Below are 124,029 nucleotides of genomic sequence, written 5' to 3' on the forward strand. Positions count from 1 at the left end.
TTACTCATGATCCATTATTAAAGACATTGTCTTGTTAAGCATGAACCAACAGCCTTGTATTTACATCCCACAACACAAATCTTTTGTATTTACATCCCAAAACACAATTCTGTTGTATTTACATCCCAAAACACAAATCTGTAATAATATCATTAATTCATTAAAGAGAGCAAATATTCAATTAATGCACAAATCAATTCAGCATATGTTAACTCTTTCAACAATGTAATTCAGAACTGAGTACATCATTAATTTGAAAATTAAAATGAATTGTTATGCACACTGACTGAATTGACAAGATCTTCATATACAATGTAATCTATGATATCTTCACATAATTGCAAAGATACACATGTACCTTCAATTATTTGAATTTATGTTAATGTTATGCTCCATAGGTGACAGCTCTGTAATACTGTAGTATGACATGCTAACAGTTTAAGAATTATGGAGATAAAATAAAGGAACAGCATTTATTTATTGTCTCACTCCATGAATGTATTGCTCTGCTATTACAATTTCAAAATTTTATCAGGAGTCTATGTACAACAATTATACTGAAGGCATTGTTGCCCCCATTTCGTTTAACTGGATAAGATAATCTTTTCAGAAGGTAATATTCATAAGGACAAAAGTTCAAATGTCAAGGTCATCATCTGGATCCTCCTCATCAAAGTCATCAGCCTCATCTGGTTGATAAAAAATCTTCCCTTCTCCAACAGATTTAGCAAGTACAGATTCCTGTCTACAAGAAGAAGTAGTGAGTCACATACAGCACATGAATAATGATAGTACATTTACTGCAGTCAGTGTATATTAATTACATGTATAAGTCATGATTTTAGTGTCATGACATGATGTAGTTTGTAATCATTTCAAATCATTCAGTTTATTGTAATACTTCGTGTATCTTTGAAGAGCTATTAATCTTGTGTTGTATTATAGGTGATCAGTTATGGTTACTAAGCAATTTATTACTTGGACTCACTCATAACATATATACCTATTGCCCTAATACTAAAAACACATTGGCATATATAGTAAGTCAGTTTTCAGTATTACTTAATTATCTTCCCTTGGAAGAGGGTGTGGCCTTTTATTTGAACAAACTTGAATCCCTTTAACCCAAGAATACTTTGTGTCAAATTTGGTTGAAATTGGCCCAGTGCTTCTGGAGAAGATGAAATTATGAAAAGTTTACAAGGATGATGACAACGAGAATGATGACAGACAATGGACAAATTTCGATGATGAGCTTTGGGCTCATGTGAGCTTAAAAGCATGGCTCTCAGACCACTCTTCCATACAGGGGCTGTTAAAATTGGGAAAATTAGCTATGTGTTGGGAAAGTTAGGAAAATCAACATTCTTAAAAACTTTTGGTTTTCTGGTTTCTCTATCAACTTTATCATATTAAAGTAGGAATAATCTGAGAAATAATACCATTCAGATTAGAAAAAGATACCTTATTTGCCTTGAAAAACTACAAATGATTTAGAGCCCTTATAGATTCTTATGTATATCCATAAAACCACTTCGTGGGCTACATGACAATAATTTGGCATCATTTTTTGCTCTGATTCTCTCCATTAGCATGTTGATAAATAACTGTACACGTAATATAGATCTAAATATGCTGTGTGATCATGCAAAATACAGGGTCAGAGTACAGAGAAAAAAAAATCAAAGATCAGTTAAAAGGCCCTACCTTTCTTTGTTGTATGTGTAAGGGAGAACTACTTGGCTTCTAGCCTCCTTCTCCTTTTCAGACAATGATAAATTGAATGGGAGATTTGCAGCAGGGTCCAGCTGTTGGGTAAATAATAGCAAATTAAGTACAAACTTGTGCTTCAGAAATTTTCTTTTCCTGTTCTGATTTAAACTTTGTGGCAGTTAGTGAACAATTGGTTATAACCTGGTTTTGATCCTGAGGAACACTTTGAGTTAGCTGCTTTACTTCAGCAACACCTGTGACTCGAAAGTCCTCTGTTATGTTGAAACTCTCTTTCTGTAAATACCAATTAATTTTGTGAAATATTGATGTCACAGTCAGTAAAGTGTATGTATATATAGAAAGCATATTTACTGAGCAGTAACTTTTAATTCTGCACAGGCAAGACCGCAGTCAAGTTATGTAGAATCATTTTAAAAATAAAGTGTTAATTTTCATGGCATGCTTAAAATTTACAGTTAGTGTTGTTCAACATCCACCTTAACAGTTCTTCTTATATTTGTTTAATATTGGGATTCAATAACACAGATTACAATGATCGTTGATTTGTAATATAGTAGACATTTTCAAAATTCTAGAAGTGTAACGGGTGATGTATATTTTACCAAAAAAATTGAATGAATCCCCATATATGTGTACATTAAAGTGCCATATATACAATGTACTATAAGAAATTTCTTTCACACAAAGATAAAGTTGCTGGAGATGTAAAGTATTTAAATGCAAACCAACAAATTTAAAAATCCAAAGAAAACGTATCATTTTAAGAAAGACCCTGCTTTCCAATATCCAAAATATTTTTGCACCATGCAGGCATCTGAAATCAATTCCACAGATGAATATAGTTTATCTGTTCTATGCAGTTTACAGATACACTGTACTTTCTTATACTGAATGCCATGCATTTCATCAGAGTGGTAAAATAAGCTTAAGAATCATTCTTTACATACAATTCTGATTACTTTTCCTGAGGCTTTCTTGTGAAGTGTATTGCAGCTAAACATTGAGTATGATGTTAAGGTTGGAACCAGTCTATGAACAGTTGTAACAGTGTGATGAATCAAAGTGAAGCTGTTGTCGTCATGGAGATCCCCATGAATTAAACCAACAACCTGCTGAACTTGTGACCCTGTAAGACATCCATACTAGTTAAAATACAATCTGTGTCTTAAATAAGTAATTAAATACTGTAGATTCCTAATTATATGCTAGAAATTAATTATCATGTAATTTCGCGAGAAGCACCACTCACGAAATAAAATTACTTGCTTTATTTTTATGGCACTGCAATCCATGTAAAATCTTTTGATCAACCATCCATTCGCGAAATTATTATTCTTGCGATTTGATGTTTTATAAAGAGCCATTTTGCCATAATAAGTACTACAGAAAAATAAGGAATCTACGGTAATACATGCCTGATCCACAATAAATCTGAATTCAAAGCATTTATAAACAAATTGGTTATATGTTTGAAAATCAAGACCCATCAAAACATTTTTTTTGTTTAAAACGGCTGGGTGGTCATGGCCATTTTTAGATTATTTAAACCTCCTGGAAAAAGGAGAGCTCTGTATAAAAATAGAGGAAATTGAATAAACCATGTACATTTACCTTGAATGTGTTTTTTTTCTTTATTAATTGAAAGTTTTTTGGCTATAAAAAATCATATTTCATATTTTTAGGTGGATTTCTTGGATAATTTGTTGATACCCCGCCTCCTTAATTATTAAAAGGATATGACTAAAGTGTTTAACTCATTGATGATGATACCAAGTTTTGCAGAAAAAAATTTCAATACCTAGATCTGCAGAAAAAGCCAGTCCATGAAGAGTCTTGCATGTATAAGGAGGAGATTTGTGTGTCAACAAAGGACTCAGAGAATCAAAAACCACTGCCACAGATTTGCTTCCAAGTGATATTTTTTCTTTTATGTATGCCTTGATGTCTGTGTGAAGTCCTAGCCCAGGCGATTTCTCCCATCCAAGAAGATCTTTTGATGCATCATGTATTTTGACACTTTAAAAACAAATATGTTTTTTCAATAAAAACAATTTCAACACAAATTTAAAACTGAGAAAAGTCATCTAGGATTGGTAGCATGATCTTTCATTGAACCTTTCATCAATAAACAAACAAGAGGCCCACAGGCCTTATAGGTCACCTGAGTATCATGTATCAACTTTGCCCTGAGCCCTGCCCTAACACCAGAACCTTAACCCAGGGGGCATAAAATTCACAATTTTGGAAGAGGCACTCTTACTCATCTTAACTATATTCTTTGTTCATTGGCTTAATACCCAGGAGAAAAGGAGAAGATTTTCAAAGAATCATTGCATTTTTTAAAATGTTAACATTAGCCCCCCCCCCCCCCAAACCAGAACCCCTGACCCAGGGGCCATGAATTTCACAATTTTGGAAAAAGCAACCTTGTGCACCTTTACCATGTACTTAGTTTGTTTAAATAATACCCAGGAGCAAAGAAGAAGATTTTCAAAGAATTAATGCATTTTCACTATATAATCAATAGAGCCCCCCCCCCCCCCAACACCAGAACCCCTGACCCAGGGGCCATGAATTTCACAATTTTATAAAAAGGCATCATTACTTGTCCTACCATGCACTTAGTTGGTTTAAATAATATCCAGGAGCAAATAGAAGATTTTTAAAGAATTAATGCATTTTCACTATATAATCAATAGAGCCCCCCACCACCACCCCCCAAACACCAGAACCCCTGACCCAGGGGCCATGGATTTCACAATTTTGGAAAAGGCATCAATGCTTGTCATAACCATGCACTTAGTTTGTTTAAATAATACCCAGGAGTAGACAAGAAGATTTTCAAAGAATTAATGCATTTTCACTATATAATCAATAGAGCCCCCCCCCCCCCCCCAACACCAGAACCCCTGACCCAGGGGCCATGAATTTCACAATTTTGGAAAAAGGCATCAATGCTTGTCATAACCATGCACTTAGTTTGTTTAAATAATACCCAGGAGCAGAGAAGAAGATTTTTAAAGAATTATTGCATTTTCACTATATAATCAATAAAGCCTCGCCCTAGCACCAGAACCCCTGACCCTGGGGCCATGAATTTCACAATTTAGGTAGAGGGCCAAATGCTTATTACAATCATGTCAACAGTTTGACTGCTTGATGTCCAGGAGTAAAGAAGAAGATTTTTAAAGATTGCATCAATTTTGGTGGTTTTAGCCCCACCAATGGGGCCCCAGGAGGGCAGGGACCATGAAATTCACAATTTATGTTCCCCTTCACCCAAAGAAGCTATATGCCAAATTTGGTTGAAATTGGTTGAGCGGTTCTAGAGAAGAAGTTGAAAATGTTCAAAAGTTATCGCACGACGGATGACGCACGACGACTGACAAAAACGGATAGCAATAGGTCACCTGAGTGACTCAGGTGACCTAAAAATAGGTATCTTCCAAAAATGCAGTGAAAATGAACTCTCTGTATATTGAAAAGAACCAGGTAGCCCCCACCCCTTCCTCCCACCCACCCAGCATATACACACACAAATGCACATATACACATATTTGGTTGTGCCCCCAACCTGAAAATGCTTCCTATGGGTCTGTCCTGTGCATGCTTCAAGATGGACAAATAGCTGGACAGTATAAATATGCATAAATACAATAAATACAGCCTCTGCATTGTTTGGTACATTATAGATATTGTATTATTTTTGTCTAGATGACTATACAAATAAACTTACTTTTGAATTCCTAATGACTTGATTTCTTCACATGTGTCCTGGCCTCTGACATCATACAAAATGAGGTGAATTTCGTCTATTCTGAAAAGTCAGCATAACAAGGGTTTTTTCTGAATATTAAAGGACAAGGATGGCCTTATAGATATTGTTGACATTGCAAAAATATTTATAAACCATATATTCCAGACTTCAGGGTTATTATACAGTTAAAGTATATCATTGAGGAAGTTAGCAAAATTCCAGTTCCCCAAGGCCAGGACTATTTCCCGAGGCAAAGCCGAGGGAAATAGTCCTGGTCGAGGGTAACTGGAATCTTGCTAACTCCAGCAATGATACACTTTTAACTGTTTTATTATACTGATACATGAACAAACGTAAAATTTAGAGGATTCAGATAGCATGATTTCAAAGCAGGGATTAGCTCATTGAACTAACACATCGGGATTAGTCCATTCCCATATCATACCAATGTAAAAGTAAAATCTAGAGGATTACGGATAACTGGGTATTAGGTTCAAAGCAGGGATTAGCTCACATGACTAACACATGGAGATTAGTCTATTTATAATGATTTCTAGGGAATTAGTCACATCTAACGATCTAATGTTATATAGGGAAAAAATCAGTAGAGATATAATAAAAGATTTTAAATGTTTAAACTAACGTTGGATAACACATTTCTTTTCATTGCATCAAACAGTAACCATTTACCAATATTAAAGCTAGCATTTTTTCAACAAGAGCCCATGGGTCACAGTGCTCACTTGAGTACCTTCAGCTCTGCTGTTTTTCATGAGATTTTAGTTTTCTCTTTTGTATTCCCATGGAAAATTGTGACCATATACAAATATACAGTCCTAGCTTAGTTCTAGAGGAACTCTGAATCCACATAACATAGAGATGCTTCAATATCAAGAAAATAACTTTTTGCCTTGCAGTTATGAAAGAGAAATGTTTTTCCTGTAATACATGTACATGCACTATGTAAAATTTACTCCAGATTTTAGCCAGCTCTAACCCAAGGGTCAATAATTTGAGAAAAATGAATCCACACAGCTTGGAAATATTTGCAAATTAATCGTACTACTGCATTCTTGAGAATTAAAAAAAATTCTAAAGTAGTCTAATGTACAACTTTGATCCCCCATCCTGGCTCCACCCCAAGTCCCTATGGCCATGAATTGAACAATTTAGAATCTACCTTATGTCGGAAAGACTTTACATAAGTTTCAACTTTACTGGTCCAGTTGTTCTTAAGATTTTTATGCAGTAGTTTTTCAAAACTGACAGAAAAGAATTGCTGTCCATAAGCATGATAAGCATAATAGAATTTTTAACTGTTAACTAACTATATATGTGTTGAGTGTTTAGATTCAGACCCCATGAGGTCTGAATCTAAAAAAAAAATGCACTTTACGATTGCATATATATGCACCACTCAGTCCAATGTAGATAGAATGTTCAATCGTTAAAATGATAAATGTCCTATGGACGCGGTTTAACAACTGTGGTGAGGGTCTGTCCCAAGACTCAGTCCAATGACATTGCACTGCTTCTGATTAGAATTGTTTAATGGACCTCTGAACTTGATTACTGTTCCAAGTGTTTTCTCCATATTTCCACAGTACTTTTTTTAACATATCAATAAGGTACATACATATTTATAAACCAAGACCCAAGTACCTGTGCATATTTCAGTTATACCTATTTGACAGGGATATGATGTAAGACAACAGAAGATTTCTTCCACAGGAGTCGATAGAATCTGGAAATATAAAATACATAAAATTATCCCGAGACCTGTCGTAGAGTGATTAATGAGATGGATAAACATGCATTATATTACAACAGTGGTACTCATTCGAGTAAATTCTAACTAAGCATTTTTCTTTCATGGAAATGAGTAGAACTTCTTACCTTCTATAAGAACAAGCTTTGAAGATTCTGAACCTGATACTAAATCTCCAATCATATTGTGTGAAATGGTTTTGCCTCTAGATATCCTTAATCATTTACTGATCCCGTGGGGCTGTCATGGGAGCTGACATATTTAAGCTCCGCACAAAATATGGCAATCTTTTGTTAACTCTTTCATTGTTTTATTCGCTTTAAAAATAACACGATATACGTTCATTTTCCCTAAAACAAACATTAAACCAATTACATTCTCCATGATGTTCAAATCGCAATGCAATATATATTGGCAAACATTTTTTTTCAAATAAGATATACTGTTTTCCACATGTTCAATGTTTGTTTAAAAAATATGATTGTGAGTTATGAAATTATTAAGCATAATTTGTTTAGTGATAAGAGTGTATATAAAATACTATGAGTAACACAGAAATACAATGTAGGAACCCCTTTGTCCCTAGTCGGACGGGAATAAGCCACATACACTTTCCTCTGTAATATTTCTTTTACCTGTAGCAAAATTATTTTTTATCTTTATTGTCTGACGTCATGGCGTCAGACAGTATTAGATTTAGCCAAGGTTTGTTGGTCAAGTCGTTCAATAGAATTCTTGTGATAATTGATCTTGGAAACTTCATACTATCTTCACTATCAATGGTGAACCGGCGTCAGTTATCTTATCTTGCACCGTAAGGGGTCGCCACAGGCAAATGCGGTCCAACACAAAAACCGATAGGCATGGCAGCAATGGCTTATCGGCGATTATTCTACAGATCACTTTCGAAGAAAATAGACGTATCAAAAACATATTTTACCCACTATGGCATCAAATTTTGGTGCTATGACAATACCTGAGCTAAAAAGAGAGTTGGAAAAACTCGGTGCGAAAAAAGCGGCAGAAAATGGGAGCTCGTTGAGAGGTAAATATATGTCAATGTAAACAGCTGATCGATCTTTTTATACTCTTTTGTTACCTTATGGAAACATTTAAATGAAATAAAATATCAGTGATCTGTGTTTATATAGCCTTAAAAACGCCAGTTAATTGAAAATGTCTTTTGGAAAGATATAAAATGATCGTTTTTATTGCTTATATATTTTTCCCGAATTTCCTCAATCATTGTCATCTGAGTGGTCTTTGTTTTCCTGTGAGTGTACGCCTCATATAATTCACAAAATCATGAAAAGATTTAATATATTGTTATCTATTTTAAAAAAACTTAATCAATTTAACTATGATAATACTTTTTTTACAGACTTGAAGCTTACAAAAGAAATGCCCACTGTGCAAAGACTGACGTTTCTGGACCTGAGTTCCTCATGATGACCCCAGATCCACAGCTTTATAAAGACCTCCATAGTGGCCAGGCATTTCCAGGATGTACTGATTCAGATATCTCTGCCTTCTTGTTAAAGTTTAACAAGATAATGGACAAGAAAGCTAGAGACATGTATAATGAAATGAAATGAAATAAGAAATGACAAATTTATAAATGACATGAAAGAAAAATTGGATGAGTTATACAAAACTTACTTCAAATCTGCCTTGCTTGAGAAAATGTTTTACAAAACATACGAAGGTGTTTGTAATTGCAATAAGTAAATAAAAGTTTAAATTATGAAACACTCTTTTTATTCAGTGTTTATTAGATCTGATTAATTATGCATATGATGGCACAATGCAATTCTTCAAGTTACACAACATGTTTTGATTCTAAACTGTTCATTGGTTCACTTAAAATTTTGTAAGTCTTTGCAAGTCCAATAATTCTCTCTATATGTACACGTTTACTGGATATTTTTCTATCTTTTATAACAGTTTCACAGGACATCCTATTTTTCTTTTTAAAAAACGTTGGCGTGTTAATTTGAATGTTCTTGTGTACAAACATATCCTGCACATTAAGACCTTTGTCTGCCATAATTGAATCACCCGAATTGCACATATCTATTTGACAACTTCTTTCAACGATTTGACGATCACTTGTAGATCCGCCATAGGCTGTAGAGATGTAGGATGTCAAACCGCCTGGTGTTGCTCCAACAAGAACCTTCACAGTGTTACGGTTTTTGTATGTAGAAAAAGTGGCTTGCTGAGATTTAGGAAGTTTTGGTTTCTTAATGGGACATTCAGTACCATCAATAATTACCCTTGTATTTGGAAATTTTATTTTAAAATCTGACGGGCAAAAATATTTAACTAGATGTCTTGAAGGCCACAAATCAATTTCACGCCATTGCTTATTCATAAATAGAATCCAGATAGAAAATATATTTGATACGTTTTTTTCAGAAATGCCAAAAAGTCTTGACAGTTCAAAATTTGTAGTGTGGCGGCGTAATTTACAAAGCACAAGGAAAAACTGATCAGGAACACTGATGTTTGAAACTTGATGATACACATAGTTCAAATAATAGGCAGCTGGGCCTAGAGTTCTCAAAACAAAGTAAAATTTCCGTAGTGTTTCCAGGCCAGTATAGAAATGAACACCAGCATCATCATTTGTAAAATTGTCTATGCTCATTGGAGGATGTTTAGGTGTTTGGGTCTCCACATTTTGAAAATAAAGGTTGGTTTCAACTTTGGGTATCTCTGAAGCTTCAGTTACAATTGTTGAATCAAAAACTACTTCTTCGGTTGTTTGCAGTTCATCACTTGCATATATAATTTCTACATCCTCTGACTGGGAAGAAAATTCCTCTGCTAATTTTCGCTTGATACCCCTGGACTTTGCTCTATCAGATCTGGCTTGTGAATGGGGACTTGGCTCAACCCAGGAAAAAATACTAGGGACCGCACTCTTCTTAAGTCTTTTACTCAGGGGTGTAGTTCCTTGAAAATAATTTATTTATTTTGAAACAAATTTTTAACATGTTTAAAATTTTATTATCTAGTAAGATACAAAATATAAATCTTAATTTATTCTATATATATATATATATATATATATATATATATATATATATATATATATATATATATTTATTTCTCAAATTCACAGTAAATTAGCCAGTAATTAGTTACATTATTATCCATACTTATACAAAAGTCCGAACATCTGTCAGACTTCATCTGTTCATGCAGAGATTTAAACAGTGTGAGATGAAAATAAAAGGGTAAACAAAAGACGATTTCTTATCATGCTTATTACATATGCATAAATAGATTACCAGAAGTTTTATAGAGCTGCCAGACATGCTTCTTGTTTACTGTTTACAAGTGTAATCGGGAATGTCAGCGGGAGTCAAATATTGGCATGCATGTGTCAGCGTCTGGAACAGGTTCATCGTAAATTAATTTACATGCAATTAAAGTATTTACATGGAAAATGCAACTTTTTCTTAATATTTTTTTTGTTAATAAAGTTTTAAGCTGATTAAAAAATAAATAAATACCGTGTTGAGTTTCAGTTACGTAGTCATCAGCTTTAAAGTGTGCCCTGCATACAACAGCATGTGTCTTAGGTTCCCAACTTTGAAAACGGGTTTCGCCGCGTTTAATTGCATGGATCCAAATTTTTCTTCTTGATTGATCAGAGGGAAACGCATGTCCACCTCGATTACTGCATTCTGGTACACAACAGCAAGTTTCAGGCATGTTAAAAAAGAGATTGACAGCGGTTTGTTTACGTTTTCTTCGATAGTTAGATACTGATAATGCGCGAGGGTATTCCGATACGGGACCGAGTTTGCCTGTGGCGCCCTCTAAGGGAAAGATAACAGGAGACGGTACCCCAATATTTTGAGAGCATGACGAGTAAAGAAAACATGCTAAATACCCAAACAAGCATTATAGCTGGTGTCATTATTATCACATTATACATTAAAGGTTATATAACATTTGGCCATTCTCGAATGCATCATTCATGTCCAGCAAAACAAAGGAATGAAGCTGGTCAGGTCAACATTTGTCGGTTTATAAATATTCAATGCATACTAACTAAAGTCTCTCTACCTTCAGAGTTTTTATAAATCTACACATATTGATAACTTGTAGACGTTTGATTTCTTCATAGTAAAAAAAAAATATAAAAGTGAAAGACGTGTTGAATGTTCTTAAATGCAAAAATGTTAATTCATTTATAACACGTTTATTTTTTTTTTAATAAAACATTTCTTAATTATCAAAATTGTTCACAGATTGATGTTTAGATTTAAAAGCACTGGTTATATCTTTGTATCCATGAACAGGCCTGTTGGAAGAAACTTCAGAAATTTTCGGTTCAGGGTGGACACTTTCAAGGAAAAATTCTGAATCTGCTGAATCGAACTTTTTTTTTGTTTCTTAGCAAAAGAATTCATTTCATGACTCAGAGTCATGTTGATTACACTGGATTTAACTTTTCTTGATTCTTCACGTAAAAATAAATTTGCTCAAGTCAAATAAGCTTTTTAGGAAAGCTAATACTTGTTATCTTTTATGTTTACTTTTCTAATTCAGTAGATTAGTATGTTTTCATTATTTTACTATTATTCTTAGATTAGATTGTTTATCAATGTCTTGACCCAGACTGCGAACAGATCATGGGGAGCTGTTAATTAGGTTAGGAGGAGGTTTTATGCAATAGTTAGTGATTTATAGTGTTTAGATTTTATAGCTTGACCTTAGTTTACTTCAGGGGAGAATTAGGAGGAGTAAGAGGAGTCATAAACTATATAAGCAGGCTCATTTTATAATGAGGGGGAAATAATTCGGAATGCAATAGTTTAATAATAGGAATTTATCTTGAGTTACATTGGAGTAATTATTTAAAGTGCCTTTCATTCAATTCTTTTGGATTTATACTTTGTGACATTGATTTGGATTATAGTTTACTTTCATTTGCATTTAATAAACATTTTACCGTTATTTTGTGTTTTATTACAAAGAGGAATTATGATTGAGAGCTACCGAAATATGATTGTGAAAAGGATTTACTCGGAAACGCTACATACCCCATTGTATAATTATACACAAGGTGTTCATTATTAATAAATTAATTAAACTACATGTATGTAAAAAAAAAAGTAATAATAATAATACAGAAACAAGTGCCTGTGAATGTAAACACCTGTAGGGCCTATATGTTGCTGTACACATGCATGTAAGTCATCATGAGCTGGACAGAATCATAAAATCAAAATGATGCTCGACTCACCACCACTGATAGTAGCATATATATATTGATGCAGAAAGTCAGTTAATGTCTGTTTAATGGTCTCATTTATTTGTATTAGACGTAATTTTTTTTTTACTGTGAATAAAATTTCACTGAAAGGCTTGCCCCCTTAATTAAATAACATTTTAGAGTTTGGAAAATTTAAAATTTCCCTCCAAATATTTTTCAGGTTAATTGTCTTTTTTTTTCTGCCTGCTACCATAGTTTTCAAAAAAAGAAAAGAAAAAAAAGCTACTTGCTTGATTGTCTACGCAGGATTATATGGCGTGTAAAACGTTGCATTATTAAGGTCTTCCGTTTCAGACGGAAGACCTTATAGTGATTCTACTGTTTCTTTTTATTATTATTTTTTTTTTCCCCTTTTCTTGTCGGAGCGATTTCTCAGAGATGGCTGGACGGATTTTCTTGAAATTTTCAGGAATGATAGAGAATGAAAATACCCCCAGGCGTTTTTTTCATTTTTTCAAAATTCACTTCCGGTCGTCAGATATCTCCGATTTCCGTCTTTTTAAAAAATACTTTGTCCCAGTCATATCTCAAAAACGGTAAGAGATTAAGACACCAAACTCTAATGGTTAATAGATCTTGAGGAGTAGGCAAAACCATTTGGGATAAGAGCGTCAGCCGTCACTTCCGGTTGTCACAGGAAGTGATAATAGAAATCGAAAATTTCAACTTTTCTTTTTTGAATCTTTTTTTGCATCACGTTATTGCATTTCATTTGTAGTTTTGAAATATGTCAGTCCCACCGGAAACAAAAACGACAACTTCCGGTTATAAGAGAAAAACTACATAATTTGGGTATTTTTCTTTCCCATAAATATTTTTTATAGATGACGTATTTGAACTGATTTTTACTTATGTTATTAGGACTGCAAATGTCTAGAGTAACGTCAAAAATCTTTGTAAAATTCACTTCCGGTCGCGCGTTTAGGTGTCCGTAAAATGAGAAATTTTCGGAGTGAGACCTCAGAAACGGTAAGAGATTTTGACACCAAACTTTTATGAGTAATAGACCTTGAGGAGTAGACAAAATCATTTGGGTTAAGAGCGTCAATCGTCACTTCCGGTCGTCACAGGAAGTGATCAAAGAAATCGAAAATTTCAACTATTCTCTTTTGGAATAAGACTTGCATCATATAATTGTATCTTTTTCACAGTTTTGATATGTGTTGGTTCCACCCGAAACAAAAAACAACAACTTCCGGTTATAAGAGAAAAACTACATCATAGGGTTTTTGGATTTTCCCATACATATCGCTTATAGATAGAGTTCTTTAAATGATTTTTATATATGTTATTGAGACTGCAGATGTCTAAACTGACGTCAAACATCTTAGTATAATTCACTTCCGGTTGCGTATTTTCCTGCCCTCAAATTGAGATTTTATTCACCTAATTGCTCAGCACCAGTAAACGACTGAAGTCTAAAACTTTCAGGACTGATAGTCAGTCACCAGTTTTTCTACATCATGTGAAAATCGTACGTTGCCGTCAGTTTCCGTCGTGACCGGAAGCGATGCAAAAAAAGTGAATTTTCCAAGTTTTGTTTTCTTTTTACAGAAATGTTTGGCTAATGCAGATGTTAGATAGACTAAAACCATGCAAATCATTTTCACTGGGAGTGCCGGCCTAAAAACCGGACGTTGTTTCAAACATGAGTAGTTTTTCATGGAAACTTTTAGGGATGATCAGTTGTGAATAATTTAGGTGTAGAATGAACATTTTATTTGTTTGGAGTAATTTCAGTCTTGATGAAGTAAAAAAAAAACATAGAAAGTAAATTTATTTCCGGGATTTTCTCATGACCTTGACCTTTGATCTTAACCTTTGATCTTGACCTTGAACTTCGATGACCTTGACTTTTGACCAAAAGGTCAGAATCAATAATAAATTTACTCCTCTTTCTCCCCTCCCCTTCCCCAAAAAAATCAAAAAAAAAAAAAATCAGATTAATATCAGCCTAGAATATTTCTCTAGAACTCATACAACACCTCGGATCGACATAAAATTTCGGGGTTTTGCAGAAGATACCTGAAAGAAAGTTTCCTGAAAATTTGACAGTGAATCTCTGAAGTATATAGAAATTATGAATGTTAACGGCAAACACTACATCTTTTTTTCGTATCTGAAATTTAGGTGCTGATGAACATAAAAATTAATTAAAGCTTTTCTCGCTTATTTCTTCAGTTGTTATGAATAGCACTCGATTCTCTTGATATGATATGATATTTTAACACCAAGCATTCTTGCTTTCTCTAGTATGTGGAATTTATTTCAATTTTATTTAGAATTAATATTAATCGAATGAATGTCGAAAACAGCGATTTTTTCCCAGCAAATAAATTTTCACTCTCTCATTGGCACATTTTTCTTTCTAAAATGCATATCTGAAATTTTGATTCATGCTACTTACATTTAATTCAATCCACACAGAGATGCTTACCTATTATTTCAGGATATTCAGTCACATCCGAACCCGATCCGACATTTTCATATATTTGTAAACAAAGTCTCGACACTGCAGTTCTAATGCATCATAGGCTCTGAATGATTAATTCAATGCATTCCAAATATAGACCAACTCAAATAATTTTTTAAGCCGACAATCTGCATTTGCATTATACACCAATCGTGTTTCTCAATCTATTCAATACTGATCACTACATTCCATAACAAACAAAAGAACACGTGCTTTTATTCCTATTTATTCTTAAACAATTAATTTACTACCTCCATCTTCATCGGAATACGTGGTCTAGTGGTTAGCGCACAGGTCTTATAACCCGAAGGTTTTGAGTTCGATCCATGCTGGGAGAACTTTTTTTTTTTTTTTTTTTTTTTTTTTTTTTCATTTTCTGCTTTTTTTTCAGAACAGTTGACAAAAGAATCAAGAAAACGGAAGACCTGTTATTGCCTAGGCAATAAGTATCTAGTTATATATACTTTTTTGTTATTCTTATTCAAAGAATTTAATATTCTTATTCCAAAACATATCATTCCTATTCGATAAAATGCGATTCCTATTCGATAAGTTCTTATTCCTATTCTAAAAAAAAATGTGATTCCTATTCGAAAATTTGTCATTTCTATTCGATAAATTGTCATTCCTATTGGACGAAATATGATTCCTATTCCAAAATATATCATTCATATTCTAAAACATGCGTTTCCTATTCGATAACATGTCATTCATATTCGAGAACGTAATTCCTTTTCAATAATTTTGTCATTCTTATTCGATAATCATGTGATTTATATGCAATAAACTTGTTTTTCTTATTCGAAAACATACGATTCCTATTCGAATACGTACGATTCCTATTCGAATACGTACGATTCCTATTCGATAAGCTTGTTATTCTTATTCAAAGATTTTATCATTCCGATGTTATGTTTTCTTATTCTTATCTAAATAATTGCATAAGAATAACAAGATTATCGAATAGGAATAGTATGTTTTCGAATGATATGTTTTTCAATAGGAATAGGATGTTTATCGAATATAAATCATTTAATTATCAAATAAGAATCATTTTATGACTGACAAAATTAAATTTATTCATGACGTCATAATCAATTGTGACGCAACAATTGATCAACGAAAGCTTTGTTGCTAGATGCAGACTTTTTAAAAAGTTCTAAAAAGATCACCACGGGTCTTGTACAAAGCTGTTTTGCTAGAAAAAATAAAGTAGGTGTAATGAAGGAAGAGGCAGAGGCGTACGAAAAAGTGCGGGAAACAATGGTCACAGAAGAAGTGACAAAAAAGAAAGGTGGGGTGGCCTTTGATCTTACATTCCTCTCTAAGGATACTGCAAAGAATCCCCCATCCAGACTGACTGAGAGCAAAAAAAAAAAAGATAATTTTGAGGAATGGAGAAGTATGTTAATACTAAATATTACATACTAAAATCCATATCATATGTCATATCAGCCCGAGTGGCCGCATATCAGGGCCTTCGGCACTCGGGCTGATATGGGGCCACTCGGGCTGATATGACATATGATATGGATTTTAGTATGTTATATTCTATTTATCATATATTTAAAATACTTAATATGCGAGTTCACATAAAGTCATATTTATGATTTTTTTCTTTAAAATCTAATAGAGCCAGTTTTAGGTCTTTGAAAACAAATTAACTCCACAAATGTTAGTAAAGAATTATTTTACATGTATATTTACATAAAATCAAATTAATTAACTTTTAAACGTTATACAAACGTTACTTCCGGTTTGATATGGTTTTTTGGACGCCGGTCCGATACGTGATATGGATTTTCGGACCGGTCCTTGATATGGGGTACTGTGACGTCACCCGTATCGCACAGTACAGAATCGGTGTATTTACCACTAAGTATACGATAAATACTTATAATATATAAACATTTTTTTCTTAACAACACGAGTTAAAGACTTGGCTTAGTACATCTGTCTACAGTGTGTTTACATTAACTTCAAGCAGTATAAAAGTGTTTATGCGAAAATTATAGTCAAATTTAGGAAATCCAGTATTTATGCTTGGTTTCTAAGGCTCCTAATGCTTTCAAACCAAGATTTAAATTTAGAACTATGACCATTTTGTTTTTTCTTAGAGTGTCAAGAGAAGACACAGGCAGAAAAAGCAGGAACGGGCCCAACAAAACAGGGAGGAAGCCCGAATCCAGAAAGAAATAGACGTGGCCCACAAGGAGATGGAGAGGCTTGAGAAATACGTGAACATTACTGCCGAATAAAGTTGATGTGAACTCTTGATAATTAATGATTTCGTTCCTAACTATTTAGTGCAATTTCAAATTTATAAATTAAAAGCAAAATATTTGGAATCGAAAGGGGGGATACCGAGCTTTGAAGGCTTTTTGGCTTTTAATCGTTCGTTTTTCTTTTTTTTGCTTCTTTTTGTGTCTGTTAAGGGGGAAGGGGGTCCATTATGTAGTCCTCCGAGACAGATCCGAGGCTAAAATTGCTTTAAAAATTTTACTTTTCAAAAATTTTCATATCTTTTGGAACTTTTGGACCCAAGAATACCCATCCCTGCAGTGAACAGGGAAGGTTTCTTGCCAACAATTGTTTAAATTGTAAATAAGGTGTCCGTTTAGAGATTGCCCCCAAACTCTGTTGTCCTCTCTTTTCAGAAGTATGTATTTAAATTTTAAAATATTTAATAAAAAGTACATTTGTTCCGAACTACATTTTCTTTCTTATTTTCTCTCTTTGTATTTAGTTCTCTCGCCCTGAAAAAAAATATATATGAAAAGGTAAATGTTTGCTTTACTTCTAAGGAGCTTGGGGAGAGACAGAGATGAAAGAAAATATGCATGTAGCTTTGCGCTTTGATACTCACACCATTAATGGTTCATAATTGAATTCCTCCAACCTTGAAATTCCAGAATGCATTTCTAATGGGTCATCTTGTAAATGATGCACAATTTTCGTATAGATATATTATATAACAAGACCCCGTTTTACAAAAGAACTTACGACTAAGATCAAAATGTTATTATGCAAATAACTTTCCTTTTTGCATTACTTTGAAAATGGTTTTAATCTTTTTGAAAAGAATTTAGAAAGATATTTTTATGCAAACAATTTTTAACAGAAACATAAGTTTTGTAAAATTCTACAAACAACTTAAGTTTTTAGTCTTAGTCGTAAGTTGTCTTGCAAAAGGGCCCCTGGGTTCATTCAGCTTGCATCAGCTTGTTTTTCTAGCCAAATTTTAAATACCTTGTTCTCTTTTATCAAAAAAAAAAAAACACTCTTATGGGAGAGAGAGAAATTACGACTCAATGCAATACGGAAAAAGTATTTTCATATTTGTACATTGTACCATTATCGACTGCATATGTTTTCTAAGTCTCCCACTTCGATACACTACGCAAGAGTATGTTCTACATACGAACGATTTTTAAAATAAGGCAGGCTTTTGACGAATAAGTTGATTACAGAAAGATATCAACAGTCCCGTTTAAAGTCAACAAATTGCAAATTCTATGGTTCGAACAATGACCCTGTTCACAAAATTTAATACAATCTGTCTTTAGGTCGAATATTGACTGCACGACGTCTTTCATAGAAATAGTTATGCCATTATTTTCACACTGAATTGTTTACCGATTTTTTCCGTTTACCAGATCACAAGGAGCACATGGAATTTATTTTACTCGTGAGACAGGATTTTTTTTTATATTTTCACTCGTGAAAATATCAACGAATCCTGTCCCACTCTTGAAATGAATTCCATATTCATCTACAAAACATTGAATATCCTCTATTTCTCCTTCACGGTATGATCTCAGCTTTTTTGTACAATTATATAACACTCTGTATTTAAATTCTCCCTTTTTTATTACCACTTCAATTATAAATGTATACTTTTACAGCGGGTTCCCTTATCAGGAATTAGAATGTAAACTGCACTCAAGCATTTAAGTTTGAATTCTTCTTTTGAGTCACTGTTGTCGTTGTTGTTTTCGATCAATTTTGTTGCCTCTTAGTGTCCTCACTTCAATTCCTGGTCGGTAAGTTATATTTTAGTTATTTACAATCAAATATTATCAAAGACTTTAACAATCATATCAAAGAATTTTTTTTTTTAATTGAAGTGAAAAATCAGTTTTATCTCATCAACTTTAACACACCTAGTTGTGTACCGGTAGTTTAAATGCGTATACCTGTTCAAACTTGTTTCATTTTATTGTTTGTCAACGCGCGTGGTACCAAATGTGAAGCACAGGTACATGTATGCTTAAAAAACAACTTCTTTATAACAATCAATGTATTGTGTTTTGTTAATTACGCTTTTATTCAAATTAAAGTTTCTGTTATCCTTTTTTTGTATTAAAAAATCACTCCTCAGGTACATATTTTTCTTTCCGACAGGTACAATATTATTCTCAATTAAAAAAAATTAAAATGGTACATGTACTTAACAATTATTGTTTGTTTACAGTTAGAATGGCGTTTTCAAGACCTGTCTGGCCATATGGCAACTGGAAAGATAAGGATAAGCACAAAATCCAGGGCTGTCCCCATCTTCTTCTGCCTCGCGATGTAAGATCCATCCTTTCCAAATCATCAAGAAAACGAACATCTTTGTTTCAAAACCTGGAATCTTCTATGGAAATGGACGAGACAGAATTTAAAAACGTACGCGACACATTTTTCAAGATGATTGAGGACGCTTTAGTTGATCTTCAAAAATCATATAAGATTTTCGAGAACAGCTACTTAAATCTTGTTGGTAGTTCGGCAGAAAATACCAAAATTGGAAAACCGGATGAATTTGATTTTACTGTTATTCTTCCAAGGTTGGCCAACCCGGATTTTTTTTGTCGAGGTAGGAGAAAACAAAACCAAGCATTCTTAGAGTTGTGTGCTGACCTTCACCTTAATGGTCCAGACAGGTTTGCAGATGACATTCACCACCTATTAAAAGGTCTTATGTCCGCTAGTTTGATTGAAAACCTTGCGCCAGGATGGAAGTTTGTAATCACAGGGTGCAATATTTTCGAACGAAAGGTGGCAGACACTTACCACTTTACTCGGAGCAGCGATTCGTTTGACGTTGACGTAAATGTCTGTTTTCTTATTCCTTTCTCAAAAGAGACAATACTGCTGCACTTGAATGATTTTAAGCTTGAAAACGGTCAGCTCATTCAAAGCGAGGCAGATGAGAGAGGGCTTCTCTACGTACAGCTTCCGAGAGGGTTCGAAGTCAGATTTACCTCATCTCACTTGGAAAAGAATGCATTTGCTTCTTTCGGAAGAAATTCAGCTCAGACACGAACATATCGTTTGGTTAAATGTATCGCCAAAGTTTTACTCCCTAAAATTGAACAAAAGTATAGGTGTTGTCGTTGTAGAGAGCCAATCTTTGCTTCGTTTTATTTGAAGAATATTGTTCTTTTCCTTTGTGAATATTACAAAAAAGATGAACATTGGCAAGAAGAAAATATTGGAAGCAGAGTGATAGAAGTATTTCTTATTCTAAACCATTGTTTTTCAAAAGATTTCCCATGTATTTCTGGCTATTTCTTCCCTGTGACTTACAGCGTGAATGAGTTGTTTGTATACCGACCGCAAACCAGGTACCTTATATCTGAATCTGAAGACATCCATTTCGTGGATGAGAGTAAGTTAACAGAAATAGAAAAGACGTGCGAGGAGGCAGTATATTTTGATTTAAACGAATATTTGTTCCAAATGCAAAGTAGGCGAAAAGAATGTTCTATCAAAAATTTGTTTGAAAGCAATCGGTGTTTGGAAAGAGTTCAGTTTCGCCGCAGTCATGACCCGGAAGAAATTAGATTTGACCCAGGAAAAAGCGAGGCTGGGAGAGTAAGAGATTTCCCGAAAAACCTCTCAAGAGAAACTCGTCACGACGATAAAGCCCAGCATCGCTGTTTTCTCCCCGAGGTCGAAAAAATATGTCAACTTACTGAAGATGATTCTTTTCATAAAAAGGTTAGAGAGTATGTTGAACGCTTAGAGACAACAGAATGGAATTATAAAGATGTTTTACAAGGAGTTGTCGATCTATTGCTTGAATTGTGATGAAGTGAATTGAACTGAATGAAATTAAATACTAGTATTTCATGATTATGAAAGAGCTTAAGCTTAAGTCAAAAACTTTACCTTGTAATGAAATGTTGTAAAAGCCAATAGTCAAAATGAAAAAAAAACCGTCAAAAAGTGCTTCTATCTGCAAATGTAGAGATAACATTGATTATTAAAAAAAAACGTCTTACGAGTGATGAAAAATTTGACTCGAGTGGAAGTCTGCTGTATGTTCCTGGGGCCAGGTTTCTAAAAGTTACAACCAGATGATAAATACAAATGACATAAAAAAAAAACTTAACTAAAACAAAAAAAAAATTCGTTGTGTAAATGAACAAAACTGAACGAAGTGACATACAAGATGCTCAAAAATGTTTTAACAATTACATTCAATTTATTCCTTATAATAAATTTTCATCATATCACAGTGTTTAGCACAGTTTGTATTGATTTATCATTAAAATAATGTACTGTTAATTATTTCAAAATCGAGTATATTTCATTCATATTTACCCACAAGATCGCAAATAATATGAACATCATACATATTTCAAAATACATTTTAAAAAAAAGATATGGATTGCTTGACTTTTTTAACTCAATAACCTAGTAGGATGCAATGAAATGAACAAAAGAGAATAAAACTTCATTGATTAGACACATTTTCTGTGTACTGACTAAAATAAATATTTGTGCAGTTGCTATTATATAAATATTGCATGTAGTTGAGTGTAACATTGAAAATTTTCACCTCAAGAAAATCATTGTCAACCGAGGCGCAGCCGAGGTTGACAATGGTTTTCGAGGGGTGAAAATTTTCAATTTTACACTCAACTGCATGCAATATTTATTATATAATACTGAATGTTTTATACAAATACATATAACAGTGAACCTTGTGCGCATAAATTCTGCGCAGTCACTATTTTTTAGAATATCACCTGTCGTCAAGCAGTGTTAACTGTTGCTACGCTGGAGGGCGTGGCTTCATTATTCAGCGGGTAATAGTGTTTTTTAACAAATGTTTCTCGACGAATCAGATTCAACTAAGTTACATGAAAGTATAATATTATGCAATATGTATTTTACTTTTTAAAGTCTGGCGAGGACGTTGTTATTTTCCGGTGATTGATTGGGGAATGAGGTCGAGACCTCTTCAGCCCAGTATTTACTCACCATAACTAGTATTTGATCACTCTCATCAGCCCACTGGCCCAGCCCTCCCAGGCATATCCCGTCCTCTGCATCGATGCTGAGCACGATAGGGTGTCCTAGCATTCATTTCCCTTTTTTATGACCTACGGTATAATTCTATAGCAAGTTCTTATCAGGAACTTAAGTATAAACTGCACTAAATCTTTTTTTCTGAGTCACTGTTTTCGTCACTGTAAACATTATTAAAGTAGTTAATTTTGATGGCACTAAGTGTCCTCAGACTACTATAGTCGGTGAGTATATCTTAAATTTTTTTAAGGACCTCCATTTTGGATGGAAATAAGAGAGGTTTAGCAATGATATGTATGAAGAAATATTTTATTAGTAATTAATTGATGTGTCTGAAATACCTATGTGCAATTGAAAATACATTTTCATGTTGGATCACGTTTTGTTTTAGGTAACGGATACTTGCACATTCTAATCTATATATCTTTCATAATACCTCAGAACGTCTGATGATAAATGCAAAGCAAGAACATGCTGTATTCGCAATGTACTGTTTCATATCGTTGCATGATGCTTTTTACAAAGATCGTCATAATTTTAAATCATTTTAAAAAAGAATAAATATGGGGTTACCCCATTTCCAAAATGTTTCAACAAAAGCATATAATGTCTTTATCGTTTCTGATTTACAAAGGCATTAAATATTTTACATGAAGCAAAATAAGCATTTTAAAACAAAATACTGTTTAGTAACTTTTCCTAGTTAGTGTACATACCGAGATCAATATCCATGCAAGTTTGATTTAAGTAGGACTTATAGTTACTTGAAAATACATCTGCTCCAAAAGTTTACTCGTCCAGAAAATGTAGATCATTTCCATCCGAAGCAAATGTCCATCCCTTGTTGCATCGTCCATGCTAGTTTGGTCCTGGTAGAGTTCATATTCACTCATCTGGAAAATGTAGGTCAGATCCAGCACCCAAAGCAGATTGGGTAGTGTCCATCCCTAGATACATCATCCCTGCAAGTTTGGTCCAAATTTGAAGCCCTTCGGCGGTATATGGTGACGTCACCATATGAGTGAAAAAAAATTGAATGGGACATAAAACAAAAAAAAAAAAAACAATTATCTGAAGCACGTTAGTAAGTGCCCATCCATGATGCATCATCCATGGAAGTTTGGTCCAGGTAGAGAAACTTGGGATATGGATTTTCTCTTAAAACTTAATCGACTACGTCAAGGTGAGCTAAAAAGGGGAAGAGTGACCAGTAATGACTATGAACCCCACCCCCCCCCCCTCCTTCAGGTAACACCAACCCCTAGAAAGTTGGTAAAATAGTCCTCTCTATAAACAAGAGTCCCATGGCCCTTATAGGTCACTAGAAAGCTGGTAAAATAGTCTTCTCTATAAACAAAAGTCCCACGGGTCTTATAGGTCACTTGAGGATCATGTAACACTTTCCCACAGTTGAACTTGAAATTAAAGACCCCACAGAGTCTGCCACATCCGTTTCATATTTGGATGTTTTTCAGACTACAAACGATAAATGCCAATTAGCAACTAAACTGAATGAAAAACGAGATGATTTTAACTTTTCCATCGTCAACATTCCTAATGTATGTAGTAATATCCCGTTATCACCTGCATATGGTGTGTATATCTCCCAACTTATTCGATACTCAAGAGCATGCTTCGAGTATGATCAGTTTTTTAACCGAGGCGGGCTACTGACAGACAAGTTGATATTACAGAAATTTCAACAACCTCGTTTAATATTAGCATTTTGTAAATTCTATAATGACCTTGCTAGCAAATATAACCTATCACTGGGTCGTATTTTGGCTGACTTGTTTCATACCAATAGTTAGGCCTTTGTTTTTACACTGAATTTGGATATGGAATGTTCCATCTACCCGATCAATACATAGGACTCACGGCACCTGATCCCATCTCTGGAGTTTTCATGGGCCATGTTTATGCCTTTTTCATATATTTTTATTGTTTAAAGATTTTATGAGATCGATCACCGTTCGTTATCTTCGCCCTTTTCATTTAAAATTCGTTCGTGTTTAAAACCAAATCTAGAGGCCATGAATTTCACAGTTTTGAAAGATACATCTTTGCTCATCCAAACACACATTTAGTTTGTTTACTTAATACCCAGAAGCAGAGCTAAATATCATTAAAGAAATAATGAATTTTCACAATATGATCAGTAAAACTCCCACCCCACGGGAACCCCTGACCCTGGGACCACACATTCACAATTTTGGAAGAGGCACCCTTGCTCATCATGCATTGTAACTATGCATTTTCTTTGTTTCTTTAATACCAAGTAGCAGGTCAGATGATTTCCGAAGCATGAATGCATTTTTGCTATTTAGTCAAAAATAAATTTGATTCAAACCTGACTTTCGTAATAAATCTCAAATACATGTACAGTGTATATATTATCACTGATTGATGAAATTAAGATGATTAATCTCTTTTCCAATTTATGTAACTTGCCTTTTCTTTTATTTTTCATACAATGAGTAAGTATTCAATAAATTCGTAAATAATTATCTTATATACCTATACATGCTCTTTCTCTACTGTTCTGAAAATTTCCAGTTCTTTCACAGTTTTAATGGCACTTTCAAGACCTGTTTGGCCATATGACTATTGGGAGGATGAAGATAAGCTCAACTTCAAGGGCTGTCCCCATCTTCAACAACCAAAGGATGTTAGAACCATCTTTTCCGAATCCACAAAAACACGAAAATCATTCTTTCAAAATCTGGAATCTTCTTTGAAAATGGAAGACACAGAATTTAAAAACTTACGCGGCACATTTTTCAAGATGATTGAAGACTCTTTAGTTGGTCTTCAAAATTCCTATAAGATTTTTGAGGACAGCTACTTAAAACTTGCTGGCAGTTCAGCAGAATATACTAAAATTGGGAAACCGGATGAATTTGATTTTACAATAATTCTTCCAAGATTGGCCCACCCAGATTTCTTTTGGAAAGATACGAGAAAACAAAACCTTGTATTGTTAGAATTGTGCGCTGACCTTCAGCTTGGGCGTCCAGACATGTTAGCAGTCGACATTCAACACGCATTAAAAGGTCTTATGTCTGCTAGTTTGATTGAAAAGCTTGCACCAGGATGGAAATTCGCAATCACAGGGTGCAATATTTTCGAACGGAGGACTGCAGACACTTACCACTTTACTCGGAGTAGCGACTCTTTTGAAGTTGACGTGGATGTCTGTTTTCTTATCCCTTTCTCAAGGGAGACAATTCTGCAGCACCCAAATCTATTTAAGCTTGAAAACGATCATATTGTTCAAACTTTGGCAGATGAGGAAGGATTACTCTATGTAATGCTTCAAAGAAAAAATGAAATAAGATTTATTTCATCTCAATTGGAAAGGAATGCATTTGCTTCTTTCGGGAGAAATTCGGCTCAGACACGAACATATCATTTGGTTAAATGCATCGCCAAAGTTTTACTCCCCAAAATTGAACAAAGATACAGGTGTCATCGTTGTAGGGAGCCAATCTTTGCTTCGTTTTATTTGAAGAATATTGTTCTTTTCCTTTGTGAATATTACAAAAACGATAAACATTGGAAAGAAGAAAATATTGGAAGCAGAGTAATAGAAGCATTCCTTATTCTAAACTATTGTTTTTTACAAACTGTGCCTAGTATATCTGGATATTATTTTCCTATGACTTACAACATAAACAAATATTTAGTATACCGGCCAACATCCTACGGGTGCTCTTGCTGTGGATTCAAAACGGTGGCTTGCAAAGATGAATGGCCAAAAAAAGGATACCTAACATCTGAATCTAAAGATGTCCAAATCATGGCGGAGAGTAAGCTATCAGAAATAGAAAAGACGTGCGAAGAGGTCGTGTACTTCGATTTGAATGAATATTTGTTCCAAATGCAAAATAAGCGAAAAGAATATTCCCAAGACTTGTTTGAAAGCAATTGGTGTTTGGAAAGAGTTCAGTTTCGCCACAACCATGACCCGGAAAAAATTAGATTTGACCCAGGAAAAAGCGAGGCCGGGATGTTAAGAGTTTTCCCGAATAATGATTACCTCTCAAGAGAAACTTTTAACGACGAGTTAGCCCAGCATCGCTGTTTTCTCCCCAAGGTCGAAGTAATATGTCAGCTCACCAAAGACGTTTCCTTTCATAAAAAAGTTAGAGAGTATGTTGAACGTTTAGAGGCAACAGAATGGAATTATAGAGATGTTTTACAAGGAGTTGTCGATTTGTTGCTTGAATTGTGATGAATTGAGTGAACTGAAGTGAATTGAAATATTTCGGGTTTATAAAATTTACATCTTAGACCCAGGTATACTGTGTTTAAACGACATAAAATTATTAAACTAACACAAAAACTCCAGCTGCTGAAATGATCTAAATTGAATTGCTGACTCCACTATATGCACATACGTTATTTAACAATTACATGTACATCTACTTTGTTTCATAAATATCCATTATTTGTTTAGCACTGTGTGTAATGATTTATCCAATTTATTGTTATAAAGTTTAAAGTCATGTATTTTTCATTCTTATTCATAAAAAAGGCAAACGTCAGATACATTTACAAATATTATTTCCTGAAAATATGTATGAAAAATTTATGGTATGCTTGATTTTTAGTTTTAATAACATAAAAGGATGCAATAAATAGAACAAAACACATACATGTTATTCTTCATTAAAATAACACATTTTTGTGTACTAAAATAAAATCGTGCAGCTGCTTTTACGATATATAATTTTTAAAAGTCAGATGAAGACGTTGTCATTATCCGGTGATGGGTTGAGGAATGAGGCCGGCTCTTCAGCCCAGTATTTGATCACCCTCACCAGTCCACTCGCCCAACCCTCCGCCAGCCATATCTTGTCCTCTGCATCGATGCTGAGCCCGATAGGGTGTCCTAGCATCCCCGACAAGAAAATCCTTTGAAAAACTCCTTCACTATTGATCATGTGAAGTTTACCGTTAGAGAAATCTGTAATGATAATATTACTTTGACTGTCCATAGCTATCCCATGGGGATCAAACTTCCTTACACTGGAGGTTGTTCGATTGCCATGGTATGTGAATTTAAGCAGTCCGTGTGAAGTTGTGCATATGACTTTGTGTTTATCAGAAACACAGATATCACCATTTTTGTTCTCTGCAAGATATCCAGGAAATTCGAAGAGCAACTTTCCATTTCTTTCATTCTGAAACTCTTGAATAGGGTTTCCATTCATGGAGTCATATTTTACTACCTTGCTTTCGCTGGGCTTGTACAAACTTACAAGAACGTCATTTAACAACGTAAATGCCAGCCCTCGTGGTTGCCAAACACCTGCACAGAATAGTGGGTATGTCTTGTTGTTGACCGATGTCCCGGATAATTTCAAGACTGAATTCGTCTGAAAGTCTACATAGAACAATTCTCCTTTGTGGTCTATTGCAAGTCTCTGGGGATCGCCGTTAACAGTAACTGAACGAACCATTTCACCTTTCAAATTTAGACACTTTATATCTGAATTTCTTCCACACACCCAAAATTGGTCAGTTCCTTGGCAGCATATGTCGTGCAACCAATTGTAGTCACATTTTATGGTACATATTATTTCTGCTTCCGGTTTAAGAGTTTTCCCCGGAAGTGTTATACTGCGTGGTGTTCGAACATGCGAGCGATTCCTGTCAACGTACTTGATGATGCTGTGTCCGAAGACGGATTTCATCACTATGTGCTTAGCAATGCATTCTGTGCAGAGTATTTTTTCACACATTGAACAGTACATATGAGCTTCTAAGCGACAGAGAAAACATTTCACAGTGTCTTTTTCCATCTAAACAAAAATAATAATGGTTAAAAAAAATGTTTTTCTCATTCTTTGAACATGTAATTATGTATATTTGAATTGCATCAACATACAAACATTTTAGAAACACTTCTTTATCCCAACTAAATCACGATCTGTACGTACGTCAAACAGTTGAAGAGAATAATTACCTTTTCTGTTTCAAGTCAACAAAATGTTCAGAATCTTGCCACGTAAATCTCTGAAAGGAATTAACACGAAAAAATATATATTACAAAAAATATTAATTTAGCTGGGTGAAAAATAGAATGTTGTAGTTTCTTTATTTCATATATTCAAAAAATCTATACATGCACTTATAGATGAAAACGTCGGTAAAAGAAACACTGATCAACTTCTTGGACTCTTGCGGTTGCAACCTATGAACATGGAAATTCTTTATTAATAAATTTTAAAACAAATGCTTATAGTAGCTATTTATTACATACCTGTCTACAGAGTGTGTGTCCTTGCTCGATGTGCTTAGCGTCTGTGGGATCTATTCATAAAATTGTCATTTCTTTACTTTCGATTTGTTCGGTGTTTACTAGGGCTAAAGGAAAACATTAAACTTGGTCGTTCCTTACCAGTGAAAATTAGTGACGACACTCGGTGACATACGAAGCTTTAAAACAAAGTTTACTGACACACTTGGAATCAGATTACACACTTCAACATATAACTAGTTTTTTTTTTCTAAATCAATAAGCCTATCAGTCTGATAAAATCTTACTCGATTTGCCCCAGTGCACATTATTTTAAATTTCAAATTCCTACTCCTCCGGGACCAAGTAAGGTTAGGTCAATTTTGTGTGTTCTAGGTCAATAGAACCGTACAATGTATTTCTTTCGTGCAGCTGGGAGGATTAAAACATTCGATCGCTGTACATAGACTCATAGTATAACACTACCTGCATGATAACATTTAAATTAGAAACTCATAGGGCAGGAGAATGGAGATCAATTATTATATGTAGACTTAATAACTATTTGTCATGGTCAGACTTAACTGAATTTATTTTTATTGAAATCTTAGGTTTCATATTCGTGACTTTGATTTTTGTGACATTCATGATTTATAATAAAAGCTTCTCCAAAAGAAGTGGTGTATAGTATGCTTCTCTATTGTTCGTTTGTCTGTCTGATTTCATGACCTTGATGGAATTTAGTGGGGAATATGTGCCCTAGGGCAATGAGAAATCGATTAGGCTTTTACGTGTAAATATTAAAGCAGACGATTATATCACACTACAGCATAAGCAAAGACGGATAACAAATTTTATTCTGCGTATATAGGTTCTCTGGCGATAAATGAGGTAAATATTGAAAATTAAGGGTTTCAGCGCATTTAAAATGGAATCGTGTTTAAGTTACTATCATCTGTCAAGGCAGGCCAGTAGTAGGCGGGAAGGTTAAATTGGGGGTCGCGCAGGGGGGGGGGGGGCGGTCACCTCACTTTTTTGTGTGCGGTCAAGCATACGTAAATTCCAGCATTTGAAAGAAAAAATGTACAGAAAAGTTTGAGACAAACCCCCCCCCCCCCTTGCTTGACAACTTTTTCTCGGAGGTTCCCCTCCCCCTTTTTGCTTTTTAAAACCTTTGCAATGGACTTGCAAGAAAAGTAAAAAAGGATTCTCAATTGTGGATTTCAAAGTCCATGTACCAGGTTTTGTGATTATTTCATTGGTATTTGGTGTGGCCTGTTTGATTTATATTCCTACTCCACTAGTCCATTTTTATTTAGAAAAGCGCTAGCAATTTTATTAAAGTAATCAATAAAATTCCTGAATATATTCACTATTGTCCTAAACGACTGTCAATAGTTAACTACATACTGTTCGTGAGAAGAATTTTAAAGAAAATGTCACCTTTTCCATCATGTGCAAGCATATATATATATATAATTATATATATATATATATATATATATATATATATATATATATATATATATATATATATATATATATATATATATATATATATATATATATATATATATAGTACTGTATGCGTGTCTCCCTTAAAAATCACAAAATAGATGTTCATAATAACACAGTAATACAGAAGGGTAGTATGTGCATTGGCCAAAAGTGACGCAATAATTAGCTTTTATAATGGTTACACCCGAGTTCTCAGGTTTCACAAAAGAATGCTGATAGAGTACATTTATATGTATAATACGTATGAAAGAAATATCACTATACTGTTCTGAGATGCAGAAGGATCTGTGCCTCATATATATTTTGAAACTTTTCAGCAATATCATTCAAATCGATTATGTTTATCAAACTGTGATCTACGTTCTAATTCATAAAATATTAATCTAAATCTTTCCAGCGAACGATGTTATGGTGCTGTTTATGTGGATAGGAGACAATAAAAGCAGTCGTGCGATATATGATTTTCTACAAAAACTATTGAAGAAGAGAATGATATTGAACACTTGAAGTATAAATGACCAAAGTTCCCCGAATGAAGAATCGCACTCCACACGCGCTGATCTAGCGGCGGGAAAGGGAGGGGGTGTAAGGGGGTTCCGGACCCCCCTTCCTAAGACTTTCAGAGTTTTCATTTTTTATGATAAAGTAAGGAAAATATTACATTGGACCCCCCTAGAAAACACCCCCCCCCCCAGAAAACAATGACCCCTTGTAAAATGGTGATGATCGGGAGTCACTAATATATACGAAGGAAATCGACTTTTCCTCCAACAACAACAGCCCCCCCCCCCCCCCAAAAAAAAAAAAATATTTTTGAGATTTGGACAAGTTCATTTTTTCCCGTAATTAAAATTCTGAGGTAGATTTATTTTTTTTTTTTTATTTTTTTTTTTGGTGGGTATGGACCCCTTGAAAAAAAGTCCTGGGACCTCGCATGTTTAAAAAGCTTTGTTTAGTGTTTTCATTTTTTTTTTCACTGATAAAATATGAAAATGTGATATGCCCTAGACTTTTTACGGACAAAAATTATTCTATGGTAAAAAAAAAAAAATCATTAAATAAATAAAAATGTATTGGTAAAGTTATCAGGGATTGAACCCAAACAATAATGTACACGTCACAGACCGACCCTTTATTAATGTATAAAGTGGGCTTTGCTTTCTGCTTTTGTTGACCGAAAAATCTATCTTTATGCTTATTTTTAGAAGAAAAAATGGAGCGCACATCCGCTCAAAAGGCAAATAGTTACATATGTTATACCTGGCATTTTTCTTAACTTATCCCCGATGTTCTTTACTCTCAAATACATTGTACATGTAATAAGCTAATACTTTTGAAAGATTGAGGGAATACAGGTAGAAAATATTTGTACAGGAAGTCATTATAAGATTCAGTGCAGAAAATAAAATTCATCAGAAGGGTTATACGTATGCCAAAAGTTGTACATGCAATATTTTTTGTACCTATATACATAAGTTTGAAGAGTGAAAAACGAATGTAAGAATATTTAGATAAAGAAACGAAAATAAATAAATAAATAAATAATGAATGAATGACTGAATGAATGAATGAATGAATGCATGAATGAATGAATGATTATTGCTTGTACGTCTGTTCCAAATTATGTTTTCCGGAGTTTTAATGTCTTATCATACATGGTTTCATTTAGATTTTTCTTTTTTGTTTTTTATAGCATAAATAATCGCTTTTACATTTTGGTGCAGAAGATATAAATTTTCTTACAGCTTTTGATGTAATACATTAATATGCCTTCTTTATTTTTATTTTTTTTGACAAATTTTATCCAATCGGTTGTTGTTTCGTTCGGCACTCAAATGTAAACAATATGGCGGATAAGGAAAAGCAGTCGTCATGGTAGATACCACGCTTTGAGTCAAAAGTAGAAACGTTACAAGGTTGTTTTCTTTTGGAAATTATTGTAGGAGTTGACAGATTGTGTTCATTAACATGAATTACAGGTATATCTAAAAAATAAGCATTGCTATTTTACGCAATTAGCTCCGGTTTTGCATGACCTTTTTACACCGTATGCAAGCCGTTATATGATTGATCAGAGTACAGTAGAGTGATATATACACCCCTATATATATTGACAGAAATTCAGAGGTCTGTGATGCATCGCACTGTAAATTACTCTATAAGAATATAAGAATCAAAATTGGGTTTACTTTTTACAATGTCTAGCAAATAATAATTTTATTTTATAGATGGAAGCAGTAGAACGTCCCCATACTAGTCGAGGCATACGCTCTCGAGCACGACGCCCCCCTTCAAGGGGTGGAAGACAGATTGAACAGTTGCTAAACGATGAAGGTGAAGAAAATGGAAGGCCAGCATCTCGACGAGGATTTACACCAGAGACATATGACAGGTGAAAATACATAAAATAGGGTGAATTCACCATGCATCGGACACCCTTGCACTTCAACAAATTCTAGCAATATCACTTCCGACCGAATATTATCACAATGGAACTTAACATGTAGTATGTGGTTAAAATATAAATTTTTGACACAATCGTGTACTCTTTATTCATGTTATTGAGAAAATATCATTAAAACCCAATTTTTTCGAAATAAGTCAGAATTCACCATGGATTGGACAATATTCACCATGCATCAGACATACGGTATTTAAACCAGAAAAATATCACACCTTGATTTGCAAAATCTTAAAATTCTGGTTACTCCCCTTTGATGATGCAAAATATGACGTAATTTCAAGGCCATTCTTGTGGTATTTTTATCACAACGTGGAAATAAAAATCGGCATCATTAAAAAGTTTAAATCTTCACCTTTAAGACAGAAACAAGTAAAAACATGGGGAGACTCAGGTTCAATGAAAGTTTATTGCTTATAAAGTTGTCCAAAGCAAGGTATGTGTCCGATGCATGGTTAACTCACCCTATATGCATTGTATTGGATTAAAAATGTTTTCCAAAGTCTCCCCTAGATGTTACAGCTGTAATCAGAGACATATAAATGGTAACTTATGTCTCTGGTGTAATCTTAGAAATTTCTGATGTTACTACTATCAAGTATTTAATTACCAAAGATGCAAACTTACCTCCTTATATAAAAACTGAACTTGATATAATCACAAAGGCCAAAGAAGTTTTGACAAAGAATTCTAATGATGCAAATAATGTGATTATCCATAATTGATATTACATTGATTACTTTCAAACAAAGTTTTAGAAAAAAAATATAAATACTGATGGTTTCAAATCAGAATAAATCTATTTAAAATAAAAAAAAAATTAAATTTCTGGTTTGAGACAACCCTTCCTTTCTTTCCTCTCTTTTGGACTGTCTCAATACTAGTGTTGTTCCAATCATGGATTATAATCAAAAAAACATTTGATTGTTGGTGTATTCCAAGCACTTGATTATGAAAATTTAATTTCATTGAAATGATTGTGTTATTTTAATCAATGAGCCTTAATTTTGGAATGCAAAATTCCAGCATCAAAATACTTAACGCCATGAACAGGTACTTGGTTATAAATGGTGCATCATTCAAGCTTACCAATATCAGGTGCTCCACACTGTGCATATTCCTACAATATGTGGGAATATGCATGTGGAGCATGCATATCATACAATATACAATACATATAATATCATACAATTGTCTTTAACATTTTTTAGGTTACTCTTAATTACTTTTTTATTACTTCTCAAGGATAAAATGTATACATTTCAAAACTTTCTTCATACAAAAAGTTATGTTTCAATTTGATTTACTCTCTTTTAGTCCTGTATTAAATACATGTATTATATGGATTTTTTTTGTTTTCTGATTATAAATGATAAATAGTCAGTCCCTCAAAAGCAATCATTGATTCTGAAATTCTTACCTTTTCTCATCACTTACTTATTAATACAATGAAAAACTGATTTCTGAAAGGAATTTTACATTGTGAATAATTGATAATCCAGGTACACATTTATCATAAATGATAAATGTCATATGACATGTATGTGAATGTAGAAGAATATGTAATCATATTTATTCTCATACTGTCATTTTGTAATGTAAATTTCAATATTAGAAATGAATGTATATTACAATTTGGTTTTGGGACCAATTTATCTACATCTCTGCTGTATGTCCAGTCTTAGGAAAGAGTCATTAATTGCAGAAATTATAATTTCAACAGAAAATTGAAATCAATAACTCATAAAAAATTTTTGTTGCTCATCTAAGTGTTTTTTTTTTTTTTTTTTTTTTTTGTTTAAAATGCATTTTATTGATATTTTCAGAGAGGATTATGATGAATTTTCAAGACAGAGCCATGTGTTTGAAAGGCAGTTGACACCAGAATATGGAAGTCCTCCTGGAATTATGTCAGGACACATGTCTCCTTACCAACAGAGGAACTCCCCAGCCTTCAGGGACAGTCCTCACTCACACAGAGGCTACCGACCTCATAGGGACAGCCCCTTAATTCACAGCCCCACTCATCAGGAATCTCCTCACAATACCCCATTTGAAAGACCCTCCTCCAGGAGGAAAGGGGATGTCCCAGATACTGGAAGACAGTATAGTATTTCACCTACTCACCATGAGGACTTTCATTATGGTTCTTCACCGACAGAGAGGCACCATGTTTCCTCACCTACAGAAAGACATTACGGTTCCTCACCTAACCATGGACACCCTGACCATAGATATGGTGGCCAACATATCTATGATAACAACCAACAAGCTGGTAAGAGATGTCAATTTTTTTTTTTAGTCTGTGAATTTCATTTTCTTCTTATTTGGATCTCAGTGTTGTTTTATCTTGATTTTAAAAACTAAGATCGATTGAATGATATTGTTACTTTTATTTGTGAAATAATAATTGGCGGGAGACCTGTTTGAACCTTTGATGTCTGTTTATAACTCTTCATTTATCATTCAAGTAAAACGTAGAAAAATGGACGTTGAAAATGTTTTTATACCTTTTGTTCTAGATTTTGAGCACAGAGCAAACTCTCCCATGATGGAAACCAATGTGTTGTGTTTGGATGATTCTTGGCCACCATCTCCCAGAGAGAAACCTCCTACAGCTCGCCCAAAGTCTAGCCGAAAACGATTGAAAAGTGGGAGAAAGAAAAGGCACGAGCAGGAATCCCACCAGACCTACTCAGCTGTTGGTGCGTGTATTGTCCTATGTCTTAGTCTATAGATTCAAGGCACCAAAAACATTTTCAAAACTCTCATATACTATTTCAAACATAAGTTCGTTAGAAGCTAAAAATAATATTTAAATACTATGTGTCACTGAGTTCTTATTTTAGCTTTCTATTCTGGCATTCCTTTTATTCATCAATGCTGCAAAAACATTTTTTACAGATGAATAAAGCATTGAGATACATTTAGCACTTAATCATGACAACATGAATTAGTCTCTGACCTTTAAGGCTAAATTTTGAAATATGGTCAAACCTCATTATCTCAAACTTGATTGGGCAAAGAAAGAACTTTGAAAATATTGTTTGGGACTTGCAACTTATTTTGACATTCACTATTTGAGGTATCAATGTTCAAGATACCAAAGTTTTACTGTAAGCAAAAATAACTGCATGTACAGAATGTTGTTCAATTCATTTTCATTCATTAGTTACATGTATTGAGAGTGTATCATATGATTTAAATGTTTTTTATAGACACACCAATACTCAGACCTCCTTCATCTCTCTCAAAGTACAAACCCCTTCCTGCAATAGGTGCTACATCACCTACAACTGATGATGTAGAAAACATCTCCAAAAAGACACAGAGTGTGACGCTTGGACTTGGTGAAAGGACTCGAACAAGTTACTCCATAGACCTCTCCAAAAAAGAGGATCCAACTGAAAATGGCACTTCAGGAGAAAGTGCTAGAAGAGATAGTGTTGATCAGAGAAAGAGTGGTCGACGAGAAAGCTTTGAACAAATTACCGATAGCAGGCGTCAAAGTTTTGAACAACCTGATTCAAATAGAAAACTTTTAGATCTGTCTAACAAAGACGGATTTAAACCTCGCGACCTCCCAACAGAGCCTGGGGAGACAGAACAGCGGATTTTGTTGGCTATAAGATTACCAGATGGAAGAAGACATCAAAGGTATTTCAGGTTAGTAGAAAAAATGGACACGGTGCTAAAATTTGCCGAGAATGTAACAGGGATGGAATTGGGAGAGTACAGGCTTGCATGCAATGCCCCAAAGGCAGTGTTTACTGATCTGACACAACTTATAGGGGAGTCTGGGCTTCAGGATAGAACAGTTCTCTACCTTGAGGAGCTGGAGTGAAAAGCTCAACATCTCTTTTGAGGAAACTCCTTTGCCCAACTTTTCAATCAAATTGACTTGGCATATAGTCTTTAAGTTTCAGCATGTATAACTATGTTGTACATGTACAAGAGCATAGTTTCTGTTAAAAAATTAAATTTTTTAAAACATGACCACTTGAAATTTTTGTCAAAAGAAAGACAAAAAAACAATGCTTATACAGCTTAAATGTTAATTGATTTTAATTCAGTTTTTGTGGGAAAGAAAAATCCAAATTACTGTATTTCTTGTTAAGTACAACTTCACAAGTTTTGGATGTACATGTATGTGTACATACTAGCTATATTAGCTAGTGTTATAATTTCTTTTATATGAAAGGAGGGTAAAATGCACTGGAAAAAAACACTTTGAAATAATTTTTTTCATATATGTTAAAGATAAAAACTAATTTTTACTCATCTTGTAACAAACTCATATCCCAGTGCTTATATTTTGTGTCAGATTTTTATTTATTTTTCTCTTTGTACATATATGTATTAATTTAACTATGTACATATACATTTTTCAGCAAAACTGAATGGTTTTGAGTCTTCGAGGAGTAGTTTGATCTGTATAAGTACAAGTTACACTTGTGTAGCTATAATATTTGTGCTATATTTTTCAGGGCTATGTAGTCAACTTAGATCTCATTTCAGGATTTACAAATGTACCTCATTAAAGCACACTATGTGTGCATAGCACGGTACAAATGGTCTGGTGTTAGAATATTTGAGTATCTGTATGTAGATTGATGTATATGTATTTTCATTTCTTAAAATGTATATTTATGGATCAAGGGATTCATTCCAATTTTTTTTAAAAGGCCATTTAATTTATTAGGTGACTATAGACTTATTTATACAATAGAGTATTGTTTTAGTCTATAAAACTTTCATGAGTGTTACGCACCATAGAAGCAGTGATATTAAAATCTGTGATATATCTATACTTTTAACATATGTATGGTTTTAAGTCCATTGATTTAATTATAAAAAGTGAATTCATTTTCTGGGAATGCATTAACTATTAATTTACATTAATTAATTTTTACGGTATGTGTATTTTATATCTGTATACATCTAGGGTAGCACTAGCATATGTTTTTAAATTTTGTTTTCACAAAAGAAATATTGTATTCGTACCTTTTCTACTATAAATTTCTAAACAATAGCAAGATAAATTTCACTAAATATATATATTTATGTGCAAAATTATCTAGAACTTAATCAAAATTTAAAAATTATTTTTTGCATATGTTTTTTATTATACAAAATATAGGTTTTTGATCAATAGTGCTTACATGTAAATAGGAAGATATTGTATAAATTAAACTAGCAGTAATTTTCATAAATGCCAAGGACAGGTCTAACAACCAATATATTTAGATAATAGTCACTTTTCTATAGTACCCTACAAGGTAAAAAAATCAATTTATCTTCTGAAAAATGTACAACACAAGCCTGTGACTTGTCAGGCATTTTCAGTCATGATGCACCGACAAGACATGGAACTTATTCGACATTTCATAAAATCGGTTGTGTCTACAAGGTCAGCCATGGAATATCTTTTGCTTCAAGAAATAATTGTGCCATGATGTGGAAATTTTTTAAAGATTATTCATTTAAAAAATACTATATTTTCAATTATAAGGCAAAAATATAGTCTAGTTTTCTAGGTCTAGGGGGATGTTGAGCCATTTGAAGCAAATATAGTAATTCTTGTATGAAAGAAAAGCTCTTGGCAATTATGATTACAATATGCTTCAGTCAACTTATCCTCATAGACAATTAAATGAAACAGTTATTTGTCATTTCAATTTTATTCTAAATGATTCACCCTTTTCACCATGATTGTATACACAATGAAGATGTGCTCCTATTTTGATCCGATTTGATTGCAATTTAAATTGTGCATGCATGGTTACAGTAACTAACAATGTCTTGTCAAAAATATTTGGAATGAAAATTTTACCTAGTCAAGACTATATAGATTGTAATGATCAATGAGGTTAGGTACGGTACAGAAAATTTTAATACAATTTTTTCAAGGCTTACTAAATAATTGAATTTGTAACGGAATTTCGACTTCAAAACAGTAAGTAATAGTAACCATTTGGATTTAATACAAGACATACATTTTACATCATTAGATTAAAAATGTGCCAAAATATATTTGTCATTTTTTGCAGTGAACTAGCATAAGGGTATTTACACACCAGCTTGTATCAAATAGATTTTTTTTTTCTTTAGCAAACTATTTGATATACTTTAATGTATTTGTACTTCATATAAGAAAGTAATTTGCTGCATAGTGAAGAAGTTACATCAGGGTGGTAATAAAACTGCCATCATAATTCCAATACTTGTAACAATTTAACTTTTTTCCCATTCACAGTGTATGTCTAGTATTTGGATTTTCCATCACTTTAAATGGAAATTGGGGTTATGTTTGTTTATCATTGTTTTCACTTTGCAAAACTTTTCACTGCTACTTTGACTGTGCCATAGTCATAATAGGAAATAAAATATGTTTCATTGTCACCCTTCTTTATGTTTTAAAAATTATAAAGTGAAACAAACTTATTCAAATTTCAAGGGTCAACCAAATGGCTCTACCCAAAATTTGTTACATTTATATCAAGTTGGTAATAATTTGCACATTACTAGTGTAACCGGAGATGAGAAAAATGGACCAGACCAAGATTCAAACCAGGGGCCCCTGAAGTCAGGTGCCCTACCAACTGAGTTTTCTAGCCAGTGGCAATCAAACCTGACTAATTTAGAAACACGTGTAAATTTACTGGTGTGTTGATCATAAACATCTTTACTTTATTGCTATAGAGATCGATTCCTGAATAAAGACACATACAAGGAAAACTTCCAAAGAAAATGGTGGTGAAACAACACAAGAAACATGATAATATACAATATCTTGTCTGACTTTATTCATCAACATTGTACATCAAAATGTTCTGTTAAAAAAAGAATTTCAAAAATGTCTTGCAATAACAGCTATAAGTGAATTTCAAAGATGGAAGCCTTCTTATATTTAAAGATGATTCCAAATGGAAGCTCACTGAACATTAATATATGCACCATTCAAAGGGAAACCGCCCTATGTATTGCATGTACTGTGTTGTTAAGTACAAATTGGCAGTCCATATACAACAATTCTGAATACAAGTACTTGTATAAATTATGAATTATTCCATGATTACACTGGCAATATCAGTAATTTTGACAATATACCCTGATCATTTAACCTTCAAATAATCTCAATAAAAATATCTATAAAAATTCTAAAGCATTATCTAGGGTTTTTTAAAGCCAACTTGCATGTTGCATACATTAAAAATTTGTAAAACTTCCAAAAATTGACTCGCTTTTTTCTGTGAATGACTGCATCAAACAGAATTCTAAACTTTGGATATAGCATACAGTTTGCTTTGGTAATTTAAAAGAAAATCATAGAATCATTCAAAATCATCATATTTTTAAATTTAGTATCATAATTTCCTTTGTGATTCTAATTTTATAACTGCATGTTTGTGGGGGTTTTTTATAGACTAGTCTTATGCAAAAAAATTATATATATTATATATTCCAATCAAGAAACATAGAGAAAACCCAGACCCTCGACTAGAACACTCAATACAAGATGTATATATGTTTATATATATACAAGACATACATCAACAAATACAATATTTGGCACAATCATCTAATTCTAAAAAAAAATTGCCATAACAACACATTCTACTTAATATTTTCTATATATTATATATAAAAAAAACCTAAAATACATCCATAATTTTATCTTATCATGCAAACTTGGAGCAATTATTCACAGAGGAATATCTCAAGTTTTTTTTTTTATCTTTAAACGATATTCCAAAAAAAAAAAAATCTCCAAAAACAGGAAAAATGTGTAAATTGAATTCCTTAACCACTGGAATCAGATCATCAAAAGAGATTTTTGTTAATGAATAATGCTGATTAAGAATGGACTTTCTGTTAAATATGAGCAGTATGTGGTAGAACGTGTACAAACACAGAGAAGACATGGAAGCTCTGTCATCACACCTCATAACGCGGAATAACATCTCTATATAAACTGTATATATAATATATATGAACTATAGATAATATGCACCTTGAGTGAATATGAGTATTCCTGTTTCCCTACAGTAAAAGCTCCAATAACTTTCTGACTGGGCAGCATTTAATAACAAAATCAAAAACCTTAGAATATTATTATTGCCTTCAGTTGAGTCATTATAATGATGACAAACATTTCTTTTTTCCTTACAGCTTATCTAAATTGTACTGAGGAGGGAGTATTTACCACAATAAAAAAACATGATAAAATTTTGAGTAAATAAAATTCCTAATATAAATACCTATTCTAAATTCCTAAAAAATAATTACTACCTAATGCCATAGTTATGTCAGCAGATGGATACTCAATAACTACCTCTAAATATTACAACAAAGGTTTTCTTGATAAATTATCCAACAAGCAGCCTTATAATTACGAGACAAAATCCACTGACTAGAGATTATTCTGTGGCAGTATTATAATATTGCATTATAAACTCACTCAGGAACATATTGAAAGGTTCTAAGGATAATCATAACACATGCTGACATTCACCACACCTTGTACACCAAATAAAGACATTATTATGATTATGGCACGCTTCCACTTCTATACATCTTCCAACATTTATATAAAGGAGAATTTGTCATGAAATTATTCTAAACAAAATAAATGTAATAACAAATTAAAGCAAAATATACAGCACCCTTTTCAATCTAAGAGAACTAGTATCTATATATACTATTTCTTCCATGAAATTCTTAGCTATGTCAAACCTTGGCCACTGGTTATCATGAACACAAATGTATAAGTATGCATTGGTTAAAAGAGTAACATCTTTTCTTTTTAAATAAAAAAAAACATTCTATTCATAAAATAGTACAAGAGAATCAACAACTACATGTAAATGAAATCTTTACACAAAAAATCATTTGGCAACACAAAACTTCACGGAGTAAAATTTATCATGACACATAACCAACTTCAAGTGTATATCAAGTACGAAATGTTTACCAATCAACAAATGAGTTTAAATAACAATAAAAAATAACAAATCATGATTCACATTTTCCCTGTATCTTCACATATTCTCCTCAGCATTAAAAACATCAAATGTGCCCTCTTGTATTTAAATGAAAACAGATCTTGGAATAAACCTCTGGAAAAACAGGATTCCTTGGGGAAAGCCATTGTAAGAGAAAGCAGACTAGTCGATACTGTAAGTCCATCATGTGTCTTCTGTACTCTGAACTACAGAAATTTTTCTCCTTTTAGCATAATGCTCCATTCTGTCTTCTAAGCTGTCTGAAAGAGGAAGATAAAAAAAACTGCAACACTGTCAATTCTACCAGATATGTCTCTCGAGATGGAGTTGCTCCCCTTTAATTGAGCATAAAAAAAAAAAAAAAAAAAAAAAATCACCTTCAACAGCAAAGTTCAAAGAAACTAGTATCTACTTTTATAATTTCATTAACTTTGATTGTTGAGCAAACTTTGCTTAGAATTCTTACCACACAATTGTCTTTCTAGCAGAGGTTTGTGGACTTTGCCCTTCATTGGTACAATCCAATCAGCCTGGTTACAAACAGGTCCACTCAAGTCGGCCCAGGGAGCTATGTCACTGTCTGCAATTCGTAAGATGACATATCAGAAACATTCACCATGAACTTGGGCTTCTAATTCTTTAACAATAGGACATCAATGACGAAACATTTAATAGTAAGTACCTGTTTCAACCTTCGCTTTATCCATTTCCTCCAACATCCTCTTAATCATTGATGCCCTGCAAAATAATTATAAATTTATCAGACAGATGTCTCCTTTAATACTGAAGAAAAAGAAAATAACTAACATTTAAATTCAATATAAAAATTTTATCCTCCCCAAAAAAGTATAACATGAATAAAATGCAGGCATTTCTAAAACTTTTGGAAGTGTTGTCTTAAACAATTATCAAAAATTTTCAGTAAAGTCATCACTAGATAAATATTTTCTGTATTTATAAATCTGACTATAGCCACAACAGTCTATCCCACAAGAACTTGTGTTCTACCTGATTATATGTTGTGCCCAGATCTGCTGCAAATGCTTGATATTCTCTTCATGCCAATCTGTTGTAAAGAAAAAAAAAGAAACCTCTAAAAATAACCCTAGATATCGCATCATTTCATTTTTTTTAAATCAATGCTTACAATATAGATCACGTCATTGATAAAACTGATTTACATATAACTGCCATGAAAGAATCATGCAATTTTATCTTTACATTACTGCTACTTACCTGCTTCATAAATCCATTCCATGTCTGCCGCAAACTCAGCATCAAAGAGATTCAAGGGCAGCTCTGAAAATGTGAAAATAATTCCATCATTTGAATTTCAAATTGTAAATTAAGAAAATTGAATTTCAAATACATTTACACATGTATTGCTTTTCCCGTTACTGATTGAAAATTTTCTGTAACTGTTTATTTCAACAACAATGAAATCAGTGTATTTCATTGTTTATTTCATTCAAGTCCCCCAAAATGTGCAAATTTTCTGTATTCCATGAAAATTGGACCTCTGAATTAATATGACTACACAGTAGAAGCTTACCTGAGGCCATTGTGTACTGTGGTTTTCTGGGATTCTTTTCAACATCCAACAACTCATCAATGATCTGCATAAGAAAATCATCACAGTCATATATTAGAATTATCTCCCTTGGTCTTCTTTGACCAATCACAATTTCCTCACATTCACAAAAAATGACAATGAAGATACATGTACTTAAGAGTCAGTATAAAGTTTGTACCTCGGGTTTCTCCTTTCCTTGACCAATCATGAACAACAGAGCGACAATACAGCGGATCTGATGCCACAGGAATGCCAGGCCAACAATGGTCAGTTCACACATCTGGTAACCCTCCTCTCTAATCAAGGAAAATCAAAACACATTCAATCACAGCAAAAAAATTCTCAATACAATGTTCATATTTGATCATTACTAGTTTACAGATCAAGAAGCTTAATTACATGATATTCTTAAGTACATATTTTAATAGGCAAAAGCACAAGCAGTTGCCTTACCCTTCATCCACAGTCAATATTTCGGCTGATACTATCTTCCTTGTATAATTCACAACCCCATTTCCCACATCCATTTTACAGAAGTTCCTGTAATCATGTTCTCCAATCAGCTTGTCCACAGCCTCTTGCATGACCTGCAAAAAAGAAAGTAGAGTAAACAGCTGAATTCCTCATCACTTCATCTCCCATTTAGTTACAACATACATGTACAGAGTATCATGTCTATTTTACATTTAAGAAAATATATGGATATTACCAGTATTTGTACAAGCAAACACTTTGTTTATACCTGTAAATTAAGGCTACCCTTAGGAAAGAAATACTTGTAGGTTCGCTTCTTGCAGTCAAATCTGCAAAGAAAAAAAGAGTAAACTTTTATCACCTAAAAATTCAATTTTTTGATCAAAGGAAACCATTATCAACAAGGAAACAAATCTTCAATACTACTAACTAAAATCTAACTTCAGATTTAACTAAAGAACATGATTCTCTCAGAATGATATAAAGTCTCACCTAGCACTAAAGCTTGGGTCTACAGGGGCCCAGGCCAGACATCTGATCTCAGGAGGAAGCACCTTATTAAGGAGGTAACAAAACCGCAACTCTGTAGCTTTATCTCCTACAAAGAAAATTTATACATATATGGATTATCTACAATGTATTTATTTATTTAATTTTAATGTTAAAAGTTTTTTGTTTACAATGTAATGTTACAGTAATTTTGAACCTTATTCATACATGTAGGTACATGTGGTGAAGTAATTATGAATATTCAATATGTACGAGTAAAATACATTGTATTATATTGTATACAAGTAATATTGGATCCAAACCGTTTACGTACCAGGGCGTTCCTGTGCAGTGCCATCTTCTCTGATCTTAACTCCAGTCCCTTCCACAAGATTGGTACGAACATCAAGGGAGATTACCTAACAAACAGATTTCTGATCAGTACTAGATAACTACAGGTATATCAAATTTTCTACATAAATATCAAATACACAGTTAAGCTTTTCAAAATGTGTATATATAACTAACTTATATTATCCTGTCACCTGCAGTTTGACTGACATTTTCTACTCTTTTTTTATTAAAGTTTTAGATTCTTCAGGATACTATATAACACTATTATGGACTGTTTAGAAGAGAGACATCACAAATTATCAGGTCTGCAAGCACCCTCTGGTGACAACCCTTCTCAGACCTGATAATTTGTGATGTCTCCCTCATAAGCATCCCATAATTGTATATTATAGTTCTGATCTGGTTTACAATATTTTTTCCAATATAGTTCTACGTTCATCTACCTGTAGTTTTTTTTTCCTCCTATTTTAAAAGAAAATAAACCATATATCTTATCCTTTCAACTTTTATTTTGCTTGCTTCTGTTTAACTAAACATACCTGTCCAAAAGCACTGACTCCCTTGTCCGTTCGTCCACAGCGGTGGTAGTTGGAGGTTTCTCTAGACTCAATCAGCTTGGTCTTGAGCAGGGCCTCAAACAGGGCTGTCTCAATAGTTTTCTCTGTATCCTCTTGTACAGCGAAGCCATGGTAGTCCCAGCCTAGGTACAGGATCTTTAGGGCAATATGTCTCGTGTTGTACCTGTTTAAATCAGTCGTTTTTATTATTGCAATCACAATTATCAATACTACTGATACAGATCTTTACTGCTCTGTGAATAAATTGTAAATACATTTACATCATATATTTCACACTGCACATTTTTTTAAAATTGTAAATATCAAACATTACAAGAAAAATACAAGCACTTTGTTAAATTCAGACTTTAATGACACACAGAAAAATATCATCTTAACCAGAAACATAGGCATATGCCTGTGTGTTCAGGTGTTCTCATCATTCCAATAATTGAAAAGTTAATAAGACCTTCTGATCGGTCAATATGTAGTCTAAATGTTCAGTATATGGATGGTCAGACAGACATAGTCACTCTATTATACCTCCACCTTACTTTTTTGTGACAGTAGTGTGGTGTTTGTGGGGGAGGGGGGATAAAAATGCACATATAAGATGTCAAGAAATTCACTCTTAAAGTTTTATCACTTGAGGCATGGCAAAAAAAAAAATCCCAAACTCTGTCTTCTACAGGCCTCCACATCAAAGAAACCCTAAGCTGTTAAGCAATTCTTAATTCATACTCATATGTTGATAAAGAGTACTATTTCAAGTAAGCAAAACAACTAAAACTCATACTTCTTAAAATCAAATTCTCTGCCTTTGGCCTTTTTCTTGATGTGACCTTCACCTTGACCTTTCAGGACAACATTTCGTAGCTGTTTTACGTGGGACTCAAGCTGACGAACTCTTGTCATCAAATCCTGAAATGAATAAAGAAACATGAAATCTGGGAATGTAATACAATTGTATTTGTTTACAAATACAATTATTGCAACAGCCATAAATGCATTTTAATATTTTTTGGGGCCATACTGACCATTTTTCACTGTAGTGTGTGCACATTCAATTTTTTGGTTAAATATGTTTTCTCTGGAACTGTAATTATGATATTTTCAAATTCATTTACATCAAAAAAAGACTTATTTGTAGAAAACCAATGAAATACATACATTATCAATCTTTTTATCAATCTGAGACCGGCAAAAATAAAATTAATCAACTATTCATTAATGCAACCCACAAAAGGTTATAATAAACAATTCTAAACAAAATGCGCAATTCTCTTCACATTATGAGGGAGATAACCCTTGTCTTCCATGAGTGGCAGGCCAGATTTTTGACCTGTCACCTGCACATTTACATACATTTCATTACTTTCCGTGTATGTGTTACATCACCCAACACCTGATAGTGTGTATTGTCGACCACTGACAGCCACGTAAAACAAATCTCCACGAACACATCCTCTGAGCCCCAACACGATCTAACAGTCAAAAATTAACTGTGTTTATTTTGTTTGGAGGGGATGAAAAAAAAATCAAAATTCTGATATCAGCTGGTGTTCATGAAAGTTTAATTTTTTTTTTATTTTCTATTCTGAAATTTAATATACCTTACAGGCACGCATAACCAATGAGAAAGCGTGCTGACCATAAATCAAAGTATCTGTGGATACACAATATTAACATACACTGTCACCAACTATCTACTTCTATATCACCAATAATGGAGATTAATTCAGTATCTGCAATCTTCATCTTGATTATTTTACAGTAAGAACATAACCACTTTTCATGGCCCCAAGGAAAATACATAACGTTTCAGAGAAAATGTAAATGCATGTACCTTTGTGCACAGACTGCCGCATACCTGGCGACAGCTTTCTACGGTTAAAGGCACTTCATTCCTAAAGCACAAGTGGGTATTAAAAAACTACCAGCAATTAATCACTTAAATTAGACAAATTTTATTCCTCCTATCTTGGCAATAGGAGCTTATGCAAATAGGGCTCATTTGTATTCAGCAAAAATGTCTTTCTGGATTTTCATTCACTTATCCCATTCCTGCTAGATTGGATGATGATAAAAGTTTTCTCTAAATTGTTTCCTCTACCTTTTTTAAGCAATCAATAATCATTTTTTTTATATTAAATAAAAGTAGAAAGTTCATTCTAGAAACTTAAGCAGTTTTTTATCTTTATGTAAAATCATATACGCTACTAAACAGGGGATTTCCTCTCTGAATACAGCAATGCTAACGGATTTATTGAATGAGAACTTGTATTGATTAAGATGTCAAATAAGATATAGCCCTGACAAGGCGATTATGTCATCTCATCCATCACGATTTGTCAAGAGGGTGAATCTACCCACAGTTTTAAGTGTCATTCATTATCCAGTCACTCACAATGAATGTAATCATGTCTGAAATGCCACATATGTGGGTAATCCGACTTCAATAAATCAATGCTACCAAATCTCAGGAGTTTACAAATTATATTCATTTGAGAGGAGTTTTTTTTTTTTTGTTTTCCACTATTAATAAACATATAAGAGGGAATGGATTGGGTATCAGATTCATTGTGGCTCAAATTTTCTCTACTCTGTTATAATTGACATCTGAAAAAAGATTCTTCAAACTTCATACATGTATCATGATTTTTCAAGTGTCAATTTTTTTTTAAAACAAATAATTCTTTCTTTCAAAAATGAAATTTTTTTGCAAATTTAGGAAAACAGCTCTTCTACAGACATCTAGAATTTCTCTAATTTATCAAAAAAATTTCTCCAAGTGCCAAAAAAATAGCCAGTTTTAAAGATCTAGGAAATTGCTAATTAAAACATGACAATACAACATCTACACAACCTCAGATCACATAATAAAACATGAAAGAACAGCCTGGGGCTACGTTTTTTTGTGTCTTTCACTGTACAACTTTTTCTCTTGACAAAGAGATGACTTGTACCCACAAGTAACAGACCCTTAGTACCCATCCATCAACCTGACTTCTACAAACAATAAACCTCATTCATCTTTCATTGCCAATTAACTGTGCAGCCCAACAAAATGGCTAATGTTTAGATATGAAAGCTCTACATCCCCTAACCCATCACTTTAATGCATAAATCAAGAAAATTTTTCCCCATTTACAAAACAACTTGTATAATCTAATCTGATGAAGCAGGGCAATAGCATTTAATCTGCATCCCTTATTCATATACACTGGAGTATTATCAATAAATGCCTTCAAACCTGGCAATGCTATCTAAAATTTTAATCAGGGTACCAGAAAGCTCCGCAATACGAGGGCGATACAGGCTACAGGGTATAACTGTCCTATCTGTAACGGAAACAGATTGGTATCGAGAGATCAACTCCCATTAAAATGCAAAGATGATGTATTCACCGAAAAACAAAGAGAGGGCCCCTCAGATATTCAGGTTACCTTATTTGTTAATTTTTATATACCTGCACCATAATTCATACTTACATTATTCATGATCAATTGCACATTGTCTAATCATTAAAATTTCATTTAATTCAAACAGGTTATTGAGTTTTGTACTATAAATGAAACCCAAAGTTTATACTATCTCATATAATTCTCCTGCAATGGGCCTCTTATTTTGGGGTATCCATAGTAAAGTATGGAGTCCTCCGGGTATGTGAATATATGAGCCATCTACCTCAAAGTTCTTTGTCTGATATATTAAATTTCCCCCAGAGAAAACTTTTAACATTCCTATATATTCTTATCAAATGTTTCTGCTCATAAAAGATTTTTGCTTGGGTACCAGTAAAGTGCAGATGGGAAAAGCATTTAGAATTTTATACATGTAGTTACAAGTCTGAAAAGGCATCCATTTTTTTCTGCTGTAAAACATCATTAATATATGTTTATGTATTATGTGTGAATAAAATTAAAAAAAGATTATCAAATGGATTAAGAGCACACTATTTTCATGAAATTGATTTCCACTGGTAATGTGGACAAGAAATATTTCCTCATTTCTTCCCATCTTTTCAAAAACTGCTTTATTAATAACGTCCCTAATTTTCCCATCCTGTTTCCAAACACACTAGTGTACCATAATAAGCCATCTTACCCGCTAGCTGTCTAGTTCCCCCAAAAAACTATTATTGACCCCCAAGAAAATTCAATAAAGTAACCATGGCAATGAAAATTATGGGTGAAAAAATTTCATGGCTTACGGCCATTAGGGATGGATTATATTTGGACAAACTCGCGGTATATGACAAAGTGGAGGATGTGCCATCAATATTCTGTGGTGTGTTGACACTCAAGGGTGCATGCACCAGCAATTTTTAACATCTTCTATCAGTTCAATTAGTTAAGTGTCTCATCAAGAAACTTTCTAACACACAACCCAGGTGAATGATCCAGGAACATTGTAATAATTACAATACATCCTCAAATTCAGGACTTCATAAATTGATGTAATTGAGGGTATAGTTTAGTATTTTTCAGTCTTTCCATATAAGCTACAACTTTCTGATATTATTACAAGTATTTCAGTTTTCATTTGGAAAATTTTCATTTTTCTTACATCAATTGTTTTTAAATTTTAAATTACCATAAAATTCATATCTAAACTATCAAGCATGAAATAAAAACTGATTGCTAAGAGAATTTTTTTAAAATTTAATTCCTAGTGTATTTAATTGAATTCTACTACTCTCCTTTAAGGCATCAGCTTATTCAATAATTTAAAATTGCTTGTAGATAATTTAATGAAAGCCCACTTTAAGAAGATGAAACTCTCCAACATTAAAAATCAGTTTTCAATCTGATGCTTCATCAAGAAAGCTCTCTCTCTCTCCCCCAAAATCCCCTTGTCCTCCCAATCGATAACAGACCCAGTGAAAACCCAGATATTGATATTTTCTTAAATGCTCTTTTTTTCACCCTGCCAGAGTGGAGAAACATCTTGTCTGTAATATGGAATTAGACATTATACCCCAACTGTGCTATGTCTTATTAGAATATTTCTTTTGTGTATGGATCAATTTCTTAAGATGCAACCACATATGGGCCCCATGATACACAATAAGGTTTCAGGGTGTTTTCACCTTCACCATCCACAACAAGAAACTGCCATGTGATAGCTCTACAACGTTAATAAGAGAGTTCAAGTAACTTGTGACCACTTTCAAGCAACTTCCTTGACAGATTTCAATGAAAAGCCTCCTTACATCACTAGATAAAACAAAATTTGACAGGAAAACGAAAGTCCAATTGTGTCAGTTAAAAAAAAGTATGTTATTTTGAAAAGTGTTTCATATCATTAATATTCGATTCTTAGAAATCAAATTACTAAACATGCTAAATTTAATATGTAATTTTATATCAAGTGTTTTTCCAGTAGACTGGTTCCAAATGGATAAGTTTCCATAAAATAAAGCCTTTGTAACTACAAAACTGTTTGTCCAATTCTAACAATAGAATATATTGAAATAAATTCTTTTCTCAAATAATAATATTTAGTGAAAATAACCAAGCATTCCCCCTTTTTTTATTGAAAACATTCATAAAATAGGTTTTCTGTGTTCACATTATTGAACAAATATAATTAAAAAAGCTTTTCATGATTAGACCTACTATGGCCCTGTTTACAGTGTTCATTAATAAAAGTTTCAGTTTTTGCCTGAAATAACCCCAAACTTTAACAGGATAAGTAGCTGTGATGTTCTGATCTGTGTGCTACTGTAAGAAGTCACAACAGGATATACACATAAGTGTGTCTCAATGGCAGAAAAATTAGTAACTGCACTTAAAATCAGTACAGAAATGATCTTATGACTTTCTTCTTACAAGTCTGAAGATTAATTAATCTATAAGTTGAAAAAAAGAGATTAGGTAAAATCTCTGTAGCTATTGTGCAACTTTTGCACAAATGTACAAAGATCTTTTAGCCGAGTACAATGCATATACAGTGTATAAAATTCAAAATATGAGTAATTTTAGCACAGTTTGGCATTTCACCCATGATAATTAGGTTTGAACTAAATCTACTATCTTATTCCGAACCTCAATTAAGCCAGCGGGATTTCATGCTTTGGAAATAAGATACCCTTCACCATGAGGTTATCAACTAATTTCCATGAACTTTAATACATAATTGACCCTTTGGGGTCAAAATTACTATATCCAGTTTAATTACCTTACTCCATAACATGCAGGGTTTTGTTTTTCCAAGGATGCCTTGGATTAGGGAAACACTGTACACCTGATGATATTTAAGGCGCATGAACAAGACAAAATGCGTAGACATGCAATATACAGCTTGTCTTGTACCTGGGCCTCAGTGGTGCCCTCTACCTTGTCTGCTTTTCCATTTTCCGTTGACAGATCATCGTCCCAAATGTACGTGTAACCATTCTCCATCTCACCCTCAGATATAAGCTGTCGCAAATTGTCACTCATTTCTTCATCCTTCGGGTTTGACTGAACTCCCAAGCACCTGTCCAGTTCTCGCTTGGCCACAAGGTCTCGGAGTTCTCGTCTTACATTGGTTTCCGGCATTCCTCTTTGGTTTCCATTCCTATGAGCACTTTGGTTGTCACTGTTGCACAGTGTTGTAGAGTCAGCAACATCTTGTTTGGTTTGGTTCTCTTTAAGAGAGGTGTTTATCACCTGGTAAGGTGTGAATTTCTTTCTAGCTTTGGCTCTGCTTGGACTAGATGTCTTTGGTGTAACTGAATGAAAGCTGTCATTAGAATTTGACTCAAAAGAGTCTGTAGGACTATGTTTGTCTTGATAACCATTGTCTGTGGGTTCCTTTTTCATTTTCACCAATGGAAGTGGAACATCTTGTTGGTTAAATTCAGGTATCACCATCCCCATATAAGGGGAATCCCGGCTTTGAATATTTGTCCCAGCTGTCATGAACAATGGCAAGTTTGGGGTTGTAAAAACAGCTTGTTGGCTAATAACTGGCAAGTTGACTGGCAAATTCATAGATGGGGTTGTAAAAATGGCATTTGGCAAAGCATTGTGGAAAGAGTTCGGCAAGGTATTGGGCATAGCAATTGTAACTTGTGGCACCATAGTGACAAAGTCTGTTGGGCCATTCATGTGGTGTGGGGTGGTTGGTGAGGATGACTTAGTATGCATCATGTTGAGATCACTACTAGGGGAACTAGAAACATCCTCTGCTTTTTGGGTGCTGGGGGACAGGCTAGAAGGGGTGGGAACAGAGTCATTCAGGGACCCAAACTGATCATGGTCTCCCAGTACTTCCACAAACCAGTGGTTGACGTATCCTAAACGCATGGTGAGCTTTACTCGGTAGCTACACTTATGTCCCCTCATTTTGGTTTTTTCACAACCTGCAATGTAAAAGAACATAAACAATTTTTCTTCTTTTTTTACAGTTTAAATTATTTATCTACAACAGAATCAGCAAATTGTTACTATATAGCTAAAAGAATTTCAAAATCAATGCAGCTACCCTTTTGCAGCCTGCATATCATTCCTACAAAAAGGCTGCATGGTTTACAACTTTATGCATACTGATTAAGTACTGGATCATGAATTCATCTTTATCCACTTAGTATTCCATAGGCACTGCACCCATAACCCAAAAAAAAAATCAATATTCATCTAATGAAGTCATTACCACAGTGATATAAAATGCAAATGAGCAGTGTGGGATGTGTGACATAGTAGCTGCTTGGAGACTTTTCTACCCTCATCCTGCCTGAACTCGATCCGAAGGATAATTTGATGCATCGTGCATGAGACTAATTTAAAACAATTTTAGTGACCATATCAATACACACACTACCAGTAGAATGCCTGTATTGTAAATTGGTGTCATCATCATTATAAACTGTAATTTTGACATCAGACCATGTATTCAATAACAATGACACAAGAGGAATGGGTGTCCTGTGGTACAGTGTCATTTTTGAAATGCCGAAAAATATATATATATTTTCAGGATTAACTGGAATAATAATCTGCAGTGACTTTTCCTTTTCAATCAAATGTTATGACTCTCTTCAAATTTCTCTTACTTTTTTCCACCAGAAATTTAGCTTTTTTTGTTATAAGGATGTTTCAAATTATGTAATATTATGTCAAACTACATATATGTATCAGGAAAAGAATAGTTTTGTTTGAAATTCTTGAGAAAAACCAAGTTAATATCACTTTAGCAACTTGCAACTTCTTGGCCAATCATTAACAGTCACATGACAATTATGTATGCCTCGCTGTCTCATGCAAGTCACCCATATATATTTAACCTTTCTAATTTTAAACCACTTAGAAATACAATACATAAAAATAACAGTGATTATATATATATACCAGATGGGAGACAATTTTTTGTATGCAGAATGAAAGGAAATCAGTATTTTTTTTTTCTAATAGCATGAAACACAAGAAATGCAAAATACATGTAAACCAGTGTGGACATTCAACAATCTACGGCGTTGTTGACTTCAAATAAATAGTCAAATAGACATAAAATATTTTATACATCTATTTTTTTAACAAAGCATCATGTTTGTAACATCTACCTTGAAACAGAAAATCCAGTAATCAGATATTGTCAAATTTAGATTTTAAATAGAAGTCCCACTAACCTGCAACACATTCTCCATATCCCCCACAGGCCCGCTTACATGCTCCAGACCCACTGCAGTACAGAGTCTCCCTGGCAACAACAATCTGTTTGGCATTTTTAGCTCTCCCAGCTCTGATGGTCCCATTGGTCAGCACCATACGACCAAACTCTGTGTAGGAAAACTGATCATCCAAAAATGTTTTTCCTTTGATGACCTCCACATAGATCTTATGAACTTCCCTCCCTTTTCTCAACATGTTGGCCCTCTCGAAGGTTGAAATTCCCGAGAGGTAGGACCACAGTTTGGCACACTGCACCAGGGTCCCTTTCCATGGGGGACGAGGCTCTTCTGGAAGCACACACTGATCTGGAAGAAGTTTTTCTGAGACGTTGCCTTTGACATGGGAGGATCTTTCTCCTGGCATGATGCTGGGGTCAGGTAGGAGTTTGGAGGTGAGTAGTGTGGGGTTGGAGGAGGGGGAGTCAGCGTTCTCAGATCCCTGGAGGAGTTCTGTACATTTTTCTGCCAAGTTTTCACTCTCCAAGTTTGAAGATGTGGAAGATGGACTTGCCTACAGCCGTATAAGGTCAAAATAAATAAATCATGCATATAAAAAATTTCAATTCACCTTAGTTAGTATTTAATTATAAAAGAAAATATTCAAAAAAGCCTTATTATCTCCTTCCTTGTACATGCTTTGTCTTTCAAACCCAAATAAAACATCCTTAAACTTTTCTATAAAACCCTGAAACTTTTGTAATTTATCAGAGGACTCTTAAAGGTCATCACACATTTTTATTCTTGAAGAAGTATGTGCAAAATGTATTAATATTTCACCTCTGGTCCACAGCAATAGAATTCACCCACCCACCGCATTACTGTTTTCTCTACTACATTGTGTGAATGTCTATTTCACCAAAACAATGATCAGATAGTTCCCGAATTCATCAATTTTAAGTACCCAATTAATTTCTAGAAAAATTACATAATTCATGCCACAATAGGAAAAGATGAACTGAGTCTGATAATTACTTTTTTAAACTCTACTTCTAACAATCTATGCATTTTTCCAATGCAGAATAAAATGGAGAAAAAAAAAATTCTAAAACTTCTATTATAAAAAAATAAAACAAAAGCATGCCAAAGACTAGAGTACTGTATAAAAGGCATATTCAATAGAATTGTATGCCATGGAAAATTTTATGTGTGCAAGAAACGTCACTATAAGCAGGTATACAGATTACATGTATTTTACATCAATAAAATGCTTTGTATAGTTTGAGCCATTTGCATTATAGTAAGGATAAATCTGTTGCAGTAGATGTTGAAGAGATGAAAGTCATGCTTATTGTCAAATTTGTGTGTGATTGATCATTGTTCTTATTATGGCAATGTCATATGTAGGCTACAGAGTAAAATGTCTTAGTGATAATTCTATTCCATTTCCACTTCTTGTCAAAAGAGAAGGAGAATCTCATTTTGGTACTGATATTTCAGGTGTGTGTTGATGTTCAGATTAAATATGGACACCAAGTTCAAGTAAATGTATATATGTGAAAATTCACTTGCTTTATTAAGAGACAGCTTTACTGTAATCTTGACATACGAGTACAAAAAATGAGATACAATGAAATGTTAGCCACATGTACCACATATCCCATACCAAAATGAGTTTCTAAATTAACATCAGAGTAACATTCATACCATGCAGTTTATTCAATATTTTTCTTGTTTTAACTTTTTCTTCCTCACACCCGGTTGCCGAGACATCACCCATCACCAAACCTTAATTCCCTCCTCCTCAGCGCTCCGCAGGGCGGGATCAAACACCTTCAGACGCGGCATAGACAGGTAAAAAAGCTATATCTCAAACACGAAAGAGGCAAACAGCTGATATAAAAAAGGCATTCCTCATGCAAATAATAAATGTTGTTTGTTTTCCAGAGAACCCTGTGTTTTTTGACCACCTATAATAGAGTAGGAAACCAGGAAAATAAAACAATGTATTACCATAAAACAAAGAGCATTGTGGTACATTCTCTGCTCACCCATGCATGACAGGACATAACCCATGCAAAAGAGACCATGCAAGTCACTCTCAACCATTGTTCTGTCATATTTTGGCTCGTAAAATCCCCAAACCCCAGTAGTACAACCCTTTTAATGGTCTCCGTTACCCATAATGGGACGGTTAATAAGACAATATTTTTTTGGGCCATCTTCGCAAATGGCCTTTTCTAAATTCATGTACCAGAATTATATTGCAAAGGTCAGTGTATTGAACACTTGGCTGTGTAGCATGTTAAATACAGACTCAGACACTATTATTTATTGAAAATAAATTTTGTTTTTTTATTTTATATCTGTCATCTTTCAAGACATCAAACATCTTTCATTTGCAACAATGAAATCTAAATCTTACTGAAGGTGCAAACTTTCCTAATGAAAGCATTTTGTCCAAGGACATAATAAAATTCTAACATATCCATCAGTTTAGCTTTTTTAAGCACAAACATTAATACAAATTTTCGTAACAAATATCAAATGCAATACAGGGAGCTGTTTCAGGAAGAAGAAGTAAAGATGAAAAAAAATATCTAGGTTAATTAAACAATAATTCTTAGATAATCATATTAAGAAACTCTATCTCATGTTTAAAGTGAAGCACCTTAGAATATCAAGTTAAAAAGTTTACATCTATTAAACCTTCAGTATACTACGAATGTTTTTCAAAAAAAAAAAAAGACAGAAAGAAAACTGCAAAACATTTCTCCTATGAAAATCCACCAAGTCCCTGTAAAATTATAACTGTATAATACATAAATTTGCAGGAAAGCTGCAGGGATTTTTACATCAGACACAGATTGTAGTTTGACATATAAATCAAGCTTGTCCCCTACTGTGCTGCATGACCACAGGGTTGGGTATCAGCTGGGTTGATTATGTAATGTAATTGCCAAGTGATGACTTAATGATATATTGGATACAAATATGTATGACATTATTAAGATATTAAAATATCATGTTGCACACAGAGCCACAGGGGTACTCTGGGTACAAAATTCCTCTTCAATGATAGTGTAGAAGATCTAAACATATCTACTCAGCTAATCATTACAGATTGTGGAAAATGCTAGTATACAAAATAGTTACTGTAGACAAAATTGGCAGAGTTTTAAACCTATAATATATGCATTATATTTTTTTAAAGTTCATTCAAGTTATATAATAAAAAAAGTTGTTAAAATAGAGCTTAAATATCAATATAAATATATGTTCAATAAATATTTCATAATTTTTTAAGTGTTTTCTGTAGCTCTAAAAATAGGCATACAGAGTGTCACAGCCTTTCCTTATCTTGTCTAAAAACAAGAGAAACGTCTAGCTGACGGTTTTATACTTTTGATCCTAACAAGTTGACAAAATGATATATTGTGTCTGTTTTCGTCCTATGTATATTCGCAATTTGTATGTGGATAAAACTCCGCCCCCCTTGACGTCATGCTTCAATGATTCCGATAATGAAATGGCTGCGAAAAGGAAAGTCACGGACGAATGGTTTCGTTATAACGGAACACCCGAGCCATAACCCCGTAATCTGTGTCGACAATACAAGATAAAAATCTACATATGATGCGATAGATTAGTAAACAAAACGGACATTTAACAAGGCAATCTACAGCATGCGAAGCCAAAAATACCGACAACTTTACGCTACGTGTAATATTTACCAGGGTATGTAGATTGAGAGCCATGCATTAGATAAACAGCTGGTCAAATTCTCTACCCATTCTCTCATTCCCTACGCTTCAAATGACGTCTAAAAATGATTTCCACTATATTTTGTCAGCACAATTATATGAATCAATAACTGAATTAAAATCTAATGTGTCCTACCTCTCTGGACAATTCCTCCAGCTTAGCGGGTGTCGATTTTTCGCCGAGTAAGTTCGGCACGTCTGTCTCGGGTGCTGCCATGTTTTCGTTTAATCTTCGGTGTACTTCATTTCCGTCACGTGACCTAGCGCGGGTTGGGTGAGAGGCATACCCAATAAATCAGGGGTAATTTTTAAATTAAATACAATATGATTAATGGGTAAATAGTCGATAACACTTGAATTTTATTGGATTGCTAGAGGTGTAAATGTAGATAGATGTCTTGTCAGGATTTATGTCGTGTATTTCCTTATCGCATAGGTAGATCAAGGTGCGCGATAATGACACAACCCCATAACTACCTTCGATTCATGAATAGGGATTTTTTTAAGGTAAAACAGAAAGTAGAAACAGAAACGAGTGTATTTTTTATTAAACAGTTATTGAAATTCCTGTTTACCTTAATTATATGTATATTTTGCTGAAATATATAATCACTAATAGTATATGAAATTAAATTTCGATATTTAATGCATGGTTGTTCATTTACAAAATAATGTTTATAAAAAGTTATAAAAACTTTTTTAAAGGACAAATTAAACTATCATAGTTTTGTAATATACCTATTTTTTTTTTAAATTAAATAACATATGCCAATACAAATATATATTTGTGATTAAAATATTCTATAAAAATCTGGTAAAATTTTTATGGATGAATTTACATTATAATGTTTTTAAACCGACTGGTTCTGAAATACATATTAACGTTTGGATTGAAACTTTACATGCACAAAATAAGTATTCCCAAACACTAAAATGCTGTGAAGCGGTCGGTGTAAGGCAATATCGTGCACCCAGTCGATGGGAAGTGGATGTGTTAAAAATTGATGCTGGCTGCTGGTAATGATAACACAGCGCGCTGAGTACGTGCAAGGGTATGCGGCTGAGGCTCAATGTGGGATGCGGGTTCGGAGTTAAAAACTTGTTTTTCCCTAAATTAAATAATCTGATGCTGCCATTCAGACATAACAGTTGGGCAAATAATTTGAGAAACGTTTCTCTGAAATATACATCTGTTGATTAAGGATAATAATGATTATTAATTAATTAAAAGTATATTCATTTATTCTTTTTTTGAAATTTCTGAACTTTAGGATTTGATTTTTTAAATAGTAATATAAATAGTTGAATATGCGTGTGAATAATTAAAGGTGAAATTTAAATTGCTGCTGGTGTATTTACGTGCTTTACATTGTAACTGTATTGTTTGTTTTCTTGTCCTTTCAGTTAGATCTCCTAGCACATACCCCTTTATTACATTTTTACAAAAATCTGTTTCCATGACAACTAACTTCACACTAACCCCTATGTGATGCGATAGTTATTGACTTGTGTTGGAATCTTTAGAAGGCTCTCACGCGATGGGTAGTTCTCGCCGTTTTACAACCCGGCACATTTCTACAGATAAAAATCGATGGAACAAAATCTGCATTTTTTTCCCCGAAAAAGAGACAGAAATGTGGTTCTGTCCTAATTTTTCAAGTTGACTAATCACCGAGACACAGAAAATTTTCAATATGGACATTATCTCCGAACACAGTGTTTCAGGGAAATAAATGTATATTTTTTCAGTCTCTTCTGATAAACGTACACATGCTTGTATATGTATATCTATAGATGCTTTAGTATTTACCCAGGATGTTGCCTAATCGCATTATAAGAGCTCTTTCCTGCTAACACGCCAAGGAGCCAGTCTTCTTTATGGGTGACATTTGGGGTTTGTAGCAAGTTATTTTTAACCCCAAGAGAAAGAAAGGTTTCTGAAAAAAAAATGTACCAGAATCTTTTTCCTTTGATAAACACTTAAAATTACAATACATACGTTAATCATTCATTAATGTCTCAACAGTGTATTGAAGACTTTGAACACATCTCTGTTGTTTTTTGGGGGATAATGAACGGAAACAAGAGAAGAAGTGGGGTGAATACCTCATTAAAACTGTTCATGTCTAGTTCATTTTTCTCAAGAGGCAGATTCTGAACGTCAAGCCAAAACTTTAATTGCACAATTTTCAGATTGTCGACTTTAATTTGGTTACAGCTATTATTGAATAAGAAGGGTAGAACTCCTTTGTAAAAACACTCAGCAGATCGAGTGAAAATTTTATGAAACTGAGGATAAGGGAGTTGTGGTGATATTTAATTGTTATAAGTTGTACCCGCATGGGCTTTGCGTACTTGTATGTGGACCTCGATCTGTACGTCCTCGTGTAATTGTTACGACAGTCATAATGAAAGCATGTTGAACTTAAGTTTATCAATATATTTAATAATGCCCCCTCTCTCTCTCTCGTATGGTGTGTGTGTGTGTGTAGTTAAGGTAAAAAAAAATGATTTATTTTCAATCGGAATTGACTTGAATATCAAAATAACCTCTTTTTCAGTACCATTCAATGATATTTCCCAATTATATAAACGATGTCAACGTGAATATGTCATTAACACTTTTCCAAGGGAGGAGTCCAAAAGTCAATTCAGTCCAATTTACTGACTACAGCTGGCACTGAAAATCGGAGGAGTGTGTGTTTATTTAGAATATATCGTTTGTCATTTATATGTACTTTACTGCAACGTATTATTTTTTAAATTTAGAATTTGAGAAATTTTTGAAATCACAATTTTTTTTACCTCGATGTCATAAGGATTCCGGAAAACAGCCCTGGAACTGAAATTCTTTTATTTTTACACCCCTTCCCCCAAGTATTAGAGAATATTCTCTATTCACATGAAATTTTGAATTAATTTACACATTTCAGTCTTTATGATTTCTTCGATCGAGTCCCATTTCCCCTCATGCAGATCCCATTTAAACCATTGTACATAATAAATTATTTGAATCCTCATCGTAGAAGCAATTTCGGGGTGGGATGGGGGGCAAAACTAAATATTTACAGTTGGGGGGAGGGGTGGGCAGTATCAAGTAAAACTTTCTTGATCCATAAGCCAAAAAATAAATAATATAAAAGGGCATCAAACGTTATTATTTATGGGGCACAAACATAAAGTAGCTATGTTTCCTATAGTATACTATATATATCGGCATTGAAGGAGGGGGGGGGGTGCTCCCCCCGTGTCCCCGGTTCCTAGGTTGAGGCTCATGGCATTCACAAGAAAAGGGAAGTAACTTTTTATGGTTTTACTATCTGTATAACTGATAAGAGTTATCCTTCCTTCTTAGCACTTGCTTAGTAACGTAGTTCCAAAGTAGATGGTTCGGTTCAAGATACATTTTCTTATCTCCCACACAGATTACATTGCTTTCTTTCCAATAAATTTTTCAGTGGAAATCTGATTAGTAAAATTTTGTTTAAAAAGTAATACTCTTGAAAATGTTTCCAAAAAACCTGACGCTAATAAAACTTCTCAGTACATTTCAAAACTTTTCAAAATTTATTTTGAAGTGTAAAGTTACATTTTCTCACTTTCACCAAATAATGTGGCTTGGTCAAACATAAAGTTGTTTAACAGATCACTTCTTTAGTGAGAGAGCACGTATTTAAGCAAATAAACATTTGAATTTCGGAAGAAAAAAAATTATTTTTAATCTTTTATACTGTTTAAGGATTAAATAAGTTAACCAGAATAGTTACAATAAATGACCAAGTACTTAGCTTAGTGATTTTTTTCTACATGATCAAAATTCATTAAATAAACAACGCTGTGAGTGACCATGTAGATTTACACAATGACTTATTATTTCTATGATTGCAGCTGCATTTATATTTTGTTTAACCTACATTGAAAATGCAGAATAAAAGAATTGGATAAGGTACTTTATTATATATAAGTATTTAATGTTTGTGTAATGTTGGTATATAAGCAATCGGGAAATGTATAAAAAAAAAAAAAAAAAAAAAAAATCGGGAAATGTAAAAGATGGTGAAATTTCTTTACAATGAAAGTAAATAATCGACATTGTAATTCTTTTTAACAAGAACTTTCCTTGATTGAATAACAAGTGAAACATTATAAACATTGACACATTTCTGACAAGTTTCAACAAAACAAATATTCTTAACTTTATTAACAAATGTAAATCATGAGTTGAAGAAAAAAAATCATCTATAAGTAAACAAGGAGGAAAAAAGTAAGTGAAACAAAATAAACAACAGAATTGCTGTAGAAAATGGCAGCAGCATTACAGTGATTTCCCGAACAAACGCACACTGTGCTTGTGGGAATTCCCAAAACATAACTGCCAACCGAACACGCATTGGAGAAGCCCTTGCTGACGTCACACGTTCTGACGTAGAAATCTGAAAATATGGCGATAATATTTTAAAAGTGTATCATTTTTTCGTGTAGCTTTCAGTTTTTATACAATAAAATGTTTTCAATATCATACAGGAATGAAGTAGGCATTACAAGTAGAAAAAAAATATGAGTCATTCATGCATGTAATTCAATTTCTGTAATGATAAGGCACAGGTGCTTGGAGACTTCTCATCTCCCCAACGTACCATACCCCAGAGCTATATATATACATATTTACAAAGTACATACATGCATTCCATTTGAAAATCTTTATATGATTTGCTTTAACTTTTTTTTTTAAATTTTCAATTGGAATACTTTGTAAATTTGCCACACAAATATGATTTATCTAAAAAAATAAGTAAAAAGCCTTGGGAATATGAAGGGGGGGGGGGGTCTATCAGTCTCGTCCCTACACAGTGTCAAGCACCAATCTGACAAGGTAAATTTATGTACAGTAAAATCCTTTAAATTCTAGATTGATCATCTTAAGTACATTATTCTGTTTTATTATACTCACACTTATCGCTCGTGACGCGGACGATCATTTTCATGCAATCCCCAGTACAGTTGACAACATGATGAGAGAATGAAGACATGTCTTTGCCCACAAAGTGCTCGGTGCACCAACCATCGTCTAGGGACGTGCACTCGTAGCATAAATAAGCCTCCCCTACAAAATATGCAAAATATCAATGCTGTATCTGAGCAAATAATACAATTAGAAATATGCCCATAGGACATGAATACCTCGCCCAAGGCATAACTGTATTGCAACATGAAAAGAAATGTACTTTCCTTCTTTGTTCTGAGATTGTTTCATTCCATCTGTTGTCTAAAAGCTAAATAAAGTGTCAGGAGAAAGGTCTAGGTATGAAAATGATACAACTGAATTGCTCTCACCAGTATGAATCTTAGTATATGATGTTTGATTTGATAAACTTCAAAACTAAAAATTCATCATAGGTGTCGGAACCGGGGGGGGGGGGGGCTTAGCCCCCCACTTTTTTTTTTTCAAAGATAGACATAATATAGGCATTGAAAATTGAGGCTTAAGTTTTTCCGTTAAATTGGTTTAGCCCCCTCCCCCTTTCAATTAGCCACCCCACTTTCAATTTGCTTCCGACGCCTATGTTCAAGGTCATGGAAAGATCAAAGTCATAAGCAAGGTAAAGGTAAGAAAATCATAACAGAATTTTATTGCTTCCACGAAAATGTAACTTTGTATAAAGTTTGATAAAAATATCTTGAAAAGTGAAGATTTATATGGAAGGTAAAGGCCTGATTTTTGTTTAAGTGTATTCATCATTCTTTTTCAAAATTTCTTCGTACTCTCAAAATACATAATCGATTATTGGATTTAATCTCCAAAATGCGATACTGGTATAGTATCCTCACCCGTGAACAGCATCACCCGCGGTGTAAAATTTCATACGATTTCTTTCATGTTGAACAAACTCGTTTATCAGTAAATAAAGGGATGTGGACATTTGTTTGTCGATATTGAATAACGTTCGGGTTACATCACATATTGCTTGATTGGGTATGAAGTACCCGCTGTTAGTGCTCAGCTGTTGTTTTACGGGAGTGAACAAATATATATGCACATTGTGTCTGAGAAAGATGTCCTGTATTTCATATCACCTTAGCTGAAGAATGCAGGATAAAATGAGTTAAAAAAGACACATATCATCGTTTTTAAGGGGAAGGGGAACTTTTAAAAATGAAAAAATCTTCTCTTTCTGACAGCCCCCCCCCCCCCCCCCCGGGAAAATTGTCCAAAGTAGAAAAAAAAACTATTTCGTGAAAATTGTCCAAGCTATAAAAAAAACCTATTTCGTGAGAAGGGGAGGGGTGTCCATTTTTTTCAACGAGAAAAATTTGGAATTCGGTAACATGGGAAGATTTTAATCATACTGCAAAAAAAAGTTGGGTAGGGAAAATTTTAATGTTACCGTCTTCCAATGAACATTTTCATGCTAAATTAACAGTGAAAGATTACGTTTAGAAAAAAAGTGAGGTTTGAGGGGGGCCCCCATCCCACCCAACCCCGCCCCCGATACTACATGGCTGAAAGGTACAAGGCGAAATGGGAACAAGGTACCAGGATATGTCTATCTTTAATTTTCAGCTTACAGGCTAAAACAAACAAACAAACAAAAAGCAAAATATTCTTTTGGACAGGAAATATACCTCAAAATATATTAGTATTAATATACATCCATCATAATCCTCATTGCTTATTTTGTCAACATTTTCTTTTAATTCACATACATTACAGTTTACAATTGAAAACAAAAACAGTAGAGGAAACAGCTAATCCTATCATTCGCTTATCACCAATTAATCGACATTTCACATAATACATTCATTTCATTTTAACACCAAATCAGATTAAAAATCGTCTTAAACATTTACCTTCTATTAACGCTGCAAGGATTAGGATAAGCTGCAAGTACATATCCAAATGGTAGTCATCATATCTCAAAATTTAACTGTAATAAGTGAATCATGTGTTCATGTCCGTGGACACTTTGTGCATTAATAATGTTCACGAATGAAAACTGGTCACAGACAATGAAAATATAAAAATTCCATTATTTCGCCTTTCATGGTGTTTTTAACCCCGAGCTCTGAATGCGATAATAAGTCAACTGGACCTGAACGATTTAAATAAATAAGTATTTTGATTCTTCACTGGTACGACGAGCCCAGCATGTAATGGACACCAGTAAAGTAATATACATGTTATTAATACTCGGGTTTGGATAAAGACTAGTTCCTGATAAAATCAATCAGGAATAACGTATTCAATATGCCAAGTGTTCAGCTTGACTTAGAAAAACGCAATGGAATTTAGAAACACGAAGAGGACTTCTCTGATTCGGAGGGAAATTTAAGGGGAAAGTCCTATAGGGAAAAACTGATAATTGAAGAACTTTATTTTAGGCAATTTGATAATGAAATACTTGGAATACATTAGTGTTTAAACAACAATTACGAATTTTAAAAAAGATATAAAATGTTTTGACATCGCAATAAGTCTTAGAGTAAATGTTTCCAATTTTAAGTCTTAGAGTAAACGTTTCCAATATGTGCTCAGACAAATTGTTCATTAATAATGAAAATTATAATGATAATTATAATTTGAGATGTAAACTAGCTATATGACTATTGAAAGATTTTTCGTATTCAATAAGATTCAATTAATCGAGAGAAAAATTCAATAGTACTGAGTGTGACTGCATGCCTTGCCTCTTCTGTATCAGACACGTACATCAGGGTTTGCCCCCCCCCCCCCCTACACCACTTTTTCTCCCTTTTATAGTTGTATTAATAAAATTTGTTATTGGAAAAAGTTGGAATCGACACCACCCCCCCCCTTGTTTAGTAATTTAATTAAGGCTCAGAAAAGAACCCTTCCACCTCCACCTCATCCCCACCCCGAGGGATACGATTTTTGAGTTTAGACTTTTTTCCCTTTTTTTCGTGTCAAAGATTTTTCACGTAAGTTGTCAAATATTTCTTCTGGCTCTTTCACCCCACCCCACCCCTATGCACCACTACGTGTTCTGTCTATATGTAGGATTATGTAGGATTCAGTAAACTATACATAAATCTTATAAGTCCTGAATTTTCCCCTACCTAAATCGTTTTTAATAAATATTTGTCTAATTCCGAAAATAATTTTAAATACTGATTTATGGTTCTATGTCATATGAGTAGTAAGAGGGATAACTCCCACTCATAAAGTTTATAATGCCAAGATGGGGCGGATCCAGGATTCGAAGTTGAAGCGTAAGAGAAAGTTGATTAGGCATGGCGTCTGGGAGGCCGCCTTAAGATCCCCAGTTGGCCTAATGGTTGAATCTGCGGTAGCTCCTGGAATCTAGAAATTACGTAGGATAAAAATGAAGTCTTCTAAGTAAATATTTCTTAATATTATTTCTTGTCGTCTTGATTATGAAAATTAATTAAACTACGAACACTTTATAGTCTTCTGAATCCAAGCCTTTACTAGGAGTCTAGAAGTCAAGCCCCCATCCCACCCCTCCCCAATAAACTCCTGAATTCTAGAGATTTTTGTAGGGCAGAAATGAAGTCTTTCAAGTTGACATTTTTTTACCATTTGTTGTCATATATTTTTTTTTTGTACAATTTCTTGTCGTCATAACGATGGGAATCAATAATATTACGAACCTTTTGAAGTCTTCGCAGTCAAAACCTGTGAGTCTAGCCCCCAGAAGCTCCTACCTTGCAAGAATAAAAAATAAAGCCTTTTATTTACACCTCTCTATCCGATAAATCATTTCTGTGCAAAGAGGAAACCACTATTTATATATTGAATTCGAAGAATTTAGAGGAGGGGGCGCCCCCACCCCCCTGAAAGGTGTGCTCGGAGGGTGAAGGGGGTGACTCGATTTTCTAGTATTTAGGTAATTAAATTCTGGAAGAAATTTCAGTGTTTCGATTTTTGGCAGTAGGTAGTCTTCTCTACAGAAATTTGTAAATTTAATTAATCAAACTTTAAGCTACATGCATAAAAATGTACATTGCAAATTCTTTGAAAACATATATATGTTTATTTTTGGATCAGACTAAATAATCACACTTCAACTTCATTTAATACTTCAAATCAGGAATTAAGATATCGTATGTAAGTCAAAAAGTCTCTTGCACAACATCGTGTTGCCCTGAAGTTTCCCGCTGAAAAACAGCTTCCACTGTAAATAAAACCCAATGGACATCCGTAAGCCACATCCATCCGCAGTTCAAATGACCGGAAACATCGACAAAGGAAAGCATTCGTCCACCCAAAGCCCCAGTTCTGTTGGAATTGTCCTAAAGATTAAACAGACATTACAGTTACAACCAATTTTTAAAAAATAGAAATTTGTAAAATTGTTTGTACAGTCTTTGTTGCCTCTAAAAGACACATTATGTCAAATTTTCCATATCAAACCAGCCTTCTTTTTGCATTCTCCCCAAGTCTGTACCTTTATACCGTATAGCAGGCTTCTTTAGCATATGTAGATTTTAGTGTTTTGCTTGCTCAAAGGTATGCCAATAATATTTTTGGCGGACACAGTTTCCATAAAGTTACAAAAGGGAGGATGTTCTAGATGAGTTTTCATGTACGTTTAATATGCGTAAGATGAAATACCAGATGAGAGATAATGTTTAATAAAAGACTGATCAAAGTTAAGTTATTTTACTTATATTCCGTACTTATACACAATTGTGCAAATTTAGCGATTAAAATTTTAGCGGGCTACTATAAAACCGCTAAAATACCAGCATTTGTATAGGTGATATCACCTATTCGAATTGATGATACCAGCATTTGTATAGGTGATATCACCTATTCGAATTGATGATATCACCCATTCGTTTTGAATTGGTGATATCAATCATTCGAATGAGTGATATCAACAATATTTGCATTCTTATAACATCAAATAATGAATGGGGCCTTCTTCAAGACAATCTAGTTTCAATGCAAAGTCAAAGGCTTTCAAAGAACAATTTTATATTCTTAGCATTGATTCAAAAATGATGATACTGAATTTGTTACTCATAAACAAACTGTTTTAAAAAAAAGATTGTAAAAAAAACTTTTAAAAACTTCATTCGAGCCACACTTTCTACATGTACTATTTTGGCATTGATTGATTAGATTTGGCACGGGAGAGGGGCACTGTTCATATATTACATGTATGTACACAAAAAAAGGGCCCATAGAGCACAACCCAATTTTACCAGGGACTTTATATATATATATATATATATATATATATATATATATATATATATATATATATATATATATATATATATATATATATATATATATATATATATATATATATATATATATATACTAAGTATATATGTCGCTGATTTTACATATGTAAAACTAGATTTGGATTGACCCTAAGTGAATTCGAGCTGCTCTTTTCTCCTGTGTTGTAGTCTGAGACAATTTAAAACACCCATACGTTTTAATTCAAATCAAATAGGTGATATCACCAATTGAAAAGGTGATATCACTTAATGGCAGTAAATACTAAAATGTCATACTTGACAATCAAAATAGACGTCATATAAATGCTATTTCAAGACAGAAAACATATTCATTTTGCACCTGAACAATTTATTATCATAAAATTTTCAGCACTTTTTCTGTTAGACTTCACTTTATAAACAATTAATACATAAAGAGGGGGAAACTCACCTTGAGAGTTAATTACAGATGTAGCAATAAGAAAGACACAGAGTAAACAGAAATTGTAAGCTTTCATCTTGTTTGATCCCTAGAGCTTTCCGAAATGGCCAAAATACATCAACATGCGAAGAAAAAAAATTGTATGCCTTGTCTTTGGTAAACAAGACAATGTGCATAACATGAGCAGAGACACACCTGAACTTATACATCTAGTCAATAAAACAAATAAATCATATATGATCATTCATGTTGTTTTCTGTGAGCAAAAATTTGAGGTCAGTCGGTCAAGGAGCCAATTAATAAACAAGAATGTCTACTAAAAATGTTCAATTGAAACATGTAACACCGTATAACGTACGTTAACTAACGGTAGAATTTTTATCTACTCTCTCTCTCTCTCTCTCTCTCTCTCTCTCTCTCTCTGGCAGGAAAAATGTCACACATTCTTTCATATTTTCGATACAGGGAAAAATGCAGAATTCTGCGTGCTACCATTCAGCATCCAAATTAAAAATTTCCAACCACAGAAATTTTGTTACATGTATGTGGTGCTCTGAGATAGGAAATCAGTCTAAACACCAGAGAGCCATCCTTTGGTACGTTATATTCTAAACACAAAAGTAAAGATGTAGTGTTGTGTAAATAACATAAATAATAGGAACAAATTCAGACACAAGTAGTTCTGCTTCATCATAATGAACACTTTTTTTTTCTTGACAACAAAGGTTTAAGCTCGTTTTTACTAGAGTTTATCTGATGCATCAGAACTGAGTTCAGCGCCATCTTAGTTAGGATTCAGTGTGCCATGCAAGGACCATATGTATCAGTTTAAGATATAAGTCAGAATTCCCGTATATGGTTTTCTTGTTTATTAATCAGTTGAACATGTTGAAAATCACATAAAAATGAAATATTATCAAATTGTTTCCCTTTAGGGCTGCGTTATCTTTGACCAATTTTCCTCCTGGAAAAGAAGTATAGGGAATTGCAAAGCATTATAGCTGGAACTTGTGGAGTTTTTTTCTTTACTAATGAAAAAGGTGAAGATAACGAACAGTGATCGATCTCAGAAAAAATCTACAATACAAATCTGTGAACAAGGCATAAAACACGGACTCTGGAAATTCCAAAGGTAGGATCAGGTAGTCCAAAATTTATGTATACATAGTAGTACATGAGCCAGCTACCTGGATGAGAACATCCTAAAGATAAAGACTCAGTTAAATTTAGTCTTTTCGAGTGAGAAAGATTTTATTCGTAATGCCAAAAAAGAAGATATTTCTTATAGTAACTACATCGGATATAAAACGTATTTAAAGTCATTGCAGTACGGAAGCCGGTAGGTGCCAGGAAGAAAAATAATTTTATCTGGCGGCCGCCAAATAATTTTCTGGCGGCCGCCAGATAAAATATTTTTTCTACCTGGCACCAACCGGCTTCCGTATTGCAGCACATACAGCACTAATAAACATAAAATATCAGGGTGCCATTTTGTTCTCTAAGACTAATAATCAACATCATTTAAATGGAAGAAATGTTATTTATATTATTCATCATTGTTTTAAGTTTACAATTTGGAATTAATATTTCTGTCAAATCTAGCCCTCATTCTAAATAAAGGTTCATGCGCTTGATTGAACAATTGCCCTAGCCTCGTTTTAACACGATCCATCCATGCTTTCACTTTCGGGTTGCTTTCATAAATCCCCTCTTCACAAACTGGATACAGCTGCACTAGTTCGCAAACTCCAAGAAGATCCGCCAAGGTGATTTCGTTTCCACAAAGGTACAAATGATCCATCAGAAAATATTCATCTAAATGCTTCACCACCTCAACAACTTTTTTACGAAGAATTTTCACTTGGTCCCAGTCTATAGGTTTGCGCGTCATTTTTGGAAGCATCATCTACAAAGTTTAAAAGTAAAGTAAGGCAAAAAAGTCAAACTAATTGTATCCAGTTGTACATTTTTAGTGCAAAAATCCAATGAAATGCATACCAAGTTGAAAAATAGTTGGGCACTGTTCTGCCTAGTGTTCAGATGTTGCCAGTTCATATACTCATCAATCCTGGCAACCGTTGCCACATCATTTTCTGGATACCAATGACTGGGTGCATTATATTTCTTCGCTAGATACTTCAGTATGGAGACACTAGGGTAATGGATTTCAGTTTTAAAATAATTTTTTTGATTCTATAAAATTAATTAACAGTAATTCAAAAGAGCACCTCAGGATCTGCAAATGCTTGAATATTGTTTTGTTTCTTGTAAAATTACATACCAAAGACGAAGAATTCCCAAAAAAAATCTTGCATATTCCAATAAACTGAATTTATTTTGTTCCATAAAAATACATAATGATAATAAATTAGGTAGAAATACCTTTCTGTAAGAATAAAGCCATTATCGTCGATGATTGGTACTCGCTGAAAAGGATTAATCTTTTTAAACTCTTCCCGTCTATGTTCACCTGTAAGAAAGTGTACTACAATAGTAATGAAGTGCAGGAGGTATATACATGATAACACTTGGAACTACATCTATATATGATACTCATTGTCACAAGCTGTGACCCCTCATTTGCAAAAAAAAAAAAAAAAAAAAAAAAAAAAAAAAAAAATTAAAAGAAAGTTACTTTTAGATAAACAAATCTGAAATTATCTCTAATGCACAGGAAAATTCGAATGAATTTTTTTTCTGTTATCTATTGAATGAAATAAAAAAAAACTTCAAACAAAATTCATGATTTGATGGTCCTAAGCTTCATAGTGTGAGAGATCTGAACCGGATATGATTATGGATATATACCTACAGGCTACAGAATATAAAATGGGGTCACAGTGACCTACTTTTGTAACATTAAACTTTAGCCCTACTGTGAATAGCAAGGAAATTCCAAAATCACGTCACCGAGACCTACTTTTGAGTTGCTGCTCTCCCCAAAATGCTTCAACTAACGAGGTTTAATGGTCCTAGGCCTCAAAGTGTGCAAGATATGATTTAAACATAGTTTAATCATACACAGCCATAAATTTCAAATGAGATCTGTCACCTACATTGTACTTTTGAGTCCCGACACATCTTCCCCCTAGATGCATCAACTAACAAAATTTGATGGTCTTATACCCCACAGTATGCAAAATGTTACTCGGACACGAAAAACCAGACGTGTAAAAATCGGTCATTTTTTATGTTAGTCCTTATAATTATATATTCTTCTCTCTGTTCACAACAGCAACCATTCATTTGATATTTTCTTATTCTGCTTCTTGATTTACTATTATTACATGTTTACTTCAATACACATTAATACAGTATACCTAAGCTCTTAGCCAAAGTAATTCTTTGAATTTAGAATTTTTAAAAGATTCAAACTGTCTCTTAATGTTTGGTAACACATAATGTTTGGATTCCTATGATTCTTTTGTTTCCAAAGGTAGACATCATAGGGTTAAATAATAAAGTGTGTGGAATATCTGAGCTGATCTAGGGATGAATTGTTGAGCCAAAGGTAGATCTCACAGGTATAAGTAATACAGTGATTAAAAAGATCTGAGGAGTTGATTTAGGGAATACAAAACTCTGAGGAGTTGTTCTACGGATGAATTGCCTGGTGAGAATAATTGCAAGATAAATAGGACCAAGAGATAAATATTTTCTTACTTAATATTTATATTGGGTTCAAAGTTACCCACAACCTCCAACCCCGAAAAAGCTGTATTTTATTTTTAAGAAGTTATTTCAAGTAATCGTAGTTGCGGATAACGAAGGCATTTGGTTGAAGGCCTCTATATGGGTCGTGAGCATTGCTAAGTCGAAATTTCTAAAATTCAGAAAACTGAACTTCGAAAATCATTATAATATATACCTTCATATACTTCAGTACAGACAACTTGTTTATTATATTGGCTTTACGCTTAGTGCACAGCATAAGATTTATGGAATACTGTGAAATCACTTATTTTCGTGGGGTCAAATTTTCGAGATTCGAAGAAAAAAATGTGGTTCGAGGAGATCTGATTTCGTGGTTGAGAAAACGTTGAGTAGTTATGTATCTGAAATTTTACATTTCGTGATGGACATGAATTCGTGGCTCTCTTCATACCTTGAAAAAAATTAAACCTATCACAGTAAGAAAAATTCAAAGGATAACAGATACTAAATTATATGTTGATATTTCATAACTTATCTGACGATTATAGCCTACTATAGATTAACTGTGTGATGTAAAGATATAGCCCAATCGTAGCAGTGAATGGAAATGATTGACTGCCATATAAATTACTTGCACAATGAAATCTCTTACCTTTGAGAAGTGAAACATTAACTTCTTCAAAAGGAATGTTGTTCAGTTTCAAAAACATGTATAAAGCCCTAGAAGGCTGTGAGAATAAGTCTATGTAGACTTTAAGGGTCATATTTTCTACAGTGTATTGCAACCTCCTATAATCTCGAGACTGTATACGTTCACGTCATTAGTAAACATTGATGACATATAATGTAAGGTGAAGATAACGAACAGTGAACAATCTCATAAATCTAGTAAACAAAAGGAATCACGAACAGGACAAAAACACGGACCCCTGGAACACCAGAGGTGGGATCGGGTGCCTAGGAGGAGTAAGCATTCCATTTTGACCGGTCACATCCGCCATGAACCCTAGGTATTGATCAGGTATATGGAGTACTCCGTAGTAAAATTAGGTCACATCCGCCATGAACCTTATGTATTGATCAGGTATATGGAGAACTCCGTAGTAAAATTTAGTATAAAATCAATGACCTTACGAATGGTATGAAATATATCAGGCAAAATACTACCCAACGATAGGTTGTATTTACAAACAAGGACATTATAACGACCGTATAGAATTTGCGAAAAACTAAATGGAGTTGTTGAAATCCTTGTAACATCAACCTATTTGTCGGTAGATTGCCTCGATTTAAAAATTGATGCTCTTGTGTATCGAATCAGTTAGAAGACATAAACGTCATATGCAGGGTGATTGAATATTAAAATATAAATAAGGGAAGCAGAGGATGGAGAAGCTGAAGTCTTCCCGTTTGTTAAAACATTGCTGTGATGTCACCCCTTTGTTCTTGCAGTCTAAATTTTACCTGTGGCAGTCAGATATTAGTGAGCAGTCTGATATTAAGTGTAATATCAGTCTGTCTCAGTACTGATATCCTTCAAAATTGAACCGTTACCGAACAAAACAAATTAAAATGTGATTAGTTAGCAAACACCAATGATTGATCTTACTTATGTGTACATAATTTTTTAAACAGAATATTATTTAATTGGAAGATTAAAAAAAAAGACTTATTATGAAATAGGAAGGGATAAAATAAAACAATTCAAACACGAGCTCCCTGAACTTGTAATAAACATGTTTGACTTTAGTGATATTTGCAATCAGTGGTAAAAATTCAGAAATTCTCTTTTTCTGGGTTGAAACCAATGAATATTTATACAGCAGAGTCGGCTCGTAAATCTGTCATTTTAATCATATCTAAGGAGTTCTACTGGTTATATTAAAGAAATTATCCATTACACATGCAACCCTTATAATCCAGGCCCGCATAGAATAGTCTATAGTAAATCTTCACTTAGATCCACCCACAAGCCTTTTTTTGCTGCAAGGTCAAACACTGGCAAATTCCAGTTTTTTTTTTTAAAAAGTGTACCAAAAAGTAAAGAAAAAGGTTCAACCCGCCACCCATCCCCCTGAAATAGTATTTTCGGGTTTGGAAGATTTGTTTTTATTTATAATTTTTTTTTTAATTTTATTACAGTGTATAATTTTTTTTGTTTTTTTTGTTTTTGTTTTTTTGTTTTTATGTTTTCTATAGTATTCCTTATATCGGCAAAATTATTGGGGGGGGGCATGCCCCCCCCTGTGCCCCCCCGGTTCCTACAGCCATGTTGTTTATCAAATATATATATAGGAGATTATGGTAATTCATTTAAAAGCTCCTTTCGTCGTTTATGCGAATAACCTTGTGCTGCAAAGAATATACTCAATATACCCTCTTAACCCCCCCCCCCCCAAATCCAGACAGTTATTTTTTACCTATGTTTTTATATTTATCCAAAAGGTAAAATTACAATTTGGATGGCCATGGCTAACAAGAAAACAAAGCAAAACATGGATAAAAGAGTAAGGTCTCTCTCTCTTTCTCTCTGTCTCTCTCTTTTCAGCAGATACAACGTATCAAAGTAATTTTAAAAGTTCAGCCTTGAAAATTTTTTTTAAGAAAGTCTTGTAGAAAAATGAGTTGTTCCTCTTGTCACGTTTGATTTTTAGACTAATTCATGTACTAAAAACTTCCCATCGGATGATGTAACATTATCTACATCATTACTCCACTGGAGACATACCGGTATTTCTATTGACGTGAAAATCAGATGACCTTACTTGGCATTGCATCATACATGTAATCTATATACATGTATCTTTTATCACAAAACTTTTATCACTCAATAAGAAATATGCTTCGTTAGCTAACATGCACTTTACGGTCATAAAAAATGGTTTTAAGTTGGTTTTTTTAGAGATGCTATGATATATGTTTACAGCATAAGAATGGGTGAATATGAATTCGGCAGACTTTATTATGTTCTCCAGTGTAAAACCTTGATCCCATCTAAAAGACAATCTGTCAAAGTATATACTGATATAATCAATGACTTGGGATGAAAAACTGGAATTCGTAACTAGAAAGAGAGAGAAACCAAAGTATTAATTTAGTATGTAGTTTTTGAAGGTGATGTCTTCCAACAATCTGTTGGAATTTCCATGGGTACTAATTGCACCTCGTTATTAGCAGACATATTTTTGTATTCATGAGAAGCAGATCTAGAATTTATTCAAAAACTTCTACATGAAAAGGAGAAGTCTCTTGCTGTGGCCTTCAATTCGACATTTAGATATACGACGACGTTTTATCATTTAACAATATTCATTTTCATTCCTACGTTGATTCCATATATCCGATTGAACTCGACATAACGAACACCACAGAGTCTGACACAACTGCTTCATATCTGGATATTTTACTAGAGAAAGACATCAGAGGCAACCTAACAACAAAACTTTATGATAAATAAGAACAATTTCTAAAATGAGGCAAGCTATTGGCATGTAAGTTAATGATTAGTAATACAAGGATATCACCAGTCCCAATTAACGTCAAATTTCGCAAATTCTATGATCGATACAATGACCTTCTTATCAAATACAACCTATCGTTAAGTCGAATGTTGGCTGACGTTTTTCATGCAAATTGTTAGGCCATTATTTCCACACGAAATTGTCTACGGATTTTTCCGTTTTCCCGATTATGACACGGCAGGTGTGACCAGTCGACAGGGGATGTTTACTCCTCAATGGCAACTGCATGATCCCTCTCTGATGTTTTTAAAGGTTTGTGTTTGCTCTGCTCCCAATATGTATTGATCCAATGAGCTTTTGAGCCTGAATACTGTTCGTTATCTTCAAAATTTATTGTTAACTTCATGATCGGGAGGTACGGGTTGGATTCTCGTTCGCCGAGCCGCGTCAAACCTAAGACGTAATCATAGGCAGTGACTGTTCCTTCGCGAGGCGCCTGGAACTAGAAGTACAAGATGTGTTTGTGAAACACTGATGCCCCCGTATGGCAACTTATAGCGAAGGTAAAACATTCTCAAATGCAAATCAAATATGTTGGTACCCAAAGTAAGTTCTTGTCCCGAGGAATATACCTCTGAAATATGAAAGCCCTAGCAGCAACCATTTAAAAGATATGGAAAAGATAAAAAAAAATTTCAATCGTACGTCAAACATTAAGGTCAAGGTCAAATGGTCAAAATTAATGGTGCCCAAGGAGAGGCCTTCTCACAAGAAATACACATGTGAAATATGAAAGTCCTAGCACCAACCGTTCAAAAGATATGGCCAAGTTTAAAAGTTATCAAAAGTAGGTCAAACTCCTAGGTCAAGGTCAAAAGGTCAAAGTTGTTGGTATCCAAAGTAAGGTCTTGTCACAAGGATTACATATGTGAAGTATGAAAGCCGTAGCACCAACCGTTCAAAAGTTATGTCCAAGGTTAAAAGTTTTCCTAAAGTAGGTCATACTCCAAGGTCAAGGTCAAAGTTGTTGACATCCAAAGGAAGGTCTTGTCACAAGAATTACATATGAGAAGTATGAAAGCCCTAGCACCAACCGTTCAAAAGTTATGGCCAAGGTTAAAGTTTTTCAAATGTAGGTCAAACTCCTAGGTCAAAGGGTCAAAGTTGTTGGTATCCAAAGGAAGGTCTTGTCACAAGGATTACACATGTGAAGTATGAAAGCCCTTGCAACTGTTCAAAAGTTATGGCCAAGGTTAAAGTTGGGTAAAATTTTGTAAAACTGGGTCAAACTCCAAGGACAAGGTCAAAAGGTCAAATATGATGATACCCAAAGAAAGGTCTTGTCACAAGGAATACACATGTTAAATATGAAAGCCATAGCTCCAACCAATCAAAAGTTATGGGCAATGTTAAAGTTTTTGCAGATAAACAGACAGACGGACGGACTGGGCAAAAACTATATACCCCAGAATCTTCGATACGAGGAAATAAATGTAAATGTTAAAAGGTGCTTTGGACCTTAAAAACCGAGGTCCTGTGTCACAGTAGGTATTGGCACGATAAAGAACCGTCGCCTGCGTGGCGAAGTGGTTAGAGCGTTCGCTCTAAGGTCGCGGAGTAAGGAGTTGATCCTTACGTCGCGGGTTCGAATCCCACTGTCGGACGTGGAGACCGGTCCTTCGGATGAGACCGTATAAACCGAGGTCCCGTGTCGCAGTAGGTGCTGGCACGAAAAAGATCCCTCACTGCTCAATGGCCCTGAGTGCGGAGTCTAAATTCGAAGCTCTTCACCGGTAAATGGTCTCTATATGAGTGAAAAATTCTCGAATTCGACGTAAACAACATACAATCAATCAATCAATTATATTTCATTGAGGCTATATTTTAGTGAATTGAAATGTTAGAACATCGTATACTTTGCTTTCGGCCAATGAGTCTGGAATAAAATGGAAAATGTAGCTTTCAGAAAAGTGAGAGGTTCCTTGTCAGTGTCATAGGTTTGTCACTCCCGGAAGTAAACCACCAGCAAATCCAATATTTGTTGTCCTTCCGTTTAATCATTTTCCCTATATGAGTCGAATAAGGTTAAGTAGGAAATTTACAATTTACATTGAAGCGTCAGGTACAATCCCCCATTTATGAAAAGCATGCTTAATCCTCTTTGATATTTGTAGACTACGTCTGGTACAATGTCTATCCTCACAGTTTTCAAACAAAGCTTTGTAAAACACAGCTTTTGAGAGATGTACAAGCATAATTTACAGTGAAGATTTTGCTTCAATGCAAAATGCTGTACAGCGTACGTACAGTATATGCAGCAACTAGTAATGGACATTTCCTAGTTTCCCTTAGAATTCTTATTCAAAGCAGATTTTTAATAATGCTCACAGCCTTACAGAGAAAACGCAGAAGAGTACAAAGCTTTTTAAAAACCAAATGACGTAATTAAGACAACTAAATAAATGAATGTATCAAAAAATATACAAAAAATCAAATTAATCCTTTGAATGTACATGTATTTGCTTAAAAAGGCCCAATGTCAAGAAAAACTATGAATTGTCAATGTAATTTTTGACGGCTAATGTTAAAAGATCTTAGATATCAGAGAAAACACTTGGATCTAATGTAAATTCGTGTTTAACTTTCCAAAGTTAATCATGTTCTCATGATGACATCCTCTGTTACATGTTCATATATCATAAAAAACCGTGTTGTGGTTTTGAGACATCATGTAACAATTTACTTCTCTTAAAAATATGATTCACAATTTCTTGGAAAAGAACTTTTTCATTGTTATGTTTTACTTAAAACTTTCAATGGAATTTTTTTTTTTTACAGTATAGCTAGTCACATCTTGGAATTCATATCTTTATGGAACATTTCATTATTTATTGAACATGGTATCATCAAACATCCATTTAAATCTTTATTTTCGGGTTGTTTTCAAATAATCACTCATAACAAACTGGACAGAACTACACCACCTTGTTAATCACAAAGGAATGGATTTTAAAATAATTTCATACAATATTTCAAAAAGTAATCACAGTGACTTTATGTTACATGTGTCAAAGCCTAAAGAGTATCACGGTCAAGAGACAATTAACAACTACTTTTAAAGATATACATGTAATTCTTAATTTCGTGAAGAAAAAAAAACCAAAATATTTTTAGTACATCCATTTATTTTTCCAATTTAATTTAACATGTTTAACATTTTACAGTTAAAAATCACATCTTGGAATTCATATTTTTGTCGAACATGCTCCTCATCCCAAATATAGCCTCGTGAGCCTCATCAAACACAGGCCCCAGTCTTTTTTTGACTCGATCCACCCATGCCTTTACTTTCGGGTTGCTTTCATATAATCCTTCCTCACACACTGGGTAGAGCTGCACCACCTCACAAACACCAAGAAGATCCGCCAACGTGATTTCATTTCCACAGAGAAATAAATGGTCTCTAAGAAAATACTCGTCCAAATGCTTGATCACCTCGACTACTTTTTTACGATAAAAATTTACCTTATTCCAATCTATTGGTTTACGTTTCATTCTTGGAATCAAAAGCTGCAAATTTTAAAATAAAAAAAATCAAATGAATGGTTTCTACTTTTTTCTTTTTTTTTAAATAAATATTTGTATTTAAATTTACACTTTAATGCAGTTCTTACCAAGTTTTGAAAAAGCATGGCACATAGTTGTCTTGTGTTCAAATGTTGCCAGTTCATGTATTCATCAATCCTGGCAACCCTTGCCACATCATTTTCTGGATACCAATGACTGGGTGCATCATACTTTTTTGCCAGATATTTCAGTATCGCAACACTACAAGAAATTGAACGTATTCATGCATTCAGTATAATTAACAAACAAAATATTGAATAAGTTTGCACTGCAAATTCTTATTAAATGTTCAAAGTCCCATACGAGAGCAACATAAATTTTGATGCATATGCATGCCCTTTAGATAATTTTCAATGATAAAATACCTTATTTACCTCTCTGTAAGTATAAATCCATTATCATCTATGACGGGAACACGCTGGAAAGGATTGACTTTCGTAAATTCTTCTTGTCTGTGTTCACCTAAGAAAAAACATAATTAAATTGATTATTTCTCAATGCATTGTCTTTGTATGATATACTAGTACAAGTAAATTTACTTGCAATTATAACACTATTTTTATGATATCATCATGTTATTCAATTTTCAAAAAAAAAATCTTTTCAAATGAGAGTTTCTCCAAGCAAATATTTTTCCTTTGAATTTATTTAGTTAAAATGTCCATTTTGTTTGGTAAAATGACCGAAATCTGAGCTTAATTCTCTGAATCAACGCAGTAAATGTATATGTGTAATTGACGTACTCCTAGAAATTAATGTTTACTAGTCACAGTTGCAACAAGTCATTTTGACGTTTTATACATATCCAACCTAAGTTAAATCTCGAAATACTTGCATCATCCGGGCACAACTGATTCACAATTTAATAGTTTTAATCTCTAAACAACCCATCGTACATTTAACGGGCGGTGAAAATGTAGGACGATTAGACCAGTAAATGGACATAATTTTTAGCAATTTAAATAGAACTCTTACCTGCTCCAATGGAAACAAACACTTCTTCAAATGGAATATTGTTGAGTTTTAAAAACATGTACACAGCCCTGGAAGGCTGGGATCCCAGATCATAATAGAGTTTTAGAGGCATCTTCACTGCTAACCCACCCTATTTACTGTGTTATAAGAAGTATAGGATATCAGTCCTGTAATGTAAATATTGATGATTTTACCTATCTTTATGTGTTATTGTATGTCTGAAGTTTCGTAAGTTGAATGTAATTAAAACAAAACGTATGGCACCTCACGGCAAAGGTTTAAGTATCTGAAAAGCAAGGCAAACCCAAAGGTCAAGAATTCTTCAGATTAATGATCTTAAGGAGTCAGACAAAATGCCTTTCTGTCTTTACTGACTTGTTATTTTTTGTTGTTGAAAATCGATATATATATATATATATATATATATATATATATATATATATATATATATATATATATATATATATATATATATATATATATATATATATATATATATATATATATATATATATATATATATATAGTAAATTGTATTATCTCTTATTCCAAAGCAAAGTTTGAAATTTAAACCAAAAAAAGTATAGTCAGTTTACAGAATAAATTACATTTTAATAAATTCTACATGTATCATACTTCTATAAATTACCCTTTCAGTGCTGTTTTGGGCCTGCTTCATCTAAGATGAAGTTTTTTGTCGGTTCCATTCAGGAAAGAAATAGGCAGGAAAACATTTTGTTTAAATTCTTTATTTAGTACACAATCTGTTATACAATTTTTCAAACTTAAACATTTTTACAGACTGTGGATTTTGAGAGAGAGAGAGAGAGAGAGAGAGAGTGAGTTGGCATGTATTACAATTTCAGATATATCATGTACACAAATACGATTCCAATAACATATCTAATAAAATAATTGATTCCAGCTGGTGTACAAAACTTCTTTGTCTCCATTTTTATATGATATATATTTCTGAGTTTCATTTACGAGGGGTTATCAAAAAGTTGGACTGGCGCCATAAAATTAAAACCGCCTTAGGTACATGAATGAATTTTTACACATTTAGTAAGCATCACCTTTTCTATCTATAGAATAAACATATAAATCATAAATTTTATTTTTTGATAAATGAGCATTTGTCATCAAAAAATCCCGTTAATTCAGACATGCGGTACGACACAATTGTTCCGTAAAATTTGCAATTTTTACCCCTTTCTGTAAGTTCTATGAAATTTTATCGTGAATTTTATATGGAGTGTCCAAAAAATTAAGGGATTGAAATGACGTCAAAAGGGGGGGGGGGTCTTTTCCCAACATTCTATAAAGTTTCGCTCCTGGAAAAACTGGTATAGACCTAAGGAATGTTTAAAGGGGCTACAGAAAAATAAAATGGATTCAGAGTACTTAATTTTAAATGCCCAGAAAGATTCAGAGAGATGGAAGATGCACAGATAGTGTCGATTTGTAGTCAAGGTGTCAAAAGTCAGTCACGTCGAAAAGTGACGTTGATCATGTGTGGAAGAAATTGAACTCCAACAAGCGAAGTATTCTGGCATAATCAAGTGAGGATCTTTCCCTATGTATGATCCATTTACAATATTATACGAATTGCAAGCAGCTGCTAATGGCATGTAAAGTCATATAAAGAAGACGGGCTTAAGTCCTTACTTAACTCCAGGTAATTTTATCAAGATAAGTGTATGAGGTAGAGAGAGCAGACATTGAGAAACACATGACGTTGAATCTAAATAACGTCAGCGCCGGGTGATCATATAATGTCTTTTTTATTTTAGAATAATTTGGCAAATTATCAACATATCAAGCTAAAATTTTCAACATTTCTTAAACTTTTGTTGTTTTATGTTCCTTATAAATTTTGTAGGCATAGACTACATAGTATTAATTTTATCGCATCGGTCCACCAACTTTTTGATAACCCCTCGTGTATATATATATATATATATATATATATATATATATATATATATATATATATATATATATATATATATATATATATATATATATATATATATATATGATGTTTTAAAAAAATATTCATGCAGTCTTGTAAAGTACACTATTCTTTTTTAAAAGTCACTTGTAGTAAATAGAGTGGTTTACGATAATTTAACCCTTAGAATGTTAGTGCATACTCATCTGGTTTCACAAATTACAATTCACAAGTTATATAATATCAAAAGTACATATTAAGTTAACGATATCAAAAATAATTCTTATGAAATTTAAAACAGCAGCAAGCAAAAAAAAAAAACAAAACAAAAAACAAAAAACAAAAACAAAAAAACAAAAAAACAAAAACCAAAACTAAAATTCAGGCAATATGCAATATTCTTATTATTTCCCAATTTAAAAAAAACTTTATCATGAGACGATTTTGCATGTCTGAATAGTTTACAAAGTTTAGTTTTACTGTACATCACTCTAAGTCAGATACAGGTACGTAGTTTCCGGGGGGGGGGGTGCTGCCCCTACCCCCACTTTTTTCCCAAACAAAACCTTTTACTGTGTTCATTGAAAGGCTTGTTGGCCCAAACACTTTTTGTTGCAGTATAGTCAAATCAGGGTAATATGGTAATGTATGAATATTTAGTTATGAAAGAAGTTAGAACCTATCTCCCACCCCAATTTTTTTTCTCTGGCTGACTCCCTTAAGGTAGAACCTATGTCGGAAAAGTCTTTGTCACAAGATTTTCAAACTTTTCAAAATGATAAATTAGCTCTCGCTTATCAATCAGTTAAAAATATATGGCATGTTTCTTCGTTATTAAATGTAGTGCAGTCTGTGCAACTTGGAAGGATAATTTTACACAGCGACTACATATTTTCAGCCATTTTTAGGGGTACTGGTCATAAGGAGAATATAATAAATCACTAAAATACTTCTTCAAACATCGTCGTTTATAGACTTTATTAACTGAACCAAATTTAGCAATATTATTCAAGGATAAATTCTTTTTTATTCAATTGACATAAAAGATTTAGTCCACATTTCAACGAATATAGGCAAATGTGCTCAATATTTTTTGAGTCAATTTACCACCTAAACTTGTAAATATTTTCTAAAGTCTTTGTCAGAATGTTTTCAATCTTTAATATGATGAAGAACACACCTAGAGTCTCCTTTGGTCTTAGTTTTTATATTCTAATACGTCATAAAGACAATTAAAAGGCGTTGCCTCGAAGTCTATACATTATATTTATAGTGTGTATCAGAGTGAAGTATTTAAAGAAAGAGAAAGGAGTCCTTCTGACGGTGACAATGGTTGGAAAAGTCATTTTCAGCAAGGAAGTATCAGGTGAAAAAGTTTAATTGTTGTTTGTTGATGTATATGTTTTTGCTGCAAATAAGATACTCTAGAGCTTAAAATTTTCTGTTTATTAATGCATACTATAGATATCTTAAAAACATGACAAGAGGTCAGATAGATATTTTACTATTTTTATATAAAAGTTATAAAAATAAAAGTCATTTGTTATATCAATCTATGAAAATCTATTAAAAAACCTTCATGTCAGTAAAAGAAAACAAATAAAAGACAATCGTAATTTAAAAGAAGTTCAAATAAAATTGCTAGATTTAAAAGAAAATGCTAATTTTCAAACTAATCGTTATTAAAATATAACTGAGCCCCCCCCCCCCCCCCCCACACACACACACAATAAGCAAACAAATAAAAAATAGAAAAGTAACTAAAACTGATTTCTCAGTGCGAGAAATTCCTTAAATTAGGAAAAAAATATTTCGGCAAAAATGTGCTTTTTGTTAAAAGGATCTTTTATTCTTATTATCTAAATGGTTTATGATTCTGGGGGAAAATAGCACTCTACATATTTGTTCATAAAGTTCAATTCCTGTTATTGATATTTTTGTCAATCAATCGGAAATAATTTATACACGTAAAGAAGTTCTGTTCATTAATTTTCATTGCAGAAGGAAACATCTACTTTATAACTAATTTAAGTTTAAATACTTATTATTTTTTTTTTAGTTTAAAATATTTTTGCATAGTGAGTTTATAAATATTGTTTCTACTTTTATATTTAGTCCAATATCCACCACCTGTTTGTTTAAAAACACCATTCGCCCGCCGGCAAACTTTACATCCAACTGTACAACCTGCAGATTAGAGGGTATAACATGTCTGGATCTTCTCGAGTATCCTTCAAAGTAGCTTTATTAAAAGTCATCAAACGTGAGCTTGGATTCTTCAAAATAATCAGGTTGAGAAACGCACTTTGGAATGAAGTTCTGACGATGAACCATATTCAAAATGATAAAAATGAATTACACGGAATCCTCATGCAAGAGACCATAGAAGAAGATTCTCGTTAGTAACTACAGAAATGGATGATGACTATCTTGTTAATTTTTATTTTACCTATGTTACATACAGGCTTATCGATCAAGAAAAGAGAACATTTTATCGCAGATTATCAAAATCTGAACGAAAGTCGACTAATTTGTTTACATGTTTAGAGAGAGAGAGAGAGTCCATGTATCAAGTGAATTAAATTGCTTGTAGTCATAAACAAATAAAGAATTATAATGTTTTCTGACAAAGACTTAAAAGATATTTGTTGTATTTTACATAAAAGCTTAGTTTTTCAGTAGTAGAACACATGTATGCAGGTGTCTTTCTTGTTAGACATTGACTTAATTAGGCATTTGTTTTTCTTGGAAAGGGGGATAAAGTGTTAAAAAAACTTTTCGAATTTTTTTTTTAAATCCATCCTTCCAACAAGTCTGAGTTCCATAGCAATCATCAATGTAACGCATTGCTGAAAATTTTAGAAATATTAACCCCGAAGTCATTAATATACGTAAAAGGAAATTTATTTAATGTGTTTTATATAATAAAACTTAATAACCAGGGACCTATTTTAGTAGTATATAGGTTCCTTACAATAATACACTTACAAAATAATGTTTAAAGGCATTAATTTCTTAACAAGAATGTTTTTTTTCTTTTTTAATCCTTATTGGTTTCAGACAACTAATTAAATGTAATGGTTAATTAAAACCAATCAATCCTTTTTTATTTCATTTGGCTGTATCGAATATTAAAACATAAATAAATACGCATTGCATGAGACTTTTATTCATATCATTTATCTCGTACAATGTAAAAGTATCAACACATGGTTCTGTTCGGAACCAGATTAGTTTATATCTAAGCAAGTTATATTACAAAAGAGTCAAATATTACCTGTTAAAGAATTACCTTCTAACAAGATGATGCAAATCATAAATGCATAAAAGATACCTTTAGTCCTTGCCCAGATATTCAGTGGGATGCTATTCAGGAAAAAAGGTAAGAGTGTCAATAAATTCCTTATATTAATATAAAAACCACAGAGTTTATATGGAGTATATAGTAAATATTGAGGCATGTTCTTCTAACAATGACAAACTGTTGCCAAAGACCACCCCTAACCAAAAAGAAAATATTTATTGGGCAACACTGCTCCTCATTACATTTAACTGATTTTAATTAATGGAGATCTTCATATTGAAATAATGAGAATATATCTTCAATTATAAACAACCTGTCTTAGATTATCCACTTAATGTTTTACTGGCGCAGTGGTTAAAATACTAGCTTTTAAAATTTTGTGATTCCGAGTAAGTGATCAAAGTTTTCCTTTCACGCCAATTTTGTTTTCATTCTTGAGTTCTTTTTTAAAATTCATTTGCACATATTGAATAAAAAAAATTTATAAACAGTCTTTACACACTTTCAATGTATCTTGAGAAAAGGCAGAAAATATTTTCATACACTTTTTCAAAAATATAATTTTTATTTATTCAATTCATACTTAAGTAATTTTTATTGGTTTTCTAAACCTTCTTTTGTCTGGAATCAGAGTGATGTGCTTGTAAAGCGATTGTTTGGCCAAAGAACACCTGGCGAAGGACTGTGGAAAAGGAGATGAGAGACCAAAAACTAACTTGGGGAGAACTGGAAAAAATGCTCAAGATAGAGAGAAGTGAAAAAATCTAGTCCTTGTCCCATGTGCCCGCAGGCATAACAAGGACTAGGTAGGTGAGTAAAGTGATTGTTTAATATGATTGCCTTCCAACAACCTTTTGGAATTTCCATGGTTACCAATTGCGCCTTGTTATTAGCAGACCCATTTCTGTATTCACAGGAAGCAGAATTTATTTAAAAACTACTTGACATTTACATATATCGACGGCGTATTATCAAGTAATAATGGTTACTTCCATTCCTATGTTGACTCGATTTATCCCAGTGAACTTGAAATAAAAGATACCACAGAGTCTGATACATCTGTTTCATATTTGGATATTTTACTAGAAAAAGACGTTAATGGTAACCTAACAATAAAACTCGATGACTTCAACTTTTCTATCGACAACTTCCCTTATTTATGTAGTAATATACCCTTATCATCTGCATATGGAGTTTATGTTTCCCAGTTGATTCGATATGCAAGAGCATATAACAATTTCTAAAACGAGGCAAACTATTGCAAACAAGTTGATGAAACAGGATATCAACAGTTTCGTTTAAATCAACACATCGCAAGTTCTATGACGAAACAATGACTTGATATAATCTATCATTAAGTCGAATGCTGACTGACGTTTTTCATACTTATTGTTAGGCCATTATTTACACACTGCATTGGCTACGGATTTTAGCGTTTGCCATCATGAAAAGGAGCACACGGAGGGTGCGACCGGTCGATAGGAGATGCTAACTCCTCCATAGCACCTGATCCCAGCTCTGATATTTTTAGAGGTCCGTGTATTGTTTCAATGGACTTTTGAGCTTGATTACTGTTCGTTATCTCCATATTTCATGATATACTTGTACATGTGAAAAATTTACGCCAATATTATTTCAAAAGTTGCCCTTGAATTGAAATGATTAGGAATATCAATTAATTTTCTTTCAAATTATTGTCTTCAATACAGCTCTAGCTCTTTAAATTAATTAATTCGAATCTCAATGGATCCAACCGCATATGTATAATTGCAGAACTGCAAGTTACCATTCCGGCATACTACATGTACGAAGGGTGATCAAAATGTTTGCGAACTAATTGAATTACTTCCTTAAAAGAAATAAAATGAGGTTCCAGTGTTCATTATTTTTTAAAGTAGTCCTCTCCGATTTTAATGCACATCAGCCATTGTTCTGTCCATGCGCGAATCACGTGATCCAGGCGGTCACGTGACATGCTCCGTAGCGGTCTGTTCACAGAAGCTAAGAGATTTTTCCGAGTCTTATATTTCTTACCATGCAAATTATTTATTATAACAAGAACAGACCATCTGTCAGAAATGGCCAAATCTCGGCAATAATATGGTGGATAAGGATATCCCTTCCCAGAATTAGCATGGTGACCATCACAACCCGATTTCTCTGTCTCGGGAGCGTCGTTTATCCAATGTGGAAAAAGTATGGGCGCCTTCTTTTTTTTCATATCTCATATGTTTAAAGTCTAAAGTAAACGATATTTTAGGGATTTAATAATTATATTATTGTTCCGATATTCAACTATTTTTCTAATTGCAACTTGGCGATCTTTCAAAACAAAATTGCTCAACTAAGGACACATCTTTTTACCGGCTTGCTTTCGCTGGGCAACAGAACAAACATCATTTTTAACCATCTCTCTGCCTTCACTAAAACAATCAATCCAATTAATGATTGAACTTCTGGTAAGTCTTTTGTCTTCATAAACCTTGTACAAATTATCATATTCTAGTGCAAAGGAATTTCCGAAATATACGTTAAACTTTACAGCCGTTCGTTGCTTGAGTACGACTGTGTCAACCATTTTTTGACACAAGTCACCTATACATTGACATCATTTTCACATTGTGACGTCACAAACACGGAGCAAAACATTATATAACATCTGCTATTTATAGAACATGTGTATGACTATATGTGTGCCAAATTTCATTCTAATCTGAATTGTGGTTTTGTAAATATAGAGATAGTTCGCGAACTTTTTGATCACCCCTCGTACTTTACTATGTCGATCAGTGGTGTTTTAACCCGAAATTCGAATTCTAACTAACGCAAGACAAGAAATAATCCTATCTCAAAAAACCATCTCAGACTTCACATAACAGTAGTTAAAAACAGGAAAATTCAGAAAAGGCGTCAGAGGAAATGCTGTCAATTCAGACGCAACTAACTGAAATAAAAAACGATCTAAAATTTTTCAAAGATTCATCAGTAAACAGTGTAGAAGTTCTGTACACAGTTCAAGCTCTAAAAATAATGGTGACTGCTTACTTTGTGAATTATTTGATAGCATTATTCCGTTATATACCATGTGTCGTTCTAATCTTTAAAAAGCTGAAATTGTCTGGATAAATTTTAGAAAAAGACCATTTAATGATATTTTGCGCAAATTTGTCTTGTCGCATGACAAGACTTTTATCTCTGACAAGTATATTATTATTATTTATTTGTTATTTATGTTCAAATTTAATTTTTCACCGATTTTGAGCTTGAATAACCTCACGTTTCTATAATTAAATTGACTTTAAATTTGTCTGTTATTTAAATTTGGACTCGGTAAATAAATCGGTTATTGTTTTAAATTTTGAATTTCTTTGAACCGCGAATGATTTTAAGGGAGCCGACTGGGGTTTTATTGTGTGAAAACTACTATAGAGAAACTCTTTAATTTTATACCATATGTACCTTACATTGACTCTAGCATACATGCCAAGTTTAGTGAAAATCTACCGTCTGGTTATTTTTAGGGAGCATCTCAAAATACAGGTACATGTACTATAGGATTATATAGAAAAAAACTATTTTTTCGCACTTCGGAGCAAATTATACAAATACTACTATAGACCTTTTGCTCAAATTATATTATTTGATGAGTAGTACTATATTGTACATTTTATGCAAGAAACACAGCGTTATACAACATGTTTCTTTTGTTCCATAGAATTTGCCGGCGTTAATAACATTTCGGTTTTGAAAACTTTTTAATTTATTGTATTTTCTGAAATGGAACAAAAGGGTTTCATCGCAATGGGCAAAATTTTGAAATTCAAATCATTCGAATGAGATGAATTTTACAGTGTAAAAAGGTGTTGTCTATTATTCAAACGAAGGACGGAATACACAGATCTTTCAAAAAATAATTTGACAACTTAGCTTTCTTAGGAATATTTATTCTTATACGAAAAAGAAGTAATTCTTTAAAAAGAAAAGGTTCAAACAACCATATGCTCATGAAAACAACTTCCATTACGTCAAAAAGAGTTTGGTTTTAGAAGAACCTTTTTTAAGAAAAGGGGAAACATCGTACATGCGCATTTCATACATATTTTATCTCCTGAGTTAAATGCTGAATACTCGCATCTTCTGAGCTCAGCTGATTCACAATTATAGTTAAAATTCCCAAACCACCCTTCGTAGATTTAACTGGGCGGTGAAAATGTAGGTCGATCAAATAACGAAATGGACATACCTACACAGAATGTAGAAACTTTAACAAGCTCCAATGGGAACAAACCTTGTTCAAATGGAATATTGTTGAGATTTAACAACATTTAAAAAAAATAGCCTTGGAAATCTGGGATCCTATATCATAGAGTTTAGATGAATATTCACTACTGTTTCCCATCCTGACTATATGGAATACATGATAACAGACGCGATTCATTTGTTATATGATAAAGTTGATGATTTTTAACTATCACTAAAAAGATGAGGGTGTCGTTTTATGTGACGAAAGAAACAAAGAATTAAACACGTCCAATTTAACTTCGTCGAAGAATTCCAGGAGTGGAGCCAAGAGAGAACCCCAGGTTTTAACTCCTCTTTTCACCCCCTTCCCCCTTCCTTTCTTTTTCCCCTTCCTTCAATTATCTTCCTCCTTCAATTCGTACTACCCTCTTTATTTCTACAGATAAATGTTCTAACGGAGTCATGAAATACGCCTTTCTGTCGTTAAAGACTTTTTTTTTTATTGAATATCCATCCCCATTTACTAGTATTACCACCTACACTCATTTTTGTTTGTTTGTTAGAAACAACAGTACAGGTTTTATCCAATTCATATAGGAAAGGTTAATGAAAACTAATCAGTTTACAGTTGACTGATCAGTTGACCGGGGAAAAAATACATTTAGAGAGATACCATGATTTGTTCTATCAGATTCTCTACTAGTACTGCACAATTTAGCAAATTCCTCGGCCTGCTTCATCAAAGAAATGTCGTTTTGTCGATAGAAGGATGTTATTGAGGACCTTCAGTTTGAGGCGTCTCTTCTACTGAACAATTTCGAAACCTCGAACACCCATAGGTGATTTTCTTGAGAATGGGTAATTTTTAATTCACATGATTTCTTAAATCATCATGCGTGTTTGTTTCCTATATAGCATTGTTTCAAAAATATTTCGGCAGCATTATTTTTTGGCTAACATTAACATGATTGATTTGTTATATCAAATTCATCAAATCATTTATCTAACAACTAGTTCTATACTCATCTGGAGAAAAACATCATTGGAGGACAGTAGCAACTGAAACACAAAGATGCGGTGGAAAATCCTATTGTAGTTGTTAATCAATGAAGAATGGGTGATACTTTACTTTTGCTTGAAAAAAATAATAGAGGTGCATTAAAGAAAGCAGTGACTAGAAATTACAAGCAATGTGGACTAATCCCAACGTAGAGATTATTTATTACTAGGTGATTATTCCAAGATGGCGAACTGTTTATCTATGATATAAATAGGAAATGTCCTCTAGAATTTAGTGTCTTAAAATATCACTCAAATTTTATTTAGATTGGGATTTTAATAAGTGTTGCCTTTATTTTGAAATCAATATTAATTTTCTTGGTGCCGCAATAGACTTCTTTAATTCTTAGCCAAAAGCCTGTCAACCGTACAGTTATGTCTTCACTCCTTTATACACGTATAGAGTTAAATGTTAGTACACTGTCTCGTTTTTAAAAACAACTTGTAAACACTTGAACATAGTTGAATTTTGAACAAACAATCAAGTACATGTTTATGATTGACTGTCCTCTTAGATAAGTGCATACTCCTATGGATGGGATAATTTCGATTTACAGCTATATATACATATTAATATGTCCAATATCTTATCTAATTCTTAAGAAATTTACAACAGCTGCAATTTTTAAAGCATTATGCAATACTTCTAAGTTTTAACAGGAAAACATTATAATGAGAAATTTTTAAACGATAGACTCTGAATCACTGGTGAGCTACTTTTGCGCCAACAAACTCAGTTTCAGTTTCTATAAAAAAAAAATTATAGGTAAGATATTCTGGGGTCATGATAGTTTTGTTATGCAGGTCTCCTTAATAAGAAGTATTTTATAAATATGGATCCAGATCATTTTCAGAATACGTGTTTAGTCATGGTCCCGAGAAGAACAGGAAGTAAGTCGTATATATAAGGTGCATACGTTCTGATTAAATAATCGGAAAGGAAAGTATCGTCCTCGATGGTTCACGATCACTAAAATAAGCTTCCTGCTCAAAATGGCTGGGTTCCTGAGTATTGCTTGTATAGTTTCCTCATGGATCTTGCTCTTTCAGATATCAGGTGGCACAGGTAAAATTTAAAAACTTTATTAAATTTTTTTTAAGTTAGGCTTCTGTGCCTTGTATTTTTCGTGTATATATTTCGATAAATCATACTATGATAAATCATTCATTGGTGCTAAATAAAAATTCTTAGCACCGATGAATGATTTATCACAGCGAGATTTATCGAAATATTTACACATAAAATACAAATTGTCTTGGGCTTCTGTGCCTTTTTAAAACATTTTATAACTGATGCTAAAACAGATAGCTATTCACATCGTGTCGTTGTTGTACTTGTTGCACATTTCCCTAAGCGGTGCTTGTTGTAGCAATCGTTGTTTTTACATAGTAAACACAATTTTGGAATCTAAAATATCTTCATGTAGCTAGTTTCCAAAAAAGAAATTTGACCTCTATCCCCAGCAAGAAACAAAAACTAAGTCATTATTTGCCTGATCAAAACAAGAAAGATACTTAAATCATTTAATTATATGCAATAGATATAAAAATAATTAGACAGCGTTTCATAATTCTAGCTATGTATATACTAAACCGTGGTACACTAAACCCCTGCTGATTGGAACTCATTCCTTAGAAAGGAAGTGGTTATGATAACTTTGTAATTATACGACTCACATACTCTTTACACTCACAGCCGAGTCTATCACCACAGAACTTGAACCAGTATTCGAGGACGACACTCTGAGATTCATACAGAACTCTGTAAAGGGTAGTTGCAAGTGTTCAAGCACTACCTGTGGATGTTGCCAGACAGTATCCGTACTACACGAGAGGAAGGATGGTAATTATTTCATTTTTTTTTTTCGCCATTGTAAGAAACATTAATACGTATGCAAAAGGTTGTTTGATTATATTTTTGATTTCACCTTTCATTCCTGGAAGCAGAATTATAAGTACCTTCCTATAGCTCTGATTCTTTCACATATTCTGTTCTCTATCTGGATTAGGTAAAGATACAACATTTGTAAAGACAGAGAGATACAACATTGCAAAGAAAAAGTAAAGAAAAGAAATGCTTCCTGGTCTTAGTAGTATTTCCATACTAATACGTCATTTAGGGTTATATAACATATGTACATCTGTACTTACTCTTTTGATTATATTTATAGTGTGCATCAACGTGAAGTATTTGAAAAAAGAAATAGGAGTCCTTTTGACGGTGACATGGGGTGGAAAAGTCATTTACAGCAAGGAAGTATCAGGTGGGAAAGTGTACATGTTATTTGTCATTGTAAACCGGTAACTTCCCTAATTGTTCTAAATTGATTGTGTATCGAGAGATATACGTCCCAATCTATGATTTCCTGTTACTGAGATTTAAATCAAACAATTGGAAATAATTTATTGCAGATACACATAGACAAATGTAGTACAATTAATTGTCCTCGCATAAGGAAATAATTTATAACTTGTTCTAAAGTTTAAATATTAAGAGGTACTTATCTTTTAAGCTTAAAATAAGTTTGCATGTAACGATGACATGATTGTACATTTTGTTTCTGCTTTTTTATTTAGTCCAGAACCCTCCAGCTGTTTGTTTGAAAGTTCCATTGTTGAAAAAGGTTGGAAAACTTTGCATCCAATTGTACAACATGCATGTTGGAGGGGACGGGCTGTCTGGATGCTCGAGAATAACCCTCAAGGTTGCTTTCATAAAAGTCATCAAACTTGACCTTGGATGCTTCAAAATTCCTTTTGCCAACGATGAAATCAAGTTGGGAGAAGCTCCTTGGAATAAGGAACTGATGAAAACCAATGATGAGCGTAGCCCTTTGCTGAACTACTTTCGCTACATGACGAAGCACATTCAAAATGATGAAAATGAATTGTATGAGGTCCTCATGCGGGAGATTATGGAAGAGGACACTCATTATTAAGGAGAGAAAGGATGGAGACTTTCATCTCTTCCTAATTTTTCTCGAATTTCTTTTACTTATGTGAAAATCAAGCTTTAGACACTTTTATATACATGTTGCACATTGCCAAAATCTGAATGAGAGTTAAAATCTCTTGAGAGACTAAAATTTTTATAAGCTATAGACAAGAGAGAGGGAGAGAGAGAGAGAGAATCCAATTGTCAAATGAAAATAAATACTTGTAGTCATTAAACAAAATTGGGAATAAAACTGTTTTAAAAGATTTTATATTTGTCTAAAAGTGTAAATTTTAACATAAAAGAAATTTTATAAAAGTGAAACACATTTTCTAATAAGGCATTTCTTTGCTGCCTCGATTTTTTTTTCAGCTTGGAAAGAAAGATATTCTATGAAATCACTAGTTTTCTTTGTGGTTTAATTTTCGTTGTTTTTGGTGATTTGAAGGGACCCACGTATCCATGTCCTCCACGAACTGTAAAATTTTAAATTTGTCACAACGTTGCATTTCTTCAACCTCGAAATCAAATCTGCTTGAACGTACATTGCCTGAACTTTTATAGAAAATTATCCTTATAATCAATGATTTACTTAAAAGAATAATTAAACAATGTTTTATTTAAAATGATAGCTTAATAACCAGGACCCCAAGGTCATAAAGAAATTTCAACTTTGTACGTTGTCGTAAGGTTTTATATTAGAAAACACATAAAATTGAAATTTTATTAAACTTGTTTCTTTATTATGTTGTTATTTTTTAAATTCTCAAGTGTCAGGTTATAATAAATATTAATTTTATGAAGGATTGAAATTATAACTTATGTGTAAGATTTCTTCATAATCCTGGGGCCAGGTACCTACATGTATATATAAGTAGTAGCATACTGGTCCTTGTTTTTTTTAGTAGTCTAGGTAATAACGAGTAAGTATACTAATTCAACATAGATCGTAGTTCTAAAATCTTGCCGTCTATTTTTTGAGATCGTTACATAAATTTAAATTGAATTCTTCCTATTTATATTAAAAACACAATTTAAATACGTCAAGAATTTAATAAATTGCAAAACAATTGGTCTTAGTTATAAGTTCTTTTGTTAAATGCGGAATATAGTCTGACATTCTTTCGTAAGATGGCAGTAATTCTTTACAAGAAGATTTTTTAAAATAATTTTCTTCATTTTTTTTTCTTTTATGTCAGTTTTGAATATTTTTAATATTCCAAACAACCAAAATGAATTCGAATTACCATATTTATATTGGATTCCGAAACTTCATAAAAATCCTTACAAACAAAGATACATAGCGGGTTCCAGTAAATGTTCAACCAAGCCTCTATCTTTACTCCTCACTAAGATATTAACAGTGGTGAAGGAGAAACTTCAAGAGTACTGTGTAACAATATATTCGAGAAGTGGTGTAAATCAGATGTGGATACTTAAAAATTCCAAGGAACTTTTGGAAAAATTTGAAATCACAAGATTTTACCAAAATCAACAGCTTAAAAACTTACGACTTTTCAACTTTATACACAACCATTCCCCTAGATAAATTAAAGTCCAGGCTTTCTGATATCATTGACAGCTGCTTTTTCAATAAAAATGGAACTCGTAAATATACTTACCTTGTCATTGGTCATTTGCAAAATTATTTTGTTAAAAAACACTCTGATTGTACACACAAGTACTCTGAAGTTGACATTAAAAAGATGCTTGAGTTTCTGATTGACAATATCTATGTGGTTTTTGGAGACCAGGTCTTCCAACAATCTATTGGAATTCCTATGGGTACCAATTGCGCCCCGTTATTAGCAAACCTTTTTTTGTATTCATATGAAGCAGAATTTGTCCAAAATCTTGTACGTGAAAAGAAGAAAACACTTGCTGTGGCGTTCAACTCGACATTTAGATATATCGACGACGTATTGTCAATTAACAATGGCTATTTTCATTCTTATGTCGATACGATATATCCTGGTGAACTTGAGATAAAAGATACCACAGAGTCTGACACATCTGCTTCATATTTGGATATTTTACTTGAAAAAGACGTTAATGGTAATCTAACAACCAGGCTTTATGATAAACGTGATGACTTTAACTTTTCAATCGTCAACTTCCCTTACTTATGCAGCAATATACCTTCATCAACTGCATACGGGGTATATATCTCTCAGTTGATTCGATACGCAAGAGCATGCTCTACGTATGTACAATTTCTAAAACGAGGTAAATTATTGACAAATAAGTTGATGAAACAAGAATATCAGCTGTCTCGTTTAAAGTCATCATTTCGTAAGTTCTATGGTCGATACAATGACCTTGTCAGCAAATACAATTTATCATTGAGTCAAATGCTGACTGACGTTTTTCATACTAATTGTTAGGCCATTATTTACACACTGAATTGTCGACGGATTTTTCCGTTATTTCCCGATCATGACAAGGAGCACACGGCGGGTGTGACCGGTCGGCAGGGGATGCTCACTCCTCCATGGCACCTGATCCCACCTCTGATGTTTGGAGGTCCGTGTTTGCTCTGCTCCTATTTTATATTGTATAATGGACTTTTGAGCTTGAATACTGTTCGTTATATCCATATATTTCATGCTATCACTTTCAAACAACACTATAATGGTTACTCCACTTCCTCTCTAAACCCCGAGATTCTTCCTTATTACACCCTTTGAATGTACCGACATTCGGTAATTTCAAAAAAAAATGTTATATTATAAAAACAACACAAAATTCTAAATATGCAAATCATTCATTTGGTATCTTAAAGTTTGATCGAGATTCTAAATATGCATATCACTCACAGTCTTAAAGTTTGAACACGTGGTTCTGTTTGGGGACTGGATTGGTTTGTTTCTTCGCAAATTAAGTTACAAATGAGTGAATTATTTCCTTGAAAGCATTATACCCTCTTCCAAGTTGATGCTTATCATTAATGTATAAAAGAGACCTTTACCACCAGCCATCATATTCATTGAGTTGCCGTCAACGTCTTTGTCGACAAGGAAAATGATAGTAGTCGTGTTGCTCGCTTTTGCTTTTCTTTGCTCTGCTGGACAAATAAAAGCAGAAGGTAAGATTTATAACCAATTTTCCGAAATTTTCTTGACATGTACTTTGGCCGATACAATTTCATAAGAATTTATCTACTTAATACGTTAAGCGTAAATAACGTAAACTAGATATGACTGATCAATCCATATGGTTTCTACAGACATAATGTCAAAATATGTTGCATGAAGATGTACTTTAATATATCATGTGTCTCAGCTGAAAAGGCGAAAACAATCTTTAGGACCACTTTTACACTGACACTGAAGAATTCAATGATTTGAATTGATCTGAACTTGAATAAAACAAAATTTACGGAGTTTAAATAAATTCCATAATTTTAATGATTATTAAATAAGACGAAGGTGAGGTAAAATTTAACGAATAACTAAATTGTATATGTTTTCCTTATTGAAGTAAGTAACATTGATCCTTTTCATCAATATTTTGTTGTCTTTGGACATTTTTCCTAGGGAAAAATAACAGGTAGCCTGTATTGAAAATGTAGTTAATCAGTTCAATGTTTTCACATACATGGGATAATTTTCTCAAGGTTCATAATTTTTTTTTTCATTATTATATAGAGGACCCTTAATTACATGTAAGCATAATTCTAACATCCTTTTCCTATTTTCAATAAAAACTATTAAGTAAATAATTTCTTCCCTCTCATTTTGTGTTTAAACATTGATCAATCATATAAACTTACGACCGCTTGTTCATTAAATTAGTAATCCTTATTTCACTTCTTTGAAATAAATTTGCTTCATACTTCAATTTATTTGTATTTCACATTTTTCAATAAAATCAAATGACCGCCAATGTTCATTTTGTAAATCGTTTACAAGACTTAGACCAAACATTTAATTTTTTTATTTGTTATTTTCTAAGTAGAATACTCCTTTCTTAATAATTTTGTTTACTTATTTTTTTTTAGGTCAAGTTGATCTTGTAAAGGAGGGTCGTCTTTTAGGAGCATTGCTTGAGGGCAACTTTGTTGGTGATGGGTGCACATGTTCAAAAAATTCATGCTCTTGTTGCAAGGCTGTCACGTGGCAGTCTATCACAAAAACAAGTGAGTATTAAAAAAAATCTACTAAAACATTTCTTTAAAAATAAATTTATTCATTTGTTCAAGTTTAGAAAATTCTAGAAATGGACATGTAAAATTTTTAAAAAATGGATTTCTTTCTTTTTTCTCAATTGATTTTTTGTCTAGTTTTCAGTCTGCTTTATTGATATAAACCAATTATGATTTTTTTTATGTTAAATGTTCAATTTCAGTATGTGGTGATATTACATACACCTCTCAGTCAAAACAATTTTCCATCGCTCTCAGTGCAGACAAAACACCGTTAATGAACCTGCAAGTAACAGGTATTGTAAACTTAGCACTTCTCAGTTTATATAGTTTATATATATATAAACCAGTAATAGATATTTCTCATCCTATATCTGGAAATAATTAACTTTTGTTTGAACATTTTGTAAAATTTATTTATACATGTAAATATTTGACACCCGTACTGGAACTACTGTCAGGAACCTGTACAAAGGTCATTTTAACAAGCTCAATATATATATATATATATATATATATATATATATATATATATATATATATATATATATATATATATATATATATATATATATATATATATATATATATATATATACATGCTCGGGGTACATGTATATATTCTTCACAAACAGGCCCCGTTTGATTTATTTCATATGATCAAGTGTACTTTTCAAATGCCAGTTAAATTGTTTTAAAGTAGTGGGCTGGTAGTGTTTTATGCATTTGAGGCTAACAAAATACAATTTTCTTTCAACTGAGAGAGAAGGATTTTGATTTTGTGCGTTTGGGTAATAATGTTAAACAATATATAAATCTTAAAGGCCGTTAACCAAGTGAAAAGTGTAGGCTAAAGTATCATTCCAATGGGTACAAAATTTCATTAAAATATATATATATTTTTGTTGGTTTAGTTGACAATCCGAAAGCATGCAAAGACGTGACTGTGCAAGGCCATACCGTCAATGTTTGCGCAGAAATCGCCAATATCAAGACTGAATCTGCAGACATCAGTGGCTGCCTAAACTTGGCAGTTACTATGATGCAGACATACAACGTAGACCTCGGCTGCTTCAAGATGCCTTATTCCATGAACGGGAAACTTCTGTTCTGGGGAAACAATGGAAAATAAAGGAGGAAAATTTTAGTATTGAAACAAAGCTGGGAAGACTTAACCTAAAATATATGCAAGATTTATTGGCCACCTCCTTTGTTCGGTTTCCAAAAGCGATATGATATACATAATAGCTGATTTTTTTTCCTTTCCATATTGTCCACAATGATAGCGTTGTTTTTACGAATAACTCTTCTGACTATATCTATGAAAATAACATTTCTAAACAAGTTAACTACCCTATTATAGTGAATTTTTGTCAATAAAATATATTTTTCTTCCTTATTGCTTTTATGTCCGTAATCTAAAGGATGAAAGTCAATACAGCACGGAAGTATCGGATTGAATTACCAGGTATTTAAATGTTATTAATAGAAACTAGCAAATTTCCTTACTTAATGTACATAAATTGTATATGGAGAGATGTACGATAAGTTCTTTTTCCTGTAAGGAATGTGTTAGTTATTCAGCGGAGGAAATGTGTTCAAGTTAGATCAAAGCACTCTGCAAGGCACAGGTGTTGAATGATACAATTATTTGGTAGAGGTGATTTGAGTTGTTGAAACTGGTTTAAACTTTAATATTATTGCAATAATATGGAAATTGAAATATTTTTAAGAGGGCTGGGTGGTTGTGGTTATTTTCAGACTATATTGATCTCCTTTAGAAGAAGAGCTCCATGTAAAGATATACAAAATGATCAAATTTTAAAACTAAAATGTATGAAATTTTTGTTTGCCAAATTATAGTTGACAGCTTAAGATATCATATCTAAAAAATTAAGTTATATCTGATGGTTAATTTGTTGAACCCCCCCCTCCCCCACCCCACCCCCGCCTCCTTAAAATGATGAAAAATTACCTGTGAGTTTCAGAGATCTTTCCTTGTGAGAAAATTTAATTTTGAAAAAAAAGAATCGCTAAATGATTTATCAGATTTGACCATTAACCTCAGTTTTTGATATTTTTGATCTTTTGGTGAAAACGTGAGTCTATATCCTATCTATAAAAGTTAACAAAAGTTACAAGGGTTGTTTACTACCCACAATGTAAGTTGATGCAATGAGAGACGACAGTTGTACCTGCAAAGTTATACATGGTCTACAAGGCGAAAAGAGACAGGTAAAACAAAGTTGTACAGGGAATTTAGTGTGATTACTTCCGGTGCAATGCTATATAATAATATATTTTATTCCCATGCATGTCATTTGCATTGCAAATAAGGCTCAATTACATGGTGTAAAGGCTCAGATATACAGAGTTTATCCCCAGCTGACTTCTTTTCATATACATGAGAACATTATTTTACTTTGTTCTCAGACATAAGTAAAAACATTTTATTTTTAAGCAAGATGAAACCTTTCCTTTAATCAGCAAATATTTCCCGCACGTATCATAATATTATCAGGCGTTGTGGAAGTTTGTCCCATTCAGTAGCTTAGAGAACGTGGATCAATCGTTCCTGAAGCGTATAAAGACTAGCAAAGAAGTTTGACCAACTCTATGACTTCTTATTAGATCCTGAGTCCTGTTCCCTTCTCACATAAAATCTATAAGATAAAAAATTTGACTACTCTCTGTCTTTATATATCTATATATCTATATCTATATATATATATATATATATATATATATATATATATATATATATATATATATATATATATATATATATATATATATATATATATATATATATATATATATATATATATATTTGTTTAATAAATATATCCATTTTCCCCCCAAAATGTAATTTACTATGTAATGTAATGTAATAGAAATACTGATTTTAATAGAAACAACCATCATATTTTTTTGCATGATTTTGCATAATCAAAGAGTTAAAGACAATTAATTGTCTGTTTGTTTTGCTAGCGACATTTAATTTAAAAAAAAGTTTGATATTCACTATTTACTCTGAAGTCAGATGCGCGAAGACTTCCAAATATATCCAAAAACGGTCGGCAAAAGTCCAAAAAGACGAGGCAACAGTCGATTACTTGCGTATTACCCAAATTAAACCATATATAGTGAAAATATTCATAAACAACAACAAATCGTACGTTAAAATAGCTGCTAACATTTCAGCAGTAGCGCGACTAACTTCTAGATTTCTCACATATATTTTTATGGTGTCTCACAATATATAACTATGTCTTAAATTTCAAAAAAATGTCATTGAATAGTTATAAAAATACAGCCAGACTGAGTAAATAACAAGCCAATCAGAATTCAGCAAATCTGCATGTATGGCCTTACATTCAATTTATGATATATTATATGTAGGCCTAAAGTTGTAAACACTATTCAACGCTATCTGCGATTGTGTAAAAAAAAATCCTTTTTGGTGATCGTCTTCGGCCAATCACCATAGATTCTATGTGAGGCGTTCAGCAAATATAACCATTTGTACACACAGGACACGACGGACTAGTTTGTTTAATTATTATGCACCAGCTTCATGTAAAAAAAATAATTGGCCAACGCGTCTGCTAAAAATTCTATAATTAACAATGTGTTAAGCTTGTTGGTTACAAATTTAATTAACACTATTCTTTTTACAGGAATTTATTACTTCCTTTCATTCTACAACAAATTCATATAATTCTTTTCCTTGTGCTAGTTTGGATTCTTATGTTAAATAATTTTGACAGCAGTGTTTTGACACAAATTGATTCGAGACCGTCTTATGTGACAAAAATGCAAACAACACAATTCGGTTAAATTCAGAGGTAAAATTAGATTTCAACATTAATGATTAATAACATTATCTTAAAAGTTTCATGATTTTCATTGTTAAAAATTTTGACATTTGAGCAAGCCAAAGAGAGAGTGGAAAAGCGAAAACATATTACATCGTAGAATTTTCTCCCTAGTCATTCTTAGGAGTCCTGCATATGACGTCACAGACCATGGAGTGCGATTCTTGTCTTGAAATTGTATTGCATAATTCAAATTTCAGACTTAATAGCCACAAACTTATAATTTTCATATCATTTCCTTTTATAACCCATCATGATAAGAAAGAATTGATTCATAATAAAAACTAGAACACTATGTGATAAAAGCCCTCTATCGATCAGCATTAATTGGAAGGAGGGAATTTTTCCTCCTTGGCTTAATCTATGTAATAAATTAAAAAGAAATATAAATACAGTCAAGACACGTAAATACGGAAGCTTACGTTCTTGAGCAAATTGTTCGGATTAATTAAATATTTGGATTCATGAAAAATAAATTTTAAAATTGGTATTTTTAAATCAAATTTCATCTCTAACAAATTTCGCCCGGAAGGTGGAATTTCAGGATTTATATAACTGGCGTTAAGATGAAGCTTCCTGCCTATATTTTACATACGCATATTCTCAAACGTTTGGCAATTCTTCCATTTAGTTTCTTGGATACTACGTAAAAAGTGTCAGTCTAACTTCTTTTTTTTTTTTTAAAAAAAAGGTCATTGTAAGTCACTTTCTAAAAATAATCGTTTTATTAAGCGTCTTATTATTTTCTTATATCAAAAATTTTTGTCATTAGATTTTACCAGATTTGCATATTTCTTTTATTAACGATTTTCGACAAGGACTGGTAAGTGTAAATTTTTTTATTGATATAATGAAATATAAAGTAATCATGCCCAAAAGTCCCAATTAAATAATACAAATTGTGAGCGGAGCAAGAAAGGGCCACTGTAAATCTCAGTTTCCATGAAGGAGTTACAATCCCCTGACGTCGGTCACAGCACCCTTGTCATGATCGGGTTAACGGAGAAATCCGCAGACATGCTTTACAATTTGTATGAAAAACGTCAGACAGCATGCGTCCACATAACGACAAATTCTAACAAGGTCATTGTATCGACAATATTATTTTTGAAAGTTGTCATGTTAATAATTAGTAAAATATGTTTAAATAATGTAAAATTAACCATATTAGAATCTAAAATTAAAGTCTTATAGTTTTAAGAAACTGATTAACAATTGACTGTTTCGCTGTATTTTGGTCTGTAAATATTCCCTCCCCTCCCCGAACAACAAAACATTTGGTTATGAATTTGCCAAGTACTGGTAACAATTTGTAATATCTGTAGAAAGAATCTTTGTGAGTAATGTTTTGAAAATATTTTACGTTTTAAATTGACTGAATTACTGTAAAACCACTCATTTTATCAGGGTCTGTTTAATCTTTTACACATGACAGGACATGAATCCATAACATGAATTCAACCAAAATTAAACTCCACAAAATTAATGATCTCACAGCACTCAAGTTTAACCAAAATCACACTGAATAGCAAAATTATTTCTTTCTTCTTACAAATATTTCAAAATTAGATAAGATTATATAAATAGATATCTATACTTTTTTAAAATCATGACAACTCTAACATTGATTTGGAGGTAGGCGGAAAACAATGCTATCATTGGTAGTTTTTCTGTCAACTTTCATATACTCGTACTTCAGAACCTCAATAGAAATATTGCCAAAACATATCCCTGAAACTGTCAATTACCTTTAATTCTGCATATAGCTACACGTTAAGTTATCAGTTAACAAAAGACACGTTTTGCATAAATTTTTCAATCCTTGCACAAAAAATATAATAATATATCCGGATAGCCTTGGGGAAGATGTTGGTAAAGAAATACATGAGTTGATATTGTTACATGGAAATATAGACAGGGTAATACTCTTCCTCTTAAACATTCGTTGTCATTTATTTGACAAACTAATCTGTTCACAATCTGAGAAGAGTTTTACAACAAACGTTTACACGCTTTTAGATCAACGGCTTTTGTTTTCTTTTATGATTTATCAGGTAAAAAGGAGCACAATGTATTACATAATGAATTCTAATAGGAATCATTTAGTAACAGTTCCCTCAAACCACTATATTCGTTCTCATAAGTGGTTAGTTTGGTTGTCGTTATGAATTGAGTGCTTCTTTTACCTGTATATAAACATTTTCTAAGATAGATGAAAAAACTCAGCAATATAAAGCACTTAATAAACAAATTTTTATTCACTTCCTGCAAGAAAATTAACTTAGCTGCAGTTTTCAACAGATAGGTTTCACGGTGTATTTTGTGATCAGTGATTTACAAATAAAGATGTCAACCTGGTCAAGTATTTCAATTCACTTTCAGGATAATTTTATCAACGTAAAAAAGGCCTATGCTTTTGCAAAATGTTTTTTTCCCATGTTTATCTGAAAATGAGCACGAAACTTGTTTTTCTATGCAGATACCCGGGTTATAACAACATATACATATTTTGCGTGTGGACTTCAGGATGAAACCTTCATTTTTAACATTTCAGTTCTATATAAGATATTAAATCCAGTCATGTAGTTTTGAACATCACTGATTTGCAAAGGCAAAAATAAAATTAAACTTGTTCATTGTACTTCAAAGATTATCAGCAATTGTTTTTGTACTTCTATGGGGTGCAAATGTCTAAATTCATATGTCCGTTTCAAAGACTTCAAAGAACCTTGAATAATTTTTAACATGCATGAAATGAAAATTGTTGAATGATAATGTGTAACTTGACTTCATTTTGAGACTTATTAAATTCCATAATAATTGTAAAAGTTGTCATTTCTTGTAACAGATAGGACATCATTTAGAATTATCAATTCTACTCTAGAACCAATGAACAAAATAAGATTCAAAAAAGAATGCATAAATGGTATGAAATAATTTTTTACTCAATATATCACTCTTGAAAAAGAGGGAGGTCAGGATAGTTATCTAATTTTTTTAAATATAGAAATATCTGCTAGAAATGGTTTAATTCTCAAAACATATAACAGCCCTTTAAAACTTCCTCATTTATTGAAGGTTCAAGCCGCCTCAAACCTAATCAACGTTATCTAGAATGCATCTGTGTTTAATTTGTGGTAATGTATTTAATGCATTTGACCCTACAATTAAAAGCAAAATAATTGTAAACAAAAAATAATAAACTAATTATCATATTATCACTTCAGTTGAGAATCCAGACATGCAAAAAAATTTCGGAAGAAAAGAGGTTTTATACCTTTAAATTTTCTTTTTTTAATTAAGCACTTTGGATCATTTGGATCTATGTATATATAATACAACATTCACAAATACCAGTAGTTAATTTTTACCTTAATGATATTAAGTTCTTTACATAGAGTTTTTTTCATTCTTTATTCTTTTTTACGCTACCATTTTCATGTAAAAGAATTGTTGAACTTCTCTCTTCTCGATGTGTGAGATCAATCTTTATTGAACTCTTTTAAGGTATCACATCTTTAAACAACAAACTAAATATTCCTTCAAAGTTTTTCAACCAATCATTCGTCTGTCACAATGTAAGAGTATAAATACTTGGTATCATTATTATTGTTTTTAATAAAATTGAACGCTTGTTTGGTTTATGTTACTGTGTCAGGAATACTACATTGGAAGTTATTAAAATTGAGTATAATCTACGCTTTTTAAGATTTGTTCTAAAAAAATTCAAAGTATCCTTTGTTTTCCTGATTTATAGAGAAATATATTTCAATTCCAATATTAAGTCAGTAATACACGCTTTAGCTCAATTTGAGTGTAATCCTTGTGTCGAAAGTTCAAATTTCCCTGCGGAATGTGGGGATCGCTCCTTTGGATGAGACCGTATAAACTGAGGTCCCATATCGAAATGACACGAAAAATTCAATACCCTGCAGATCTAGATTTAAAGCCCTCCACTAACACGGAGTAAAAAATTCTCAAAAGGAAGAAAACAACCAACCAACCATGTAGCTCCAAACATACGCTCTTACCAATAAAATCAATATAAAAATTCATACATGATTTACAAGCATTAAACAGATTGAAAATAAATGAACATTAAATGAAACGAAATTAACCGAACAAAATAAAGTTTAAAAAAGTTCAACGAAAAATATCTAGGTAAAAAATTGTAAAATTCAACTGTGATTATGAATAAAACTGTTTTTAAAAACGTTTTATTAAATTCAAACTCACTTGTTTTTGTGACAGACTTCCATGTTGTAGTCTTGCAGTAAGAGCAGGAATTTTGGGTGCAGGTGCACCTATCACCAACAAAGTTGTTCTAAAAAAAAAAACCCCACTATTTGTGAATGATAAACTTTTATGACAATATGATAATCAAATAATTATAATCACGCTATCCAACGGTTTTTTTTCTGAGACAAAAAATACTCTGCATAATTATCTTAATGAACATATTTATTTCATCATGTACATCTAAATATGAGACAACCTAACTGGAACATAGGTTATAATTTAACGATAAGAAGATATGTTAAGTACTCGTACATGTACAAAGGTTATTTAAACAAAGTCCATGTCAAACAAAACGTCATAACAAACTGGGAAAGGTCGTCGAAACGGGGGGGGGGGGGGTTGTCGACCCCCACCATTAGAAAATTCGAGAAAATATTTCTAAAATAAAATAACTCATTATTCGTCTATTTAAAGTACTGTTGCTTCATTTTATTTCTTTAATATATGAAAATGGTATCAATTTATAGTTTCCTTTACTGGTCCAGAGGTAGTGGTACTCTTGGTCCCTCCCGCACCCCAACCCTTTCTCTAAAACCTAGCGACGGTCCTTCATCCTGTTTTTTTTTTTTTTTTTTTTTCATGAAAAAATACAATGTATATCAAATTCACGAATCATTCAAATGCCACTTAAATTCAAACTTTATGTTTTGTAGAAGTGGGCTTGGTATAGAGATTGTTTTTAAGCGAAAAAAAAAAACTTGTTCTTGCATTTCGTAAAGCTGTCTGTTAGCTTGTAAAAGTATACCTGATACTTCTGGTTTGACGAGGTTTAATAATTATTCCAAATCCTATCGTGCTCTAAGCAACAGTATAACCAGAATAGGAACAAAATGAAATTAAATGTTAATTTTATTTTGGTTTAATTCAGAATCCAAAGGCTTGCAAAAACGGGTCAGATATCCAAGGTCATAAAATGAATTATAAAGTTTGTGTAGAAATCGCCAATCTCGAGGTGGAATCTGCGGACATCAATGGCTCCCTGAACTTGGAAATCACAATGATGCAGAAAACTAATCATGTAGACATAGGCTGATTCATGATGCCCTATTCTGTCTTCAGGAAACTTCTATTCTATTTTCTAGTCTATGAAAAATAAACGAGAAAAATTTTAATATTGAAGCAAAGCTGGAAAGATTTCTAGATATAAGCGTGCAAAATTTCTTGGTCAGCTGTTTAATTCGGTTTTGTAAACAAGATATTATACATACTTACCTGTGATATCCATCATTGATGGAAATAACACTTTCATTAATGAATTTCAAATTATCAAACAACCTACATGTAACTACCCTGTAAATCATGTTTTGTCATTAAAATACATGTAGTCTAACTTTGAATAAAAGAAATAAAATATGAAATTTAAAAAAATGAATAAAATGGAAATACGAGGGGTTATCTAGCACCATAAAATGAAAACCGTTTTAGGTACATCAATGAATTTAACAAATTTAGTTAGCATCATCTTTTCTATCTATATGTGATATCCTGTATATATTTAGAAAATGTTTATTTTGTGTGTATGTAAATATCATTATGTGTATGTGTGAATTTATCTCAGTTAAATAAATAACAAATAAAATAAATACTTATCGAAAGAAATACGAATCAGTCTGTGTTTTATCTGCTATATTTAGACCTTTCGACACGGGTGACTTGCTTTGATTTTTTATTTGTTATCTTGTTCTGTAAGTTCATTCCCGTGCTGGTTGTTTCCCGGGCGAGGCAGATTTTGAAGTTCATTCAGATTTTCTTTATTTAGTCAACTTAGAGTTTGGGTCTTTGGATTTAAGGTTTGTTTTATTAGTATTCTTGTTTTTTTTTATATAGCATATATTAATTTGCCTATATTTCATTTAATAAAAACTCGAATACGTATGCTTGGCGAGAACATGTATTGCGTGAGAGTGCAGTCAGTTAAAACTTTTAAATATAGTCTAATGTTATGTTGCTTAAATTACAGCTTTAATATTTACATTTTTATCGTAATTCAGATTATTATTTTAATAGTCTTAAATGAGAGAACGACAGAGTGAGCAGGATTAAATAATCGTTAAATTTTCACAACACCTTTATTTTAGTAATAGAGTAAAATTATTTACACAGAATATAAAAGTATAAATCGTAATATATTTATTATACAGGGAAACATGCAATTATTCATCGCCTTGAAGTATTTTACGTTTTGACCTTTACACCTCATGTGAGGTAAGGGTATATGTATGTTTATTATTTGCATGAAATTAAGTTTCATGTTATTTTCTCTGTTTATACATTTATCTCAGTTCTGGTTACTGAAAGTTATATTCGTTGATTTTTTGGTTTACAATTCATAATTTCTAAATCGGAAGTATGTTATGATTTCTTTTCATATTTTGTAATATTTTGGTAATATCAGTCATTTTCTATTATTTCTGGATAAAATAATTAATTATAAAGATTACGTGAAATGAAAGTTAAGTGTAATATATTACGACCAGATATGTAATTTTAAATTGACTTGTTAATATTTGTTTATGCCATGCATTGATTTAAATATTTTTTGTTATAGGGTTTATTTATGTTGAATATGTAAAAAATAAGTCCTCCAAAAGAACCCAAGAAATCCTTGTTTATCGGGGAAAACAGGGGTTACATATAGAATAAACCATAAATCAAAAGTTTCATTTTTTAATAATAAGATTTTGTAAACAATGGTTTTCCAGGCGGCGCTTCCTCGAACATGACGTTTTTTCCTACCTGAGTGTAACTGAGAAAAACTCTTAATATGAGAATGAGACATCCAAAAAAACCGTTAATTCAGGCATGTGCAGTGGTATGACACAGTCGTTCCGTAAAATTTGCAATTTTTATCAATTTTATCGTAAATTTAACATGGAATGTCCAAACAATGAAGGGCTTGAAAATGACGTCAATTAAAAAGGGGAGAGGGTTCTTTTTTTCAACAGTTTAGAAAGTGTCTGCCCTGGAAAACTGGTATAGACCTAGGAAACGTTAAACGGGCTACAGAGAAATAAAATGCATCCAGGGTACTTGTTTTCAAGTGCCAAAAATGATTCAAAGAGATGAGAGATGCACAGTTAATGTCGATTTGTAGTCAGGGTGTCAAAAATCAGTCACGTCAAAAAGTGACGTTGATCATGTGTAGTGGATATTGAATTCTGACAAGCAAATTATGCTGGCATAATCAAGTGAGGATCTTTCCCTATGTATAGTTTCATTTACAGTATTATTTGCATTGAAAGCAACTGTTCATGAAATTTTAAAGTCAATTAAACAAGACGGGTTTAAGTCCTTACTTAACTCCTTGGAATCTCATCAAAATAAGTGTATGAGGTAGAGGGAGCGGACACTGAGAAACAATGACGTTGTCGGACATCATGAAACTAAACGGCGACAGCGACGGGTGATCATAGAATGTCCTTTTTATTTTATAATAATTTGGCAAATTATCAAAGTATCAAGCTAAAATGTTCAACAGATTTTAAACTTTTGTTGTTTTATGTTCCATATAATTTTTTTAAGCACAGACTACATTGTATTAATTTTATCGCAATATTCCACGATTTTTTTATAACCCCTTTAATCAGCACTAATTATATATCTAATAGGAAGTTATTCGCTTGCTGCTCTAGATGTTATCATTAACGAAGTGCAATGCTACTCAGTATATCAATTGTTCCCGGCAAGAGTTCATAATAGGTCTAAATTAAAACTCAGGAGATTTTCAGGAAATTTGTGTAACACCGAACCGTATCCCCACGATTCCTCTTTACAGATGTAAACTTGGATATCAATAAAAACCTGATAAAAACAAGGATACATACTTTTAAGTTGAAGAGCAAAATCAAATATTTGAGGAAAAAATAGTGAATAATCGCGCACATGCCCTCATAAGTTCATAACAATATCAAACAATGATTAAAACAAAGATTCAAGAAAACATATTGATTGCACTTATATTTCCTAAGCTGCTTTAAAAAACTGGAGAAAATGCATATTTTCTCCTGTTTTGTGCGTTTGACAACTAAATATTACAATAAATGGTTTTATTTAATCGCATCGACTAAGCTCACTTATATATTTATACTTTTAAAAGTTGCTAAGAAAAAGTAAATGTGTTTATAAATAAGGAAGCACATTAAAACGATTTCAGAATCAAATAAATTTATAAATTTCAAAATGTGCAAAAAATCACACAATACTCGTATCAAAAGGGATTTTACAGTATCCCTCAAGTAAGCGAGGCAAAGATGTTAAATCTCATTAACACTTACTCTTTTTGTTTTGTATCTATTGCAGAAACTACGACTCCTCTTCACAATTTAAACGCGAGGCAGAAAAAATGTTATTAAGAAAATATCAGATTTTGTGAATGTCTAAGTTTGATAGATTCAATCTGTAGTTTCTGTATTTAGATATCCTATAGCTCATCATGAGATGAACTCCATTTCTCCTTGTTATTTTGGTAAAATACTCCGCCAATCTTTTTTAAATTAAACCGATGACACTTGCTCTACAATTAATTAACGAAAAGGGAAAGAAACAAAACTACGTGTATTTGAGCTAAAATCAAATTCCATCAGATATTCGTTCAAAAGTTCAATTTTTGAGAGAAAGTAATTTTTGGAAGATGAAATATCAGGGTGATCCTCTTGTAAACTCAAGCTTATATTTGACTTTTGATTCTTCGGAAGTGTACCGGATCAAAGGAGATTAAAACGGAAGTAAATAAAGTTGGAAGAATCTAAGAGATTATTCTTTCATTCAAAATGTTTAAGAAATCCAACCATTATTCTTAATGCGAAATACTGGACTGTCGTAAAGAATTTTCATCCATTTCAGAAATTCTTTACCTTAATTAATTTTTTCTTAAGTTTTAAATAGAAAGTCCCGGATTATGGAGTCAAATGCTTTTTGAAAGTCTAAAACTAAAAGTATGCCTGTTTAATTAGTGGATTCACATTATTCAAATATATCTAACAGAAGTCGGACCAGTAAATCTACTCTTGATGTATGCTGTTTGATCTTAACTGATGAGTTTATCTATAATCTTTTGTAGTCTTTTTGCAAAAACAAAAGAGAGTATTTTATAATCACTATTTGTTAGGCTAATGGGTCTATAATTACGCAAGTCAGTTTTTTTCTCCTTTTTTGTTAATCAAAGAAATTTTTTATAATCTTTGTTTAAAGGGCATTTCGGTTTTTTTTTCAAAAGTCTGTTTTAACGATTATAGTAATATTCTTTGATATCATTCCAAAATGTTTTATAAAATTCAACAGGCAATCCATCTTAGTCTTAATCACAAAAGGATCCAGTCTTGTATTCCACCATATTTCAAATTGAAGACTATACCCTGTATTTCCTATAAATTTACACCGATTATAGCTTCCGAACTTTTTAATGACAAGTAAACTTTAGAGATCCTGGATATTGAACATCTGAAAGATACTTCCATCGTGTTCATGTTCTTCTTCACCCTACAACTATAGTCCTGCTGGACACGTTATTACTAGTGACAAAAATAAAGTTAATAATGAGGACCTTAAATCACTTAATTAAATGGGCCAAAATTTAGGGAACCCTGATCTTTCAACTGAAATAATAATTTTATAAATATTATAAATTCTGTTGAAGATTATGCCAGGCGATAGGGTTAGATGTGGATACTTAAAAATACCGGAACTATTGGAAAATTTGAAATCACAAAATTTTACCAAAATCAATAACATAAGAACTTTCGACTTTTCAACTCTGTATACATCAATTCCCCACGAGAATTAAAGTCCAGGCTTTTTGACATCGTAGACAGCTGCTTTTTCAATTAAAATGAAACTCGTAAATTAACTTACCCTGTCATTGGTCATTTGCAAAATTCTTATGTTAAAAACACTCTGATTGTACACACAAGTACTCTGAAGTTTATAATGAAAAGATTCTTCAGTTTCTGATTGACAATATCTATGTGGTTTTTGGAGACCAGGTCTTCCAACAATCTGTTGGAATTTCCATTTGTACCAATTGCGCCCCTTTGTTAGCAGACCTATTTTTGTATTCATATGAAGCAGAATTTATTCAAAATCTTATACATGAGAAAAAGAAATCTCTTGCTTTGGCCTTCAACTCGACATTTATATATATCGACGATGTATTATCAATTAACAATGGTTATTTCCATTCATATGTCGACACGATATATCCCAGTGAGCTTGAAATAACAGATACCATAGAGTCTGACACATCTGTTTCATATTTGGATATTTTACTATAGAAAAAGACGTCAATGGTAATCTAACAACCAAGCTTTATGATAAACATGATGACTTTAACTTTGCAATCGTCCACTTCCTTTTCTTATACAACAATATACCCATATCACCTGCATATGGGGTGTATATCTCGCGGTTGATTCGATACGCAAGAGCATGTTCTATGTATGAACAATTTCTAAAACGAAGTAAGTTATTGACAAACAAGTTGATGAAACAAGAATATCAACAGTCTCGTTTAAAGTCATCATTTCGTAAGTTATGTTGTCTATACATGACCTTGTCAGCAAATATTATCTATCATTAAGTCATATGCTGACCGGTGTCGGCGGGGATGCTCACTCCTCCATGGCACCCAATCCCACTTCTGATGTTTTAGAGGTCCGTGTTTGCTCTGCTCCAACATTTGTATTGTTTAATGGACTTTTGAACTTGAATACTATTTGTTATATCCATACATTTCATGTATGTTGATCGAGTTAAAAATTCATGAAAAATAATTTTTTCCCTGATTGTAAAATTGATATGTTTGCAAGATAATAAGGTTAATCTAATAATCCTTTATAAGATTTTATAAGGTTATGAGTTACGGTTAAGGAAAAGGTTTTACTCCAACATTTTCTGTATTATTGCACAGGAGTGAATCCTCATTAAAAAACTTGACGTTTCACAAGGAACTTCTACCGAAACTTCATTATCATCTTACCGTTCACGGTAGCTCAGTCTGTAAAGCGCTCGCTTGGCGATCGGGAGGTCGTGAGTTCGAACCTCGGCCGCGACTGACCTAAGTCGATAAAAAATGGGTAGCAACTGTTCATTCACCATGCAATCGAAGTGAAAGTTGCGGGTCCTTCGGATGAGACTTTAAAAACCGAGGCCCCATGTCACGACAGGCACGATAAAGATCCCCCACTGCTCAATGGCCCTGAGTGCCGAGTAAAGGTCAAAATAGTGACGTCTCTATATGAGTGAAAAATTCTCGAATGGGACGTAAAACAACTTACAATCAATCAATCAATCATTATCATCTTCCACCTTTCACTAGAAAGAAGTAAGATACACCCGTGACCTCATTGAATTCGATTGCTTTTAAATCGGAAGTGACATTGTGAAGTATTATCGATCGTTTTTACAGGTGCTAATGCAGACGATCAACTATGATTATCTTTGGAACGACGTTGCCGATTTTGGTCGGTTTTTCGCCAAAATGTTTCATAAAGCAGATTCAACGAATTATGTTTGTGAGAAAACCTTCGTGCTTATCTTTAAGTTTTCATGAACATAAACGCTACATTACTGAAGCCATTTAGGACCTATCAAAAATATTTTTGAATTCGATATAACGAATTGTCGACTTTGTAATAACGATTTTCATTCGTTATAACAATTTCTTTGAACACAATTTGTTGAATTCGTTATAACGAATTCAAAAATTTGTTATAATGAATTTAATAATGTTATAACAAATTCTAAAACTTGTTATAGCGAAATGAATTCGTTAAAACGAATTCCTTAATTTGTTTTAACAATTAAATTCGTTAAAACTAATGACAAATCATTATATCGAATTCATATATATTTTCTAGAAGATCTTATTGTTGAATTTGATAAAACGAATTCAATTCGTTATATCAAATTTTAGAATTTGTTTAAACAAATTTAATTTGTTATAACAAATTCTAGAATTCGTTTAAACGAATTTCTTTATAACAAATTTTTTAATTCGCTATAACGAATTCAACAAATTTGTTATAACAGATTAAATTCGTTATAACGAATTCAAAGAAATTGTTATAACGAATTAAATTCGTTATAACAAATTCGACAATTCGTTATGTCGAATTCGAAAACATTTCTCGATAGGTCCTAAATTGGCTTCCGTACTATATGAAGTTCTCTCACCCTAAAAAAGTGGACAGTGCTGTATCTTACGGAAGCCCATTTAGCACCTATTAAAAAATATTTTTGAATTCGATATAACGAATTGTTGAATTTATTATAACGAATTTAATTCGTTATAACAGTTTATTTGAATTCGTTATAATGAATTTAATCTGTTATAACAAATTTGTTGAATTCATTATAACGAATTCAAAAATTGGTTATAACGAATTAAATTCGTTTAAACAAATTCTAAAATTTGTTATTACAAATTTAATTCGTTTAAACGAATTCTAAAATTTGTTATAACAAATTAAATTCGTTTGAACGAATTCTAAAATTTGTTACAACGAATTAAATTCGTTTAATCAAATTCAACAATCAAGGCCTGTAGAAAAATATATATGAATTCGATATAACGATTTGTCGAATTCGTTTTAACAAATTTAATTCGTTATAACAAATTAAAGAATTCATTTTAACGAATTTAATTCGTTATAACAAGTTTTAGAATTCGTTATAACGAATTTAATTCGTTATAACAAATTTTTCAATTCGTTATAACGAATTCAACAAATTTGTTATAACAGATTAAATTCGTTATAATGAATTCAAAGAAAATGTTATAACGAATTAAATTCGTCATAACAAATTTGACAATTCGTTATATCGAATTCAAAAATATTTTTTGATAGGTCCTAAATGGGCTTCCGTAGTATCTCTGGCTTTCGAATTGAAAACTTAAAGGAATCAGTACAACAAATGATTCAGAGAACATTGAATTCCATGGATATTAAAAAGCATGGCAATTCCGATGACAGATGACTTGCTGGTCGTAATAAAACGAGAGAAATAGTTTGTTTTGCCTGTAATGAAAATGTCCTTATCAATACTAAATGTCCAAAAAAAATGAAATCTCCGAGCCAAAAAATGCGAACGGAATCAATAATGACTCCAGTCATTTATACGAGAGCGGGCTGAGCCCACGACCGTAAGCCAAGCCCTTGAGAAACCTTGCGATGAAATTAGGCCAAAACAGAATTGTCTCGCTCCTTAATACAGTATTTAAAAAAGCTGCTTGCTTTTCAAAGCCAAAGTTTGTAATAAAAATATAGACATTTTGGTTAATACTTAGACTAGATGGAGTTTGGTATCAAATGAAATTTTTGATTTCCTACTTTGTAATATAGATTTAGGAGCTTTACAGGCTACATTAATAACTGCCGATCGAGATTTACTCTGAGAGGCAAAACAGATGTCAGCTTATGCATTAATGGCATGGAATTTTTAACAACTGTTGTTGTTGCCCAACTTAAAGGTTTATCCGGTATTCTCGGACTTGATTTCTTGGCCAAATACGAGGCCAGAATGGACATGAAGGCTGGACGTCTACAATCACCATCTTTGGGTGAGATTAGTTTGGATAGAGAGGACAAGTTACAGAGTACATGTGCACTTATTCCCATGACTGAGACAGTGAGCACACCCGCTAAGTGCAATATGTTTGTAACAGGAACTACAGACTGCAGATTTCCACATGATTTCGAGGCGTTGCTAAGGCCCTACCGAAAGAGAAAGTCCGTTGACGAGGTACGAGATAATGAAGGCAGTTGAGGCGTTCCATACATCGCTCTGTCGTAATTATGTTAATAATGGTCATGCATTTGGATAAGTTTAAATGCCTATCATAGAGGATGATTGTTTAATAACTAAGATATAGTTGAAGATTATTAGCAGGTTAGCTTCGGCTAAATTTTAATATAGTTTGTTTTTCAAGTAAACATCACTCATTTATAAAAAAAAAAATAAAAATAAAAAAATAATATATATAATAATGCAAAAAACAAAGGGGCTATGTTTAATTCAATCGCTTTCTTTTTTATCATAAGGTTTCTTTATAGTTAAAATGCGAACTATTTATATCTTAATTATTAATCTATAAAGTTATAATAATGCCCTATCAGTTCAGGTCAATCGATTCTTCAACCATCATTAAATTTGAATATATAATTCCAAATCATTTTATGTATAATTGAACGATATTAGCATGCAATAGATGTAGACAGTATATGTCTCTCGATTTCTCTTATGATGCTCTCTTTTTTGTTAATTTCCTCTTTAGGATTAAAATAATATGGAATTTTCTAGCGTTTGCATAGTTTCCTTATTTCCATTTCAAGTATCTTTTTAATAAATAATAATGCTTTAGGTTCAAAAGACATTTTTTTCGTAGGAAAGTTATCGAACTGGGTTGGGCAGACATTTTACGATGAAGTCTATCCTGATTTGCCTTGCTGTTGCTTGTTGTTTTAACGAGAAAACATTTAGTAAGTGCTTAAGTATTTAATTTAAATGTAGGTTATGTAATATTTCGGCGGAGAAGTGTACTTTTTCTAAATGCACTATGCCCTAAGCATTGTTTATAAAAACAGTTTCAAGAAATTTGATCAAGTATGTCATTTATTATATAAAGTGAAGAATTATTTTTGGACGATCACCTTGAAGGTAGTGCTATGGAGTACGACTTTGGAAATGAAGGTTTTGGTTTTCCCTGTGAGCAAAACAAATGCAGCTGGTGTAAAAGGCTTGCGTCAAGATCTCAGACCTCAAAATTAGGTATCGTTGATAAAAATAGTTTCAGCTAAGGTGTTTGAAATTCACATTATGAAGTTAATTGTATTGTTTACGACTTGCAGTTTGCATTGGACTGGAATTCAAAATCGCTGAAGAGACATTAGACGTCAACTTTACGTTGGCTGGCATGTTGATCTTTGACAAAAAAGTTCAAGGTAAAACTCTCCAGCCTGCGATATTAAACGTAATTTTTGAAATATAATTTTGAAGTAGAGAATTATGTGTTAATCATTAATCGTTGATATCTATATAATTGAAGGAGAACACCCAAAACCACTCTGTGCAATCGTTCCTCTTTTCGAGAATCCGGTTCACACACGCGTGTGTATTTATCTCCACAACATCAAAATGGATCTCGAGGGAATACAAGGTTGTGTCACTCTTATTGCATTTGCTGCTGTGAGGCAACCGTTTCCAATAGGTTGCTTTAAAATTCCGACAGCTCTTCTACAAGACAAAGCTGACATTCTTGTCTTTAGACGCAGAATCGGGATCGGAAATTAAGCAAAAAATGTCGAAAATATATACTTGTTAGACCGTATAATTTCTTTTATTAAAGAATAATAGGTTTTTTGATTTTTGAAAGATCTATTGCTTGTTTAAAGTCAATATGTGTTCAATGCATTGAATACATAGGAACTACTTAAAATAATTGATGTGTTATTAGCCTTTATTTTGTTGAAAATGCAAAAGTTTTACCAGGGACATTGAGGATATTCAATGTTTTAAAGTCGGATATGGAATTTATTTCACGAGGGGGACAGGATTTTTTTTGTATTTCCATGACTGCCTTTTGTCTTTGTCTTTTCTTGTAAAATCATTTAATAAAATACAATTCTGAGATTTCAACTTGAATTATTTTCATTTCAAAAAATTATTTTCAGTAAAAAAAAAATCGTTTTTGTTTTGGTTAATTAATTTGACAAAATTTATCTGAAAATGGGTAAACAAATGATAATACATGTACATTCATACAGTGATTGATCTATCCATTGATATAGTGACAGAATAAGAATCAAGTTATTTGGCGTCAAATAACTTCAAGGACATTATCAACACATGCAATCAATATCTTTGTATAATCATAAACAAACCAAGAAACCATGATAAAACATTTTCCATTCTTCAAAATACACAATAATTTTCCTGAAGTTCTCACGATTTAAAATTGATAACAATGCAGTATGAGAATTTTAAGTACATGTATCAATAAATGAACAACATTGTCTGAACCTTTAAAGAATATTATATTGATTTACATAAAAGAAAAATTAAACAATGTTTTATTTAAAATGATAGCTAAATAATCAGGACCCCAAGGTCATAAAGAAATTTCAACTTTGTACGTTGTCGTAAGGTTTTATATTAGAAAACACATAAAATTGAAATCTTATTGAACTTATTTTTCTATTATGTTGTTATTTTTTAAATTCTCAAGTGTCAGGTTATAATAAATATTAATTTTATGAAGGACTGAAATTTTGACATATGTGTAAGATTTCTTCATGATCCTGGGGCCAAGTACCTATATATAAGTAGTAGCATACAGCTGGTCCTTGTTTTACAGTAGTCTAGGTAATAACGAGTAAGTCTACTAATTCAACATATATCGTAGTTCTAAAATCTTGCCGTCTATTTTGTGAGATACTTATATAAATTTAAATTTGAATTCTTCCTATTTACATTAAAACCACAATTTAAATACGTCAAGAATTTAATAAATTTGCAAAACAATTGGTCTTAGTTATAAGTTCTTTTGTTGAATGCGGAATATAGTCTGACATTCTTTCGTAAGATGGCAGTAATTCTTTTTTATAAAGAAGATTCTTTTTTATAATTTTCTTCATTTTGTTTTTCTTTTATGCTATCACTTTCAAACAACACTATAATGGTTACTCCACTTCCTCTCTAAACCCTGAGATTCTTCCTTATTACACACTTTGAATGTACCGACATTCGGCAATTTCAAAAAAAATATTATATAATAAAAACAACATGAAAGTCTAAATATGCAAATCTTAAAGTTTGATCGAGATTCTAAATATGCATATCACTCACAATCTTAAAGTTTGAACACGTGGTTCTGTTTGGGGACTGGATTGGTTTGTTTCTTAGCAAATAAAGTTACAAATGAGTGAATTATTTCCTGTGAAAGCATTTACCCTCTTCCAAGTTGATGCTTATCATTAATGTATAAAAGAGACCTTTACTACCAGACATCATATTCATTGAATTGCCGTTCACCAGTCTTGGTCGACAAGGAAAATGAAGGTAGTCGTGTTACTGGCTTTTGCGTTTCTTTGCTCTGCTGGACAAATAAAAGCAGAAGGTAAGATTTATAACCAATTTTCTGACTTTTTGGCTGAAATTTTCTTGACATGTACTTTGGCCGATACAATTTCATAAGAATTTATCTACTTTATACGTTAAGCGTAAATACCGTAAACGAGATATGACTGATCAATCCATATGGTTTCTACAGACAATGTCAAAATATGTTGCATGAAGGTGTACTTTAATATATCATGTGTCTCAGCGGAAATGCCAATTTACTGAAAAGGTAAAAACAATCTTTAAGACCACTTTTACACTGACACTGAAGAATTCAGTCATTTGAATTGATCTGAACTCGAGTAAAACAAAATTTACGGAGTTATTTACAGTTTAAATAAATTCCATAATTTTGATAATTATTAAATTAGACGAAGATGAGGCAAAATTTAATGAATAATGAAATTGTATATGTTTTCCTTATTTAAGTAACAGTGATCCTTTTCATCAATATGTTGTTGTCTTTGAACATTAAGGAAAAATAACAGGTATCCTGTGTTGAAAATGTATTTTATCAGTTCAATGTTTTCACTTCCATCGGATAATTTTCTCAGGGTTCATAAAATATTTTTTCTTCATTATATAGAGGACCCTTAATAACATATTATCTTGATTCTAACACCCTTTTCCCATTTTTAATAAAATATTATTATGTGAATATTTTTTCCCTCTCGTTTTGTGCTTATACATTGATCAATCATATAATCTTAGGGCCGTTTGTTCATTAAATTAGTAATCTTTATTTGACTTCTTTGACATAATTTTGCTTCAAACTTCATTTTATTTATATTTCAAATTTATCCATAAAATCAAATGACAGCCAGTGTTCATTTTGTAAATCGTATATCACGATTTAGACCAAACATATTTTATTTGTATTTTCTACTTATTTCTTATTTGTTAACTTTTTATTTGAGGTCAAGTTGATCTTGTAAAGGAGAGTCGTCTTTTAGGAGCATTGCTTGAGGGCAACTTTGTTGGTGATGGGTGCACATGTTCAAAAAATTCATGCTCTTGTTGCAAGGCTGTCACGTTGCAGTCTATTACAAAAACAGGTGAGTATTAAAAAATCTAGTAAAACCTCTCTTTAAAAATAAATTTATTCATTTGTTCAAGTTTAGAAAATTCTAGAAATGGACATGTAAAATTTTTTTAAAAATGTATTTCTTTTTTCTCAATTAATTTTTTTGTCTAGTTTTCAGTCTGCTTTATTGATATAAACCAATTTTGATTTTTTTTTTATGTTGAATGTTCAATTTCAGTATGTGGTGATATTACATACACCTCTCAGTCAAAACAATTTTCCATCGCTCTCAGTGCAGACAAAGCACCGTTAATGAACCTGCAAGTAACAGGTATTGTAAACTTTGCACTTCTAATCAGTTTTTTTGTTTTATATATATATATATATATATATATATATATATATATATATATATATATATATATATATATATATATATATATATATATATATATATATATATATATATATAGATTGATTAATTGATTGAACATTGTTATTAGAATTATACTTTATATGAAAAAAAACCCCTGTTTACTGGTATGAACCAGTAATAAATATTTCCCATCCTATATCTGGAAATAATTTTCGTTTGAATTTTGTAAAATTTATTTATACATGTAAATATTTGACACCCGTACTGGAACTACTGTCAGGAACCTGTACAAAGGTTGATCAAGGTCAATATCATATGCAATCCCATTACAAACTGGGTCATGCTCGGGGTATATATTCTTCACAAACAGGCCCCGTTTGATTTATTTCATATGACCAAATGTACTATTCAAATGCCAGTTAAATCGTTTTACAATAGTGGGCTGGGAGCTGTTTTATGTATTTGAGGCAAATAAAATACAGTTTTCTTGCAGCTGAGAGAAAAGGATTATGATTTCGTGCATTTGGGTAGAAAATGTTAAACAATATATAAATCTTAAAGATCGTTTACCATGTGAAAAGTGTAGGCTAAAATATCATTCCATACTCTATCGTGTTCTGACTGACTATAGACTGAAATTTCATTACAATATATTTTTTTTTTTGGTTTAGTTGACAATCCGAAAGCATGCAAAGACGTGACTGTGCAAGGTCATACCGTCAATGTTTGCGCAGAAATCGCCAATATCAAGACTGAATCTGCAGACATCAGTGGCTGCCTAAACTTGGCAGTTACTATGATGCAGACATACAACGTAGACCTCGGCTGCTTCAAGATGCCTTATTCCATGGACAGGAAACTTCTGTTCTGGGGAAACAACGGAAAATAAAGGAGGAAAATTTAATATTGAAACAAAGCTGGGAAGACTTAACCTAAAAGATATGCAAGATTTATTGGCCACCTGATTTGTTCGGTTTCCAAAAGCGATATGATATACATACTAGCTGAATTTTTTTTTCCTTTCCATATTGTCCACAGTGATAGCGTTGTTTTTATGAATAACCCTTTCTGATTATGTTTATGAAAATAACATTTCTAAACAAATTAACTACTATATTTTTGTGAATTTTTGTCAATAAAATATATTTTTCTTCCTTATTGCTTTTATGTCCGTAATCTAAAGGGTAAATGTCAATACAGCACGGAAGTATCGGATGGAATTACCAGGTATTTAAATGTTATTTATAGAAACTAGCAAACTTCCTTACTTAATGTACATAAATTGTATATGGAGAGATGTACGATAAGTTCTTTTTCCTGTAAGGAATGTGTTAGTTATTCAGCGGAGGAAATGTGTTCAAGTTAGATCAAAGCACTCTGCAAGGCACAGGTGTTGAATGATACAATTATTTGGTAGAGGTGATTTGAGTTGTTGAAACTGGCTTAAAGTTTAATATTATTGCAATAACATGGAAATTGAAATATTTTTAAAATGATGAAAAATTACCTGTGAGTTTCAGAGATCTTTCCTTGTGAGAAAAATTAATTTTCAGAGATCTTTCCTTGTGAGAAAAATTTAATTTTGAAAAAAAAAGAATCGTTAAATGACATGATATCAGATTTGACCATTAACCTCAGTTTTTGATCTTTTGGTGAAAACGTGTGTCTATATCCTAGCTATAAAAGTTAACAAAAGTTACAACCTATAATTATTTAGGATCAGTAAAGTCACACCTAAAAAAAATGAATAATAAATAGCATCATTATAAATATTTTACATATCTATTTAGTGTCTTTGAGAGGATATGACTTAAAACTGATTTGAAAGGGTTGTTTACTATCTACAGTGTAAGTTGATGCTTTGAGAGATGACACGATGTACCTGCAAAGTTATGCATGTTCCACAAGGTGAAAAGAGATAGGTAAAACAAAGTTGTACAGGGAATTTAGTGTGATTAATTCCGAAGTAATGCTATATAATAATATATGTAATTCCCGTATATGTCATTTGCATTGCAAACAAGCATTCTGAGAGTATTGCATTAGCAATACTAGGCCCCTATCGGCAATTGTAATCTGGTTCCCGTTTAAAATTGAAAATGCCATATTGCTAATGCAATACTCTCAGAATGCTTGTTACTTTGGTCTCAGACATGTGTGGAAAAACATTTTATTTTTAACCCTCTTCCCCGCAGTCACGCATTTTAACGCATATACCATTTCCTATTTTTAACGCAAAATCACGCATATACCGTTTCCCCGCAATCACGCATTTTTCAAGCACTTTCAAAAGTAAATTTAATCTTCAATTTAATGACAATTCCCTTCTAATTTATACTTGCTAAAATCTCATAAAATAAGAAAAGTTATAATCTTATTAAAATATTACGTCATAAATATTTACGTTAAACTTTAGAGAAACTTGTACCTTGCTATGAAGTGCTTGCGGTGAAAAGGTAACTTCATATTTCTGTGACGTGAACATAAGTGTATGTTGCGTCACAGTTCAGTAAGTTGTAAAGAAGGTGAAACGGATGTATTTTCCTTTAATCAGCAAACATTTCCAGCATGTATCATAATATTATCAGGCATTCATATTGTGGAAGTTTATCGCATTTCGTAGCTTAGAGAACATGGATCATTCGTTCCTGAAGCTTATACAGACTAGCAAAGAAGTTTGACTAAGTCTATGACTTCTTATTAGATCCTGAGTCCTGTTCCCTTTTCACATAAAATCTAACGACTAAGATAAAAATTTGACTACTCTCTGTCTATATATTTTTTTGTTTAATAAATATATCCATTTCCCCCCTAAAATGTAATTTACTCTGTAATGTAATGTAATAGAAATACTTATTTTAATAGAGACAACCATCATATACCATAATTTTGCATAATTAAAGAGTTAAAGACTACGCGGGATATTTACTCTGAAGTCATATGCGCGAAGACTTCCAAATATACCCCCAAAACGGTCGGCAAAAGTCCAAAAAGACGAGGCAACAGTCGATTACTAACGTATTACACAAATTAAACCATATACATGTATAGTGAAAATAATTCCTGCTTATTAGTCCCCTACCGGTGACTAAAGGTTTCCTCTGAGTCTGTCCGTCTGTCTGTCTGTCTGTCTGTCTAGCTGTCCCTCTGTCTGTCTGTCTGTCCCACTTGGTTTTCCGCACTTTTCTCCTAAATGCTTGCAGATATTGAGCTAATTTGTGGTACGTGAGTGTATCTTGATGAGATCAAGTTTGCATTTCGTTCCGCTTCATTAATTTTTGACGGAATTACGACCTCTTCAATTTTTAAGGGTTTTCCGCAATTTTCTTCTAAACGCTTGCAGATATTGAGCTGATTTTTGGTATGTGACATTACCTTGATGAGTTATAGATCAAGTTTGCATTTCGTTCCGCTTCATTGATTTATGACGAAATTATGGCATTTTCAATTTTTCAAGGGAACCAGATTACACTTGCCGATAGGGGACTAGTTTTGCTAATGCAATACTCTCAGAATGCTTGTTATTTATAAACAACAACAAATCGTACTTAAAAAAAATTAAGCTGCAAACATTTCAGTGGTAGCGCGACTGACTTCTAGATTTCTCACATATATTTTTTATGGTATCTCACAATATATAACTTTGTCTTAAATTTCAAATTATGTCATTGAATAGTTACAAAGTTACAGAACTAACCAATCAGAATTCAGTAAACCTGCATGCATGCCCTTACATTCAATTTATGATATATTATATGTAAGCCTAAAGTTGTAAACACTATTAAACGCTATCTACAATTGTGTATAAAAAAATTAAAAACAAAAATAATTAAAAAAAACTTCCTTTTTGTGATCGTCTTGTGGCAATCACTATAGAATCCATGTGAGGCGTCCAGCAAATATAACCATTTGCACACACAGGACACGACGGACTAGTTTGTTTATTATGTACGAAAGCCTATTGA

At 32.8% G+C, this 124,029-nt stretch overlaps 13 protein-coding genes and 1 pseudogene across 16 annotated transcripts; 7 read left to right on the top strand and 7 right to left on the bottom strand.

Moving 5' to 3' along the window:
• Nucleotides 1-459: 459 nt before the first annotated feature.
• On the bottom strand, nt 460-7,519 carry LOC133205446 (elongator complex protein 5-like). 2 transcript variants are annotated; one of them, XM_061341266.1, is made up of 8 exons: nt 7,388-7,519; nt 7,175-7,235; nt 5,471-5,551; nt 3,533-3,750; nt 2,682-2,860; nt 1,915-2,007; nt 1,708-1,808; nt 460-741 (listed from the first exon to the last, which is right to left on the bottom strand). In XM_061341266.1, exons 1-8 carry the CDS (start codon nt 7,440-7,442, stop codon nt 621-623), a joined length of 909 nt encoding a protein of 302 aa, XP_061197250.1. In that variant the 5' UTR covers nt 7,443-7,519; the 3' UTR covers nt 460-620. The 2 variants fall into 2 exon arrangements, with proteins under 2 accessions (XP_061197250.1, XP_061197251.1); XM_061341267.1 differs by having other exon boundaries at nt 460-745.
• Nucleotides 7,520-9,078: 1,559 nt separating this feature from the next.
• Nucleotides 9,079-11,099, bottom strand: LOC133204857 (uncharacterized). The gene is made up of 2 exons (XM_061340601.1): nt 10,781-11,099; nt 9,079-10,217 (listed from the first exon to the last, which is right to left on the bottom strand). The coding sequence occupies exons 1-2, from the start codon at nt 10,980-10,982 to the stop codon at nt 9,079-9,081; spliced, it is 1,341 nt and encodes a 446-aa protein (XP_061196585.1). The 5' UTR covers nt 10,983-11,099.
• A 35-nt stretch (nt 11,100-11,134) lies between these two features.
• On the top strand, nt 11,135-17,647 carry LOC133204859 (uncharacterized; annotated as a pseudogene).
• Nucleotides 17,648-18,946: 1,299 nt separating this feature from the next.
• On the top strand, nt 18,947-21,122 carry LOC133205436 (uncharacterized). The gene is made up of 2 exons (XM_061341255.1): nt 18,947-19,068; nt 19,500-21,122. Exon 2 carries the CDS (start codon nt 19,505-19,507, stop codon nt 21,101-21,103), a length of 1,599 nt encoding a protein of 532 aa, XP_061197239.1. The 5' UTR covers nt 18,947-19,068; nt 19,500-19,504; the 3' UTR covers nt 21,104-21,122.
• Nucleotides 21,123-26,932: 5,810 nt separating this feature from the next.
• LOC133171559 (tripartite motif-containing protein 3-like) lies at nt 26,933-28,153 on the bottom strand. The gene has a single exon (XM_061306325.1). The coding sequence runs from the start codon at nt 28,135-28,137 to the stop codon at nt 27,073-27,075; it is 1,065 nt and encodes a 354-aa protein (XP_061162309.1). The 5' UTR covers nt 28,138-28,153; the 3' UTR covers nt 26,933-27,072.
• A 3,769-nt stretch (nt 28,154-31,922) lies between these two features.
• On the top strand, nt 31,923-36,929 carry LOC133205696 (uncharacterized). Its single transcript, XM_061341549.1, has 5 exons — nt 31,923-32,071; nt 32,321-32,484; nt 34,380-34,828; nt 35,076-35,258; nt 35,772-36,929. Exons 2-5 carry the CDS (start codon nt 32,321-32,323, stop codon nt 36,395-36,397), a joined length of 1,422 nt encoding a protein of 473 aa, XP_061197533.1. The 5' UTR covers nt 31,923-32,071; the 3' UTR covers nt 36,398-36,929.
• Nucleotides 36,930-39,337: 2,408 nt separating this feature from the next.
• LOC133172055 (uncharacterized) lies at nt 39,338-57,764 on the bottom strand. Of its 2 annotated transcripts, none has more exons than XM_061306861.1 (16): nt 57,499-57,764; nt 53,620-54,172; nt 51,323-52,356; nt 45,802-45,926; nt 44,988-45,189; nt 44,429-44,513; nt 44,098-44,203; nt 43,874-43,934; nt 43,585-43,718; nt 43,310-43,427; nt 43,111-43,174; nt 42,795-42,857; nt 42,567-42,624; nt 42,241-42,296; nt 42,025-42,138; nt 39,338-41,818 (listed from the first exon to the last, which is right to left on the bottom strand). In XM_061306861.1, exons 1-16 carry the CDS (start codon nt 57,577-57,579, stop codon nt 41,742-41,744), a joined length of 2,931 nt encoding a protein of 976 aa, XP_061162845.1. In that variant the 5' UTR covers nt 57,580-57,764; the 3' UTR covers nt 39,338-41,741. The 2 variants fall into 2 exon arrangements, with proteins under 2 accessions (XP_061162845.1, XP_061162846.1); XM_061306862.1 differs by having other exon boundaries at nt 51,347-52,356; nt 57,499-57,762.
• A 3,782-nt stretch (nt 57,765-61,546) lies between these two features.
• On the bottom strand, nt 61,547-64,547 carry LOC133171606 (uncharacterized). Its single transcript, XM_061306394.1, has 3 exons — nt 64,212-64,547; nt 62,314-62,466; nt 61,547-61,795 (listed from the first exon to the last, which is right to left on the bottom strand). The coding sequence occupies exons 1-3, from the start codon at nt 64,252-64,254 to the stop codon at nt 61,602-61,604; spliced, it is 390 nt and encodes a 129-aa protein (XP_061162378.1). The 5' UTR covers nt 64,255-64,547; the 3' UTR covers nt 61,547-61,601.
• Nucleotides 64,548-69,586: 5,039 nt separating this feature from the next.
• On the bottom strand, nt 69,587-72,437 carry LOC133205652 (glutathione S-transferase theta-1-like). Its single transcript, XM_061341498.1, has 4 exons — nt 72,326-72,437; nt 70,402-70,489; nt 70,018-70,171; nt 69,587-69,925 (listed from the first exon to the last, which is right to left on the bottom strand). The coding sequence occupies exons 1-4, from the start codon at nt 72,435-72,437 to the stop codon at nt 69,587-69,589; spliced, it is 693 nt and encodes a 230-aa protein (XP_061197482.1).
• A 5,862-nt stretch (nt 72,438-78,299) lies between these two features.
• On the bottom strand, nt 78,300-79,861 carry LOC133205651 (glutathione S-transferase theta-1-like). The gene is made up of 4 exons (XM_061341497.1): nt 79,737-79,861; nt 79,136-79,223; nt 78,809-78,962; nt 78,300-78,704 (listed from the first exon to the last, which is right to left on the bottom strand). Exons 1-4 carry the CDS (start codon nt 79,846-79,848, stop codon nt 78,366-78,368), a joined length of 693 nt encoding a protein of 230 aa, XP_061197481.1. The 5' UTR covers nt 79,849-79,861; the 3' UTR covers nt 78,300-78,365.
• Nucleotides 79,862-91,259: 11,398 nt separating this feature from the next.
• On the top strand, nt 91,260-93,497 carry LOC133172703 (uncharacterized). 2 transcript variants are annotated; one of them, XM_061307652.1, is made up of 4 exons: nt 91,260-91,361; nt 91,992-92,138; nt 92,467-92,559; nt 92,873-93,497. In XM_061307652.1, the coding sequence occupies exons 1-4, from the start codon at nt 91,289-91,291 to the stop codon at nt 93,232-93,234; spliced, it is 675 nt and encodes a 224-aa protein (XP_061163636.1). In that variant the 5' UTR covers nt 91,260-91,288; the 3' UTR covers nt 93,235-93,497. The 2 variants fall into 2 exon arrangements, with proteins under 2 accessions (XP_061163636.1, XP_061163637.1); XM_061307653.1 differs by having other exon boundaries at nt 91,274-91,361; nt 92,010-92,138.
• Nucleotides 93,498-96,195: 2,698 nt separating this feature from the next.
• On the top strand, nt 96,196-98,773 carry LOC133205613 (uncharacterized). The gene is made up of 4 exons (XM_061341451.1): nt 96,196-96,315; nt 97,231-97,368; nt 97,578-97,670; nt 98,289-98,773. The coding sequence occupies exons 1-4, from the start codon at nt 96,252-96,254 to the stop codon at nt 98,504-98,506; spliced, it is 513 nt and encodes a 170-aa protein (XP_061197435.1). The 5' UTR covers nt 96,196-96,251; the 3' UTR covers nt 98,507-98,773.
• Nucleotides 98,774-115,951: 17,178 nt separating this feature from the next.
• On the top strand, nt 115,952-117,118 carry LOC133172234 (uncharacterized). Its single transcript, XM_061307083.1, has 4 exons — nt 115,952-116,026; nt 116,205-116,315; nt 116,396-116,488; nt 116,593-117,118. Exons 1-4 carry the CDS (start codon nt 115,969-115,971, stop codon nt 116,835-116,837), a joined length of 507 nt encoding a protein of 168 aa, XP_061163067.1. The 5' UTR covers nt 115,952-115,968; the 3' UTR covers nt 116,838-117,118.
• Nucleotides 117,119-118,553: 1,435 nt separating this feature from the next.
• LOC133205612 (uncharacterized) lies at nt 118,554-121,222 on the top strand. The gene is made up of 4 exons (XM_061341450.1): nt 118,554-118,662; nt 119,582-119,719; nt 119,927-120,019; nt 120,736-121,222. Exons 1-4 carry the CDS (start codon nt 118,599-118,601, stop codon nt 120,951-120,953), a joined length of 513 nt encoding a protein of 170 aa, XP_061197434.1. The 5' UTR covers nt 118,554-118,598; the 3' UTR covers nt 120,954-121,222.
• The last annotated feature ends 2,807 nt before the right edge of the window (nt 121,223-124,029 follow it).

The sequence above is a fragment of the Saccostrea echinata genome, unplaced genomic scaffold, assembly GCF_033153115.1.
Source record: "Saccostrea echinata isolate AGI-Se365-2 ecotype Australia unplaced genomic scaffold, CSIRO_AGI_Sech_v1 ptg000054l, whole genome shotgun sequence".
Lineage (NCBI taxonomy): Eukaryota > Metazoa > Mollusca > Bivalvia > Ostreida > Ostreidae > Saccostrea > Saccostrea echinata.

What these genes read in the sequence shown, in the direction of transcription:
- LOC133205446 (XM_061341266.1), bottom strand. Translation starts at nt 7,442, where the DNA reads ATGATTGGAGATTTAGTATCAGGTTCAGAATCTTCAAAGCTTGTTCTT. An exon ending in AAAGCTTGTTCTTATAGAAG is followed by an intron (nt 7,236 to 7,387) that starts GTAAGAAGTTCT and finishes TTATATTTCCAG; the next exon opens with ATTCTATCGACTCCTGTGGA. An exon ending in TACACATACAACAAAGAAAG is followed by an intron (nt 742 to 1,707) that starts GTAGGGCCTTTT and finishes TCTTGTAGACAG; the next exon opens with GAATCTGTACTTGCTAAATC.
- LOC133204857 (XM_061340601.1), bottom strand. Translation starts at nt 10,982, where the DNA reads ATGCCTGAAACTTGCTGTTGTGTACCAGAATGCAGTAATCGAGGTGGA. An exon ending in CGTAACTGAAACTCAACACG is followed by an intron (nt 10,218 to 10,780) that starts GTATTTATTTAT and finishes ATTATTTTCAAG; the next exon opens with GAACTACACCCCTGAGTAAA.
- LOC133205436 (XM_061341255.1), top strand. Translation starts at nt 19,505, where the DNA reads ATGGCGTTTTCAAGACCTGTCTGGCCATATGGCAACTGGAAAGATAAG.
- LOC133171559 (XM_061306325.1), bottom strand. Translation starts at nt 28,137, where the DNA reads ATGGAAAAAGACACTGTGAAATGTTTTCTCTGTCGCTTAGAAGCTCAT.
- LOC133205696 (XM_061341549.1), top strand. Translation starts at nt 32,321, where the DNA reads ATGGAAGCAGTAGAACGTCCCCATACTAGTCGAGGCATACGCTCTCGA. An exon ending in ACACCAGAGACATATGACAG is followed by an intron (nt 32,485 to 34,379) that starts GTGAAAATACAT and finishes TGATATTTTCAG; the next exon opens with AGAGGATTATGATGAATTTT. An exon ending in TGATAACAACCAACAAGCTG is followed by an intron (nt 34,829 to 35,075) that starts GTAAGAGATGTC and finishes CTTTTGTTCTAG; the next exon opens with ATTTTGAGCACAGAGCAAAC.
- LOC133172055 (XM_061306861.1), bottom strand. Translation starts at nt 57,579, where the DNA reads ATGGCAGCACCCGAGACAGACGTGCCGAACTTACTCGGCGAAAAATCG. An exon ending in TGGAGGAATTGTCCAGAGAG is followed by an intron (nt 54,173 to 57,498) that starts GTAGGACACATT and finishes ATACGGCTGTAG; the next exon opens with GCAAGTCCATCTTCCACATC. An exon ending in TGGGCACAACATATAATCAG is followed by an intron (nt 42,297 to 42,566) that starts GTAGAACACAAG and finishes ATTATTTTGCAG; the next exon opens with GGCATCAATGATTAAGAGGA.
- LOC133171606 (XM_061306394.1), bottom strand. Translation starts at nt 64,254, where the DNA reads ATGTACTTGCAGCTTATCCTAATCCTTGCAGCGTTAATAGAAG. An exon ending in CCTTGCAGCGTTAATAGAAG is followed by an intron (nt 62,467 to 64,211) that starts GTAAATGTTTAA and finishes CATATTTTGTAG; the next exon opens with GGGAGGCTTATTTATGCTAC. An exon ending in CCGCGTCACGAGCGATAAGT is followed by an intron (nt 61,796 to 62,313) that starts GTGAGTATAATA and finishes CCATATTTTCAG; the next exon opens with ATTTCTACGTCAGAACGTGT.
- LOC133205652 (XM_061341498.1), bottom strand. Translation starts at nt 72,437, where the DNA reads ATGACCCTTAAAGTCTACATAGACTTATTCTCACAGCCTTCTAGGGCT. An exon ending in GGCTTTATTCTTACAGAAAG is followed by an intron (nt 70,172 to 70,401) that starts GTATTTCTACCT and finishes CCATTACCCTAG; the next exon opens with TGTCTCCATACTGAAGTATC. An exon ending in CCCAACTATTTTTCAACTTG is followed by an intron (nt 69,926 to 70,017) that starts GTATGCATTTCA and finishes TAAACTTTGTAG; the next exon opens with ATGATGCTTCCAAAAATGAC.
- LOC133205651 (XM_061341497.1), bottom strand. Translation starts at nt 79,848, where the DNA reads ATGCCTCTAAAACTCTATTATGATCTGGGATCCCAGCCTTCCAGGGCT. An exon ending in GGATTTATACTTACAGAGAG is followed by an intron (nt 78,963 to 79,135) that starts GTAAATAAGGTA and finishes AATTTCTTGTAG; the next exon opens with TGTTGCGATACTGAAATATC. An exon ending in CCATGCTTTTTCAAAACTTG is followed by an intron (nt 78,705 to 78,808) that starts GTAAGAACTGCA and finishes TAAAATTTGCAG; the next exon opens with CTTTTGATTCCAAGAATGAA.
- LOC133172703 (XM_061307652.1), top strand. Translation starts at nt 91,289, where the DNA reads ATGGCTGGGTTCCTGAGTATTGCTTGTATAGTTTCCTCATGGATCTTG. An exon ending in ACTACACGAGAGGAAGGATG is followed by an intron (nt 92,139 to 92,466) that starts GTAATTATTTCA and finishes TTATATTTATAG; the next exon opens with TGTGCATCAACGTGAAGTAT. An exon ending in TTACAGCAAGGAAGTATCAG is followed by an intron (nt 92,560 to 92,872) that starts GTGGGAAAGTGT and finishes TTTTTTATTTAG; the next exon opens with TCCAGAACCCTCCAGCTGTT.
- LOC133205613 (XM_061341451.1), top strand. Translation starts at nt 96,252, where the DNA reads ATGATAGTAGTCGTGTTGCTCGCTTTTGCTTTTCTTTGCTCTGCTGGA. An exon ending in TGGACAAATAAAAGCAGAAG is followed by an intron (nt 96,316 to 97,230) that starts GTAAGATTTATA and finishes ATTTTTTTTTAG; the next exon opens with GTCAAGTTGATCTTGTAAAG. An exon ending in AATGAACCTGCAAGTAACAG is followed by an intron (nt 97,671 to 98,288) that starts GTATTGTAAACT and finishes TTGTTGGTTTAG; the next exon opens with TTGACAATCCGAAAGCATGC.
- LOC133172234 (XM_061307083.1), top strand. Translation starts at nt 115,969, where the DNA reads ATGAAGTCTATCCTGATTTGCCTTGCTGTTGCTTGTTGTTTTAACGAG. An exon ending in ATCTCAGACCTCAAAATTAG is followed by an intron (nt 116,316 to 116,395) that starts GTATCGTTGATA and finishes TACGACTTGCAG; the next exon opens with TTTGCATTGGACTGGAATTC. An exon ending in CTTTGACAAAAAAGTTCAAG is followed by an intron (nt 116,489 to 116,592) that starts GTAAAACTCTCC and finishes ATATAATTGAAG; the next exon opens with GAGAACACCCAAAACCACTC.
- LOC133205612 (XM_061341450.1), top strand. Translation starts at nt 118,599, where the DNA reads ATGAAGGTAGTCGTGTTACTGGCTTTTGCGTTTCTTTGCTCTGCTGGA. An exon ending in TGGACAAATAAAAGCAGAAG is followed by an intron (nt 118,663 to 119,581) that starts GTAAGATTTATA and finishes TTTTTATTTGAG; the next exon opens with GTCAAGTTGATCTTGTAAAG. An exon ending in AATGAACCTGCAAGTAACAG is followed by an intron (nt 120,020 to 120,735) that starts GTATTGTAAACT and finishes TTTTTGGTTTAG; the next exon opens with TTGACAATCCGAAAGCATGC.